Here is a 144,179-nt window from a genome sequence, read left to right as displayed (position 1 = left end):
GTCTGAACCCCTTCCACGTACCAACCATGTTCATCAGTGGCAGTCCCCAGTGGGTTGGGAGGCACGAGTGGACCAGTCTCCGCAATCAAAGTTCCAAACGAGGCATCAAATGCCTTCCCCAGTGTCGGAGCTCATGGCCCTTCAGGGTGGTCTCACAAAATGGGCACGGGGCAGCCCATGAATATCTTCACACAAACACAGGTGAGACCCAGTACGGATGCACAGGCTTTATTTCGGAATCACACAAACTCCTGTTCCTGATGTCCAACGTTTCGGCGTCTTGCCTTGCTCACGGACAGGAAATGGCGCCCAGGTGCGCTAGAGTCTCTTATTCAAACGGCGCATCACGTGACTGTGGTAGTAAACTACTAGACCCATAATGCAGGTGCAAGTGGAACACAATGTTATGCAAAATACGGTCATTGCGCACATGCATGATGTTAAAATAGGGAATTCTTGAACAGTCACGAAAATGCAAATCACCGCTGCTCTAATTCTTAATGTCTTAGACTCCCAAAGAGACCTTAGTAGCTGCAAGATCACGACAGGATGTGGCCCTGTCTGAACCCCTTCCACGTACCAACCATGTTCCTCAGTGACAGTCCCCAGTGGGTTGGGAGGCACGAGTGGACCAGTCTCCGCAATCAAAGTTCCAAACGAGGCATCAAATGCCTTCCCCAGTGTCGGAGCTCATGGCCCTTTAGGGTGGTCTCACAAAATGGGCACGGGGCATCCCATGAATATCTTCACACAAACACAGGTGAGACCCAGTACGGCTGCACAGGCTTTATTTCGGAATCACACAAACGCCTGTTCCTGATGTCCAACGTTTCGGCGTCTTGCCTTGCTCACGGACAGGAAATGGCGCCCAGGTGCACTAGAGTCTCTTATTCAAACGGCGCATCACGTGACTGTGGTAGTAAACTACTAGACCCATAATGCAGGTGCAAGTGGAACACAATGTTATGCAAAATACGGTCATTGCGCACATGCATGATGTTAAAATAGGGAATTCTTGAACAGTCACGAAAATGCAAATCACCGCTGCTCTAATTCTTAATGTCTTAGACTCCCAAAGAGACCTTAGTAGCTGCAAGATCACGACAGGATGTGGCCCTGTCTGAACCCCTTCCACGTACCAACCATGTTCCTCAGTGGCAGTCCCCAGTGGGTTGGGAGGCACGAGTTGACCAGTCTCCGCAATCAAAGTTCCAAACGAGGCATCAAATGCCTTCCCCAGTGTCGGAGCTCATGGCCCTTCAGGGTGGTCTCACAAAATGGGCACGGGGCAGCCCATGAATATCTTCACACAAACACAGGTGAGACCCAGTACGGCTGCACAGGCTTTATTTCGGAATCACACAAACGCCTGTTCCTGATGTCCAACGTTTCGGCGTCTTGCCTTGCTCACGGACAGGAAATGGCGCCCAGGTGCGCTAGAGTCTCTTATTCAAATGGCGCATCACGTGACTGTGGTAGTAAACTACTAGACCCATAATGCAGGTGCAAGTGGAACACAATGTTATGCAAAATACGGTCATTGCGCACATGCATGATGTTAAAATAGGGAATTCTTGAACAGTCACGAAAATGCAAATCACCGCTGCTCTAATTCTTAATGTCTTAGACTCCCAAAGAGACCTTAGTAGCTGCAAGATCACGACAGGATGTGGCCCTGTCTGAACCCCTTCCACGTACCAACCATGTTCCTCAGTGACAGTCCCCAGTGGGTTGGGAGGCACGAGTGGACCAGTCTCCGCAATCAAAGTTCCAAACGAGGCATCAAATGCCTTCCCCAGTGTCGGAGCTCATGGCCCTTCAGGGTAGTCTCACAAAATGGGCACGGGGCATCCCATGAATATCTTCACACAAACACAGGTGAGACCCAGTACGGCTGCACAGGCTTTATTTCGGAATCACACAAACGCCTGTTCCTGATGTCCAACGTTTCGGCGTCTTGCCTTGCTTACGGACAGGAAATGGCGCCCAGGTGCGCTAGAGTCTCTTATTCAAACGGCGCATCACGTGACTGTGGTAGTAAACTACTAGACCCATAATGCAGGTGCAAGTGGAACACAATGTTATGCAAAATACGGTCATTGCGCACATGCATGATGTTAAAATAGGGAATTCTTGAACAGTCACGAAAATGCAAATCACCGCTGCTCTAATTCTTAATGTCTTAGACTCCCAAAGAGACCTTAGTAGCTGCAAGATCACGACAGGATGTGGCCCTGTCTGAACCCCTTCCACGTACCAACCATGTTCCTCAGTGGCAGTCCCCAGTGGGTTGGGAGGCACGAGTGGACCAGTCTCCGCAATCAAAGTTCCAAACGAGGCATCAAATGCCTTCCCCAGTGTCGGAGCTCATGGCCCTTCAGGGTGGTCTCACAAAATGGGCACGGGGCAGCCCATGAATATCTTCACACAAACACAGGTGAGACCCAGTACGGCTGCACAGGCTTTATTTCGGAATCACACAAACGCCTGTTCCTGATGTCCAACGTTTCAGCGTCTTGCCTTGCTCACGGACAGGAAATGGCGCCCAGGTGCGCTAGAGTCTCTTATTCAAACGGCGCATCACGTGACTGTGGTAGTAAACTACTAGACCCATAATGCAGGTGCAAGTGGAACACAATGTTATGCAAAATACGGTCATTGCGCACATGCATGATGTTAAAATAGGGAATTCTTGAACAGTCACGAAAATGCAAATCACCGCTGCTCTAATTCTTAATGTCTTGAACTCCCAAAGAGACCTTAGTAGCTGCAAGATCACGACAGGATGTGGCCCTGTCTGAACCCCTTCCTTGTACCAACCATGTTCCTCAGTGGCAGTCCCCAGTGGGTTGGGAGGCACGAGTGGACCAGTCTCCGCAATCAAAGTTCCAAACGAGGCATCAAATGCCTTCCCCAGTGTCGGAGCTCATGGCCCTTCAGGGTGGTCTCACAAAATGGGCACAGGGCAGCCCATGAATATCTTCACACAAACACAGGTGAGACCCAGTACGGCTGCACAGGCTTTATTTCGGAATCACACAAACGCCTGTTCCTGATGTCCAACGTTTCAGCGTCTTGCCTTGCTCACGGACAGGAAATGGCGCCCAGGTGCGCTAGAGTCTCTTATTCAAACGGCGCATCACGTGACTGTGGTAGTAAACTACTAGACCCCTAATGCAGGTGCAAGTGGAACACAATGTTATGCAAAATACGGTCATTGCGCACATGCATGATGTTAAAATAGGGAATTCTTGAACAGTCACGAAAATGCAAATCACCGCTGCTCTAATTCTTAATGTCTTAGACTCCCAAAGAGACCTTAGTAGCTGCAAGATCACGACAGGATGTGGCCCTGTCTGAACCCCTTCCACGTACCAACCATGTTCCTCAGTGGCAGCCCCCAGTGGGTTGGGAGGCACGAGTGGACCAGTCTCCGCAATCAAAGTTCCAAACGAGGCATCAAATGCCTTCCCCAGTATCGGAGCTCATGGCCCTTCAGGGTGGTCTCACAAAATGGGCACGGGGCAGCCCATGAATATCTTCACACAAACACAGGTGAGACCCAGTACGGCTGCACAGGCTTTATTTCGGAATCACACAAACGCCTGTTCCTGATGTCCAACGTTTCGGCGTCTTGCCTTGCTCACGGACAGGAAATGGCGCCCAGGTGCGCTAGAGTCTCTTATTCAAACGGCGCATCACGTGACTGTGGTAGTAAACTACTAGACCCATAATGCAGGTGCAAGTGGAACACAATGTTATGCAAAATACGGTCATTGCGCACATGCATGATGTTAAAATAGGGAATTCTTGAACAGTCACGAAAATGCAAATCACCGCTGCTCTAATTCTTAATGTCTTAGACTCCCAAAGAGACCTTAGTAGCTGCAAGATCACGACAGGATGTGGCCCTGTCTGAACCCCTTCCACGTACCAACCATGTTCCTCAGTGGCAGTCCCCAGTGGGTTGGGAGGCACGAGTGGACCAGTCTCCGCAATCAAAGTTCCAAACGAGGCATCAAATGCCTTCCCCAGTGTCGGAGCTCATGGCCCTTCAGGGCGGTCTCACAAAATGGGCACGGGGCAGCCCATGAATATCTTCACACAAACACAGGTGAGACCCAGTACGGCTGCACAGGCTTTATTTCGGATTCACACAAACGCCTGTTCCTGATGTCCAATGTTTCGGCGTCTTGCCTTGCTCACGGACAGGAAATGGCGCCCAGGTGCGCTAGAGTCTCTTATTCAAACGGCGCATCACGTGACTGTGGTAGTAAACTACTAGACCCATAATGCAGGTGCAAGTGGAACACAATGTTATGCAAAATACGGTCATTGCGCACATGCATGATGTTAAAATAGGGAATTCTTGAACAGTCACGAAAATGCAAATCACCGCTGCTCTAATTCTTAATGTCTTAGACTCCCAAAGAGACCTTAGTAGCTGCAAGATAACGACAGGATGTGGCCCTGTCTGAACCCCTTCCATGTACCAACCATGTTACTCAGTGGCAGTCCCCAGTGGGTTGGGAGGCACGAGTGGACCAGTCTCCGCAATCAAAGTTCCAAACGAGGCATCAAATGCCTTCCCCAGTGTCGGAGCTCATGGCCCTTCAGGGTGGTCTCACAAAATGGGAACGGGGCAGCCCATGAATATCTTCACACAAACACCGGTGAGACCCAGTACGGCTGCACAGGCTTTATTTCAGAATCACACAAACGCCTGTTCCTGATGTCCAACGTTTCGGCGTCTTGCCTTGCTCACGGACAGGAAATGGCGCCCAGGTGCGCTAGAGTCTCTTATTCAAATGGCGCATCACGTGACTGTGGTAGTAAACTACTAGACCCATAATGCAGGTGCAAGTGGAACACAATGTTATGCAAAATACGGCCATTGCGCACATGCATGATGTTAAAATAGGGAATTCTTGAACAGTCACGAAAATGCAAATCACCGCTGCTCTAATTCTTAATGTCTTAGACTCCCAAAGAGACCTTAGTAGCTGCAAGATCACGACAGGATGTGGCCCTGTCTGAACCCCTTCCACGTACCAACCATGTTCATCAGTGGCAGTCCCCAGTGGGTTGGGAGGCACGAGTGGACCAGTCTCCGCAATCAAAGTTCCAAACGAGGCATCAAATGCCTTCCCCAGTGTCGGAGCTCATGGCCCTTCAGGGTGGTCTCACAAAATGGGCACGGGGCAGCCCATGAATATCTTCACACAAACACAGGTGAGACCCAGTACGGATGCACAGGCTTTATTTCGGAATCACACAAACTCCTGTTCCTGATGTCCAACGTTTCGGCGTCTTGCCTTGCTCACGGACAGGAAATGGCGCCCAGGTGCGCTAGAGTCTCTTATTCAAACGGCGCATCACGTGACTGTGGTAGTAAACTACTAGACCCATAATGCAGGTGCAAGTGGAACACAATGTTATGCAAAATACGGTCATTGCGCACATGCATGATGTTAAAATAGGGAATTCTTGAACAGTCACGAAAATGCAAATCACCGCTGCTCTAATTCTTAATGTCTTAGACTCCCAAAGAGACCTTAGTAGCTGCAAGATCACGACAGGATGTGGCCCTGTCTGAACCCCTTCCACGTACCAACCATGTTCCTCAGTGACAGTCCCCAGTGGGTTGGGAGGCACGAGTGGACCAGTCTCCGCAATCAAAGTTCCAAACGAGGCATCAAATGCCTTCCCCAGTGTCGGAGCTCATGGCCCTTTAGGGTGGTCTCACAAAATGGGCACGGGGCATCCCATGAATATCTTCACACAAACACAGGTGAGACCCAGTACGGCTGCACAGGCTTTATTTCGGAATCACACAAACGCCTGTTCCTGATGTCCAACGTTTCGGCGTCTTGCCTTGCTCACGGACAGGAAATGGCGCCCAGGTGCACTAGAGTCTCTTATTCAAACGGCGCATCACGTGACTGTGGTAGTAAACTACTAGACCCATAATGCAGGTGCAAGTGGAACACAATGTTATGCAAAATACGGTCATTGCGCACATGCATGATGTTAAAATAGGGAATTCTTGAACAGTCACGAAAATGCAAATCACCGCTGCTCTAATTCTTAATGTCTTAGACTCCCAAAGAGACCTTAGTAGCTGCAAGATCACGACAGGATGTGGCCCTGTCTGAACCCCTTCCACGTACCAACCATGTTCCTCAGTGGCAGTCCCCAGTGGGTTGGGAGGCACGAGTTGACCAGTCTCCGCAATCAAAGTTCCAAACGAGGCATCAAATGCCTTCCCCAGTGTCGGAGCTCATGGCCCTTCAGGGTGGTCTCACAAAATGGGCACGGGGCAGCCCATGAATATCTTCACACAAACACAGGTGAGACCCAGTACGGCTGCACAGGCTTTATTTCGGAATCACACAAACGCCTGTTCCTGATGTCCAACGTTTCGGCGTCTTGCCTTGCTCACGGACAGGAAATGGCGCCCAGGTGCGCTAGAGTCTCTTATTCAAATGGCGCATCACGTGACTGTGGTAGTAAACTACTAGACCCATAATGCAGGTGCAAGTGGAACACAATGTTATGCAAAATACGGTCATTGCGCACATGCATGATGTTAAAATAGGGAATTCTTGAACAGTCACGAAAATGCAAATCACCGCTGCTCTAATTCTTAATGTCTTAGACTCCCAAAGAGACCTTAGTAGCTGCAAGATCACGACAGGATGTGGCCCTGTCTGAACCCCTTCCACGTACCAACCATGTTCCTCAGTGACAGTCCCCAGTGGGTTGGGAGGCACGAGTGGACCAGTCTCCGCAATCAAAGTTCCAAACGAGGCATCAAATGCCTTCCCCAGTGTCGGAGCTCATGGCCCTTCAGGGTAGTCTCACAAAATGGGCACGGGGCATCCCATGAATATCTTCACACAAACACAGGTGAGACCCAGTACGGCTGCACAGGCTTTATTTCGGAATCACACAAACGCCTGTTCCTGATGTCCAACGTTTCGGCGTCTTGCCTTGCTTACGGACAGGAAATGGCGCCCAGGTGCGCTAGAGTCTCTTATTCAAACGGCGCATCACGTGACTGTGGTAGTAAACTACTAGACCCATAATGCAGGTGCAAGTGGAACACAATGTTATGCAAAATACGGTCATTGCGCACATGCATGATGTTAAAATAGGGAATTCTTGAACAGTCACGAAAATGCAAATCACCGCTGCTCTAATTCTTAATGTCTTAGACTCCCAAAGAGACCTTAGTAGCTGCAAGATCACGACAGGATGTGGCCCTGTCTGAACCCCTTCCACGTACCAACCATGTTCCTCAGTGGCAGTCCCCAGTGGGTTGGGAGGCACGAGTGGACCAGTCTCCGCAATCAAAGTTCCAAACGAGGCATCAAATGCCTTCCCCAGTGTCGGAGCTCATGGCCCTTCAGGGTGGTCTCACAAAATGGGCACGGGGCAGCCCATGAATATCTTCACACAAACACAGGTGAGACCCAGTACGGCTGCACAGGCTTTATTTCGGAATCACACAAACGCCTGTTCCTGATGTCCAACGTTTCAGCGTCTTGCCTTGCTCACGGACAGGAAATGGCGCCCAGGTGCGCTAGAGTCTCTTATTCAAACGGCGCATCACGTGACTGTGGTAGTAAACTACTAGACCCATAATGCAGGTGCAAGTGGAACACAATGTTATGCAAAATACGGTCATTGCGCACATGCATGATGTTAAAATAGGGAATTCTTGAACAGTCACGAAAATGCAAATCACCGCTGCTCTAATTCTTAATGTCTTGAACTCCCAAAGAGACCTTAGTAGCTGCAAGATCACGACAGGATGTGGCCCTGTCTGAACCCCTTCCTTGTACCAACCATGTTCCTCAGTGGCAGTCCCCAGTGGGTTGGGAGGCACGAGTGGACCAGTCTCCGCAATCAAAGTTCCAAACGAGGCATCAAATGCCTTCCCCAGTGTCGGAGCTCATGGCCCTTCAGGGTGGTCTCACAAAATGGGCACAGGGCAGCCCATGAATATCTTCACACAAACACAGGTGAGACCCAGTACGGCTGCACAGGCTTTATTTCGGAATCACACAAACGCCTGTTCCTGATGTCCAACGTTTCAGCGTCTTGCCTTGCTCACGGACAGGAAATGGCGCCCAGGTGCGCTAGAGTCTCTTATTCAAACGGCGCATCACGTGACTGTGGTAGTAAACTACTAGACCCCTAATGCAGGTGCAAGTGGAACACAATGTTATGCAAAATACGGTCATTGCGCACATGCATGATGTTAAAATAGGGAATTCTTGAACAGTCACGAAAATGCAAATCACCGCTGCTCTAATTCTTAATGTCTTAGACTCCCAAAGAGACCTTAGTAGCTGCAAGATCACGACAGGATGTGGCCCTGTCTGAACCCCTTCCACGTACCAACCATGTTCCTCAGTGGCAGTCCCCAGTGGGTTGGGAGGCACGAGTGGACCAGTCTCCGCAATCAAAGTTCCAAACGAGGCATCAAATGCCTTCCCCAGTATCGGAGCTCATGGCCCTTCAGGGTGGTCTCACAAAATGGGCACGGGGCAGCCCATGAATATCTTCACACAAACACAGGTGAGACCCAGTACGGCTGCACAGGCTTTATTTCGGAATCACACAAACGCCTGTTCCTGATGTCCAACGTTTCGGCGTCTTGCCTTGCTCACGGACAGGAAATGGCGCCCAGGTGCGCTAGAGTCTCTTATTCAAACGGCGCATCACGTGACTGTGGTAGTAAACTACTAGACCCATAATGCAGGTGCAAGTGGAACACAATGTTATGCAAAATACGGTCATTGCGCACATGCATGATGTTAAAATAGGGAATTCTTGAACAGTCACGAAAATGCAAATCACCGCTGCTCTAATTCTTAATGTCTTAGACTCCCAAAGAGACCGTAGTAGCTGCAAGATCACGACAGGATGTGGCCCTGTCTGAACCCCTTCCACGTACCAACCATGTTCCTCAGTGGCAGTCCCCAGTGGGTTGGGAGGCACGAGTGGACCAGTCTCCGCAATCAAAGTTCCAAACGAGGCATCAAATGCCTTCCCCAGTGTCGGAGCTCATGGCCCTTCAGGGCGGTCTCACAAAATGGGCACGGGGCAGCCCATGAATATCTTCACACAAACACAGGTGAGACCCAGTACGGCTGCACAGGCTTTATTTCGGATTCACACAAACGCCTGTTCCTGATGTCCAATGTTTCGGCGTCTTGCCTTGCTCACGGACAGGAAATGGCGCCCAGGTGCGCTAGAGTCTCTTATTCAAACGGCGCATCACGTGACTGTGGTAGTAAACTACTAGACCCATAATGCAGGTGCAAGTGGAACACAATGTTATGCAAAATACGGTCATTGCGCACATGCATGATGTTAAAATAGGGAATTCTTGAACAGTCACGAAAATGCAAATCACCGCTGCTCTAATTCTTAATGTCTTAGACTCCCAAAGAGACCTTAGTAGCTGCAAGATAACGACAGGATGTGGCCCTGTCTGAACCCCTTCCATGTACCAACCATGTTACTCAGTGGCAGTCCCCAGTGGGTTGGGAGGCACGAGTGGACCAGTCTCCGCAATCAAAGTTCCAAACGAGGCATCAAATGCCTTCCCCAGTGTCGGAGCTCATGGCCCTTCAGGGTGGTCTCACAAAATGGGAACGGGGCAGCCCATGAATATCTTCACACAAACACCGGTGAGACCCAGTACGGCTGCACAGGCTTTATTTCGGAATCACACAAACGCCTGTTCCTGATGTCCAACGTTTCGGCGTCTTGCCTTGCTCACGGACAGGAAATGGCGCCCAGGTGCGCTAGAGTCTCTTATTCAAATGGCGCATCACGTGACTGTGGTAGTAAACTACTAGACCCATAATGCAGGTGCAAGTGGAACACAATGTTATGCAAAATACGGCCATTGCGCACATGCATGATGTTAAAATAGGGAATTCTTGAACAGTCACGAAAATGCAAATCACCGCTGCTCTAATTCTTAATGTCTTAGACTCCCAAAGAGACCTTAGTAGCTGCAAGATCACGACAGGATGTGGCCCTGTCTGAACCCCTTCCACGTACCAACCATGTTCCTCAGTGGCAGTCCCCAGTGGGTTGGGAGGCACGAGTGGACCAGTCTCCGCAATCAAAGTTCCAAACGAGGCATCAAATGCCTTCCCCAGTGTCGGAGCTCATGGCCCTTCAGGGTGGTCTCACAAAATGGGCACGGGGCAGCCCATGAATATCTTCACACAAACACAGGTGAGACCCAGTACGGATGCACAGGCTTTATTTCGGAATCACACAAACTCCTGTTCCTGATGTCCAACGTTTCGGCGTCTTGCCTTGCTCACGGACAGGAAATGGCGCCCAGGTGCGCTAGAGTCTCTTATTCAAACGGCGCATCACGTGACTGTGGTAGTAAACTACTAGACCCATAATGCAGGTGCAAGTGGAACACAATGTTATGCAAAATACGGTCATTGCGCACATGCATGATGTTAAAATAGGGAATTCTTGAACAGTCACGAAAATGCAAATCACCGCTGCTCTAATTCTTAATGTCTTAGACTCCCAAAGAGACCTTAGTAGCTGCAAGATCACGACAGGATGTGGCCCTGTCTGAACCCCTTCCACGTACCAACCATGTTCCTCAGTGACAGTCCCCAGTGGGTTGGGAGGCACGAGTGGACCAGTCTCCGCAATCAAAGTTCCAAACGAGGCATCAAATGCCTTCCCCAGTGTCGGAGCTCATGGCCCTTTAGGGTGGTCTCACAAAATGGGCACGGGGCATCCCATGAATATCTTCACACAAACACAGGTGAGACCCAGTACGGCTGCACAGGCTTTATTTCGGAATCACACAAACGCCTGTTCCTGATGTCCAACGTTTCGGCGTCTTGCCTTGCTCACGGACAGGAAATGGCGCCCAGGTGCACTAGAGTCTCTTATTCAAACGGCGCATCACGTGACTGTGGTAGTAAACTACTAGACCCATAATGCAGGTGCAAGTGGAACACAATGTTATGCAAAATACGGTCATTGCGCACATGCATGATGTTAAAATAGGGAATTCTTGAACAGTCACGAAAATGCAAATCACCGCTGCTCTAATTCTTAATGTCTTAGACTCCCAAAGAGACCTTAGTAGCTGCAAGATCACGACAGGATGTGGCCCTGTCTGAACCCCTTCCACGTACCAACCATGTTCCTCAGTGGCAGTCCCCAGTGGGTTGGGAGGCACGAGTTGACCAGTCTCCGCAATCAAAGTTCCAAACGAGGCATCAAATGCCTTCCCCAGTGTCGGAGCTCATGGCCCTTCAGGGTGGTCTCACAAAATGGGCACGGGGCAGCCCATGAATATCTTCACACAAACACAGGTGAGACCCAGTACGGCTGCACAGGCTTTATTTCGGAATCACACAAACGCCTGTTCCTGATGTCCAACGTTTCAGCGTCTTGCCTTGCTCACGGACAGGAAATGGCGCCCAGGTGCGCTAGAGTCTCTTATTCAAACGGCGCATCACGTGACTGTGGTAGTAAACTACTAGACCCATAATGCAGGTGCAAGTGGAACACAATGTTATGGAAAATACGGTCATTGCGCACATGCATGATGTTAAAATAGGGAATTCTTGAACAGTCACGAAAATGCAAATCACCGCTGCTCTAATTCTTAATGTCTTAGACTCCCAAAGAGACCTTAGTAGCTGCAAGATCACGACAGGATGTGGCCCTGTCTGAACCCCTTCCACGTACCAACCATGTTCCTCAGTGGCAGTCCCCAGTGGGTTGGGAGGCACGAGTGGACCAGTCTCCGCAATCAAAGTTCCAAACGAGGCATCAAATGCCTTCCCCAGTGTCGGAGCTCATGGCCCTTCAGGGTGGTCTCACAAAATGGGCACGGGGCAGCCCATGAATATCTTCACACAAACACAGGTGAGACCCAGTACGGCTGCACAGGCTTTATTTCGGAATCACACAAACGCCTGTTCCTGATGTCCAACGTTTCGGCGTCTTGCCTTGCTCACGGACAGGAAATGGCGCCCAGGTGCGCTAGAGTCTCTTATTCAAACGGCGCATCACGTGACTGTGGTAGTAAACTACTAGACCCATAATGCAGGTGCAAGTGGAACACAATGTTATGCAAAATACGGTCATTGCGCACATGCATGATGTTAAAATAGGGAATTCTTGAACAGTCACGAAAATGCAAATCACCGCTGCTCTAATTCTTAATGTCTTAGACTCCCAAAGAGACCTTAGTAGCTGCAAGATCACGACAGGATGTGGCCCTGTCTGAACCCCTTCCACGTACCAACCATGTTCCTCAGTGACAGTCCCCAGTGGGTTGGGCGGCACGAGTGGACCAGTCTCCGCAATCCAAGTTCCAAACGAGGCATCAAATGCCTTCCCCAGTGTCGGAGCTCATGGCCCTTTAGGGTGGTCTCACAAAATGGGCACGGGGCATCCCATGAATATCTTCACACAAACACAGGTGAGACCCAGTACGGCTGCACAGGCTTTATTTCGGAATCACACAAACGCCTGTTCCTGATGTCCAACGTTTCGGCGTCTTGCCTTGCTCACGGACAGGAAATGGCGCCCAGGTGCACTAGAGTCTCTTATTCAAACGGCGCATCACGTGACTGTGGTAGTAAACTACTAGACCCATAATGCAGGTGCAAGTGGAACACAATGTTATGCAAAATACGGTCATTGCGCACATGCATGATGTTAAAATAGGGAATTCTTGAACAGTCACGAAAATGCAAATCACCGCTGCTCTAATTCTTAATGTCTTAGACTCCCAAAGAGACCTTAGTAGCTGCAAGATCACGACAGGATGTGGCCCTGTCTGAACCCCTTCCACGTACCAACCATGTTCCTCAGTGGCAGTCCCCAGTGGGTTGGGAGGCACGAGTGGACCAGTCTCCGCAATCAAAGTTCCAAACGAGGCATCAAATGCCTTCCCCAGTGTCGGAGCTCATGGCCCTTCAGGGTGGTCTCACAAAATGGGCACGGGGCAGCCCATGAATATCTTCACACAAACACAGGTGAGACCCAGTACGGCTGCACAGGCTTTATTTCGGAATCACACAAACGCCTGTTCCTGATGTCCAACGTTTCAGCGTCTTGCCTTGCTCACGGACAGGAAATGGCGCCCAGGTGCGCTAGAGTCTCTTATTCAAACGGCGCATCACGTGACTGTGGTAGTAAACTACTAGACCCATAATGCAGGTGCAAGTGGAACACAATGTTATGCAAAATACGGTCATTGCGCACATGCATGATGTTAAAATAGGGAATTCATGAACAGTCACGAAAATGCAAATCACCGCTGCTCTAATTCTTAATGTCTTAGACTCCCAAAGAGACCTTAGTAGCTGCAAGATCACGACAGGATGTGGCCCTGTCTGAACCCCTTCCACGTACCAACCATGTTCCTCAGTGGCAGTCCCCAGTGGGTTGGGAGGCACGAGTGGACCAGTCTCCGCAATCAAAGTTCCAAATGAGGCATCAAATGCCTTCCCCAGTGTCGGAGCTCATGGCCCTTCAGGGTGGTCTCACAAAATGGGCACAGGGCAGCCCATGAATATCTTCACACAAACACAGGTGAGACCCAGTACGGCTGCACAGGCTTTATTTCGGAATCACACAAACGCCTGTTCCTGATGTCCAACGTTTCAGCGTCTTGCCTTGCTCACGGACAGGAAATGGCGCCCAGGTGCGCTAGAGTCTCTTATTCAAACGGCGCATCACGTGACTGTGGTAGTAAACTACTAGACCCCTAATGCAGGTGCAAGTGGAACACAATGTTATGCAAAATACGGTCATTGCGCACATGCATGATGTTAAAATAGGGAATTCTTGAACAGTCACGAAAATGCAAATCACCGCTGCTCTAATTCTTAATGTCTTAGACTCCCAAAGAGACCTTAGTAGCTGCAAGATCACGACAGGATGTGGCCCTGTCTGAATCCCTTCCACGTACCAACCATGTTCCTCAGTGGCAGTCCCCAGTGGGTTGGGAGGCACGAGTGGACCAGTCTCCGCAATCAAAGTTCCAAACGAGGCATCAAATGCCTTCCCCAGTATCGGAGCTCATGGCCCTTCAGGGTGGTCTCACAAAATGGGCACGGGGCAGCCCATGAATATCTTCACACAAACACAGGTGAGACCCAGTACGGCTGCACAGGCTTTATTTCGGAATCACACAAACGCCTGTTCCTGATGTCCAACGTTTCGGCGTCTTGCCTTGCTCACGGACAGGAAATGGCGCCCAGGTGCGCTAGAGTCTCTTATTCAAACGGCGCATCACGTGACTGTGGTAGTAAACTACTAGACCCATAATGCAGGTGCAAGTGGAACACAATGCTATGCAAAATACGGTCATTGCGCACATGCATGATGTTAAAATAGGGAATTCTTGAACAGTCACGAAAATGCAAATCACCGCTGCTCTAATTCTTAATGTCTTAGACTCCCAAAGAGACCTTAGTAGCTGCAAGATCACGACAGGATGTGGCCCTGTCTGAACCCCTTCCACGTACCAACCATGTTCCTCAGTGGCAGTCCCCAGTGGGTTGGGAGGCACGAGTGGACCAGTCTCCGCAATCAAAGTTCCAAACGAGGCATCAAATGCCTTCCCCAGTGTCGGAGCTCATGGCCCTTCAGGGCGGTCTCACAAAATGGGCACGGGGCAGCCCATGAATATCTTCACACAAACACAGGTGAGACCCAGTACGGCTGCACAGGCTTTATTTCGGATTCACACAAACGCCTGTTCCTGATGTCCAACGTTTCGGCGTCTTGCCTTGCTCACGGACAGGAAATGGCGCCCAGGTGCGCTAGAGTCTCTTATTCAAACGGCGCATCACGTGACTGTGGTAGTAAACTACTAGACCCATAATGCAGGTGCAAGTGGAACACAATGTTATGCAAAATACGGTCATTGCGCACATGCATGATGTTAAAATAGGGAATTCTTGAACAGTCACGAAAATGCAAATCACCGCTGCTCTAATTCTTAATGTCTTAGACTCCCAAAGAGACCTTAGTAGCTGCAAGATCACGACAGGATGTGGCCCTGTCTGAACCCCTTCCACGTACCAACCATGTTCCTCAGTGGCAGTCCCCAGTGGGTTGGGAGGCACGAGTGGACCAGTCTCCGCAATCAAAGTTCCAAACGAGGCATCAAATGCCTTCCCCAGTGTCGGAGCTCATGGCCCTTCAGGGTGGTCTCACAAAATGGGCACGGGGCAGCCCATGAATATCTTCACACAAACACAGGTGAGACCCAGTACGGCTGCACAGGCTTTATTTCGGAATCACACAAACGCCTGTTCCTGATGTCCAACGTTTCAGCGTCTTGCCTTGCTCACGGACAGGAAATGGCGCCCAGGTGCGCTAGAGTCTCTTATTCAAACGGCGCATCACGTGACTGTGGTAGTAAACTACTAGACCCATAATGCAGGTGCAAGTGGAACACAATGTTATGCAAAATACGGTCATTGCGCACATGCATGATGTTAAAATAGGGAATTCATGAACAGTCACGAAAATGCAAATCACCGCTGCTCTAATTCTTAATGTCTTAGACTCCCAAAGAGACCTTAGTAGCTGCAAGATCACGACAGGATGTGGCCCTGTCTGAACCCCTTCCACGTACCAACCATGTTCCTCAGTGGCAGTCCCCAGTGGGTTGGGAGGCACGAGTGGACCAGTCTCCGCAATCAAAGTTCCAAACGAGGCATCAAATGCCTTCCCCAGTGTCGGAGCTCATGGCCCTTCAGGGTGGTCTCACAAAATGGGCACGGGGCAGCCCATGAATATCTTCACACAAACACAGGTGAGACCCAGTACGGCTGCACAGGCTTTATTTCGGAATCACACAGACGCCTGTTCCTGATGTCCAACGTTTCGGCGTCTTGCCTTGCTCACGGACAGGAAATGGCGCCCAGGTGCGCTAGAGTCTCTTATTCAAACGGCGCATCACGTGACTGTGGTAGTAAACTACTAGACCCATAATGCAGGTGCAAGTGGAACACAATGTTATGCAAAATACGGTAATTGCGCACATGCATGATGTTAAAATAGGGAATTATTGAACAGTCACGAAAATGCAAATCACCGCTGCTCTAATTCTTAATGTCTTAGACTCCCAAAGAGACCTTAGTAGCTGCAAGATCACGACAGGATGTGGCCCTGTCTGAACCCCTTCCACATACCAACCATGTTCCTCAGTGGCAGTCCCCAGTGGGTTGGGAGGCACGAGTGGACCAGTCTCCGCAATCAAAGTTCCAAACGAGGCATCAAATGCCTTCCCCAGTGTCGGAGCTCATGGCCCTTCAGGGTGGTCTCACAAAATGGGCACGGGGCAGCCCATGAATATCTTCACACAAACACAGGTGAGACCCAGTACGGCTGCACAGGCTTTTGCAGCTACTAAGGTCTCTTTGGGAGTTTAAGACATTAAGAATTAGAGCAGCGGTGATTTGCATTTTCGTGACTGTTCAAGAATTCCCTATTTTAACATCATGCATGTGCGCAATGACCGTATTTTGCATAACATTGTGTTCCACTTGCACCTGCATTATGGGTCTAGTAGTTTACTACCACAGTCATGTGATGCGCCGTTTGAATAAGAGACTCTAGCGCACCTGGGCGCCATTTCCTGTCCGTGAGCAAGGCAAGACGCCAAAACGTTGGACATCAGGAACAGGTGTTTGTGTGATTCCGAAATAAAGCCTGTGCAGCCGTACTGGGTCTCACCTGTGTTTGTGTGAATATATATATATATATATATATATATATATATATATATATATATATATATATATATATATATATATTTATATATATATATATATATATATATATATATATATATATATATATATATATATATATATATATATATATATATATATATATATATATATAGGAGGTTATAGTTAGGACCTTGTTACCATAGGAAAATCGCAACTTTCTATTCCCAATAACTTTGGTGCTGATTGACGAATCTTCGTGAAATTTTCAAAACTAGTTCTTTGTTGATATCAGTTCCTATGTCGAACGTTTGGGGGTGATTCGTCAAGGGGGGCTGAGAAAAAGGGGGTCCCAAAACATGTTTTCTCCATGTTAATTTCCAAAGGAAACTTTAGACAAGGCTACAGGTCGAAAGGGTGAACGGAATTACCCCAAATTTGGCAGGGAGAAGGGTCTTGGTCTAGAAAGCACTCTTTTGTTTATTTGGTGTAAATCCGTTCAGTAGTTTTTGAGAAACATCGAAATTTACAGATATCGATATTTGGGAATTCTGCCATCTGATTGGCTGGGGTGTTACGAGCAGGAGCTTCCTGCTTATTGCCTGCAACGTTGCAACTAGGAAGTGTTGACCACCATTTTGTGATTCCTTTGAAGCGAGTAAGGGGTAAAAATGGGGGAAAAAGTAGGAAAGAGGAGGATAGGAGTACTGTAACCTCTATGGGGTGTTTAGGGTGTGCTATAGAGGGGGTACAAAGCTAAGTATTCACCCCTACCGGTGTGAAAGTGGTGGGATACGGAAATTAAGTGAGGTATTGCTTAGAGTCTGTTGCTGCTAAGGTGAGTTGAGCAGAACTCGGGGATTAAACCGTGAGCTCAAAATGTGTGTGTTATGCTGTGAAGTCATGTGCTGTGGCCGTTGCACTACACCTGTGGAAGTAGTGTCAGCATGTGTTTATAGTTACTAGGACGAACTAGTGACCCGTACTAGTCTGAAAGTCCTGGTGTCTGGAAAATTTGTGAGGTATTGTCTAAAGTCTCATGGTGCTAAGCTGAGCTGCTGCCGGACTCGGGGATGAAAGCGTGAGCCCAAGCTGTGTGTCATATGCTGTGAAGACATGTGCTCTAGGCGCTGTGCCATACCTGTCCAAGTAGTGTGAGCTTGTAGTTATAGCTACTTGGATGAACTTTTGTTTCGAAGATTGTAGCTTCTGTATGGTGCTTAGGGGATGTTATAGAGGGAGTGCGAAGGTAAATTCGCGTGTATCAAATCAATTTGGTATTTGTGAAGTGCTAAGTACTCACTCCTATGGGTCTGATGGCGCTGAGGCCATAAACTGAGCTGCTTCCGGACTTGGGGTAAAGCCGCTGAACTACTAACACCTATCGATCTGACAGTGCGGGGTACGGAAATTAAGTGAGGTATCGCCTAGAGTGCCATGCTGTTAAATTGAGCTGCTGCTGGACTCGGGGATGAAAACGAGAGCCTAAACGGTGTGTGCTATGCTGTGAAGTCATGTGCTCTGGGCGCTGTGCCACACCTGTACAACTTGTATATGGTGTTTAGGTGGTGTTGTATAAGGAGTGCGAAAGTAAATAAATACGGTATTTGTAAAGCGCAAACGGGGAGCCGGGGATCAAAGCAAGAGGTCTGTGCTGCAAAGTGAGATGGTCTGGCTGCTGCACCACAGCTGTATGGAGAATACATTTTGGCGAGGGTCCGGGAGTTATATGGTGGCTTTAAAAAGAGACCTTGTGCTCATTAGTTTGAGCTACATGTAAGTTTGGATGCACAGCTTCAAGTTATTCAGGAAAACTCGGTTTCCCAGATCTGTGAAGTGTACTCCATCACTTCTGTAGATATCCGCCATATCAAAACGTATGTTGTTGTTGTAGATGGAGCGCATTTTGTGGTCTCTGAGATATGCAGGCACAGCTTTGTAGACTTTCTTCTGAGATTTTTCAATCTGAGGACAAAATTGTTTGGACCATTTCCACTTCTGTCTTTGGCATATATTGGAATATACAAAGACAGTTTGAGGCAAAAGTAACATCAATTGTTCAAAGGTGTCCTTCATAAGCATTTCCAAACCTACCCCAGTCAATGTGCCTAGGTCGTTTCCACCACAGTGCACAATCACGAGGTCAGGGTGTTGGAGATGCAAACAGGTTTTAACCAAAGGCAGCAATTGGTGCCACTTCAATCCTCTCTGTCCAAACCATTTAATGTCCACATTTTGTAAACCCGAGGTCTAAGTCAATATATCTCTGTTCTGCATACCTCTTGCACCAGAAAACATAGCTATGTCCTATGATCCACACTAGCATTTTAAAGGTATGGCTGGAAGGTATTGAAAGATGTCTGTAGCTCATGCAGTTCCTTCGTAGAATAAGAGATATGTTTAAAGATGGAGAACTATTTTCTTTTCACATAGAAAACGTTACCTGATTGGGAGATGAAAAGCATTGTTTTTTAAAAGTAGGGTGCACATTCGTTTTGTGGAAAAGCATCTTTGTGATTGGTTAAGAAAAAGCAGTTTGAACGTGGAGTACATATTATAGGATAACATTTGATCAACTCAACCACACCTGCTACTTGCATTTGGAATGCAGTGTTGGAACTTAAAACAATTGTGAACTTTTAACCTGCATGTGCCGTTAAATGTTCAAGAAAATGTTGCAAAAAAATATTGTTAGGTTAAAAAAAATTGATGAACTTTTAACCTCCACGTGTTGTAGAATGTTCTAGAAAGTGTGTTGATAGAATACGTTGCATTTCTGATTTCTACGTGTACTTGAATATTAAATAAACTGTTTATATGGAAAATTAGAAAGACAGTAAGAGAGAGAAGTTTTGAAAGCTAAAAGAATCAAGGAACTTTTCTAATTTGTTCTTTATTACCTACTGGCGGTTGCAGGTAAGCAGTTATAGAGTTAGGACCGGGTTTCCATAGGAAGAGCATTTTTTTTGTGCATAACTTTGGCGTCATTTGATGAATCTTCATGAAATTGTGAAAACTAATTTTTTGTTCACATCAGCTCCTATGTTGAAAGTTTGGGGGTGATTCTTCAAAGGGGGCCGAGATAAAAGGGGGGCCCGAAACATGTTTTCTCCATGTTTATTTTCATAGGAAACTTTAGACAAGGCTACAGTTCGAACGGGTGAACGGAATTACTCCAAATTTGGCAGGGAGAAGGGTTTTGGTGTCGAAAGCACACTTTTGCTTATTTGGTGTAAAGTCATTCAGTAGTTTTTGAGAAATATCAAAATTTACAGATATCGATAGTTTGGAATTCTGCCATCTGATTGGCTGAGGTGTTACGAGCGGGAGCTTGCTGCTTTTTGGCTGCGAGCGGTTGCAACTAGGAAGTGTTGGCTGCCATTTTGTGATTCTGTTGAAGCGATAAAGGGGAAAAAAGGCCGAAAAAAGTAGGAAAGGAAGGTAGGAGCACTGTAAGTTTTGTGGGGGAGTGCGAAGCGAAGTAGTCACTGTTACCGGTCTGAAAGTGCGGTGTTGCCGAGAGTGACATGGTGCTGATATGATATGGTGCTACACTCGGGTATGAAACCGAGAGCCTAAACTGTGGGGGCATTGCTGTTAAGTGATGTGGTCATGTGTTTGTAGCATACGTGTGCAAGTAGTGTTTGTAGGCGTTTATACCATACAGGGAGTGTGAAGCAAACTACTGACCGCTAGTGTGTGTTTATAGTATACTGGAAGCGTGAAGCGAAATACTCACGCCTACCGGTGTGAAGACTTGGGGATGAAACCAAGGTGATTGCTGTAAAGGGATGGGCCCTGGGCGCTGTAGTATACGTGTGCAAATAGTGTTAGTAGGCGTTTATACCATACAGGAAGGGGGAAGCGCACTACTGACCGTTACTGTGCATTTATACTATACCAGAAGTGGGAAGCAAAGTACTCAAGCCTACCGGTGTGAAGAGTCGGGATCAAACGCGGCTGATTGGTGTAAAGTGATGGGCTCTGGGCGCTGTAGCATACTGGACGCTGTAGTATAACTGTGTAAGTAGTGTTAGTATGCGTTTATAGTATATAGGGAGTGGGTAGCGAACTACTTACTCCTACTGGTCTGAAGACTCGGGTATTAAACTGTGAGCCTAAATCGTGAGACCTTTGCTGTAAAGTGATGTGCTCTGGGCACTGTTGCACACTCGTGGAAGTAGTGTTAGTTTGCGCTTATTCAATACAGGGAGTGCAAAGCGAACTACTCACTCCTACCGGTCTCAAGACTTGTGAATGAAACCATGAGCTCATTGCTGTAAAGTAATGTGCTCTGTGTAGTATTACAATGTAAGTCATAGTAGAATGTTAGTATGTAATTCTATAAGAATCTAAATATGGTGGCCTATATTATCAAGGAACGGAGATAACATTATCGCCACTTTAGCGGCAGGAAACTGCCGCTAAAGCTGCGATAAGGGGCTTAATAATATGCCCTTGTTAATTCCCATTGAAGCCCAGGTTCACACCAGAACCTGGGCTTCTATGGGAATTCACAAGGGCATATTATCATCCCCTTATCGCCGCTTTAGCAGCAGTTTCCTGCCGCTAAAGCGGTGATAATGTTATCGCCGTTCCTTGACAATATGGCCCCTAATGTTAGAATGTAGGGTTGTCATGAGGGGAACCTTGCAGAGTTTGTACACGGTGCTGGAGAAGACGGTTGCCTTGCTGTCTGCTCCTGTTGGTGGGTGTTTCAGGTGTCTTGTTTGCCTGTAATAAATCTAGCTATTGGATCCACTGCTGTCTGCCTCTTCACTACATAAATTAGGAGTCGAGCAGGAGAAGGAAAAAAGAAGGAACCACTCACCAAAATTTCAAAATTGCTTGTGTTGTGCTGAAGACCCGTTTTCTTCGTGTAGCTGTTTCTACTCATGCCCGGATCGTCGGCTCATTGAACTATGTCATCCGAATTCTGGTAGGATTTAAATTTTTAGATTTTGCGTTTCTTCTGCTTCTTCACTACACTCTGGTCGCTGTACTACACGTGTGTAAGCAGTGTTAGTATGTGTTTATACTAACAAATGTATCATGGTCCTAGGGAGCTCTCAGGTGCAGCTCATACAATGTCCCGGGGTGTGCATTCGCGGGGCATTTGTGTTTACTATTAGAGGGTTGGTGCATAGCTTCCACCCTGTGATAGCAAATCCTTGTTTGACTACTTGAAGCCAGAGGAGGAAAACCTTGTATCGCTTTATTAGAGAGGATGCAGATGTTAAAAATGGATAGAAAAATAGAAACAAAAAAAAGAACCGGGGTCTCACCCGTTCATTTAAATGAGGCCCCTGGTGGGTAATGTTCTGTGGCCAATTCAATTATTATATTGCGGGGTCTCTGTAGGACTGGGGATCTTAATGTCACATGTATATTAGACGCAGAAGGGCACAGAGATGTTTCGCAGCCTAGGGGACCGCCACCTTCCTGGGTATTGTTTACTAATTGTTGAGGGGGTTCGAGGCCAACTGAAGTCCGTGAATCGCCACACTCCGGGGCTTTATTTAAATATGCTGGGTAGGCCTCGGCAGTCCCTGAAGCCTCGGTGGTCCTAGGCAGTGCCTTATTGGTTCTGTAATCACACGGGCAGTACTCATGGTGTTATAAAGTGATACACTCGTAGAACTCTTGCAGTTACAGAATTACCCAGGCTTATTCTGTGTAATAGTCAGTTAGATTATGTTTGGTAGGTGCACTGTAATTTTAGAGAGGCTTGCCCTCATAATCTCCTATAAACAGATGATTTTCACAATAAACTATAGACAAGTGTTGTCAGAAAAAGAAGACCTATACACTCAGTTATTTATTTGAAAAAAAGTAACCTTTATTAAAACACAAATAAATAGAAACGTAAGTTTAATAGAAAGAAAAGTATAATTTAAAAAATGTGAGTTGGACTCCAGTGGAAGCAGCGTAGAAAACCTGCAACTCAAAAATGAACCATAAGTATGTGTGCTATGTGGAAGAGGTAAAGAAAGGTAGTCCGAATGAAAGGACGATAGTGGGAATAGGAGGGAGGGGGAGTGGGTGGAAGGGAGAATCATAAGAAGAGAGGGAGGAGGAGACAGAGCGTCGGCCTACTACACCCAGCCCTTAGTGTTTACCGTCCCATCACCTGTTTGTCTAGGACGCTGGGGTCCACGAGAAAGAGTGTGGTCCAGTAAGTCCTTAAAATGAAACACATGAGGCCAGAGATTAGGGGTCATATTATCAAGAAACGCGATGTTATCGCCGCTTTAGCTGCAGGAATTGCGATAAGGGGTTGATAATATGCCCTTGTGAATTGCCATAGAAGCCCAGGTTCTGGTGGGAACCTGGGCTTTCATGGGAATTCACAAGGGCATGTTATCAAGCCCTTATCGCCACCTTAGTGGCAGTTTCCTGCCACTAAAGCGGCGATCATGGTACCTTGATAATATAGTCCTATATTATTAGCTACAGGAAAATCAATTGCATGCACCTGTGCACCCAGGGTGCTGCACCCAGTACCTTCCCCCGCACTGTGCTCAATTGTAGGTCCTGCACACCGAGGTTTCACTGTTTAACTGCCACCACCGGTGTGTCCCACGACGTGTTGGTGCAAGCTCCGAGTCCGGGGCACGTTTGTACGGTAGGAGAGCAGGTCTCCGGTCAGGGACGGTGTCTTGATACCACGATGGAAGGCGTCAGAATGCCCAGGGCATCATTGCGGGGAGAGCTCCTGCTCCGCCCTTCTTGAGCCAATCAAATGAATGTCTGAAAAGGGAGAAATATTTTAATGATAGGAGAAGTCTGGAGGAAAATGAAGGTTTATTTCAAGCTTGATAGAAAACAGGAGTTGAGTGCATCCTTTGTTTTTGAAGTGCGATCTACCAACTGTTAGTGGTAATCGTGGTTCAAAGAGGAGTTGGAGTGCTCGATAATTCAGTAGGTTAAATAAAAATATGTTATACGAAGGTTGATATCGAAAGGAACAGAGCGCAAGGTAGAAGCATAATGTGCTCGTGTAATGCAGTGGCAGAAGGCTGTGTGCATGTACACCTAGTAACAAGCTCACTACAGTGCCCTAAAAGCCAATGCCACGTGTCTGTAGGGCATCGCTGCCTGGTGGCTCAGGCCTACAGGATAAGCCAGCAGGTGTTTAAAATGAGACAGATGTGACTGAATGAGGTCAGAGAACACATCATTACGCACGGCAACATCGCTTATTCGCACGTGCGCACTCAGACTGATGCACCCCATCCCTCCCGCAGCACCGCGCTCAACAGGTGTCTGTAGGGAAGCACTGCCCGCTTGGTCAGGCCTACAGTACGGTCCAGTAGGCCCTTAAAATGAGACAGACAAGCGACTGAATGAGGTCAGAGAGCACATCATTACGCCCAGCAACATCGCTTATTGGTCTACAACCTTTACACCGCGGTCAAAAAACCGCGGTGCCATTACGACGCGTCTTTTACAGTGCAAGTCATTACCACGACTTGCGTTGGAGGGCGCTCTAGACTAAGGAATAGTAGATTTACTATTCCAACACCTTCCCTACTGTACGTAGGCTGGAGTTGGAATAGTAAATCTTACTATTCCTAAGTCCGGCACCCTACAGCGCAAGTCGTGGTAACGACTTGCGTTGTAAAAGATGCATTGTGATGTACCGCGATCATTTTGATCGCGTTGTAACATCGTACATCCTCGCTTATTCGCACGTGCGCACTCAGGGTGATGCACCCCACCCCTCTTACAGCACCACACTCAACAGGTGTCTGCAGGGCAGCGATGCCCACTGGCTCAGGCCTACAGTACGGTCCAGCGGGTCTTTAAAATGAGACAGAGATGAGACTGAATCGGCCAGAGATCACATCATTACACACAGCAACATCATTTGTTCGCACCTGTGCAGCCAGGGTGATGCACCCCACCCCTCCCACTGCACCACGCTCATTTGGAGGCCCTGTGCACCGAGGCCGCTTTGCTTACCTGCTGTCATTGTTGTGAGAGCAAACACTACGGGCAGCAGTGCTCACAATTCAGCACGAGTGATAATTTCGGGATGGTGTACACCTCATGGATTCCTTTTTTTATTGCGCATTGTGATATGCGAGGTGGATGTGGCATATCACTTGGGGCAGTGAGGAAGAATAGGGGCGTGTGGCGTCGTGGTTATCCTATTTATACGTACTCAAAGTGGGCTGGGCTTCCGTACGCCAGGCCAGAGTAGGGGTGTGAATAATGATTCCGTGGACCTGGGCGTTGTTCAGTTCCTGCCTGGCCAGGAAGTGTACTTATGTGTGTTTCTTTTTTTTTGTAATTTTTTTAAAATATTTTTTTTATTGAGAGTTCATAGACATAAATATAAGATACATGCAAATCTCGTATGAAATTCCAGCTATATAAAGTGCAAGAAATTATCAAAACCCTTATTTACATACAGAATAAAAGGTACTCGATAGTACATTCACAGTTCCTATGGTCAAAAAACAAAGGGTCATTTCCATTAAAGTGCAATGTGCTCCATTGAATACATACTTTTTTTAAGATGTATTCAAAATCTTGTTTAAATAAAGTGCAAAGAAAACCCCAAGAACCTAAGGTTCAGACACAATATTGCAATCACAATTCCTATTAAAGGAGAGATCGGTCTCATTAAAGTGCAAAAAGTGCTAAATCAAGTACGTATATTCATAAAATGTATCCCTCGGCAATTATAATCAAGATCTTGTTTTTAATAAAGTGCAGAAAGACATCAGAGGACCTAGGGTTCGAACACGCTCCAGTACTTCTCATATCTTCTCACTGCTCCTGATCTTAGTGCATATTTCTTTTCCATCCCTCGTATTTTGGATAGTTTTACTCTCCATGCATTAAAAGTAGGTACTTTGTTTGTTTTCCAGAGTTGCAGGATTAAGGATCTTGCTGCTAGAACTGCAATAAATAAACTTCCATCATGCACAGAGACAGTAGGAGAGCAACCCAGAATTGCAATAGATTCATTAAGTGAGATTTGAGGGTCTATTGTACTTCTGAAGTATTTTTCAATCTCCTCCCACAGATTACGGATTTTTGGACATTCCCACATTATGTGTGTCCAATTGCCCTTCTCTACACAGCGAAAGCACTTATCTTCTATTTGGGGGTACATATTATGGAGAAAGGAGGGTGTTCTATAAATCAACCATTTTGAGTAAAATTGCATACGTTTAAGATTTGCTCCACGGAATATAACTGCATTAAATTTATTTAATTTATTCCAGGTTGATTTACTGATCTGTTTGCCTTCTCTTTTTCTCCATCTATCCCTGATCTTTTCATACAGCAGAGGGGATTTGTTCTCTTTAAAGATTTTTATCCAGATACTGACCTTCCGTTGTATGGGGCCATTGAGGGCTTCACTAATGCCAGTTTTATACCGCAGTTTTTCCATATCTAACTTTTCCAGCGTAGCATTTAGTCCAACAAAAGACCATTTTAAAATTATATTAGAGCGTTAAAGCCCCGTATCGATCTCTTCCCATGTTTTCCAACAAATCCCCTCAATGAAGTCCTGAATCTTATCATATCCATTTTCTTTCCACAATCTCAATGTATTTTTATCCAAAATACCCATTTCTCCTGTGTACATATTCGCAAGTCTAGTTGAGCTATTAATTCTTAGAATATCATATGCCAGAAGCTGGGCTTTTTGTTTGAATAGCCATTGTACGGTCTTAGAGCGTACTTTCTTAGGGTACTTGGTCACTCTTGAGGGATCTATAATATTAAGTTCCCTTAAAAATATTTTCATAAAAAAATTATCTGCTTCTTGAGTGTCTAAAAAAGAAACCTAAAACTGTGATGTGCAAATGTCGCATAATAATAATCTTTCATATTTGGAAGAGATAATCCTCCCTCTGCGACCGAGGAATTTAAAGTGCTAAGGGCCAACCTTGGTACCTTATTTGCCCATAGGAAAGAAGTAAACATACTTTCTATCTGTTTAAAAAAGGAAGCCTGAATTGCGCAAGGAGCTGCACTAAAAAGGAAGTTAAAAAGTGGAAGGATAGACATTCGAATTAACGCAACCCGTCCCATTATAGACAATGGGAGTTGATTCCCTCGTGTTAACTGAGAGCTCACCCTTTTCATCAATGGAATATGATTTTGTGAGTAGAGATCTTTCACTTTTTCTGATATGTAAATTCCTAAATATCTCTTGGGACAGGTATTATATGTCTGTCTAAATTCAGTTAGCAAAGTGTTTACAGTACAGTTGCATAGTATGATTTCTGTTTTGGTTTTATTTATTTTATACCCACCTATTCTTTGAAAGTCAGTAAACACTTTCATAACTTCTGACTGAGTGGCTATCTTTGGGTTCAGAAATAAAACGATATCATCGGCATAAAGTTTTATATTAGTCATTCCAATAACCGGCGCCGTATGAGCTCTTTTCTCCCTAATTGCAATTGCCAGTGGTTCAATAAATAAAGCAAATAAAATCAGAGAAAGGAGACAGCCTTGCCGATTGCCTCTGTTTATTTGACATGTCCCTACGTTTAATGAGTTGATTAAAATTTGCGCCTGGAAGTTCCTATAGGGTTGCTTTAATAAAAATACAAATTCGTTCAGTAAAAATCAAACCTCTCCAGGATCGTAAAGAGACAGTTCCATGAGACAAGATCAAAAGCCTTTTCGGCGTCTAAAAACCAGATCTGTGCCTCTACTTTGTTAACACTAAAAAAATCCAGAGCTTCCAATAGAACATTTGTATTAGTATGGAGCTGTCTCCCTGCTATAAAACTGCACGGGTCTGCCCCAATGAGTGAGCCTACCATCTTATTTAATCTATTTGCAAGCAGTTTGGTAAAAATGTTGTAGTCAGTATTTAACAAACTTATTGGCCTATATGAATTTACATTTTCTCTATCTTTATCTTTTTTCAAAATAATGACTACTACTGCAGTGCGAAAGGATTCCGGCGGGACCCCCCTTGTAGTAGATAATTGGCAAGTGTTAAAAATTCAGGGCTGAGTATTGCAGAAAACGCTTAAAAAAATTCCCCTGGGATACCATCCTCCCCAGTGGCTTTACAATTAGGCAGGGAGCTGATAACCACGTCTAGCTCTTCTTTTGTAAATTCCGCTAGGACTAGCTCTTTAAAATTGCTTCCTGACTTTGGAATTTGTAATTCATGTACAAAGTTGTGGATTGTTTCCAATGTAACCTGTTCAGTTGTCTGATAAATCTCTTTATAATGTTTAAGAAACATCTCACCTATAGATGATGTGGTCTTCATACGAACTTTGGTTACTGTATCGTATAAACAGTCAACTCTATCGCAAACTTGATTTTCTTTTGCTTGCCAGGCTAGCAGTCTCCCTGTATACTCCCTCTCTTCATAGTTTTTCTGCCGGTATAGCCTACGGGCCCTATCCCCTAACTCATAGTAGAATTCTCTCATTTTTGTTTTAGCATTAAATGCTTCTTGTCTAGTGGCTGGGGTCATTTTTTTTTATAGTGCTCTTGATTTGCATGGGCCAGTCTAGTTTGCAGTGCCATTCTCTCCTCCCTTTTAGCCTTCTGTTTTGGTATTTCTTTGGAGGTGATTAGGCCTCTCAATGTGGCCTTGAAAGCGTCCCATACTATATTAATTGGGGCCGAGCCTTTATTCAAGTTAAAAAAGACCCTTATCTCATTCTCAAATTATGTGCACCATTGCGGTTCTGCTAGGTTTAGTTTGTTGAAGTTCCATCTTCTTGATACTTCCTTTTCTGTATTACCTATGTTTATTTCCATTTTAAACTAGTCCATGATCTCAGAATGCATTTGCTAGATGCTCGTATTTACTAATTTCAAGACCATGTGAGATTAAAAAAAAATCCAACCTGGATGCCGAATCCTATTTTGCAGAGTAACAAGAATATTCGAGTTTAAGCAGATTTTGAGAACGCCAATTATCCAAAATGTCTAAGTCTGTCTTGCACCCCTGCAGGGCTATAGCAACTTGTGGTTTATTTTGCCGCCGATCTTTTTTTGGTAGAGTCAAGCATGGGATTTTGTAAAAAATGTAAATCCCCTCCCCATATTATTTGACCTGGTATACCTGTCATTGCGTGTTTTAATTGTAAGATAGGGAGCGGGTCATCTATGACTTGGGGCTCCCCTGCGCTAGACTGCCAGCGTTACCTTCTCCCGCCAGAAACGATTTCTCTTTTGCCAGTAAAGCCAGTGGGGTGGTCTCCATTCACCGGCTGCCCTCCCCCCCCCGCCGCCGCCGAGGAACACCAGGTGGCCGCTGTGCGGAGGGAGGAGAACTACCACTCCCGGCATCCCCTGCGGGCGCTGACGCCCGAGACGCGCCTGAAGGCGGATAAAAACACACGGGAGGTCCGGCAGAGCAGGCTCCCCTGCGCTAGACTGCCAGCGTTACCTTCTCCCACCAGAAACGCCTTCTCTTTTGCCAGTAAACCAAGTGGGGTGGTCTCCATTCACCGGCTGCCCCCCCCCCGCCGCCGCCGAGGAACACCAGGTGGCCGTTGTGCGGAGGGAGGAGAACTACCACTCCCGGCATCCCCTGCGGGCGCTGACGCCCGAGACGCGCCTGAAGGCGGATAAAAACACACGGGAGGTCCGGCAGAGCGGGCTCCCCTGCGCTAGACTGCCAGCGTTACCTTCTCCTGCCAGAAACGCCTTCTCTTTTGCCAGTAAACCCAGTGGGGTGGTCTCCATTCACCGACTGCCCTCCCCCCCCGCCGCCGAGGAACACCAGGTGGCCGCTGTGCGGAGGGAGGAGAACTACCACTCCCGGCATCCCCTGCGGGCGCTGACGCCCGAGACGCGCCTGAAGGCGGATAAAAACGCACGGGAGGTCCGGCAGAGCGGGCTCTCCTGCGCTAGACTGCCAGCGTTACCTTCTCCTGCCAGAAACGCCTTCTCTTTTGCCAGTAAACCCAGTGGGGTGGTCTCCATTCACCGGCTGCCCTCCCCCCGCCGCCGCCGAGGAACACCAGGTGGCCGCTGTGCGGAGGGAGGAGAACTACCACTCCCGGCATCCCCTGCGGGCGCTGACGCCCGAGACGCGCCTGAAGGCGGATAAAAACACACGGGAGGTCCCGCGATGCGGGACGCGCGCGGGACTGAGCTCGGGGCTAAGCCCGGGCAAAGGGCGGGCCCTCTGAGGCCCACTGAGAGACCGACAGAGACTGGACTGGGCCATCTCCCTAAGTATTTTTTTTTTATTTTTTTTTTATTTTTTAAAACCTTTATTGTACAAAGAAAGCTCACAAATACGGGCCTACAACCCCACGGGCTGGCCACCATACGGTAAACAACGTAGCAAAGGAGAATAAGTTCTTCACAGGATATGACACCAGGAGCACAGGAGAAACAACAAAAGCCATCGAGCAATCAGCAAAAACAGGATAACAAAAGGTTAATTTTCTAATACGGGGCGGGGAAACAGAAGAATAACGGGCCGTGGAAGGAACAACAGGGGAGGGGCCGCGGCAAGCCGCCATTTTATGAGCACAGGATGAAACGAAAAGCCATACAAACATAGCTACCAAAGAATATACACATAATCGGAGTACAAAGAAGCTACAATGGCAACAGTCAAACCGCGCTCACCCTTCACCGCCCCCACCCAAATTGTAGAGACAGAACCAAAAAGGCCCCCATTGCAAAATACAATACGATATGCACCCCAAAGGAATGAAGAGACCCCCAGAAAGGAGGAAGGGGAAGAGGGAAAAAAGGGGGACAAAAGAAGGGACTCCCACCAAATCACGCACCCCCAGGAGACAAGACAGAACAACATGACCCGGCAAGTGATATACCAAAAAGTCGACACCAAAAGAACCAGCGGGCCACAATCAGACACACACCGGAATACGAACGCCACAGAAACTCCCCAGGGGGACACATGAGGAGACAGAGTCCCGAAAAGGTAAATACACAAGAGCCATAGAACAAAAAAGGAAGAAATGAGGGGGGAAAAAGACCCCCCAATAGAGACAGACCCCACCCACCCACCCCTAAGCCCACCCTGCACCCCTGCAGAAGGCTACGGCCTACCCCCCCACAGCGTGCCTGTCGCCCTAATTAGAACCCGAAATATAGCGGAGTAAAGTTAAGTCGGAAACAGAAGACAAAAACGGGAAGGGCAGGGAAAGGGAACATGGGATGGGAGACACATACATACACATACACGGGGGAGGGCCGGAAAACAGGAGGAAACGCACCCGGCCACCCGCCTGAGTCGAAGGTCCCAGACCCCGGGAAGCCAAAGATTATCAGGTTAAAATCCAAGAGCACCAAACAATCACACATAACCATACCAGGATACATTGACCATCCAAATCAGTACAAGACTACCGCACGCAGATGCCAGTGCACATCAGCCCTGTCCCTGTTTGTCCAAAGTAAGAACAGTCCAGTCCAGCGAGGACCAGGCCACGAAGAACAGAAGGCAGGCAGCAGGAAAATACAACGGCAGTCCAGAAAATACACGGGAAGTACAACACGGAAGATCTAGGAAAGTCACGAAGTGTAGCAAACGATGCAGGCACAGGTCCAAGGATATGTCCAAAGAAACCGACCCATCTGGGCCAGCACAGGAGAGATCGCCGGGCAGCGGTGGCAAAAAGGAACCGGGAGAGTCATGAAAGTCAGGCCGTGCAATATCCAGCTCCCGGGCCAGAAGCAAAGGAGGCAGAGCCGGAGGAGGAGGCATCATCAAGTTCCGCACACCCACGGACGCGGTCGTAGCCGGGGCCAATTCCGTCAGGATAATTCCAGCCGTGCCCCGCAACGGCAAAGCCACATCCGGTCGTGGGGGCCCGGGAGGCCCGTAGCGAGGAACCATCTCCGAAGTAGTGACAGGCGCGGCCACCAAGAATCGCCAGGAGAGCAGGGCATCCAGGACCTCCTTAAGTGTAGGAAAACCTTTACAGTAGTCGGGACCCGGGCCATGCGGCGGGCCTCCAGCGCTCGTCCAGGCCCGGCCGAGACAATCGGGGTCGGTCGCCATTTGAGAGCCCAACAAGGCCGCGCGGCCGCCCACCTCCGCCGGGGCGACGGAAAGGCAAGTATAGTCGCGCCGACCAGCGGCAGAGCACCCCGGGCAGGAAGGAGGGCCACCAGAAGAAAGGGACCTCACCGGCCACCCAACGCCGCCGGTTCCGTTCTCTGAGTCCGGGCGGCAAAATCAAAATGGCCGGACCGGAGAACAAAGGGGGAGCAAGCCGGATACACGAGGAGCTCCGGCAATGGAAGGCAGCGCCTCCACCAAAGGCCTCCTCCCCACGGGAATCAGCCAGGAAGGATCTCCGGCCCACACGAACAACGGCCTTCCGACCACCTCCACCGCGCCCCGAAGGGCAGCACCGCAGGCTCCGTCCGGCCCGGGAGCCAGCAAGAAGATCCAGGCCAGTCCGCCTCCGACGCCACAAAATGATCGGGGGGCACCGCTCCGGATCCACAGCAGCCAGGACAACCGGAACAAGAGGTAAGTGCCTGCAGGGCGTCGTAGCACTACCACACAGCAAAGAGGGCTTCCCGGGCAGGATAACAGCAGGATAAATGTGAAAATACAGGCGGGCGAGCGGAGCCGAGCTAAAGCGCGGCCATCTCGGTCGCGAGCTAGGCTCCTCCCCCCATCTCCCTAAGTATTAATATACTATTACTCAGGGCATTTACATATATACAGCGTCAATGGAGGCGAAAGGAAAGAACTCAAGTAAAGCTACGAAAAAGACTCCTATACATACGCGATCTGTAAGTAAGAAACTCACATTGGCTCAACCCCCCCTTCCTACCTTAACCGCTATTGACAGAATGTTGCAGCAAACAATTGGGGTTGTTGTGAATGCAATTGAAAAATCTGAGAGACGGCTATCTCTACCACGAGTATGTGCCTCATATCACAACCAGCGCAAGTAGTCAGCTCCCCTGTAAATATTACCAATGTAACAACATCATCCCATGACTCGATACTACTACAGTCTTATGCATGTTTGCCTGGGAATGAGTTAAATCAGGTTAATGTGCCCCCTGCTAGGGAGAGCAGACTATCCATAACCCCCAACCTATCGATAAGTGGTATACCACCAATATTGTCTGATGTACCTGGTGCTATAGTAGAGATGGAAGGAGGTGACAAAAACGATATTATTCCTATTGCCGACTCAACTAACACCAGTATGCTGAGTGGTATGAGTGATCATGGGTATATACGGCCAAAAATGAAACATGTATATAACAGGAAATTGTTGGTTTCTAACAGACTTGGAAAGACATATAGGTGCAAAAAGAAGAAGGCAGTATACACAACTTTGGATAATGGAAGAGGGGGGGAGACATCGCAGCACAGTAGAAAAAAACACCCAAAGGAAAAAATCTACCAAACTAACGATGTAGGGCTGACACAACATTTAGAGGATATGATAAAATCATACATTGCTCCTATAACTGCAAAGTTAGAATCCCTAAATAAAAAAGTGGAAAACCTGGAGAAATTGGGGATAGCAAATTTAGATATTCTAGAACAGATTGGCGCCCAAGGGAAGCAGCGCGCAATTAGCGCACCAACGGAGAAGCCAAATAAAAAAAATATGCCAAGTAGTATAGCTAGACTGTCTGGTATCCCCCAAACAGTAACTACACCGGCCACAATAATAAGCAGACCAAAGATCCCCCCCCCCACTGCACCAAATCAAATGTATAACAACACGAACCCGCCAGCACCAAGGCATCAGAATAATTATGTTATTCCCGCCATGATTAATTTACCCCCAGAAAGCAGACCGTATGTAGCCATCCTCGCTAATGTCCCTAAATTGAAACCTACTCAACATGAAAATCAGGAGACTCTGAAAAATAAAACCTTATATTGGCTTGCAAAAAATTGCGGATTCCCCACACGTGGGGCAAGTCAGATTATCTCCACACAGAGAGTAGGATGGGTGGGACCAAGTAAAAAAGAGATAAATGGGGATTGTATAGTTATAAACTACAGGACGACTGAGTGGGCAAGAGACTCAATCTTGAACGCCCCTATGCCTTCGAATTATGAATATAACACCACTCTGTTCCCCCTTGATTATTTTTATAGGGATCAGACAGGAAGACAAGTCACAATGTAGAATTTCGTCCACCCTAGAGCTGAACACCTCAGCCACCCAACCACACAATATGCACCAGCCGCCCTGTATAATGCATATGACCATTTTGCGATCCCAACTTTTAATAGATTCCAGGTGTTTAATTCCTTTGATGAGAACGACTGACTGAGGGCATCATCCCCTGTCACATTCCATGCAGTTGTCGTATCAGATGGATCGGCCTTGCCCGAGGAAAGGCAAGGGGGTAAAAGTAGGGAACAGTTTGTAATGGAGCCAAATATGGTCTATACTGAACAAAATAAAAGCAATGATATAAGCGTGCTGAGTGTACCCACCCAGACAGACATAAATTTGAACCTAAATCCTGAGATATTAACATTAACGGCTAATCCCGAAGTTGCAGAATGCGATCCCGTTGATTTTCTAAAGATCATTACTTGGAATATTGCGGGAATTGCCGCCAAAATAACCACCCCATTCTGGGATACATTTGTTACGCAGGGTTATGACATAATATGTCTGCAAGAGACATGGCACAGAACACAAATACATGTTGAAGGATACACCACCTACAGTGTGAATGCAGTAGCATCCAATGCAGGAAGAGCGAAAGGGGGATTACTGACCCTGGTTTCCACTACTTTAACTGAGTTCAGTGCTGGTGGCTACATGGAAGTGGGACAACATGCATCAATTTTACGCCTGACACACAGTAACTGTAGGGATATAGTTATTGTGAACTTCTACAATAACATTGTGGGGCCCAAACGGGGAATAATTGTATCTGATATAGAACAGTCAATAGATGATACACTTGCATTATCAAGGAACAGCCCAGCAATACTTTGGGCAGGAGATTTCAATATTAAATCATGTAGTCACGCCCAAAAGGGTATCTGTGGGCATCGAGAGGAACATCCTGGTGGTGAAAGTACCATGCTTAACCACTTTCCACACAATAACTACGGCAGTGTTTTGAACAACTTGGTAGCCAAGTTAGATTTGGAGCTACTTGACTGCATGAAGAATAAAAATAATGAGAAGTGTCCAACATTTAGAGGGAGAGACTCATATTCAAATATTGATCATATTCTTGTGTCTAAAGATTTGGTTTATTCCAATGTCTGGGTAACAGAACAACAAGTGAGTGATCACAATAGTATATCGATGGAGCTAATGGGTTGGGGTCCGAAAACAATTGTGTATGAAAGACCCATCCATGGGATCGTGGCTGAGAGGCCTAATGGCATGAGAATTAAATGGATTAAAGTAGATCCCACAGTTTTTTTGGCAAATATACTCCACAAATGCAGTAACGAGGTAAGCTACTGCTTAGGACCTAACGTGACCCCGTCTATTCTCCTATTAAATATCTTACAAATAACTACCTCTATCGAGAAATCTCTGGAAGTAAGAAGTAGAAAGCCGAGGGGAGGTAAGGTCACGTGGTTTGATAAACAGTGTGCCCAGTCTCTAAGAAAGTTAAAGGTTGTACTGGATGCCTAGCCAAGAGATACAATTAAGATTAGAGAAGAGCGGCTTAACTACAAAACTGCTTTGGCATCTAGAAAGAAAGATTTGCAGAACGAGGCATGGTCAAAATTGGATAGGGCTGCTGAAACTAAAGACCATAAACTATTTTGGGAAACTGTAAACAGCCCTTTTCTTAAAAATGACAACATTCCTGTAATTAGCTCACATGTTAGCTGTCGCGCATGGATAGCCCACTTTACTGGGATTTTTAACTCAAATTCTAACTCAGATGGGTTAATTTTAAGGGACAATTTAGCACCATGTACCAAATGGCAGAAAATGGAGGTATCTGTGACCCTCTATGAGGTTACAGATGCAATAAGAAGCAGCAAGGGTGGCAAGGCCCCTGGGCCGGACGGTGTGCCTATGGACTTTTATAAATATGAATTAGACCTATGGGCACCAATCTTGACACGTTATTTTAATGCGGCCATTGAGGATAGGTTACCAACTACATGGGGGCAGTCAATTATTGTGCCACTCTACAAAAAAGGCCCCAGGACCGAAGCCCAAAACTACCGGCCCATCTCACTTCTGGACTCGTCAGTCAAGATTCTTAGTCGAGTTCTATTAGTGAGATTGGAAGTTTGGGCCGAGGAAAATAACATTCTATCCCCAGTGCAGTATGGGTTTCGTAAGGGGATGGGCACAATGGAGCAGTGTGTGAACCTGGAGCTCTAGGTCAGCAAGTACACCAAAGCTAAGGATGGTAATCTATTCTTGTGCTTTGCTGATCTGAGCTCAGCATTCGATCTGGTGGAACACACTCTGCTCTGGACGATTTTGTTGTCAATGGGGGCCCCAACTGAAATTATCCATCTGCTGGCCAGAATATACGCTAACCTGACCAGCAAAGTAAGATTTGGAAGAGATGGTGAATGCACACCTTTGTTTAATATCAAGAGAGGTATCCGACAAGGGTGTGTACTAGCCACACTACTGTTTTCTCTTTTTATAAACCAAGTAGATGAAATTTTAAGACAGACTAATGCAGACGCCCCCATTATTAACGGTAACAGAATCCCAATCCTTTTATACGCCGATGACGCAGTCCTTATCTCTAGGACACAAAATGGCCTGCAATTACTGATTGATAGGTTTTATACATTCATTGAGAACAGGAAATTAAAAATGAACAAAGGAAAGAGCTTTACAATGTCGTGCGGTAAGAAATTAAGAAAAAGCAGGTCCTTCTTTTTAAATGGAGAGAAATTAGAGCCAGTTAAGAATTTTTGTTACCTCGGCATCACCTTTTCAGGAGATGGCAAATGGGCAAGTGAACAAGATAGCGTCAATTTTAAACTGACCAGGAATACAAACAGTGTTTTTAGATTCGCCACCAAATTAGGGGATCGCAGAATCCGTGAGATGCTGTCCATATATAACTCACGATGTATATCCTCTGCCATATATGGGGCCGGGATATGGGGATATAATGCCAAGAGTGCCAACTTGATCAAGCGTGAGGAGAATGTATTTTTAAAACGATTAATGTGTGTCCCGATTACAGCCTCAACGGAACTGGTGCACAGAGAGCTTGGTATAAATCATGTTGACGACCTTATTGCTTTGCGCCCCCTAGCCCTTTGGCGGTCTATCTGGGCAAAGGAAGAGACAAAATTCACCCAGGACGTGATCACCGACTGTCTAAAGCTTGACCGCCACTCAAATATTCCCTGGCTAAGTCACATACAGTATTGGTACAAATTACTGTATGGTCACAATATATATACAGACCTATCAACAGGGCCAGTGTTGTCAAAGCGGGAGCTTAAAATGTCATTCCTTAAGTACTCAGATGGGGTAAGACTGGAAAGATGCGAAAAACAAAGTACGGTTAATTTTTACCTGGAATATAATATCAGCGAAGGATTGCAAACTTACCTTACTATTGTGAGCATTAACCGTCATCGCTATGTATTAACCCGACTGCGGTTGGGAACCGTGCACCACCTAGTGGCATTCCCTACAATTAAGAAACCCGGGACATGTCCATGCCCATGCGATGGTCAATCTATACAGAGTGTTTGCCAATGTTTACTATTTTGTAATTTTTATACTCATTTTAGAAAGTTTTATCTGAAACCCATCTTTTTAAAATATAATATGCGCAATACAAAATCAGCGATGCAATTGATATTTAACTTAAAGACCCCCGACGTATGTTTCTATGTGGCAAATTATATTTCAAAATGTACTTTTCATCGGAAATCAATTATTATATAAATTCCCCTATGATGCACTTTATTGAAGGTTTTTATTATTGTTCAAATTGATTTTATATTTTTGTGTAAAAAAAATGCGTATTTTGGCCCATATTACTTTGTGCACTTTATATTGCGATCTTTGCACATGACCAGTTAGCACCCCCGGGGTGACTGTATACCCCGACAGGGGAAGAAAGAAACAAATATTTTGCACTTTCATAATGCCAGTTTGCACATGAGCACTAAATATGCACTTTCTTAATCATAAGACTTGAGAAACTAATGTATAAGAATGTAAAGGAAGGATCATATACCACCTTGCACTTTACCCCGCCACTATTGTACATACACTAGTATAAGTTTGTATTAAGTGATTGTATTATGAAATTAGTTGCTTAATGTGCTGTAAACTACATGACTGTACGGATGGCGTAGTACAAAAAATGTCTCTGCATTTTAATCTTGTATTATGTAATGATGGTATTTGGGAAACAAATGAATGCTGTTCCTTTTTAATTATGATGTTGCTATATGGTTGTACTTATACACACCGAATAAAGCATTTTGAAATTGAATTGAATTGACTTGGGCATATATTGTGGCAAGTATTATGTTTACCTGATTAATTTTCCCATGTAGGAATACCCATCTACCGCTCATATCTGAGTGTGAGCCTTCAATGTGAAACTGAACGTGCTTGCCTATAAAGATACTCACACCCCTCTGTGCCGCCCCGATACAGATGAGAAACAATAACCCACCCAGTTTCTAAACATTCTGCTGGAATCTGATAGGGTCTCTTGTATAAAGATCACAAAAAGGTGGAAACCTTTTAGCCAACTCTCTATAGCATTTCTTTTACGGCTGTTGTTCAATCCATTTGCAATCAAAGACAAGAATGTCACCTTATTCCTCATCATAGTGCACCGGAGAAAGGGAAGTCATTGCTTATTCTTCTCCACAGGTTGTAGCTGGTAACCAGATAACACCCGATGGGGTGCAGTTTTATACTTTAAGGGGATATTTCTAAAATTCAATTAATGCAGTAAGTGCAAAATGTGCAAAATGTGTAAGGTATATTTCCCAACAACGCTACCACAACACTAAAACCACCATAAGTAACTATTACACGCTCTAAGAGAGAAACCACATTTGGTTGTGCAAAATATGCAAATGTTGAACCAAAACATCTGATCAGAACATTACAGCAGTTGTGCAAAGGTAGCATTGATGTGCAAATTTCGTAGTTATCAAAACAGCTATACAGAGTATATCTAAAGTGAAAATTATACAAATATTGCACAAACACGACGGCCTAAGCCTATGGCAATTGTGCAAAACTAGCATCTTGGGCCAAAACATCTAATCAGAACATTATGGCAATTGTGCAAAGGTAGCATTAAAGGGCAAATTGCGTAAACAAGCGTGCATTAAAGTACATTAAAGTGCAATGATCAATATGAAAAATACCATGCATGATTCAAAAAAACACAATACATCAAAGAAATAACTTCCCTTAGCAGCATGGTTTGCCTTACTGTAAATATCAAGACTCTTATGCAACATAAACAAAAAAAAATTCCATCTATAAACTCTTTTTTTTCACAGCTTCACCCCCCCCCACCTTCCCCCCACCCCACCCCTTCTTGAAGAAACGAAAATCCCAGCTGCCCCAATGTCGTTCCTTCCTTCTTCTTCTTGTTGGATGCAATCTTGTTGCATCCTTTTGCGTTTCCTGATTCACCTTGCGTCCACCCCTCAGAGGAAATTTTTTAATTTCTTGACTTTCTAGGCTTTTTTAATTTTAGATAATTCTCATTCCCTTATGTTGTATTAAGACCTTCCAAAAGAGTTTGGGCTTCTTGTGTGTCCGAAAAAAATAAAAAAAATTCCCTTAGCTATTACTTTTAATTTAGACTGCTGGACACCGTTTTCAAAATATACATGACACTGCTTGCCAACATCATCCATTCACAAGCTATGACCTTCATCTCCTACGCAGATGACACCCAACTCATCTGGCATACAAGACAACCACCACCAAGACCAACTTCACCACCTGAATGACCATGGTAGCAAACTGGCTTACAGCTCTACTCCAACAAGACAGAAGTTCTGGTCTTTGGCAACAAGACCTACTCATGTGATTCTACTTGGTGGCAGTCTGAGCTAGGACCAACACCCAAAGACCATGCAAGAAATCTAGGGATCATCCTAGACAACAAACTCAACATGATGGCTCAAGTCAACGTAGTGAGCATCTCCTGCTTCCACATCTTCAGCATTCTATGAAAGATCTTCAAATAGTCGCCTCAGAACACAAGGAGGACCGTCATGCAAGCACTAGTAGGCTGGACTATGGCAACCCTCTTTGTGCTGGACTCCCCAAACAACTCCTACACAGACTCCAGACCATTCAGAAAACTGCTGCAAGACTCATACTCGACTTTCCCGACAGCACCCACATGAACACCGCACTTCAAGATGCTTCACTGGCTTCCCATTCACAAGCGCAGCCAATTCAAACTTCTCACTCACACGTACAAAGCCTTACACAACATAGGATCAGTATACCTGAACAGCCGCATACACTTTACCAACCCACCAGACACCTACACTCTGCCTCATTCACATAGATTCCCTGTATCCCCAAAAGCAAAACTGGAGGGCGCTCATTCTCCTACATCACACTCAAGTCATGGAACAACCTCCCTCAACACATCAGAGCCTCAACTTCACTTCTTGAGTTCTACAAGAAGCTGAAGAGCTAGATCTTCTTATAAGCACATTAGTGACCTCACACCTACCCAAGTGTCCACATACCCTTTCGGGTGACGAGTGTGCTATACAAATCAATATAACATAACATAACTAAGGGGCCTATTAGGATGGCGGACGGACCTGCGTCCGTCCGCCACCCTAAGGTGGAGGGACCGTCCGCAGGGGCAGCGGCGGTCCCTCCAGTGCAATTAGGATGTGACCGCCACCCTGGCGGTCACATCCTGTATCTTTAACCTTGCGGCGAGTGCTGCTTGAAGCAGCACCCGCCGCAAGGCTAAAAATGCATGTTCAACATTTACATGCACAAAGCGGCAGGCACTGCGCGGTGCCTGCCGCTTTGTGCATGTAAATGCTGGGGGGTACCATAGGTACCCCCCATGTGCCCCCCCACCCCCGACACCCTGGGGGCCCGCAACGGGCCCCCAAACGCCAAAGACTACATGCTTTTCCACGGCGGAAAACCCGCCGTGGAAAAGCATGTTTCCCCATGCATCATAATATGGCTGGCGGCCTGATAGACACCGCCACCATATTAGAGCTTTTCCGCCGCGGGACCGTGGCGGACGGTCTCCCCGTCTGCAGATGACCCCCCTGCCATCCTAATCTGGCGGGGGGTCTTTTCTCTCACCGCAGCGGTGAATCCGCATCCTCCGGGCCGGCTGTAGCTTCTGCCGGCCCAGAGGATGCGGATTCACCGCAATCCTAATCGGGCCCACAATCTGGGGACATTGTAAACTGCTATTATAACACATTTCGCTTGGGATATGTATGTCTTTAATTTTATTTAATTTTATTGTGTCTTTTCACTTTTTATTTGTGCATGATATTCATTTTCTTGCATTGCCCAGGTGCACCAGAGACGATATGAAAAGTTAACTCTATCCTTGAACTCATAGGCACATATTTTGCACATTCATAGACTCTGCAACACTGTTGAAGTCATCAGGGTTTCAGAAATATCATCAAAGGACAGCATGGTTTACAGAGAAGCTACCCCATGCCGAGAATACTCTTATCTAGGAGGGATGCTAATTAATCCAAACTTATATCTACTTCTGCCTTCATTCCTCACTCGAAGGAATGTGCAGGCCATTAACCATCACGGGACAGCCACTTGCACTATACTTTTGAGGGCAGTTCCTCTCCTGGTAAACCTCATCCCACCCTCGTTTTGGAGATGTGATCAAATCCCACCTACTTCACCAAGCCATGGACTCCATCAGCAGGGACAATATATTAGTGTTTAATAGCATGAGAACAATTACAAGTGCCAGTAAAGCTGAGTTGTGAATGATCCAGTCTGCTAGAGTACCCTAACCACACAGTCACATATGTAAAACAATCATTAAATCACTCTTTGTCCCTGTCCTTAGTCACTCATCCTTGCATTCATCCATGCAATGACCCATTCTTGGATTCACCTCTTTGTAATCCACAATACTACATGCAAAAACTCACTAATTAACAAAGAAGCACTTTCAGTCACCAGCTGGGTTTTGTGAGTGGCTTATAAGGGGTCTGATATGTTTCAATTGTAGCTTCCTGTTAGACGGTGAAGGAAGTAAGATTGCTGTCAGTGGTGTGATTCTGCCACTCCACGAGGGGTGTGAGAGAGCTTCTTGTGTGTATTTTAGTCTGTTGGGTCTGAGACTGCTGTGGTAGAGAGGACTGCTAGTGTGTGAATGGTGTGCGAGAGCAGTCAGTAGTGCCAGACCACTACTCTGTAAATAGTGCAAGTGCTGTTGGCAGTGCAAGACTTCCAGGGCCTCATTTATGAGTTTTTGCAGTAGGGCAGTGCCGCAGGCATTCCTGCTGCTCTGCCCTACAGCAAAAGACAAGGGCATTAATGTGCTGTATGAATAATATTTTGCACATTCCTGTTTGTTCCTTCTGGGCTGGTGCGCATTGGGCTGCCGTGCGACAATGCACGCACCTTTGCCCCATGGTGCAAAGGTGTCTGTTGGGGGAATGATTATTTTTGTGCAGAAAGGAAAACCTCCCTGCACGAAAACAAGCACAAGTGGCTTTTTATCTTTCTATGTGTGCTGTAAAATGCAGCACACATAGAAAAAGGAAAAACAAGGAAAAATATAGATAGTTCTCCTCATTGTGATTTGAGGCGAACGTTTTGGGCGCAACCTCAGAGTTACAATTTCTCATAAATCTGGGGCAGTGTCAAAAAGTCATGGATGTTGCTGGAACACCCCCTGCAACACCATTGCATGCTCCTTTAACACAGTGACAGCATTAAAGGTAAACAATATTTACAAGCCAGCATTAAGCCAGAAAAAGTGGCTTAGTGCGGTAAATATGGATCAACCTCCTGCGCTACCAGAGTGTCACAAAAGTGACGCTTGGGCAGCGCAAGGAGCTTATAAATAAGCCTCTTAGTATGTGAGAATGCTTCCTGGAATGCGTGACCTTTAGTTGTGAGGGGTGTAGGGTGCATTTTTGTGGAGACTATGGCTGAAGACAAGCTCGGCCAATGCTGCACCAATCGTTCCTAAGCAGAGTCATCTTGTACTTGTGAGCCTTTGCAATTTGCTTTCTCTGACATGACTGCCCAAAGATGGAGGGCATTAATGACCTTGCTGATACTTACAGTAATACTTGTGTTAACAATGTCTCTATCAGCAATGACCTATGAAGTTCTTTCTTAGGTGAGCAAATGCCGGTAACAAAGTAGATCTTCAAAGGGCCGGGTCCAAAGCCCTCTCTCTATACTGCTGTCCAGTGACCGCTCTCAGGCTGCTCCCATTCAAACAACCCCTGCACAAATAACTGAGACCCATATCATGTGCACACTGAGAGGTGTTTGGTTGCCTCACTGTTAGACCTGGCATCATTGGCGTGAGTCTCCCTTCCATTTTGTCGGATTGTCTCCTCTGTTTTTGATATGGTTTTGCTGGTTATATGCTTTGGGCACTGTGCCACTGCTATTCAGTGCCACAGGGCAAGTGCTCCCTATGTTAAATTGATGTACTAATTGGTGACTCCATGATTGGGTTATTTGATTTACTTGTCAAACCCTAGTACAGTGCACCATGTGTGCCCAGGGCTTGTAAATCAAATGCTGCTGGTGAGCTTGCAGCACTGGATGTGCCACTCACAGAAGCAGCTTGTAAAGTGTGTCTCAGGCCTGCCATTGCAAGGCCTGTGTGCAGTCTGTGACTGCAATTGTCGACTTGGCAAGTGCACCCACTTGCCAGTCCCTAAATCTTCCCTTTTCGTCATATCAGACACCCCTATGGTAGGCCCAAGGGCAGGGTGCATTGTAAGTATAAGGTAGGACGTACCCTGGTGTGTGTAGCATGTCCTAATAGTGAATTACAGCCATTTTTGTTTTTCACTATTACAAGGATACCTGTTCTCCATAGGCCAGAATGGGCAGTTAGATTATTACATTTTATAATCCTAACTGACTCAGGGAACATGGTAGAAATTCTAATTGTGTATGCTTGAATTCAGAATGATAAAATACATCTTTTAGTAAAGTTGGTTTTAACATTCTGTGTTTGAAAATACCACTTTTAGAAAGTAGGTATTTTCTTGTCTAACTATCCAGGCCTGCCTTTGCTAGGTTGTGTATTCCTTGTCTGGAGTTTGAGTGACAGGACTGTGGGATTCCAGGAGACAGAATGAGTCAGCCCAGTGGTGAATAGGGAGATCTGCATCTAGATGGGAGGGAGGAGTTGCACCTGGGACCTGAATAGGGCTGGGCCTTCCCTGCACAATGCTGACTCCAGCCCCTGGGGTGCGGCTGATGTCTCTGCCCTGCACTGTGAAAGAGAAAGAATCATGTCAACAAAGTGCTCCCGGGTTGTGCTTTCCCTCCACAATGCTGGCTCTACCTCCTGTGGGGTGTCTGATGTTTCTACCCTGCACTGTGAAAGGAAAGAAGGAGTCAGATAAACGGAGTGCTCCAGAACTAGTTTGGACTGGGCAAAGGCCCCTCTGCCTTCAGGTAACAAAGAGAAAAGTAGTATAAATATTGGGACCCAGACCCAAGAACTTTAGATCACCTCTGGGAACAAGAACCCTTTTGCCAAGGAGAAGAACCAAGGAAGATGCAGGAGTTTGGACTGCCCCTCTGCCAGTGTGTTGTTTGTTGGGTTGGCCTGCAGTGGTTTCTTTAGGACCAAGGAAAAGGAGAAGGAACCTTTTAAGGACTTTCATCATCTTACAGAATATTCTCCAACGGCTTGAATTTGTGCTTGCCTCCTGCTGAAGTATCAGGGACAAAAGACTTCATCTCCAGCTCCCCCCTGAATTTCCTTGCTGGGAATTCTAACTGCAGAAGCCTGAGTGTCGCTGGGAGTTGGAAGGGCGTCACAACAAGAAGAAGCGTGACGCAGCTGAGATCGTCGCATCGCCGGAGAAGCGTGCTGCCGCAGCATCTCCCAGGAAGCATGTCTTTGTTAAAGCTGCCTGCTGTCGCATCACCGGAGAAGCGTGACGCCATTGAGAGAGTCGCCATTGCATCACCGGAGAAGCGTGTTGCAGGGCCTGTCGCAGCTCCAAAGTATAGAGTCATCATAAGGCTGCCAGGGCGTCTATGCATCATCGTCGCATCGTCGCATCAAGGGCACCATCTTCTCGCATCGCACGAGGATTGTCGCATCGCATCGAGGCGCCATCTTGTGCATCGCAACCGGACCGCAAGCCGAGAACCTATGCATCATCCCCGCACCGTTAAGGATCACGACGCATCCTCTACTCTGCGCAAGCATTGAGGCGCGACGCATCATCTCCCCCGGATTACGGAACTGACGCATCTCCCCTTTTGCGAGTCTTTTGTTCATTTTGCGTTACGCATCCGGGTACCGTGTTGAGAACTTTATCGCATTTATCACATACTTGAACTACGTAACTTTTACCATCTGTAAGTCAATCTTAAGTACAGTATTATGGATTTTTGTCGTTTGTGGTCTTGTGTTAGGTCTATATAAAGAATACTTATTTTTATAAAACCTGTGTTGTGTCCATCTGTAGTGTTTTTTCTGTATTACTGTGCATATTCACAAATGCTTGACACACTGCCCCTGAGATAAGCCTGTCTGCTCGTGCCAAGCTACCAAGGGGGTGAGCAGGGGTTATTTAGGAGTGTAATCCCCTTATCCTGACTTAGAAGCAAGGGTCCCTATTTGGACAAAGGTGAATACCATTGCCAACTAGAGACCCCCAGAGCTAACACTCACCAAATACCAGTAAACAGGGTCTTGGTCCCCTCCTACTAGATCTCCTTAGTGCTTGCAGACACTCTGCCCGAGACTCTCCCTCAGAACTCACATAAGCATCTCTATGGGGGTTTCTACAGCTGCTCTCCATGGCTGGCACCAGTTCCAGTGCACCATTTCCAATGCCACATACAGACCTAGTGCTCAAGTGCAGGAAAGTGCCCTTTGCATGTAGGTTGTTTGTGCATTAAAGGAGATGCTGGTTCCCCACCATGCATTATCACTATACAGCACATGTGCCGAAGATCACATGCTTGTGCGTGCACCAAACTGCACCACACTTATGCACTAGTAGCATAGTGCAGCTTAGGCCCCATCCTCTGTTGTCATTGCCCACTGGGGAGTAGGGGTGACTGCTCTGGTATAAGCCCGGCAATACTCAAAACAATATATAATATGGCCACACTTGAAAAAGAGGCAGGGATCAACCATAACATCTAAGGCATTTGTTTATTACAATATGCACAGCTAAAAAGTCCACTTCAAATGCAACCCTTTCATTATGTTTTGATGTAGTGACTGTTTTAGGATTATGGAATACAGTGCATTCTGCCACATTGTAGGGATCCTGCTACTGCAAGCACATTAGTCGGGAAGTGGTATTGCTGTTTTTTCAGTGGTGACTTACAGTGCAGCTGTTGGAGCTAGCAATCCTACATAAGTGGAATAGGAGAGGTGGAGTATTGGTTTCTTCTGGGACAGTGGGCAATTACAATACACCTACACAGCAGTTCATGTGGGAATGAGACAGGCAAGGGAGCCCCAGGACAACCAGAGGTTACTGGACTTCATGGAGTGTTTTACCTTTGGTGTCCCAGAGCTACCTTTTGGGCCCATTCTGAGCACCAACCTTGTTAGTACTGAGGCAGAGCAGTCCAACGCTTACTCAGGAAGGAGTTGTGGGTTATAAACTTAGGGGCTTATTTACAAGTCCCTTGCGCTGCGGGTGGATCACTTTTTGTGATGCACCGGCAGCGCATCTTGATGCCCCATATTTACAATGGCACAAAAAGCCACCCTGCATGTCTTTTCCTGTCCTTGTAAACATGGCCAGTTTAAACGCAGCACTTTGCGTGAAAGAGGCGTTCCATTGGTGATGCTGTGGGTGTTCCCATGCAAAATTCATGGAACCTGACACATTTCCAGATTTATGAGAAATCGTGAACCTGGAAATGCATCTGAATGCTACGCTTTCCTAGGGGAGGCGTAGGGAGGCGCAGCAAGGAGAAATGTATTAATTTTTCCTCGTATTTCTCTCTTTCTATGTGTGCTGCCTTCTGCAGCAAACATAATCAGAAGAAATCACCTCTTGTGATTGTTTATGTGCAGGAAGGTGTCCCTTCCTGCACAAAAACAATCAGTAAAAAAAATGACATTTTGCAATTTCTATGTCTACTAATGCAGCACACATAGAAGTTGAAAAACACCATTTCAGATTGGTTATTTGCAGGAAGGGACACTTTCCTGCACATAAACAATCATCCCATGTTGCAGGCATCCTTACACAATTGTGCAAGGGTTCCTGCGTCAACACATGGCAGCTAATTGTGCACCAGCGCAGCGGAGGACAAAGGGTTCTGTCATATCATTGTAGATATGATGCATCGCTGTGCTTCGGAATTAACGCTTGCGGGGCAGCCAAATGGCTGGTGGTACAGTGCTGCGTTAATTCATTGTAAATAAGGCCCTCAGAACTCTGCACCCACATACTAACACTTCATAAATCAATATCCAGCCAGTGTTGTCACTTTAAACAAGCACTTTAATTCACACACCAGTAAATATTAAACATACAATTTAAATGAATACGAGGCAACTTTAGTCCATTTTTACAAGAGGTCTGTGTGAGGTGTTAAACAATGAAAAGCTCCATGCTAACACGTTTGTTATTGAGTTCACAATGTAAAAGTTCTTTATATCACATTTGTTAGAGTTTTCACAAAGTATAACCCTTCCCAGTGCCACATTTGGAAAGAGTGGGAATCGGAAACAGTGTCTGAGACATTGTTAAATATGGCTGTTTGTGATTTCCTAATTGAGAATTGCAAAGCTTCACAATTTGGAAACTGCAAACTGACGTTTTGGTGCAAGTGGCCCAAAGTATTGAAATATTTCAGTGTTACAGCAAACAAATAATGGACGGAATGCTGACAATGCAAACATTCTCCCCAGTCAAAAGATCTGGGTTAAATCCATCGTTCTTTGCCACCCCAGTTTGGACCCAGCCATATGCAAATCAGTCTTGACCCTATGCCCCATGGGAACAGTTCCGACCGAAGTGCCAGGCCAGGTTCTCCCAGGACCGGAAACAAGCATCCTGGGACCTGTTTCAGGGTATGTCACCAGTGGCACAGTGAGCAAGGGTTCCACGTCTGGGTATACCCATCCCACTTAGGGCAAAAATTGTTACAGCAAACAAATGATGGAAGGAATGCTGACAATGCAAACATTCTCCCACAAGTCAAAAGATCTGGGTTAAATCCATTGTTCTTTTGCCCACTATGCCACCCTAGTTTGGACCCAGCCATATGCAAATCAGTCTTGACCCTGTGCCCCATGGGAACAGTCCAGACCGAAGTGCCAGGCCAGCTCCTCCGTGGACCGGAAAATATTTCAGCACCTTTAGACTTTTAGCCAGTTTATAGAAAATTGTGTTCTGACATGCACAAATGTGTCCAGTTTTTCTAAATGTTCTCGGAGGACGCCCCTCCCCTCGCGATCCTTATTACGGAAGTGTGGGACACCAGACACACCGAAATGGTGTGCATTATGCCTACTTAGTATTTATGTCAGAGATTCAGTCTTTCCCCCTTCCCTTGCGATTAGAAATTCGTTCAGGTTTACTGATCACAAAACCAGCCTTTCACACCATTTCACTCCACATGTCCTTACACGCAATGCTTTTGCAGTTAAAAATGCTACTTCATACTACATAATAACTTTGAACAAAAAATCGGACAAATGTTTTGCTTTAAAATACTTTTTTTATATGTAACTCTGATAAAAACCACTGTTTCTAAGTTACAAAGCTCAAATGAGATGTCTCTATACAACATACTAAATTCATATAATCATAAATATACAAAATATTTACTTACATATATATAAATACATCATCTCGAAAAACCTGTATACATTTTGACATTTTTTGGATTAGGAATCATATTGAACCCAAACAAGGACACACTTTACTATATTAGGCTTAGGGACGAAATAAAAAAAGCAGGAGCCCCATTTGTCACTAGTTTAAAAGATATTATGGGGTGGTACCAACATGAACAGACCGTAAACAAGCAATATTAAATACAACACATCTTGCTTGCAATATATGGCTCTAATGCACACAGTAGGCACGTAGTGGTGCCGAATAACAAGATTGTCAAATCATTAAATGGAAAATCACCATAGTCAAATCACCAGAGCCACAATAGTCAATATTAGTGCAACCATCCACACTATGCCGAGGCTCAGTCAGTATTATTAATCTCCGGAACACTGGTACAGTCAGCCAAAGCTGCATTTAGCCAGATGCTAAAAAGACAAGGCAAACTGCAGGCAAACTGTATCAAAAGTACATCCAAAGTACTGCTACGGTGCCCAGTACAGCGTGGTACTCTTCAAACTGTGGGGTAAGATATGCGGGGGGACAATGGGAAATTCAGGCAGTGCAAGCCTGCTCAAGACACAGAGGACTGGAACTTTATCAGCCATTTCATATCATCTTTGAAAAGCAGTAGCTTTTTGATAGTGTGCATGGAAAATGTGTGTTTTTAAGGGAAAATTACCATCAATGCAATGTCTGAAATCTAAAATATTTAATATGAGATGATAAAAAGTAGCAATGTACACGAGTTTTGCAAAAAAAACCTCTTCCCTTCTCCACCATAGTCTGATACACATTTAAGCTCCTCCGCTTACCATATATTTTTAGACACCTTTACTGTATTTATTGTGATTAAAACAATAACACAGAATGTAGTTTTGGCGCTTTTTTTCAAGATGCCCAACCTCATTTCTCAATTTAAATACTTGGCTCACCTGCCTAATACCTGACATTTAATTAATGTATTAAAAATGTGAAAATCACTGCAAAGTATAATTTTTTCTGCCTGCATTTATTTTAGAAAATGCTCTTAAGCCCTATCGCCCTCACAATATTTTAATATTTCTATTAGATTTGTGAGAATGTTTTGATGTTTTGGATGGAGAGTGAATTATTTTACTCAAGGGGGCTTGGCAAAAACACCTGATTAATATGAAATTCTAGCCTATGACCACGTCATACATCCACCTAATTATTCCTTCAGAATAATTGTTTAACTTTTCATACAAAAAAGTGTATATTTACAATGTATATTTAAATAGCAAATAATCAAAGAGACTATCTTAAATATCTAAAAAAAGATCAAAAACTATTTTCAGTTTTTTTACATATTCATTTATGCCTGCTGTGAGCGTGTTACAAATCAGGCTACTTGTATTTTTTTTATTTTTGCTTATTTTAAATACTGTAAAAGACCATATTTAGACTGATTATCCGCATAACGTGAAGATATTCAAGAACTAACGTTACAAATATATCATCACACTATCCTGTGCAGATTCATTTCTATTCCACTATTTTGCCTATAAAGGTATTGGGCTGAGACTTTGGCTTGAATTCACTCATTTAATAACCACGGGCAGGCCTCGTAAGGGGCTTGTTTACGGCAACATGGACATTTCAAAGGAAAAAAAAATGTGTTCCACTTATTTGGGGTAGCAGCGGTGCGATGCAGAGCAGGACCGGGAACAGAAATCACGTGATCACCAAATCACTTCTAACACTTCAGTGTGCCCAATCTTTCCCCAAACTCTAATGTAGCCCTTTGACCTTTCCTTGATATTGCAAACTTTCACGTGACCAGAAGAGCTACATTTAATGCACCGAGATAGCAGCAGTCTTCTTTTAGCCGCCATTACTGAACATCTCCACCAGAGAGCTGTGATCCGCTTGCTTTTAAGAACCCTTCCTGTGATAATCGACGTCCTTCTTCTGCAGAACTTGCCTGATGCTTATTTCTTTTCCTGTGATGGGGTCGTGCAGGGCCGGGCAGGTTGGGTTGCACTGGGGCCACGGGCAGTTGTCGATCAAGTGAAAGGAGCAGCCGCGAGCAGGTGCCTTGACCGTTTTGTTGTTTTCAGAAAGACTCCGCTCCCAGCATTGTAACGCTCTAGCCACAGAATGACCTTTCACCTGGGTCTGTAGCCAGTTGCTGTTCAACAAAACAAAGGGAATGTGTAGGGTAAGAGCTCTACAGTAAAGAATACATTGCATATTGCTCACATTAACATATGTAATAATTCATCTGGTGAAATATATAAAAAGCTAATCAGGCAACTCTAGTGTAATACAATATAATAGAATGCTACTTTCACTTACATAATAGTATATTGACGAACAATAATGCATTTAGTACATTTGCTTACTGGTAGACATAACCATCGTTTGTGTGATATTCCCCCACATTTTTGCATTAATTGTTTTTGTTGACCTTAGAACTCTTTGCACTTTACCCCAGCTAACCAATAGTAACGTGACTGTGCTCCCCCTTTAAACACAATGAGATTGGTATATATCTGATTGGCATATTTAACTGACACATATGTCCCTAGAATATGGTGCCACAGTGTACCCAGGGCCTGTAAGTACAATGTCAAAAGTGGGCACCTATTCTGCCGTGCTCTACAGATACAATGTGAACATGTCTACAGCCCAGCCAACACTAACCTTGCTGTGAAGGTTTTAACTGCAAATTCGAACTGTTAAAATAACTCATTTTGACAGGCCTAATACTTCCTTGTAAATAATTACATGTCACCAATAAATAGATCTTTGTAAGAAAATGGGTGGTTGGTTGACTGGGGTGTGAGCCCTGGTCAAGCAGCAGTCACAATCTGGTCAGAGTGATGCACAAGACAACCCTAAACTAACTTGTTCTCCACCCTCAGTTATCTTGGCAGAGAGCAGTCAGGCTTAACTTAGAGGCAACGTGTAAAGTATTTTTGCAACACTTCAAACAGTAATAAAATGAAAACACAGCATAAAGAGGATCCCAGATCAGAAAAATAGAGTGGTTTTCAATAAATGAAACAAGACTACAATAACAAAAATCCAATTACTAGAACTGAAGATATGCATGTTTAATTATTTCAGTAAAAATGGTGCCAAAATGCACCAAGTGCCAATTGTGGATGGTCAAGACAAAGTCACAAGTTGGGGCCGACTGCGATGGGACCCAGTTACGCCCGCTGAACAAAGTACACTGAATCCTGGTTTGCGGAGCGATCCGAGAGTCCACGTTGTGCAGACTTAGCGAAGCGTTGGTTCTGAGGTGCTAGGAGGCTGCAGTATGAGGGCCTGCACCGTCATCGAGGATCCTGTCAGCGAGGGCTTCCGATACAAAATCCAGCTTCGAGAATGCATCGAGTTGTCGGTCGATGCGTTAGTTCCAAGGAGCTGCAAGGCTGCGATGTAGCATTCGGCATCATTGTTGAGGCTGATGTTGAATTGGAATGCAAGGGCATGTGCCGAGAATGCATTGCACAGTGGGGGTTCTGAATAGGCTGCGCGTCTTAGGCCCACTTAAAAGGTTCCATGGCTGCGGTGGCACCACTTGGAAGGGCAAACTCACAGTCTAGGTGATGGGGTCATGCCCTTGAGGCTCAAGTCAGGAGGCTAGCCAACTAGCCCTTGGAGTCACCCGAGGTCCGTGGTTCAACAGATGCAAGACCAGTCATTCTCACCCAGGCAAGAGGGCAGCAGGTCAGCACACACAGCAGGGCAGCAGTCCTTCAGAGCAACAGTCCAGCAGAGTGGAAGTCCTTTCCCAAGTACATCAGTCCTTCTTCCTGGCAGAGTATTCACAAGTCCAAAATTGTACTGAAGAGTTAGTGTCTGGGGTCCAATATATATATATATATATATATATATATATATATATATATATATATATATATATATATATATATATATATATATATATATATATATATATCAAACAACACGAGTTTGCCTGCTGTAAGAGGACCAAACACCAGGTAAGTTTCAGTATGTCATCATTTATTCATGCGAGGACAAGCACAGCAGCAAACAACAAGGCACCTGTTGTCCTTTCCTGGCGCGTTTCGTGCGAGGGACGCACTTCTTCAGAGGATGGCGGACATCACGGAAATGAAACCGGCATTTTCGGCATCACTATTTCACCGCTTTCTTCCCCGCCCCAATGGGCGTGGCCATGACTCTGGCCTGCCGGGCGATGTAGTCCATATATTACTCTGGTGAGTTGTCTGGTTTCAAACCTTGTTCAAAGTCCTTGAAAACCCAAGTGGGGTGTGCACTCGTGTTGTTTGATATATATATACATATATATATATATATATATATATATATATATATATATATATATAGTGAGCAAGGGCACGGACGTGCCCGAAACGCGTCTGATGACAGTTTTTTACCCACATGTTGTGAAATAAAATTCAGCAGCTTCAAGAACAACTTGCCTCGAAGTGCTAATTTCGCTGTCTGCGTGCCTTTCTGTGCGGCAAGCACACTGGAGACGGGCTGGATTGGTATATATATATATTTTATTTTTTTTTCCGAGTTTTATATAGCGCGAACTAGACCCAAGACATCGGGTATCAGAGCGCTTTACATAGCACCAGTTTCATTACAGAAGGACACATTCATTTTTGTGCTACGCAAACAAATGCCCCAGTCGAAAGACCAGGGTTAAATCCATCGTTCTTTTGCTCACCATGCCACCCCAGTTTAGACCCAGCCATATGCAAATTAGTCTTGATCCTGTGCCTCATGGGAACAGTCCAGAACGAAGTGCCAAGCCAGGTCCTTCCTGGACCGGAAACAAGCATCCTGGGACCGGTTTCTGGGTATTACCCTTCATCAGCCAGGCTAGCTTGAATCCAGTGGCCAAGTAAGCAAGGTACCCACGTCTGGGCATACCCATCCAAATTAGGGTGAAAAGTGCTACGCAAACAAATGATGGACAGAATGCTGAATAAATCATACATTCAGCTTTGTTAGGCAATGGGAGATTAAGTGATTTGCCGAGAATCACAGGATGTTGAGCGTCATTGCTGAGACTCGAACCCAGTTCCCCAGCTTCGAGGCAGACCGCTCTAGCCGTAAGGCTACATTCTCTTCTTTATAACTGGGCCTTTCTTTGAAGCAAGAGAAGCTTCTAAAGGTTACCCTTTGAACTCCCCAGGTATTCCCTGACCGAACTCATGACTTAGGGGCCTATTATGATTGCGGTTTTCCCACATCCTACGGGCCGGCGGAAGCCACCGCCAGCCCGGAGGATTCAGGAAAACCGCCGCGGAGCCTAGAAAGACCCACCGCCATATTAGGATGGCTGGTGGGTCTGGCATTCCGTCTGCAGCTTTTCCGCCGCGGTCGCCTTCCGACCGCGGCGGAAAAGCTTTAACATGGCTGGCGGTGTCTATCAGACACCACCAGCCATATTAGAATGGTGTAAAATGTATGCTTTTCCGCGGCGGCTTTTCCGCCGTGGAAAAGCATATGGACCTTCACTTAGGGGGCCCGTTGCGGGCCCCCTGGGTGAAGGGGGGTGGGGGGTGCCCTCTGGGGGGTACCTATGGTACCCCCTGCATTTGCGTGAACAAAGCAGCAGGCACCGCGCGGTGCCTGCCGCTTTGTGCACGCAAATGCGATGCATGCATTTTTAACATTGCGGCGTGTGCAGCTGGAAGCTGCACCCGCTGCAATGTTAAAGATAGAGGATGTGACCGCTACCCTGGTGGTCACATCCTAATCTGCACGGAGGGAACGCCGCAGCCCATGCGGACGTTCCCTCCTACTCTGGGGTCGCGGACGGACTCAAGTCCATCCGCGATTCTAATCGCCCCCTAAGTATGCAGCCCTTTGTGTGGAGGAAGGACACAGCCTATTCAAGTGTAAGTAGGGCTGGTCCCAGGCCCAGCTCTGCTCTCCCATCCTAACAGAATTGTAACTAAAAATCCCACTTCACCTTAAGATAGGATTTATCATTACAGTTCTAAAGACACCAAACATGAACTTGTTGCATGCTCCCATAAGGAAATTACAGCTTATTAAGTGTAATAAGGTAACTCCGGTGTTATCATATGGGAGAGATAGGCCTTGTAGTAGTGAAAAATGAATTTGAGTATTTCACTACCAGAACATTTAAAACTAAGAAGTGGGTGCCCTACTTTTTAAATAAACTACACCCTGACCTATGGGCTGTCCGGGGCCTACCCGAAGGGTGACTTACATGTGTCCAAAAGGAAGGTTTGAGCTGGCGAAAGGTTTAATTTGTCAGGTTGACACGGTAATTTAAAGCTGCACATACATGCTGCAGTGGCAGGCCTGGGATATGTTTAAAGTGCTACATAAGTGGGTGTGACAACCAGTGCTGCAGGCCCACTAGGCTTGTATCATTCCCTGTCGTCGGAATGGGAGCCTCGGTAAATAAAAAATACCATAGCAGTAGGTACAAAAGAGAAAGAAAGGCCTAGGCCTCGTCTCATTTTGTACCATATCCACCTCTTTTTGTAAAACAGACCAAAAGCATGCAACAACCAATCAGATTAGATTCACCCCATGGAACCCTCCTGAGAGAGCCTCAGATTTTCATAGCCGTTGTGTGACCGTAACCACATTTGCTGAAGGCTGAGCTTTCCCAGGGGAGGGGGGTGGGCGCATGGGAATCTATGAAAGTTACCAATACTGGAGAATCAAAGTTACAGGTAAGTAACTTGTTTTCTTACTCTAGTATTGGAACTTTCATAGATTCCCATAGCTTGTATCAGAGTAGCTAGCAGTAAGCAATAAAGCACATTTTGTGACATAAATATAGAAATACCTCAGTATTCATACTTTCATAAGAAGTAAACCGACATTGTCCGACTGCCGCCTCACTCCTTGTGGAAGAGTCCAAGCAGTAGCGCTTTGTGAACGTGTGGGCACTGCTCCATGTAGCTGCCCTACAAATGTCCTGGATAGGAACCCCAGCGAAGAGAGCAGCAGAAGATGAAACTGATCTTGTGGAGTGATCTCGTTCATGACTTTCTAACGGCTTACCCGCCGCTTGGTGGCAATAGTGAATTGCACTTGAAATCCAACTTGAGATTCCTTGTTTTGAAAGGGGAAAACCTTTTCGAGGAGCACTATAAGCAACAAAGAGTTGTGAAGATTTCCTAAAATCCTTTGTGAGTTCAAGATAAAATTTCAGACATCTCTGGACATCCAAGGAATGAAGAGACCTTTCTGCTGGAGACGTAGGTCGAGGGAAAAAAGATTTTCGAACTACAGGTTCATTCAAATGGAAATCCAAAGGGACCTTTGGAATAAATTTCAGATTTGTTCGTAGAATTAGAGTGTCGTTTTTGAACTGCAAAAAAGGTTCCTCAATGGTGAGAGCTTGCAGTTCCCCAACCCTCCTAGCTGACGTCAAGGCTAAAAGGAGGGCCACCTTCCATGATAGAAACTTCAGATCCGCTCTATGAATAGGCTCAAGCAAAGGTCTCATGAGATGAGCCAGAACCAAGTTGAGTTGCCACATTGGAGGCGGAGGCCGAACTGGAGGGAAAACCCTAAAAAGACCTTTCAGGAATTGTTTGACAATCCTAGCGGACCAGAGAGAAGGACCAGAGGCTGTCCGCCTGAATCTAGAAATAGCCGCCAGGTGTACCTTGATGTAGGAATGTGCCAGGCCTGGCTTAGCCAGAGATAGAATGTAAGGCAATATCTGATGAGGAGCAGAAGAGAACGGATGGAGGTTCTCTCTGTGGCACCATAAGCAGAAACGTTTCCATTTTGCGCAATAGGTCTTATTTGTACTTGGTGCGCAAGCTTGAGTTCAAATTTCTTTACAGTCCTAAGGGATATTTAAACTCTGGAATTCTCGGTGCTCAGGAGCCACGCTGTCAACTGGAGAGAGCTTGGATCTGGATGCACCACCTGGCCCTGGGACATTGTCAATAGAGATGGAATGGGACGTAGGTGAACCGGCTGATCTTGAGAGAGCAGGAGAAGCTCTGTGAATCAGAATTGGCAGGGCCACGCCGGTGCAATTAAAATCATTGTGCAGGGTTCTGTCTTGAGTTTCCTGAGTAGCCCTGGAATCACAGGAATTGGAGGAAAGGCATAAACAAATGCGCCTGACCAGGCCATCGAAAGAGCATTCCCCAACGAGCCGTGATGGTGATCCCTGCTTGCATAAAACCGACATTTCCTGTTGTCTGGGGTTGCGAACAGGTCTATGGACGGAATGCCCCAACGTGTGAAGACCCTATTGAGAGTGTCCTGATCCAGTTCCCACTCGTGACAGACTGATTTCAGATGACTCAATGTATCTGCTGTCGTGTTGAGGGTACCTGGGAGATGTTCTGCTGAGAGAGAGATTTTTGGGAGAATTGCCCATTCCCATATCTCCTGCGCCTCTTTTGAAAGAACTTGAGATCTCGTTCCGCCTTGTTTGTTCACGTAATGCATGGCCGTCGTGTTGTCCGTATGGACCAGGAAAGTGGAATTCCAAATCCTCGGAAGGAAAGCCTGCAAAGCCAAACGAATTGCCCTGAGCTCCAGAAGATTGATGTGGAGAGTACGCTGTTCGGGCGTCCAGTGATCTCTCACTTGTAGGTCTTGCAAAACAGCTCCCCAGCCTTCCAGCGAGGCATCCGTGGTCAGAACCAAAGGAGATTGAGCAATCTTGAAAGTGAGACCTTTTGAGATATTGTCTTTGATCGTCCACCAATTGGCTGATTCTCTCGAGGAGTGGCCATTATCTTGTTGTCAAACGTGCCTTCCGCCTGGAGCCATTGCATGTCCAGCTGTTCCTGCAAAGGGGGCATACGCAGTCTGCAATGCGGAATTAAGGGTATGCAGGATGAAATCGATCCTAGGAGAGACTTGTATAGGCGGACCGACAGAGATTGTCTTCTTTGCAATTGGCGGGCAGAGAGAATCAGCCTTTTCTGTCTTTTCTCTGATGGGAAAGCATTGCTGCACCTCGTATCCAGAATGGACTCTAGAAATTTGACCGACCTGGATGGGAGAAGGACCGACTTGTCCTTGTTGAGTTGAAGACCCAGATGATTGAAAAGCTGAATGCAACTTTTGACAGCTTTTGTAGTTACTTGAGAAGAGGGAGCTTTTATCAACCAGTCGTCTAGGTAGGGAAAAACGTGTAGAGACTGCTTTCTGAGAAAAGCTGCCACCGGGGCCAATACCTTTGTGAATATCCACGAAGCGGATCTGAGCCTGAAAGGCAGGAACTTGAATTGCAAGTGGCTATTGGCTACTGTGAAGCGTAAAAATCTCCTGGTAGCTGGGTGGATCGGAACGTGGAAGTATGCATCCTCGAGATCCAGTCGCCATGTAATCTCCTGGATTCAGAAGACGCAAAAGGGATACCATCTGAAACAACAGTTTTATGAGATAGGTGTTGAGCTCCCTCAGGTCTAAGATTGGGCGCCATTTCTCCTCCGTCTTGCGAACCAGGAAAAATCTGGAATAGAACCCTTCTCCTCGTTGAGATAGGGGTACTGGGTCTATCGCTCCTTTGATGAGCAGTTGATGAGCGTCAAGACGTACGAGATGTAGATGTTTTGATTTGGTGGCGCGAGGGGCTCTGAAAGGTGGGAGGTTTTGAAACTCTAATGTGTGGCCAAACCGGATGCTATTGAGGACCCACCGATCTGATGTTATGATCTTCCAGCTGTGGAGACACTGTGATATCCTGCCCCCCACTGATGTTACCAGGGGTGAAGGAACAGTAGACAGAGCCGAGAAGCCGCTATTGGCGTTTAGAGGAATCTCCCCCCTGATGCCCCTGTCGACCTCTTGAAGGTTGGCGAGAGAAAGACGCCGACTGACCTTGGTGTTGAGAGTACTGAGGTTTGTATGATTGCGAAGATTGTGAATAGGAGGCATAGCGTTGTTGGTATCCTCCTCTGTAGGTAGAAAAACTTTTTCCTCTTTCCCCTCGGAAAGGCACTTTCCGATATTGTAATGTGCCCAAGGATCTTGCCTTTTCTGTGTCTTTCTTGATGTCTTGTAGAACGTCGTCTATATGCTTGCCAAAAAGCATGTCTCCATCAAACAGCAAATCCAAAATTCTATTTTGCACCTCAGGGCGAAACCAGCTAACCCCAAGCCAGCCTTGCCGCCTTAGGACAGCCAAACCTGCCAAGGCGCAAAAAGCAGTTGTGGCAATGTCCATCGCACAATAGATAATTTATGAGGAAGATCGGTCTCCCTCCTCAAGGATCTTCTTTGCGTCAGCCTTGGAACTGTCCGGCAGTTGACTCATAAATGGAGACAAATCGCATCACATTTGGCGATCATATCGTCCCAAATTTGCAAGTGCATTGGAGGCTCTAACCAGGAGGCTGGACATAGAGGAAAACCTCTTGCCCACATTGTCAAGGCGCCTGCCCTCCTTATCCGGAGTGTGGTAAGTGGTGCAGATAGATTCTTTGATTTTTTTTGAGCCGCCTGAGAGATAACAGAGTTCGGCTTCGTTTGACCAATCAGGCAAATGGGACTATCATCAGGAGCCTTATATTTTTTCCCCAGTCGCGGTAGAACAGGAATGACCGTAGCTGGAGACTGAATCAGCTTTATTCCTTCACTCCATACGTGCTCTACAATGGGGATAGAACAGATAGATTTTCTGTAAGGCTCCTTGAAATCATAGAGAAAACAGTCCGATTGTACTACCGGAATGGGAAGGCCAAATCTCTTAGAAGCTCTCTCCATAAGATTATGGAAACCTCCGATGTCTGCTGGAGGAGAATCTATAGGATTTGGTGATGATGAAGCAGGTTCTGGAATTATATATTCGTCCTATTCCCTATATGGATTTGGGACATGTTCAACATTCCCGTCATCATCTGAGGAATCATCATCATCCTGTCCGTGATGATATTCTGCCGTTCTTCCAAAGGTTCTGGTTCTGGCGGTTGAGCCATAGAAGTAGACGGAGGTGGCGGTGGTGGCAGTGGTGGCGGTTGCATGGATTCAGAGGCTTGAGAAGGAAATCTCCTCTTATAATCCAACAACATGATCTGCAAGTCACTTATAAGCGAAGACGGCATGGCCACCATACCTTGATGTGATTGTTCTTGAGGCCTATCCCTAGGAGGGAATTGTTGTTGTTCTAAGTAATAATCATCAGAATCTGAGTCCTGGTATTTCACCTGGAGCTGGGATAGACTGCATGCATCCCCATAAGGACCATCTTTCTACGCTGAGTAGTCTTCCTCCAAAAGCAATGTTGGAGGTAATGGTATCACCCTCCGCGGAGATGTCATTTCCGGTGTAATTTGGTGTCTTTTAATAGAGATTTTGACTTTTTGTATCGTCGACAATGTTGTCGTCGAAGGAATAGTCGTCAGAGAAAGGATCGTCGACGACGATGGACTGATCGTCGACGGTGCTGTTGACGAGCTCGACGTCAGTACCATCATAGCCGTTGTCATTGACATCGTCGTCGTCGACACCACCGTCGGCGTCATTGTTGTCGACGTCGAGGTTGTTAACATCGTCGACGATACTGTGACAGGAACCTGCAGCGTCGACGAAGTCGTCAACTAAGCTGTAGTCGGAGAAGCTCTTGTCAGCGAAGCACTCGACGACGGGACCGTCGACGCAGCTGAAATCGTACCTGATGATGTCGTCGTTGAAGAACGGGTTTTCTTCTCCGATTTTCCCTCCTGAGGTACAGATGTTGGTTTTTTGAAAAGTTTTGCCTTTTTAGTTGGTGGAGAGGCAGTAGAAGGTCCATGGCTCACCTTCTGTGCAGAAAGTACCTCAGGAACAAGTCCCTCCCTCTTCTTTACACCTCGGTGAGGAGATTTTTGGGGCTTGGGCCTGTTGGACCTATCAGCGGTCTTTTGAGAGGCCTTAGCAGGAGGTTCATTCGAAGGGGAAGACCTACCCCACTTTTAGACCTCCTTGAAGATGTTGCTGAGGAGGAATCTTCACTGTCACTAAAAATGACCTCTTTCCGTGACTTCATCTTCTGTAACAAGGTCAAAAGTCGCCCTTCACTGTCTCTCAGAGTCTTGGTAGAGCAGGTCCTGCAGATTTTACAATCAGTGGCCTTGTGATCAGGGTATAAGCAATAATTGCAGTCCTTATGCTTGTCTTCAATATAAAGCCTTATTTTAGAACAAGTAGCACAGGTCTTAAATAAAGCTTTCCTTTCCTTATCTGACATACTCAAGAGAATATAGTTGAAATCCAAAAGTTGTAGAGAAACCTGAGCAGAGCTCAGTGGAGACTCCCTTAGCACAAGGTGCGGTAGAACATCTGAGGCTCTCTCAGGAGTGCTCTATGGGGTGAGGTTAATCTGATTGGTTGTTGCATGTTTTTGGTCTCTTTTACAAAAAGAGGTGGACATGCTACAAAATGAGATGAGGCCTAGGCCTTTTTTTCTCTTTTGTACCTACTGCTATGGTATTTATTATTTAGCGAGGCTCCCATTCCGACGACGGAGAATGATACAAGCCATGGGAATCTATGAAAGTTCCAATACTGGAGTAACCCTTCACCCCATTGGTTAGGGCCTCCCCAAGGTCATTCCAACCAGCTAGCTTGTGCAAGGCATAAATGTAACACCTGCAGGCACCCACTTCAGAACACTCTTGAACCTAAGGAAGAAAAGAAGAGGACTGAAGCTGCTGTCTGCAACCTGAAAAGAGCCCTGGAGGACTTGCCCAGCTCAATCTCTTAGACATAGGACAAAGAAGTGGACTCCAAGGGTCTTAAGGCTAACCTCCTGTTAAACCTACAGAGACACAAAAACTGCAACATGCGTTTTCCCGCAACTACCCAGTTGACTAGTGGTAACTGGACTGGACTCTCCTGTTGCCAATTGACTGCCACCCTGTGAGTCTCTAAGTGACTCCCGGGAGATCCTGGGAGGCTTTAGAAGTACACTCCTATGGCGGAATGGGATTTAAAGGAGTAAAATCAAAAGGTAAAATCTTTGAACAGGATGAACGTGGTTAGTGTAGCCGAACGGTACTCCATCATGGACACGGTCAAAGTCCGCCTAGGTCCTGCTGTACTGCGACCATTGACTATCATTTGCACTTTGTGCTTCTTGGTGCTGTTTCTACTTAAAACTTAAAAAAATCATATCTCCATTTTCCTCATTGTATTTCTGTAGTTTTAGTGTCATTTTGTTTGTTAAATTTCACCCTATTTTTCTAATTCAGTTTCAGATTTTTAGTGTTTTGCTTTAGGACTTTGTTAATGTTTTAGTACTGCATAAATACATTACACATTGCCTCTAAGCTAAGTAGGCCTGATGAGTGCCCTAGATCTATTTTCTTACATTGGTGTTCATTGGGAGCGGAACAAAAAATACAGAATCTGAATTCACATCTGGAGGGCAGAGTACTAAAAAAAAGATTAAATAATATTTTATTTTAAGCATATAGGGCATCCCTACTATATAGTGAATATTTTGGTGAATGCTATGATTATGGCTTGTGAATGTTATGAGTAGGAACATTGGGAATCTGGAAATCCTTGATATGATGATTTTCGGTGTTCCAGGCAATATAATGTTTAGCCTCTTGGAGCACTGACCACATACTGAAAATAAGCTGGTTTTGTGGGTCTTTTGCAGTGATTTGGGACCATCACTGGGTGACACCATAAACCTGCTGCTTTACCTTCCCCGATGATATTGGCCCTGTGGGTGGTTAATCAGAGGGAAAGGGACCAGTTTGCACCCCTGTGGCTCTATTAGGTGCCATTCGATATCGGGGCTACACACAGTCAGGTAAGGGCTGTATAATTGTAGTTTACCCTAGCAACAGGTGGGTGGTTTAAATGAAATTGAATCAGACAAGTATGTGGACTAATCTTGCCCAAACAGAACCACATTCAGTATTAGAGTGAATATAGTCAGTATTGTTGATTAGAGTTGCACTGACAGCATTTGACTTAAAGGTATCATTGGGGCGTACAGTCCACAGTTAATTTTGAATCCTGGAAATTGTATCACTTAGAAATATGAAGAATATGAAATGTGAAACAGTTCCTGAGACTTTCCTGATGAGTACAGATGTTGAACATAGCCCCCTGTCTCAGTTTGAATGAAAACATGTTTTCAACATAGACAACATGTCTCGCTCGAGGCTGCTGTGCAAATCAGCTTTTTCAAGGCTGTCTATCAGAGATCGGTTGTGCTATAATGTTTGTGCAGCAGCTGATGGAGAGTGCCACATTGTGAAACAAGCATTGGCATAGCCAATAGGTCTCGCCTTTGGGACCTTATAAGTGTTTAGCCAGTGCTATTGGCTTTACTAATGTCTTTAAGCTATGTTGTAGAGCATTATGGCTGCTGTGCAGCATGTTGAAAATTATAATAAAAAAGTGTTCCAAGCATTGTTGTTACTTTATATATTATACGAAGACATTATGTACAACTGAACAACCCTATTAAAAAAAGAAATAACATTAAAAATGTCTTCTATTTGTTTGTCATTGCAATGCTGGCAACTTCTTCCTGCATGTTCTAATGCTTGTTTGTTATAGCTTTTTTTTGTTATGGGAGAGGATATAGACAACGGGAGGGTGGAGGTTGGAAAATAGTACCTGAATTACAACATGAGCAGCGAAATGACACTAGGGGAAAATCAACAGATGCTAGACTCCGGGGGCAGATTGAGGTGGTGCTGAGCAATGTTGAGGTGATGGCTTGCTGGTGCGGAGATGAAGGTCAGGTGATGCTGAGTGAAACTGAGGTGGTGCTGAGGTGATGCTTAGTGATGCTGTGGTGCTTGAAACGCTGAGGTGGTAGTGTTGCATTGGTGCATAGGTGGTTCTGAGTGATGCTGAAATGGTTCTGTGCTAAGGTGATGCTGCGCTTATTCCAAGGTGATGTTGTGCTGATGCGGAAGTTGTGCTGCATTGGCGCTAAATTGCTGCTGAGATGGGGCTGCACTGGTGTGATGGTGTGAGGTGGGGCTGTTCCGGTGGTGGTGCTCTGATGCTGGTGCTGAGGTGATGCTTCACTAATGCTGAAGTGGTGCTGATTTGGTGTTGAGTTACTGCTGAGGTGATTCTGAGTGATGCTGAGTTGGTGCTGTGCTGGGGTGATGTTATGCTGATGCTGAGGTGGTGCTGGGCACGTGCTGAAGTAGTGCAGCATTGGTGCTGGATTGCTTCTGAGGTGGGGTTGCGCTGGTGCTGAGGTCGGGCTGAGCTGGTGGCGATGCACTGATGCAGAGATGGTGTGCTGATGCTGAGATGGTGCTGTGCTGACGTTGAGGTGGTGCTGTGCTGGTGCTAAGGTGGTGCTGCATTGGTGCTGGGCTGATGCTGGGTTGATGCTGCATTGGTGGTGGTGCACTGATGAGGAGATGGTGCTGTGCTGGTGCTTAGGTGGTGCTGAGCTGGTACTGTGCTGATACTGAGGTGCTGCATTGAGGTGGTGCTGTCTTGGTGCTGATGTGGTGCGGAGTGATACTGAGGTGATGCTGAGTGATGCTGAGGTAATTCTGAATTCTGCTTTTGTGATGCTCAGGTGGTGCTGCACTGATGCTGTGCTGGTGTTGAGATGGTGCTGCACTAGTGCTGAGCTGCTGGTGTGGTTGAGCAGAGGTGGTGGTCCGGTGGTGCTGAGTGATACTGAGGTAGTGCTAAGTGACGCTGAGGTGGTGCTGAGTGATGCTGAGTTGGTGCTATGCTGGTGCTGAGGTGATGCTGCATTGGTGCTGAGGTGGTGCTGCCCTAATGCTGAAGTGGTGCTGAGATGATGCTGCATTGGTGCTGAGGTGGAGCTGCACTGGTGTTGAGGTGGTGGTGTACTGATGCTGAGTTGGTGATGCACTGGCAGTGGTGCACTGATACGGAGGAGGTGCTGTTCTGATGCTGAGGTGATGCTGTAGTGGTGTTGAGTTATGCTGAGGCGATGTTGTGTTGGGTCTGATGCTGTGGTGGCACTGAGTGATGCTGTGCTGGTGCTGAGTGATGCTGAGTAATGCTGATGAGGTGGGGTTGGGCTGGTAGTGGTGCACTGATGCGGAGGTGGTGCTGTGCTGATGTTGAGATGGCATTGTGCTGATTTTGAGGTGGTGCTGTGCTGGTGCTGAGGTGGTGTTGAGCTAATGCTGAGTTGGTGCTGCACTTATTAGGAGGTGGTGCTCTGGTGATGCTGAGGTGGTGCTGCACTGATGCTGAGGTGTTGCTGAGTGATGCTGAGGTGGTGCTAAGTGATGCTATTGTGGTGCTGAGTCATGCCGTGGTGGTGCTGAGCCATGACAAGGTGGTGGTGCTGTGCTGGTGCTCAGGTGGAGCTGCGCTGGTGCTCAGGTGGTGCTGAGTGAAGCTGAGTTGGTACTGTACTGAGATGATGCTGCACTAATGCTGAGGTGGTGCTGCACTGATGCTAAAGTGGTGCTGCAGTGATGCTGAGTAATGCTGATGAGGTGGGGCTGCACTGGTAGTGGTGCACTGATGCAGAGGTGGTGCTGAGCTGATGCTGAGATGGCATTGTGCTAATTTTGAGGTAGTGTTGTGCTAAGGTTGTGCTGCACTAATGCTGAGTTGGTGCTGCACTAATTAGAAGGTGGTGCTGTACTGATGCTAAAATAGTGCTGTGCTGATGCTGAGGTGGTGCTCTGGTGATGCTAAAGTGGTGCTGCGCTGATGCTGAAGTGGTGCTAAGTGATGCTGGGTGGTGGTGCTGTGCTGGGGTGCTCAGGTGGTGCTGCACTGGTGCTCAGATTGCACTGACTGAAGCTGAGCTGGTGCTGTGCTGAGGTGATGCTACACTGATACTGAAGTGGTGCTGCACTAATGCTAAAGTGGTGCTGCATTGTTGGGACTGAGTTGCTGCTTGTGTAGGGCTGTGCTGGTGCTGAGGTGGGGCTGCACTGGTAGTGGTGCACTGATGCAGAGGTGTTGCTGTGTAGATGCTGAAATGGCATGGTGCTGAAGTTGAGGCTGTGCTGCACTGGTGCTGTGGTAGCCCTGTGCTGGTGCTGAGGCTGTGCTGTGCTGATACTGAGGTGGTGTTGAGTGATGCTGAGGTGGTGCTGAGTGATGCTGCAGTGGTGCAGAGTCATGCCGTAGTGGTTCTGAGTTATGCTGAGGTGGTGGTGCTGTGTGGGTGCGCAGATGGTGCTGAGCTGGTGTTCAGGTGGTGCTGAGTTATGCTGAATTGGTGCTGTGCTGGGGTGATGTTATGCTAATGCTGAGGTGGCGCTGTGCTGGTGCTGAAGTGGTGCAGCATTGGTGCTTAATTGCTGCTGAGGTGGGGCTGTGTTGGTGCTGAGGTTGGGTTGAGCTGGTGGTGGTGCACTGATGCGGAGGTGGTGTTGTGCTGATGCTGAGATGGCGCTGTGCTGATGTTGAAGTGGTGCTTCGCTGGTGCTAAGGTTGTGCTGCGCTAGTGCTTAGGTGGTGTTTCGCTTGTGCTGAGGTGCTAGGCTGATGCTGAGTTGGTGCTGCATTGGTGGTGGTGCACTGATGAGGAGATGGTGCTGTGCTGATGCTGAGGTGGTGCTGTGCTGAGGTGATGCTGTGGTAGTGCTGAGGTGGGGCTGTGCTGATACTGAGGTGCTGCTGCATTAAGGTGGTGCTGTCCTAGTGCAGCTGTGGTGTTGCGCTGGTACTGAGGTGGTGCTGAGTGATGCTGAGGTAATGCTGAATGCTACTTTTGTGATGCTCAAGTGATCCTGTGCTGGTGCTCAGGTGGTGCTGAGTGATGCTGAGTTTGTGCTGCACTGGTACTGAGGTTGTGCTGCACTATTGCTGAAGTGTTGCTGCTTTGGTGTTGAGTTGTTGCTCACTTGGTGCTACGGTGATGCTGTGGTGAGGCTGCGCTGGTGCTGAGTTTGTGCTGCGCTGGTGGTGGTGTACTGATGCAGAGGTGGTGCTGTGCAGATGGTGAGGTGCTGCTGTGGTGGTGTTGAGTGATGCTGTGCTGGATGATGCTGTGGTGGTGCTGAGTAATGTTGAGTTGATGGTGCTGTGGTGATGCTGAGCTGGTGCGTAGGTGGTGCTGACTGATAGTGAGTTGATGCAGTGTTTTGGTGCTGCTGCACTGATGCTGAGGTGGTGCTGCGCTGATGCTGAAGTCATACTGTTGTGGTGCTAAGTTGCTGTTGAGGTGGGCCTTTTCTGGTGGTGGTGCACTAATGCAAGGTTGGTGCTGTGCTCATGCTGAGATGGCGCTGTGCTGACGTTGAGGTGGTGCTGCACTGATGGTGCTGTACTGATGAGGTGGTGGTGCTCAGGTGGTGCTGTGCTGATGCTGAAGTGGTACTGTGCTGATGCTGAGGTGGTGCTGAGTGATGCTGAGGTAGTGCTAAGTGATGATGTGGTGGTGCTGAAACATGCTTTGGTGGTGCTGAATCATGCTGTGGTGGTGCTGAGTCTTGCCCTAGGTGGTGGTGCTGCGCTGGTGCTAAGGTGGTGCTGAGGGATGCTGAGTTGGTGCTGTGCTGAGATGATTCTGTGCTGATGCTCATTTGGTGCTGTGCTAATGCTGAAGTGGTATTGCATTGGTGCTGAGTTGCTGCTAAGGTGTGGCTGCACTGGTGCTTAGGTGGGGCTGTGCTGGTGGTGCACTGATGAGGAGGTGGTAATGTGCCTATGCTGAGATGATGCTGTGCTGAAGTTGAGGTGGCGTTGCACTGGTGCTGAGATGGTGCTACGGTTGTGCTGGGCTGATGCTGAGTTGGTGCTGCACTGGTGGTAGTGCACTGATTAGGAGGTAGTGCTGATGCTGGGATGGTGCTGTGCTGATGCTCAGGTGGTGCTGTGGTGGTGCTCAGGCAGGGTTCTGCTGATGCTGAGGTGGTGCTGAGAAATACAGTGGTGCTGAGTGATGCTGTAGTGGTGCTGCCCTTGTGCTCAGGCGGTGCTGGGCTGATGCTCAGGTGGTGCTGAGTGATGCTCACTTGGTGCTGTGCCTAGGTGATGATATGCTGATGTTGAGGTGATGCTGCACTGATGATGAAGTGGTGCTGCATTGGTGCTGAGTTGCTAATGAGGTGGAGCTGTGTTGGTGCTAAGGTGGAGCAGTGCTGGTGTTAGTGCATGGATGCGGAGGTGGTGCTGTGCTGAGATGGTGGTGTGCTGATGTTTAGGTGGTGCTACGCCGGTACTGAGGCAGTGCTGTGGGCGTGCTCAGGTGGTGCTGATGCTGAGATGGTACTGCTCGGGTGCTCAGGTGGTGCTTCACTGGTGCTGAGGTGAGCTGAGTGATACTGAGATGTTGCTGAGTGATGTAGAGGTGATGCTTTGGTGGTGTTCAGCTGATGTTGTGCAGGTGCTCAAATGGTGCTGAGTTGGTGCTGTGCGGTTGCTGAGATTATGTTTCACTGGTGTTGAGGTTGTGCTGCACTAATGCTGAAGTAATGCTGCATATGTGTTGAGTTGCTGCTGAGGTAGTGCTCTGCTGGGGCTGAGGTGGTGCTGTGCTGATGCGGAGGTGGGTTGCGCTGGTGCTAAATAGGTGCTGTGCTGATGGTGGTGCATTGATGCAGCGGTGGTGCTGTCCTGAAGCTGAGGTGGGGCTCTGGTGGTTTTGAGTGATGCTGAGTGGATAATGCGCTGGTGCTGAGTTTGTGATGAGTGATGCTGTTGTGTTGCTGAGTAATGCTGTGCTAGTGCTGCGCTGATGCTGCGGTTGTGATGCTGCACTGATGCTGAGGTAGTGATTCACTTGTGTATATGTGGTGCTGTATTGATGCTGAGGTGGTGTTGTGTGGTGGTGGTTCGCTGGTGCTGAGATGGTCCTGCGCTGGGGCTCAGGTGGTGTTGCACTGATACTGTGGTGGGGCTGTGGTGAGGTTGAGTGATGCTAAGGAGATGCTGCACTGGTGCAGAGATGATGATGAGTGATGCTGTGGTGTCGCTGTGTAATGGTGTGGTGGTGCTGCGCTGATGCTGAGGTGGTAATACTGCTCTGATGCTGAGGTAGTGCTGCACTGGTGCAGAGGTGGTGCTGCGCTGGTGCTGAGGTCATCCTGCGGTGGGGCTGCACTGAGTCTGAGTGATGCTGTTCTGGTGTTGCTGAGGTGCTGCTGAGTGATGCTCAGGTGATGCTGCAGCAGTGTTGCTTAAGTGATGCTGAGTGATGCTGACTGGTGCTGAAGTGGTGCTGCACTGATGCTGAGGGGGTGATGCACTGTCTACTTGCAGGATATATTGTTAAGTAACCTCACATTACATGTTGCGTTTGGAGAGCATGGGGAGACATCCCTTGATATTGGTTTTATTTCACCAACAATTGCAACCTAAAAGAAACCTTCAAAAGTTAAAGGTGCACAATTTAAAGCTGCTTCCATTTTTAGGTCTTGGCCTGCCAATGCGCTTGCGCATTGCTGGCTGAGATTATAGTAATTGGGCAAAAGAACAGTCTACCAATGGCGGATTTGGCACAGTTCATTTGAGCAAAGCGCGTGCACAAAACAAGCAACATCACAAACAACCATTTGTCTGTGCCTCCCGTCACACTTCAAAGCTGCCGCTCTCCGCCCCCTGGATCAGACATTAAAGGAATGCGCTCCCGCCCCGCCCCATCACAGCAATGCCAGAGCTTGTTTTCGTTGGCACAGCACCTCTTTCCATGTTTTGTGTTACATTCTTTTGTTTGTATATGTTATATACTTCTTAAACACTTTTAATGCTTCCGTTGTTTTCTACTGCCATTCCCCATAGTGTACCTTTATTTGCGATCTCACTTTCATTGTACTCGCTGAGCTTCAAATGGAGAAGTACAGATGTTTAAGGTGAATTTGAAAGTGTCATTCTTGCAACACTTGTGCCTTCTGCAAAGTGCAGGCTGGTTTTCTGTGTGTGTTTGCATTTGCGGTATTTACATGTATGGATGTGCAGTACCTTCATCCTGTGTGACTACAATGTTAATCTTCTGTTCGGCTGGGATGTTGGCCAGGAACAAGGCAGTTACAAGAGAGACAGATGGAACTCCTTGTCCTAGGCCCTCGAGTTGCCTGTCTAGACATTGCAGGTCTCGAAAATGTCTGTCTCTTTCTTCTTTACCCATCCGGAACTGTCAAATGGTGCATTCATTGTCCTGAAGCTTGAGTGTGGCCTTCTATTGTTACACAGAATTCTTAATTCTTTATACTCTGAAAACCCTGCACATTTATTTGATTTATAAATCGCTTCCAAATTAGTTGTGAGCATGTGATAGTCTATGCAGTACTATCTCCTCAAGCATGCTATTTAAACATCCACCTTTCTGTCCTGCTCCACATTCCTCATTTTAGATTTTAAATGTTATTAATATTACTATTATAATTAAATTATAGTACCAGTGCAAAGTGCTGTATAACTGTCAACTGTGAAAATATTTTCAACAATATTATTATTATTATTAATAAACATAATAATATTTGTATTTACTGTTGCCCGTTAATGTCAAAGAGTTATCAGGCAGCTCACTCCTTTGTTGGGACTTTCATACACTTTGTTTTTCACTTTTCTAACTTCATTCACCATTCTAAAATGGCCGTCCACTCACTCTATTAGTGCAGTACATTTAAGATGGCAGCCATGCATTATGACATATGTGGGTGACATGTTGGTATGGGTCCATACTCCAACTCCACCCTCCAACTCCAACTCCACCCTCCAATTCCACCCTCCAACTCCAACCTCCAACTCCACCCTCCAACTCCAACGCCACCCTCCAACTTCCAACTCCACCCTCCACCTTCCAACTCCAACCTCCACCCTCCAACTCCATCCTCCAACTCCACCCCCCACCTCCACCCTCCACCCTCCAACTCCACCTTCCAACTCCACCCTCCAACCTCCAACCTCTACCCTCCAACTCCAACCTCCAACTCCACCCTCCAACTCCACCCTCCAACTCCAACTCCACCCTCCAACTCCACCCTCCAACTCCACCCTCCAACTCCACCCTCTACCCTCCAACTCCACCCTCCAACTCCACCCTCCAACTCCACCCTCCAACTCCACCCTCCAGCCTCCAACTCCACCCTCCACCCTCCAACTCCACCCTCCAACTCCAACTCCTCCCTCCAACCTCCAACTCCACCCTCCAACTCCACCCTCCAACTCCAACTCCTCCCTCCAACTCCACCCTCCAACTCCAACCTCCACCCTCCAACTCCGACCTCCACCCTCCAACTCCAACCTCCACCTTCCAACTCCAACCTCCACCCTCCAACTCCAACCTCCACCCTCCAACTCTAACCTCCAACCTCCACCCTCCAACTTCAACCTCCAACTCCACCCTCCAACTCCACCCTCCAACTCCACCCTCCACCCTCCAACTCCACCCTCCAACTCCACCCTCCAACTCCAACTATACCCTCCAACTCCACCCTCTACCCTCCAACTCCACCCTCCACCCTCCAACTCCACCCTCCAACTCCAACCTCCACACTCCAACCTCCACCCTCCAACTCAAAACTCCACCCTCCAACTCCACCCTCCACCCTCCAACTCCACCCTACAACTCCACCCTACAACTCTAACTCCAACCTCCAACTCCACCCTCCAACTCCACCCTCCAACTCCAACTATACCTTCCAATTCCACCCTCTACCCTCCAACTCCACCCTCCAACTCCAACCTCCACCCTCCAATTCCAAACTCCACCCTCCAACTCCACCCTCCACCCTCCAACTCCAACCTCCAACTATACCCTCCAACACCACCCTCCAACTTCACCCTCTAACTCCACCCTCCACCCTCCAAATCCACCCTCCACCCTCCAACTCAACCCTCCAACTCCACCCTCCAACTCCAACTCCACCCTCCAACTCCACCCTCCAACTCCGACCTCCACCCTCCAACTCCACCCTCCACCCTCCAACTCCACCCTCCAACTCCACCCTCCAACTCCAACTCCACCCTCCAACTCCAACTCCACCCTCCAACTCCAACCTCCAACTCCAGCATACCATAACAAAACATAGCATACCATAACAAAACACAGCATAACATAACATAACAAAGCACAGCATAACAAAACATAGCATAACAAAACATAGCAAAACACAACAAAACATAGCATAGCATAACAAAACACAACAAAACATAGCATACACAACAAAACATAGCATAGCATAACAAAGCATAGCATAGCAAAAAACAACAAAACATAGCATAGCACAACAAAAGACAACAAAGCATAGCATAGCATAACAAAACAAAGCATAGGATAGCAAAACTAAACAGCATAGCATAACAAAAACAAAGCATAGGATAGCAAAACACAGCATAACAAAACATAGCATAGCATAACAAAGCATAGCATAGCAAAAAACAACAAAACATAGCATAGCACAACAAAAGACAACAAAGCATAGCATAGTATAACAAAACAAAGCATAGGATAGCAAAACTAAACATAGCATAGCATAACAAAAACAAAGCATAGGATAGCAAAACACAGCATAACAAAACATAGCATAACATAACAAAACAGCATAACAAAACACAACACATAGCATAACAAAGCATAGCAAAACACAACAAAACATAGCATAGCTTAACAAAACACAACAAAACATAGCATAGCAAAACAAAACATATAACAGCACAGTAAAACATAGCATACCAAACACAACAAAACATAGCATAGCATAACAAAACATAGCATAGCAAAACAAAGCATAGCATAATAACACACAACAAAACATAGCATAGCATAACAAAACATAGCATAGCATAACAAAACATAGCATAGCATAACAAAGCATAGCATAGCAAAACATAGCATAGCATAACAAAACACAGAATAGCATAGCATAACAAATCAAAGCATAGGATAGCAAAACATAGCCTAGCATAACAAAACAAAACATAGGATAGCAAAACAAAACATAGCATAGCATACAGCATCATTCAGCACCACCACAGCATCACTCAGGGGCACCACAACATCACTATACGCTACCACAGCATCACTGAACGCCACAGCATCACTCGTTCACCATCACAACATCACTCAGCGCCACCACGGCATCAATCAGTGCAACCATTCAACAACACCTGGTTCAAATATATTCTCTCAATGTTTAAAGTTTTATTACAAATGTAACAAAAAGATGTTAATATTTCACTTCTGTTCTTGGATTTTCGTCACAATAAAATACACTGAACATAATCTTCACAAAAGTTATCTACAAAAGTTTAAGCTATTGCCATTATAAGTTACAATAACTTTTATTTAAGTATTAATTATTAAAAAAAGTTAAAAGCCATTGTTTTTTGTAATATCAATACATGTAACTCACGTAAATACAACACATATTGCATTACAAATGCTATAGGTGTCACATTTGCGAAAGTTATAACTATTGGCATTGTAAATGACAAAGCTATTAATTTCGCTATTTTCAAAAACAAAACATAAATAAAAAAATTGTCATTTACAATACCAATAGCTCAAACTTTCCTAATGCGAGATCTATTGCATTGCAAATGCTTGTTATAAAATGGGGCAATAACAGCATGTTTACCTCTTTAATCGTATCCAAATAATCATGATATAAACAGGTTGATCCTACTGTCGGCCGTCTTCATAAACTACACTTCCATTAAGTAAGTATATTATTTATGGTTTCGACATTTGAACTAATGAAATCAAAAATGTTATAGGATGAAAAACAACAAAGCCTTTGGTTGAAAAAGTGCTTGAGAAAGCCAAACAAGCTTAGGCAAAAGAAAAAGTAGTGCGCCAAAACTAACATATGGCCGATAATGAAATGACCAATTTAACAGGGCCAGTTTCCAGGGCGTGTGGAAAACAGCAAACAGAGGGTCAAATGTACACTATTCACCAACAAAAACAAACAATTTTTGAAAGGCACATGAATGAATTAATCAAAATGTTTGGGCATGCTGAAAGCTAATACGGTAGATGTAGCACATCTCGAAAGACAGCACATGCGCTGCCAATGCGAGACCTAAAGAAGATGGTATAGGTCTGCAGTTACAATTTGATTTTAAAATCTACCTGGCTTGCAGAGCATCAGGAAATGCCATATTTTTAAAGCAAGGGAGACCAGAATAATTTAAATTAAATAAGAAAACTGATCCAGTCTACCCGATATTTTATAACTTTTTTCATATTGTTGCACCAACATGTCATGAGAAGGAGGGTAGTTATCTGCTTGAGTGTTTTTTCTCGTTGTTAACAAAAAAAAAGACATGTGTGTAGCATACTATTATTGTGTGATAATTTCCCCCCACTTTCAGATTACTGTACAAGCTGGCAGGGCAGATCGCACCAGAGACATCGAGAGCTGAATGTTCAGGGGCTAACAAGTGCAGAGCAGCTGTGTTTTGAAAGGCAATCTTTAGGATGTTACGTTCCTCCACAGAAATGCATGACCTAACACTCTAGAGATGAGCAGGCATTCACTCATGTTAAGTGACAACCACCGTCAACAGAGAGGGAGAATGTGCAGAGCAGCTTTACCTCACCTTTTCGTAATCAACACGTGGGAGAAGCACGCTGGTACAAACACAGCTCTGTAAGAAAAAACGCATGGACAGAGGAGGTTAGAGTTACAGCTCAAGAGAGAGACATTTCCATCAATCAAAATATATATGCAATGCATGAGACTCGCAATGAAATTTCACTCCTGCACACAAGGGTTGACTGACTCACTTGAGACCATACGCGCTCCCAGTTGCAAGAAGAGCGCACACACCGGAAGTGCTTACTCCAAAATAAGGGTTGCACCTACCACAGCAAATCTGCTCCATAAATGATATAACTGTATGTTGTGAGTTTTGTTGTAACAAAAAAACTGAATTAATTCGTCAGTATAAACCCAATTCTGAAAAATTGTAGCTCATCATTGTGGAATGAGTTGTACTACCTGGTGGAGATCCCTGTCAAAGACAAGCCTATGGTAATGGTGAAAAGCTCAAGATGATGGAGAAAACATGCAGGCGAGAATCTCCACCTGACTCCACCAGTAAGGGGATGAACGGGAAGAGCCAGATCCAAATCGGTGCCTCCCATGTAAATAAGCCCCTTCCACTTCTTCGGTCCACTACAAATGCAGAGCCTACAGTGTAAAGCCAACAAAGTTAGGGTATACATGACCCAGGATTACACCGGCATTTTGCTGTAGCAATCTTTGGTGATGTTTGTCAGACCACTAGCTGATCTCACAAGAACCCTGGCAGGCAGCAGGTCCTTATAGACACCATCTCTCATAGGGGAAGGGACGTGAGCGTCCTCTATTAGGGCAGTTTAGATGTTTGTTCCTTGGAGGGTTGGAGAAATGGAAATGTAAGCAATTTTCCTCTCGTTTTCTTTACTATCGTTCTGCCCAGGTACTATAAAAATTCCAATGAGAAGGCAATCTTTTTATGTAATGAGGCCTATAATGCCTTAATATTTAGTTTGCTTCATGTCGCATCATTGGTCGAAACTTAGGGACTGATTTAGAGTTTGGTGGATGCAAGAAATCTTTCAAAAAGCTGTGGATATTTCACCATGGTATTTAGAGTCTTTGAATGTGGGGAGAGGCCACTGCTTACAACATAAGAAGACTTGAATGGTTTCCTCCCTCAACAATGGTATAAAATATCATATTACCTTCTGGATATCTGAATACAAGTTTTAGCTCATAGTGTTTTTCCACATATAATTGTTTGAAAACATTATTTAACCACAAAATACAGGATGAATGGGCCTAAAATTGAGCAGTAAGGTAAATTCACATTGATGTGGCCTCCTGATAATTAGCAGACTTGTTAACTGTGTAAAGTCACTGCAACATGCAATCCTGACTGAGTTTCTCATGGCAGAATGTCTCTACTATGGTACAAATATGGGGGCATATTATCAAGCGGCAGCGATAATTATCACTGCGCGTGCTTAGCACGCTTTTAATTATCGCCGGCTATTGCTGGAATATATTGCCAAGCTAGCGCTGTATTCTCAACGCTTAGCGCTGTGGCAATAAATATTCCAGCGATAGCAGGGTTTTCAATGGAACATCGCTGGTTTACCAGCGATGTTCCATGGAAAATGGCGATAAGCTTGATGATAGGCCCTGTGGCCCTAGCCCCACAATTCACCTCCCATGTTAGGTATGCCTTAGTCATGAATTTAACAGATGTTAAGGCAGAGTTAGCGCGATTTAAATTATCGCTATGCCTCGTTGGTAATATCGCGAAGCTGCCTTCGTGATATTTTCCCATATTGTTTTCACCGCCACGCCACTTTGCATCTCATTATCGATGCAAGGCGAGGCGTGTGAAAAACGGAGGCTAAATCAAGGAATCACTCGCTAGCGTGTCCTTGTAAATAATGCGATAAAATTATTGTTGCTTTTCGCCCGAAAACGGACGTTAAAGCAGCGATAATTTTATCGCGGCCCCTTGATAATATGCCCCATGGAGTTTAAACTAGTGGGGTTACTCTGAATGATGTGTAATTGACTTCATTTATTTTCATTGGTATTGCATAATTATACATACATTTATACAAAGACAGTCAAGTTATTCTGGTTTCACTGGAGTACTTCTGGAACAAATAAGGGAACTGCCTGCTGTGAATATTTTATTATAATTAGATACTCATTATCAATATCTGTGTGATTCAAACAGATGGGGTTCCCTAAACAAATAGGATTCCCTATGAGACTCGCCTCAACCATTGGAAAAAGATTGTTGGTGCAAGGATACATTGGGTTTATTTTTGTGGTGGCGATTCTTTCACTCCGGGGCTACCTTTCTCCAGGCACTAAAAAGGTGAAGTGTATAAGAAGTTTCTTGTATGATGTGGTCATGGAGGTGTCAAGGACATCCATTAAGTGCCCCGTACACCTAATGACATGGTTTCTTCAGAGCTGCTATAGAATTTTGCATGGGGTTTTTTGCTAAGTCATACATGCGCATGTGTACCTGAGATGCCCTCTTATGAGCCAAGGTGAACAACTCATAAATGCTGAGACCAAAGCAACCAATACTTTGTTATTCTCTATCTTTCCCACATAGATAGGGATTGCTAGGAGTGCAGCTAGGACCAGAAAGTCTATGTAAAAGTTGAGGGGAGACCCACCTCCACCCACGCTTAACTACAGTCTCCACTCAGTGTTTGATTGTTGTTCCAATCAGACAGATATTTGGACTAAGCTTCTCGAGTGATTAACAATTTTGGGAGGGGGGAATATTTTCCTTCAATGGGCAAGTGTTTCCGTTTCTAATTGGCAAATAAATGAATTTTCAACCCTCTGCCAAGCATGCCTTCACTAATTGTTTTTAATAATCAATTTGGCTAACCCTTTTCAATCAATCTCCTGTATCTGTTAGCCGATGGTCCACCCAACCGTCATATGTATTTGCTCCCTCACAATAATTTGCATGGTGGGTCATCACTATTCTTGATCCTGTACACAACAGAAGAAATTGTGAACACCAACATATTCTTGCTGCTCACAGAATTAAACAATTAAAGGGAACATTGCCCATGTCTCTCCTACAAGTCTTGTGTTCAGAAATATCTGGGTTTGGATTTCCTGGGTGCAGCATGCCCGGGCCGAAATAACACACATACCCACATCACCAATTACAAGGAAAAAACTTGATGTTTCCACATTTTTTGAGACGTCTCTTGTCACTGGCAAAAGAAAATCACATATTTTCTTGCACAGTACTTTTTATACTTTTTCAAAGAAATCCAAACATTTCAGTTATTTTTCTCACTCCTTTCTTTGGAATTTAAAAATCCAGTGCATCATTACAATTCCCAACATGTACGAAAAAGGAAGACTCATATTTGGTCTGGAAATCTTTGGTTGAAAAAGTTATAAAGGCAAAAGTGCTAACTGCTCCAAACATAAAAAAGGAAGACTTAGCATTGGTGGGTAGGGAAAGCCTCTGCGGTTAATGGGGTAAAGCCAGACCCATTGCCAATGCTTGAATATGTGGTCATTTTTAGGTTACAGCCTTGCAGACAGTGCAGCTGTCTGATTTGCTAAAGACATCTTGGGGACATTCAGAAACCTGACCTAGGAATGCATTCCACCAGTTGCTTACCATTGGCTTTGAGATTTGTAACTCACATTTTCCGGCTTTCTATTTGCTGCCTTGATTTGCTTTAGTCTGTCCAGCGGGCGTTTGTCCCCCCCCCCCCCCCCCGCCCAATCCTTGTTTACTGTATTCTTCCACAAATTCGCTTTCTGAAAGCATACAAACTCGCTTTCTGTAAAAAAGGCCTTTAAATCTTGTTCTTATCTTGTCACATCTGCTGTGCATTCAAAGAGGTCAAATGTCAAGCACTCTTCTGAGTGAGCTTGGTGTTTACTTTTTGCCTTTGACTTCAAAGTCAGAGAATTTATGTGACAATAGTATCCATGTAAGAGAAGAGGGTGTAGGATGTTTTATTTTTCTCGAACACAAAAAAAGTTAACTGTGCTAATGCTTCACAATATATCAGAATTAGTAGAAATGAAGTGCTTTTTTTGTAATTCTGAAGTGTGGTGGAAACATATTTGACTACAATCAAAACATCAATACACTCGGTGATGACATTTACACACATTATTGTTTCTGTGCAGTAAACTTTTATTTTGGTGCAAATGTAATGGTCATTTCAACTAGAAACGTATTGTCTGTAGAGACGGGTGCTACTACACCATGCATACTCAAAATTATATCACTCCACGCTTTGCCACTCCACTCCACGACACTCTACACCACTCTACGTCCCTTCTCTCTGACACTTTACGACACGCCACTACAATCTACGCCCTCCAGTGCACATTACATACCACACTCCAATCTACCTCACCCCACTCCACTTTGCTACAATCGCTACAATCTACCCCATCCCACTACAATCTACCCCACCACACAACAATCTACCTCTCCCCATTACAATCTACCCCACCTCACCCCACTCAAATCTACCCAACCTCATTCCAATCAACACTACCCCACCCCACTCCAATCTAACCCACTCCTCTGGCATACCTGACAGCATTCCAATTGACCCCACCCCATTTTATCCATTCCTTTCCACCCACCCTAATCTACCCCACCTCACACCAATCTACCCCAGTCCACTTCACCAAGATCCAATTTACCCACCCCACTAAAATCTACCCTAACCCACTACATTCTACCCCTCCATCCTCCAATCTACCCCACCTCACCCCACTCCAATCTACCTCACCCCACTCCCATCTGCATCACTCTCATCTACTCCACTGCACTTCAATCAACCCCACCCTATTATATCCACCCAATTCCACCCCAACCCACACCAATCTATTCCACCCCACACCAATCTACCCTAGTCCACCCCACTATGATCCAATCTACACCACCCCACCCACTCCAATCTACTCACCCACTCTAATCTACTCCACCCCACTCCCCTCTACCCCACCCCACTCCCATTTACTCAACTCTACTCCACACCAATCTACCTACCCCAATGTACCCATCCCAATCTACCCCACCCATTCCATTCTACTCCCATCTACCCACTTCACTCCCATCACCCCCACCACTCTTCCATCTACCCCACCACATTCCCAACTACCCCACTCCACTCCAATCTACACCACCCCAATCCCGTCTACCCTACTCCCATCTACCATACTCCACTCCAATCTACCCTACCTCAATTTACCCACCCAATTTACCCCAACCAACTCCAGTCTATCCCACTTCACTCAATCTACCCCATCCCACTCATTTCTACCCCACCCCATTTCCATCGACCTCACCACACACCCATCTACCCCACTCCACTCCAATTTACCCCACCCCAATTCACCCACCCCACTCCACTCCACTGCACCCCAATGTATCCCACCCCATTCCAATCTACCCTGACCCACTCCACTATGATCCATTCTACCCCACTCCACCCCCTCCACTCAAATCTACCCCACTCTGCTCCAATCTAAACCACTCCACCACACTTCACTCAAATCTACCCCACTCTGCTCCAATCTACCCCAGTCTACCCACTCCAATCCAGTCTACCCCACATCAGTTTACCCACCCCAATCTACTCCAATCCACTCCACCACGATCCAGTCTACTACACTGCACCGCAATGGCCTTCTCTGAAGGGTCACCCAAACCTTTTTGCCTTCCTCCTCCTCTTTTTCTGACCATCTTTTGCTGGCTTTAGGACTCTGCGCAATGTACCACTGCTAACCAGTGCTAAAGGGCTTGTGCTCACACCCCTAAACATGGTCACACTGGCTCATACCCCATTGGCATATTTAATTTACTTATAGGTCCCTAGTAAAGCACATTACATGGGCCCAGGGCCTGTAAATTAAATGTTAACAGTGGGCCTGCAGCACTCGTTGAGCCACCCACATAAATGGCCCCTTAACCTTGTCTCAGGCCAGAAATTGCTGGACCTGTGCGTGCAGTTTACTGCCACTTCAACATGACATTTAAAACTACTTACCAAGCATTAAACTCCCCTTTTATTACATATAAATCACTCCTAAGGAAGGCCCTTGGTAACCCAAAGGGCAGGTTGCTAGGTAAGTTAAAGGTAGGACATGTACTTTTATGCTTTATATGTCCTAGTAGTTGTTGGACCTGGCATTTCATGGAGTGTGTACGCCTGACTTTTTGCCTCTACCTCCTCTATTTTTGATGCTGTGATGGATTGCGTTTTGATGCCTTAGATGCTTTGGCCACTTTGTCTCTTCTGATCAGTGTCAAAGTGCAAGTGCACCCTGAATAAAGTGTTATGGTAATTGAGTTCTCCATAATTTTTATGTTTGTCTTACTAGTAAAGTCCCTAGTAAAGTGCACTATTTGTGCCAGGGCTGGTAATACACATGCTACTAGTGGGCCTGCAGCACTAATTGTGCCACCCACACAAGTAGCCCTAAAAAGAGATCTCAGGCCTGCCACTGTAGTGCCTGCGCACAGTTTGTTAACTGCCTTGTTGTCCTGACAAGTGCAACCACTTGCCAGGCAATACCCTTCCCTTTTTATGCACATCAGACAGCCCTATAGTTGGCCCAAGGTACCCTCCTGTTAAGGGTGCAGTGTATGTGAAAGGTAGGACATGTACTGAGGTGTGTGTACCATGTGCTGACAGTGAAATACTGCCAAATTCGTTTTTCACTGTTACAAGGCCATCGTGCCAATAGGACAGAATGGGGAATACTGTGTCACATGTTTCCAGCATATCTTCATATCTTCCCATAGGCATAAGATGGAGGGATGGAGTTTAGAGTGCCTGAACTCAGAATTTAATAACACATCTTTTTGTGAAGATGGTTTTTAAATTGTGTGTTTAGAAACCACGCTTTTAGAAGTGGTTGGTTTCTTGTCTTAAACCATTCTGTGTGCCTCTGAAATGAAATGAAATGAATTTGTACTTGTAAAGTGCACTTAAACCCCAACTGGGGTTTCCTGGCGCTGTACCCATACCGCTGTGGAACCCTTCCTGGCTTTTCCCTGTGAAATGTCCACTCCTGGGCACCCCCAAGGTGAAGCCAGGTATCCCAGCGCTGTTGTGGCCGTTGGGGAGATGAAGCAAGCTATTGCCCAGAGTTGCAGTGTGGGACCCATGATTAGAATAGGCACAGAGGCGAGAATTATCAGGTCCGAGGAAATTAAGCCCAAGACCCGCCGAGACAGGAATTGAACCCTGGTCCCGGGCCAGACCTCTGCATCAGGGTCTGCCGCACTAACCATTGAGCCACACTTCTCCAGGTTGTGTATTGACTGTCTGGGTTTGGAAGTGACAGGGTCTGGAGAGTGTTCTGACCCCAGGGAGGAGTAGGTGGGACAGCAACAGACTGGCCTGCATTTGATGTGAGGGGAGGAGTAGCCCCCTGGATGTGAAGAGGGCTGTGTTACTGCCACAAAAGGATGGCTCCACATCGTGCAGAGCGTCTGGGCCCCAGACCCTCACTGTCAAAGGAAGAGGGTGTGCAATGGCAGGAAGACACAGAGGTCAGGTTTGGACCGGGCTCAGAGCCCCCTGAACACAAAGACATCAAAGGCATTTAGGGGTATAAATGTGAGTGCTGAAACCCTTGAACTCAAGACTGAAATCCAGACTAAAAATTAATTGAAACTACTTTGTCATCAAGAGGAACCTCTGCCAAGGAAGAACAGCTGAAAAGACTGAAGAGATGTACTGCCCTTGCTGTGTGTTCTGGGGCTGGCCTGCAGTTTGCTGATTTGACTAAGGAGAGGACAAGGGACTTTGCTGTGTGCTGTGTCCCCCTGCTTGAAATGACTTTGCTGTGTGCTGTGTCCTGAAGTAACTTGTCTCCAAGGGCCCGAGGAGAGCTGGTCTCCTGTTGTGGAAACTCAAGAACATCAAAGTTTCCAACCGTGTCTCAGCGCGCTTGGTGCGTGGTGCTTTTGCACGCCTGAGACTGCCGTCATATTAACTGAGGCTGTGCGTAAGGAACGCCGCCACCGGCCCGAGCCGCAACGTGCTAAAGGATTTCTGGAAGACTGCCGTGTGGTCTGTGGTTCTGTTTACAAGGTGCCCCATGACCGCATGACCGCATTGCCCCCGCAGCGTCAAACATTGTCCACGCTGCTGCTTTGCTGTTTGTGGCCTGAGCCGTCATCGTAACATAGGCTGTGAGTAAGGATTGCCGCCCCCGGCCTGAGCTGCAACGTGCTAAAGGATTTCTTGAAGGTAAGGAAGCTTCAAGGTGAAAGGGATCATGATCGTTGTTCGCCAAGATCATCAACAAAGGAGAAGGCAGCGCCGTAACCTATCCGGCTACAGCGTTGCCTAATAACAGAGCTGCAACATCATCAGGGCAGCCCAGAAGGACATTCGACGAGCGGGAAGAGAGAGAGAGCGAGGCAGCGCACCCCCCCCCCCCCGGTAAGGCTTGGACTCTTGTTGGGAACTTCAAGCATGTGTGGCCTGGGAGGCGTGCAGGAGGAGTACAGGAGTGCTCCGATCTCTCTCCCGCTGCACCGCATTAGATGCGCGGAGTCCCCGAGCGGCCCTTCCCTGCCCAGCAGTACTGGGGCCGCCCCTTTAAGCTTACAACTGTTGTCTCTGCTGTTGGGGCCTAGTGGTGCCCGAGTTGACCACGCAGATTGGCTTATAGCATTGTTCCTTGAATCACAAACTGCCTGATTCTTGCATTACGAACCGCATTATTCTTGCATTACGAACTGCCTTATTCTTGCATTATGGACCGCATTATTCTTGCATTACGAACTGCATTATTCTTGCATTACGAACTGCAATAGTACGTGCATTAAGGACTATCTTATTACTACATTACGAACGGCATTACGAAATGCATTGCATTGCATTAGAACTGCATTAGATCATCGTGAATTGCTCATTAACACCCCAAGAACCTACAAGTGATTGCTGGCCTAATAACCGGCAAAGTGAAATATTATGAATGCGCATATGTTGGATTTCTATCATTTGGTATTATCATATTCCTTTTGATAAAGATACTGCTATTTTTATAAAACCGGTGTGGTGTTCATTTGTAGTGTTATCACTGAGTTACCGGGAGTCTGGTTGCAAATACTTTACACATTGCCTTGGAAAGAAGCCTGGCTGCTCGTGCCAAGCTACCAGGGGGTGAGCAGGGGTTATCTAAGAGTGTGTCCCTCCTTTCCCTGACTAGAAGAAAGGAGCCCAATTTGGACTAAGGTACCTACTTCAGCCAACTAGAGACCACCAGCTCTAACAGTAGTGACAAACAGCTACATTTGTTTTTAACTGCTAAGAGGCCTACTCCTCTCATAGGCCAGCATTGGGGGTTCCTTCACATACCTTTAAGCTGCAAGTATTCATGTTTCATATCTTTAGAATGGTAATGATCAATCCTCTTTACTAGTTAAGTCAGATTTAACTTTACTATTTTAGGAATACCGCTTTTAGAAAGTAGACATTTCTCTGCTCTCAATACTCTTTGTGCCTTTCAGATTGTCTCTAATACATGTCTGGGCTAGCTGACAGTTCCCCTTTGTGCATTCCTTCTAGACAGCAGGAAACACAGGAAGGGATGGGTGTGATTGAGCACCCATATGCATTCATCTGCATTTTGATGGGTCTTCTTAAGCAGATGGGAGGAAGGCAGTGGCATAGCAAAAGCCCCCGTGGTATGGGGGGCACCTGAGCTACAGGGAGCGCCCTCAGTCACTGTGCACGGGCAGCGGGCTGCTTGCCTGAAAGCTCCTGACTGGGTCCTGAGAGTGGGAGGGGGGCTCAATGTACTTTGCAGGAGGGCCCCATCAAGTTTCGTTATGCCTCAACTGGACTGGTTATCTGGAAGGACTGCTACCTCTTTGTTTCCTGCTGCCCGCTGATTTCTGACTCTGCTGAAGGAGAACTTAACTGTGACTTTCATCCAAAGTGATCGCTGAGGACTTGTTTAGCTTGCCTCCAATTTTTCTGAAGTTTCAGGGGCACAAAAGACTTCCTGGAATTCTGCTGTGGCTGTTGGACTCTGCTATCTGTGAGTCCTGCCCTTGCCTGAGTGCCCCCACAAGTTCTGGGCCCCGGAAGTGGGTTCTGCAGCTGATTTTTGCAAAAACTAACACAAAGCCCAACAAAGCCTCACCGCAGAGCTGACAGCCCCTGGGACCCAACATCAGACAACGCAAAGTCTTGCCACAGATCCATCGGAGCCGATGACGCAAAGCCTCGCCAGACCGCTGACAGCTCCTTGGAACCTACGCCGTACTACGCAAAGCATCACAAAGCCTTGCCGCATAACCTTTCGAAACCAATACTGGACAAGTCTCGCCGCACAGCTTCTTGGAACTGACACAGGACGACGCAAAGCCTCTCACAGCATTGCAAAGCCTCACCATGCAGACAGCACCCCAGGGTCCAAGATACTGTGTGCAACAGGTCCATATGGGCCAGCGCGGATTCGTGGTCAGTCTGAACTTTGGATTTGTACCGGTCCCTCACAACCTCAATTAACCTTTTAGCGCTTCTTGCTCCTAAGCGCTATCTTGCATTCATTCTCATAAAATACAGATCTCGACTTCTGATTATTGGATTTTCATCATTTTGTGTTTCATTTATAATATAGCAACCTATTTTTATACACCTGAATGGAATCACGTTTTGTGGTGTATTCATTGTGTTACTGTGTGTGTGTGTTGCACAAATACTTTACACATTGCCTCTTTAGATAAGCCTGACTGCTCTATGCCAAGCTCCCAGGCAGTCCTGCAGCAACAAATGATGGATGGAATGCTGAATAAATCAAACATTCTCCCCCAGTCAAGAGATATGGGTAAAATCCATTTTTCTTTTGCTCACTACGCTACCCCAGTTTGGACCCAGCCATAGGCAAATCAGTCTTGACCCTGCTCCTCATGGGTACAGTGCAGCCCAAACTGCAAAGCTGGGTCCTCCCTGGACTGGAAACAAGCATCCTGGGACTAGTTTTGGGGCATATCGCCCCTCATCAGCCAGGCTAGTTTCAATCTAAGTAGCACAGCAAGCAAGGGACCCATGTCTGGGCATACCCATCCCACTTAGGGCGAAAACTGCTGCAGCAACAAATGATGGGCGGATTGCTGAATAAATCGAACGCTCTCCCCCAGTCAAGAGATATGGGTTAAATCCATCATTCGGGCTGTTTCCATGGGGAGCAGGGTCATGACTGATTTGCATATGGCTTGCACTGGAATGCCATGGGGAGCAAAAAAACAATGGATTTAGGCTGAGATCTCTGTACTGGGGGGAATGTTTGACATTGTTCAGCTTTCTGTTCCTCAATTGTTCTTTTTGCATTTGTTACCTCAAGTGTGCCGGGTATCCCTAGACGTGGGTCCTGTGCTCTCCATGCCACTGGAGTCAAGGTAGCCTGGCTGATGAGAGGTGAAACCCCGAAACCAGTCCAAGGATGCTTGTTTCCAGTCCACAGTGGACTTGGCTTGGTAGTTCGGGCTGGACTGTTCCCATGGGGAGCAGGGCTAAGATAGATTTGCATATGGCCGGATTTAAACTGGAATGGCATTGAGAGCAAAACAATGATGGAATTAGGCCCAGATCTCTTTACTGGGGTGCATGCTTGACATTGTCCACCATTCTGTCCATCAATTGTTCTTTCGGCAAGCTACCAGGGGGTGAGCACGGATTATCTTGGTGTTTATCTGACTTACCCTGACTAGAGTGATGGCTTCTGCCTGGCTGGGGTGCATAATTTAGCCAACCACAAACCCCATTTCTAACATTGGTGAACACCGGTAGGCATAGGGCTTGTGTTTGTGCAATACCATCGTAACTTATTGTATAATACAGCTCTGCACTAATACCATTAAGTGTTTTTTTCCTGTTCTCTTAAATTGGTTATTTTTCCAAATGTACTCCTGCTTATCTTCAACAACCTGGGACCCTGTTTGGCTGTTGCACTTACCTTGGCAGAATGGAAGTGGATCTTAGCTGCCTGTCACCCTGCAGTATGAAGGAGCTGAGGGGGCTCTGCAAGGAGAGGGAGCTGCCGGTGAAGAGATGTTCAGATAGCTTGGACCTAAGGCTGACCCTACATGCATTTGAGTTCAAACAAAGGGAAGTAAGAACAACAGGGAAGTCTGGGGAGGACTTTGAGGAGGGGGACCCATTTGCATTTTTAGAGGAATCAAATCCCTGGTACCACATGGAGGATCCGAAACCAGAGGCCTAAAAGGATAGTGCCCTGTGAAAGAGGAGCAGAACAAATGACTGGGCACAGGCTCCAGTGGAGAGAGGCGACCCCATGGAAAGTCTCTTACTGGTTCTATTGCCTGGAGCAGTGTCACCTCCCACATACTGTCCACTGAAGAGCTCAAGGACAGACAGGCTGAGAGGGACCTGAGGCTGCAGCTGGCCCAGCTGGCTGTAGAGGACTGAAGAACTGAGGCTGAGAAAGCCCTGACCGAGGAGAGAATGGCTGAGGCTGAAAGGGCCTTTGCCAGAGAAAAACTTGCTCTCCAGGATAGTAAATTGGCCCAAGAGCGTCGTTTTAAAGTTCTGGACTTACAAGCACAGCAAGTGGAGGCCAGTGGTGGCAACAAAATTATCGAATCCTGAGTTCAAGATACAATTAGCATACCTAGAGATTTGGTGCCTAGCTGCAAGGAGGTGGATGACTTATGTCAGTGGTTGCAGGAGTATGAGAGAGCTCTGGCAGTGCGCAAGATCCCTGAGGAGGATTAGGGAACTAGCCTGTGGCTTTGTATTCCTGAGGATGGGAGGGATGCCCTACTGGCCCTGTAAGAGAGTGACAGATATAGGTACACCACCATGAAGGAAACACTGACAAGAAAGTATGGATTCACCTATGAGGAGTGTAGGTTGAGGTTCACGGGCAGCCTGAAACTGTCTCACCAGTATTGGGGGGAATTTGTGGAGTATTTTTGCAGAGCACTGGATGGTTGTTTGAAGGTTTGCATGGTAAACACTTTCGAATGACTTTACAATTTGATTGCCAGGGAGTGCATGTTCAGTTATTGTTCTCCAGGGCTACACCAACACCTGTTGGAATGTAAGTTCCCTGACCCTAGGAAACTTGCAAAGGAGGCAGACTTCTGGGTGAGTTCCAGAGGTTCTTGAAAGGCATTTGGGAGTGATCCTAAAGGGAGTGGCTCAGGTTCCCCCAACTGAGGGTGGGGGAGGTTCACAGTAAACCAGACAGGTCCCAGTGTATTGGGGCCCATGTCTCTTCTCAGAGTAGGAGGAGAGGTGGGGGTGGGCAGAGGCCCAGGGTGTCCTATACCCAGTCCCAGAGCCTGGATAGTTCCTAAAGGGAGCTCCAAGAGGGGAGTCTACTCTGTATGGAGAGACCATCCACTGCGGGGCTCCCCATAGTGTTAGGAGAACTTGGGGGGGGGGGGGGGGGGGGGTTCACAAGCGTCAAAACAGTTCTGTTTTCTGGCAGCACCATTTCACAGAAGATGGTGGTACAGAAGCCCCGATAGAGGGGTAGAGGGAGGAAGGACCCACCCCTGACTCCTGTCCAACCCAAGGGTACAGACCCTGGGCTGGAAGACTGGTTTCAGGACACCACCCCTGAACTGGTGGAAGGTGGAGTGCAGAAAGGATGCAAAGCACCTGGGCCTACCGCACAGAACTTTAAGATGCGTCAGTGGTTAGGAAAACTTCAGGAGCCCATATGGATCTCCTTGCCAGCCCCAAGGCTGGAAGAGTAACTTAACCAATGGCCCTGCTTAGGGCCTCCACTAAGTAGTGGATGGCTTGGGGCGTGGCTCTTGACACTGACAGCTGTCAGTGGGCTCTGTTGGTTACTGTCCTTGTGGACAGAGTTTTTCTTGGGTTGGGGACAGACGTCAGACCCAAGGGGTATAATTGACCACATCAGTTTGTTGACCATGGTGGTACTGTCTGCCTACTGGGATGTATCTGTGAGCAAATTAAAGTTAGGCAGATGGGATCCACAGGTGAGGAGAAGGATTCTCCATGGGTTAGCTTAGTGGGCCATACGAGAATAGACAGAGGGATCCAACTGGGATCAGAGAGGCGTAGAACTTGCAAAATACCCCTGCAGTAGTGTGCCTTTGTCCACGTTCTATCGCCTTAAGCAGGGAAGTCCATCAAGGTATTGATAAAACTATCATGGCTTTAGGCCGCAGAGGTTGTGTTGGAAAATGGCCCTCTCTGAAGGGTCACCCCAAACCTTTTGCCTTACTCCTCCTCTTTTTCTGACCTCATTTTTGCTGGCTTGAGGACTCTGCACATTTTACCACTGCTGACCAGTGCTAAAGTGATTGTGCTCTCTCCCCATAACATTGTAATATTGGCTCATACCCAAATGGCAGATTTAATTTACATATATAAGTCCCTAGCAAAGAGTACTAGATGTGCTCAGGGCCTGTAAATTAAATGCTGATAGTGGGCCTGCAGCACTAATTGTGCCACCCACACAAGTAGCTCCTTAACTGTGTCTCCGGCCTACTATTGCAGGGCCTGTGTGTGCAGTTTACTGCCACTTCGACTTGGTATCTAACACTACTTGCCAAGCCTTAAGCTCCCCTTTTATTACATATAAGTCACCCCTAATGAAGACCCTTGGTAACCCAAAGAGCAGGGTGTTACGTAAGTAAAAGTTAGAACATGTACTTTTATGTTTTACATGTCCTGGTAGTGACAAACAGCTAAATTCGTTTTTCACTGCTGTTAGGCCTACTCCTCCCACCGGTTGGCTTTGGGAATTTCTTAAAATATCTTCAAGCTGTAAATTCTGATCAGAAATGAGTAGCTTTTTCATGTTTCATATCTTTAGAATGGTAATGATAAATCCGCTTTACTGGTAAAGTCAGATTTAACATTACTATTTTAGAAATAGCACTTTTAGAAAATGATAATTTCTCTGCTCTTACTGCTCTGTGTGCCTTACAGCAGTCTCTAATACATTTCTGGGCTACGTGACAATTTCACTTTGTGCATTCCTTCTAGACATCCACAAACACAGGAAGGGCTGGGTGTGATTGTGCATCCATCTGCATTCATCTGCATTCTGATGGGTCTGCCTGGGAAGATGGGAGGAAGGCAGTGGCATACCAAAAGCTCCTGTGGTACGGGGGCCCCTAAGCTGCAGGGGTCCTCCTCTGGAACTGTGCACAGGCAGCGGGCCGCATGACTGAAAGCTTCTTACTGGGTCCTGGGAGTGGGGGTGGGCTCCATGGACTTTGCAGGGATGGCCCCCTCAAGTTTTGTTATGCCTCAACTGGACTGGTTATCTGGAAGGACTGCTTCCTTTTGTTGCCTTGCTGCCTGCTGATTTCTGACTCTGCTGTAGGAGAGGTGACCTGTGCCTTCCATCCAAACCGATCTCCAAGGGCATGTTTAGCTTGCCTCCTGTTCTTCTGAAGACTCAGGGACACAAAAGACACCCTGCAATACTGCTGCTGTGGCTGTTGGACTCTGCTGTATGTTAATTATGCCCTTGCCTGAGGTGCCTTTCCAGGTCTGGGCCTCAGAAGTGTCTTCTGCAGCTGATTTCTGCACAAAACCGATGTGAAGCAACGCAATGCCCCGGAAAGCCTCACCACACAGCTAACACCTCCTCTTCACTGACACCAGAAAACACAAAACCTCATAAAGCCTCACAGTAGAGCTTCTTGAAGCTGATGACGCGAAGTCTCATCAAACCTTGCCGCTCTGCTAACAGTTCCTCTGAACTGACCCGAACCGGATGACACAAAGCCTCGCAAAGCCTCACGGCACAGCCAATCGTAACAGAAAGTGGAATGTCTCGCACACCCCCTCCAAACAGCTTCTTGGAACCAACGCCTGGCGACGCAAAGCCTCGCAATGCAGACTGCACTCCAGAATCCAAAGTACTGTGTTCAGCGGGCCCAAGTGGGTTCCTGTAGCTGGCCCCCGCTCCATCGCAGTTGGCCTGAACTTTGGATTTGCACTGGTCCCTGGTGACCTCAAGTAACCTTTTAGCGCTTCTTGCTTCTAAGTGCTATATTGCATTTATTCCTTTAATATTTAATGTCTCGACTTATGATTATTGGATATTCGTCATTTTGGTCTAGTTTTGTTTATAATATGGAAACCTGGTCTTATAACCCTGTGCGGAGGCTCTTCTTGTGGTGTATTCATTGTGTTACTGTGTATGTGTGTTGCCCAAATGCTTTACACATGGCCTCCTTAGATAAGCCTGACTGTTCTGAGACACACTATCATGGAATAAGCACAGGTTATTTTCGTGTGTACTTGACTTCTGACTAGAGTGGTGGGTTCTACCTGGCTGGGACGCATAATTTAGCCAACCAGTTACCCCATTTCTAACAGCACCCCACTCAAATCTACCCCATTCTGCTTCAGTCCACCCCACTTCACCTCACTCCACTCAGATCTACCCCACTCTGTTCCAATCTACCCCAGTTTACCACACTTCAGTCCAGTCTACCCCACTCCACTCCAGTCGACTCTTCCACACTCTAATCTGCCCCACTTCAATCTACCCCACTCCAATCTACCCCAATCCACCCCTCTCCAATCTACCCCAATCCACTCCACTCTATTTTACCCCCACTCTACCCCAATCCACTCTATGCCAAGCTACCCCATTCTGTTCTACCTTAATCTACTGCACTCAAGTCTACCCCATCCCACTCAATGGCGCTAACATTCAGCAATGCTGAACAGAAGCCACACTGGTGTACATAATGGCTAAAACACATTGCCAAAGCCAATAGCTCTCACATAGGCGAGACCTATTGGGTTTGCCAGTGATGGTTGGATTACATGATGCGGACCTAAAAATGATCAAATAGGGCTCATGAACAACAGCTTTACTGCAAATTACCTATGCAGTGCGCTTTGATGCACCTTGAATGTATAGAGCTACTTGTCTCTCTATTAGTCTGGAAGAGGCAAAGCTCTGGTCAGCAGACCTACAAGCTGGCTTATTTAATGTGTTTTGGTACACTTAAAGTCACTCACAAGTCGTTTATCCATACATGCATATCACAGCAAATAAGAATAAGAGAAGTACAAGCCCATGAAAAATGAAACAACGTAAACATTTTCATTTTTGTACCGCAAGACAGTGTTCTTTAAAAATAGAAAATTTCACAATGAGGTGTAATGTTGGCTATGAATTGAAGATGATTCATCAGTACAGAACACAGGTACTTACGGGATGTCTCTTAGGGAGCTTTTAATTTCTCGTCCCATGGATTGTATGCCGTTCCATTGCCTCTCCGACCACAAGTGAACTCCAAGGTGAATGTTTTCGAGTTTCAACTGCTCCTCGTCAAAGAGCCACTGGATCAAAAATATGGGGGCTGAAAGAAAGCATGAGACGTCAAAGTGCGTCACTGCGGCTTCGGGTCCTACACAAACTTATTTACTACTGATGCTGACAGAGCAGAGGCCAATGTGTGTGGTACCAGACAGAAAGTGACGCTGCAGCAGTGCGTTATTTGTGCTGCAGGTGGTGGACATTGGTACTAGTTTTGGAGGGATGGAATCATTTGTCATCATTAGACTTTGAGTAAGAAAGAGAAAGGAAGAAATGGATAAGGAAGGAGGAAGTGAAATTTAGGGACACTGTGACAAAGAGATAAAGCAGTGCTGGAAAAAGAACATGTAAGAGTGAGATAAAGAGGCAGGGAGTGTCTGTGATGGATTAAGGAGGCATAATGTGGAATCAAGACTACACAGCCTTGGTATTGAGCACTCCCCACATCAACATTGAATTGTGCTGGCTGCGGGGTTCTAAGCAAAACTTCGGGCCCAGGCACTAATTCTTTTACAAATTAAGCACTGCTCTTATTGAACAATCTACTGAATTCCAGGACATCTCTTGAACCACATAAGAGACACCAGTTGACTGAGACATGATATTAAAATGGATGAAGGAAATCCAGTACACTGCACTGCGTCTTTTTGCACACTTGGGATATGTTCTTTTGCAGAGTTTTATATAGCGCAAACTAGACCCGAATCTGAATCGGGTATCAGAGCTCTTTACATAGCACCAGTTACATTACATGAGGACACACATTCATTTTTGTTAGGCACGGGGAGATTAAGTGATTTGCCTAGAATCACAGGATGTTTTAGCGTCATTACCGTGACTCGAACCTAGTTCCCCAGGTCCGAGGTTGAGCGCCCTAGCCGTTAGGCCAACTTATCCCTTTTCAATACAGACCTTTACCATGCATCTTCAATAATGGATTACCCAGACAACTGTAGTCAGGTGCATTTTCCTCCATAGACCCATTTTTTGGGGAAATTTCTGGAGCAGCGTAATTTTGACTCCACCCTGTTTAAGTCATGTACATACATCTATACGTGCTCTCCATGCCACTGGAATCAAGCTTTCCTGGCTGATGAGGGCTGAAAGCCCGAAACCGGTCCTAGGATGCTTGTTTCCAGTCCAGGGAGGACCTGGCTTGGCAGTTCGGGCAGGACTGTTCCCATGGGGCACAGGGTCAAGACTGATTTGCATATGGCTGGTTTCATACTTGAATGGCATGGTGAGCAAAAAAACAATTGATTTAGGCCCAGATCTTTGTACTGGGGTGAATGTATGACATTGTTCTGGTTTCTGTCCATCAACTGTTGTTTTTACATACATCTATACACCTATATACGACTTTGATATCCAAAGTGTGGACTAATTGTATTAACATATGTGGCACATTTACCCGAAATAATGATGAAATGTAATCCTCACGATCACTAGAATACTGCATTTGACAAAGTAATTAACTGATCTTATTTTGTACAACGTATACGTTTAACATTGACCTCTGCTTCCACTGATTTATTATACTGTAATGTGCATCCATTTTGATTCTCAAGTTAACATAGCTTGAAATGTTTTTTTAATAAATCTTATTAGCAAAAGAAATTAAATTTGGTGGTCATTACATACAAGGATTACAGTTTTCACATAGTTACCTTTTCAAAACGTAATACATGTATATCACAGCTAGTATCTTATCACACAAGATGTTATCAATGCAGAAGTCTTTTACAGTGTTGGTATTTCGTCAATGGGTGGGATAAGGTGGGGTTCACACAGATTACCACGATAGTCATTCCAGTTGGACCATACGGCTACTAGGCCTTAGCTGGGAAGTTTGTTTTAACCTTGCCAGTAAGATGCTCTCTTTGCTTTGCAGGTGCATTATCGCGGTTCGAGTTAGCTATTAGACAACTATAGCAAGGCCTGGCAGGAAAAAGTTGGTAACGATTGTAAGGAACTGATGGGGAGAGAAGGCCTTCTGTTTGCAGTGTTTCAGGAGAAAGCAACGCTCACAGGCAGAAGCTATATATCTAATTAATTGGAGATGGGAATTTATAGAGTATGTCGCCTCCCTTGAAACAAAGTTACCTGGTTAGTTCTCAGTTGTGGGAGACATATATTGATGTTCTTGAAGACACTGTTTTGTATTTTATAGGTGATGGAGACACCAATTAAATGCAATTAGGGAGGCTTTCCCTTGACTCTGAGAGGGAACAGAACTCTGCTGGGTTTTCCCTTAGTGTAAAGCTTCATGCTTAACACTTCTTTTAACTTCCTGAACTTTTCCAGAAGTTCGACTTTAGGCTAACACCTTCTATGCTCCCGACTTGGAATCCCCTTTAGAAATGTATGTTTAGATTAGGAAAGTGAAGTTTCTTTATGGAACAACTTATTGCAACAATTGGTTTCCTTTGCATTGCAGCAGTTACTAGCTTGTATCTTATTTTATTACAATTTAAGTTACCAGCACATTTTGGCTGACAAATGATATTGCTGAACCTTCCAAATGTAGTTCTACTTTGCTTATATACTGGTTGGATTAATGTTTAAAGTAAACCCATATAGTTGAATGAACTGACTTCTTTGTGGAGTCACATCGGCTTCACAAACCAGTAAATGTCTTTCTGACGTTAACTCCCTTACACCGCTTCAAGTTGACTAACAAAGGCCCATAAGGGTAACATATTCGATGGTTTTACGAAGAGAATGAGGTGCAGATATCCGTGCACCATCATTTCTTCCACAACTGTAATAAAATTATAGGAAAGTATCTTTTGCCCAAAAATCAAACTTACTTTTCAAGGAGGGTTGCAGCTTGTCGCCCATTAGACACTGCCACTCATCATTTTTCTTGAACTGCTGCCTGCATGTGTCTGGAAGTATTCCGCCCCAGAGTCTGATAAGAAAAGTTACATGTAGGTGAAACAAATGAGGTATCAAAGGGTGACCAAACCATATGGTATATGAGGAAGTTACCAGAAGATACCCTGTCACAGAGAACAATTGATTCAGTTCTCAAATTTGTTAACTATCTAATGTATTCAGATAGCTGTGCTCTTCATGCCATCAATAAAACAAATAGGTCTAAACAAGGGTATCAAATTTCAATGCTTTGTTCTTGGTGATAAGGGGTTATTTGGAAGGCTTAAGTCCAGATAGAGTTTCCTAAGATATTTTGAACATATCCACCAAGTTTAAAGGGAATATCCAGTTGAATAAAAGGCATCCAGTTTGCTTTACCCACTACTACACCCTCAACAATCACCAGCAGCAAGGAATCTATGAAGCCCCTTAACTTAATAAAGCCTGTTTGGGTATAAGACCTCATGTGACATCAGTCGCACCACCACCCCAAATGTCTCTATCTAATGATTTCAAACTAGCAGTGCTTAATCTGAGCAGGTGGGTGCAGGTGCAGTGCTCCTCTCCAGCACTCATTTTTGAGGACAGGCACTTACTTTTCCACAGCAGAATCCGATCCAAGCAAGAGTAGGAAAAAAGGGGGAAAAGAGGAGAAAAAACACATAGAAAAGCAGTGACTGCTTGACTGAAATTGCCCACTGGATGAAGACTGTCTAAAGCTGAACACAGGTAAGATGGAAATCGTGATCTTTGGGAAGAGCACATGATCTTGGGACTCCTCCTGGTGGCCAACAGAGCTAGGTCGAACCCACACCCTTCACCCACACCAAGATCCTTAAGATCATTAAAGGAAAACTCAGCATAACTTCCCAGTTCAATGCAGTCACTGCCTCATGCTTCTATACCCTGAAGATGCTGAGGAAGATTTACAAAGGTCTTCCTATCTGCACCTGGAAAACCGTGATTCAGGCCCCAGTCACTGGTACTGGAGGTATGAGGTGGAATCAAGACCCCATCCTTGGTCTTCATCACACTGACCTTTAATAGAGCCGCCATCAGGCCTCTGAGCAGAATTTCAGGCAATAGCACTTATTCCTTTTCAAAGCACTGCAACCTAGCATCAATGCAATGGCAAGAGTATATGGTATGCACATTTTCAAAAGGGGTGACCTGTGTATTACCCTGAATATGCCAATCAAACACTGAGAAATATGGCATCATCTAAAGAACTGTAATTTTAAAGTGTCAAAAAGTATATTTTGAATTGCCGATGGCGTTTAATATGACATAGGTATTTTCAGTTTTTACATGCACGGCTAAAAAAAATTGTCATTTCATAGTGAGAGTGTCCATACCCACTTTTGCTTAAAACCGTGATAAAATTCTGTAAGAAAGGTTTTTTCTGAGTTCTGGGCCAGATTACGGCATGAGATTTGGAGGAGGGCTACTAAAATGTTGGGTGGATATGTTGCTGTAGAAAAGTAATACTGCTGGATACGGAAGTGAAAATGTTGCCCATTTTTTTCAAAATGTGCTTGCAGGAGAACCCAATGGCTGAAACCCACTGTCAGATAGAAGATCAGATGAGACTGCTAGGCTTACTTAGAGCAGCGTATACCTGATATTACAACATTCACAGTCCACCTAATCTCTAGCAAAACTGGGCGAGGCAATTAGAACTCCTTGGTTAGGTTGGATCTTTATGACCACTAAAAGGTGCGAAACATGTCGATTTACTACTCAGAGTGAGACCTCAGGGAGGCTACTCACGTACAACTATGGGGTACTTTTTGACCCTACTGTAGTGTACTCACTCCCAGAGTTCCTTATGACCCTATTGGTAGCATTCACCTGCAAAAAGGCTTTTAGTCTGACAGGGCGGTCCAGTTATTAAAGAATAGTTTGTGACCTCCCCCATCAGTTTTAATCCACATTTTCACACTCACTACACCACCCCACTACAATCTTTCTTGCACTCATCATACATCTTTTTTCAACAAAAGACCTCAGCTAAAGTAACCCTTCGAGGGGCCCGTCGGGCATTGAGGTGCCTGCCTAAGGGGGAGCAATGCCCTATGAGGAAGCATGACATCCTCTGGGGATGTGTGAGGGCAACATGAGACAGTCTTACTGACTGCCATGTGCCCTTACTCTAGTCCCACACAATCTGATTCTTTTCCTCCTTCTCTAGGAACAGCAGCCCTAATTTTGTAAATGTGAAAAAAATAAGTGCCAGGGCTCTCTTCAGGAGGCCACTGCAGTGTGTACCACACACGGCCCCTGCGATACTGCCAATGATAGTAACATCACAGCTACTAACCATTACACTCCTACAAGTTTGGCAATTCAGACTATTACATGGCCCCAAAGCTATAAGAATGGCTTGGGCAGCAGGTAATAGTAATTTTTAATGTATATTGCATTAACAATTAACTGCTGTTGTGCTTATCTGTAGATTAGCCAGACAGCGTCGCCTTGTGGCAGACTGTCACAAGGTGCGGTGTTGACAATTACGTGCCGGTGTTGAGCACCGGAAAACACGGGCTCAAATTAAGTACTGATTACAGGCACTTCTCAGCAGACTCACAATGTTCCCAGAGGGAGGATACCAGTGTTTCTCAGAAGGACCATTCATTTCAGCAGGGAGCACAACTTACTCCGCCACTCGAGCATTTTCAGCTGCGTGCTACTGGCTAGGGCTTCGCTACTGTCTAGGGCTTTGCTTTCTGAGCTCCTTGGGATGCCGTGGTACAATCATGAAAACCCCTAGGACCCTTTGTGCAGTGAGCCTTGGAGAGATGGGTACTTTTCTTCTAAGGTACACACCGAACACCCTCCAGGGGCACTTGGCAAGGTATAACACAGTGTATAATTTTAAATTTGTGAAAGGTTTAAAAGAGAATATCCACACTGACACAGAGTACACCCTGGTACACAGGGTGGGACTGATACAGAATATAGGCCTCTGCATCAGATTAGAAATGGCCTCCATGGCGAATCGGATAGCTTAAAAAGTGGCCCACGTTTGCAAATCAGGTTAATTTTAAACTTGTGAAGACACTCTCTAGAAGTGTTTTGCAAGGCGTGGGAGACTGCATGCGATTGTGCTTGAGGCAGACAATGTTTGTGGTAATATCAGAGAAACCAGTCCTGCAGACTATAAAACAGGTTCACAAACAGCCAAAAAAACAGCCCACACTCTGCCCTGTCAGAGCAGCCTTTATGACACTGTTGGATTGCCTTTCAGGCAAGGCCTCACCATCGCTCTTATCTGCATGGGCCGCAGCTGCTGACCAGAGGCATTCAACCAGTGCTCCTCACCATTAATCAAGAAGCAGTCCACACTGCCCCCAGTGACCCAGCACATTTTGGATCTGGGTTTAGTGGTGAGAAGAATGGAAGAATGTTTCAACAAGGCCAAGGGGCCCCAAACGTCTCCTGGTAGCCCCAGTCCCCTCTACTATGGTCCTTGGTGGTGATGAGGCGTTGTTCATGGGCCATCAACAAATCCCAAAGTGGCCTCAGCACCTGTGGGCTGTAGTCCTTGCGGCCAGACCGGGCTCAGATCTCAAACAATTCCCCCAGTGACCTCTCACTCTTTCACCCTTGCTCTAGGAGAGCAGAAAAGGGTGAAGGATAAACGCATCGGTGATTGTTAAACATCTCTGGGAGATCATTTTCATTGGCTGTCAAGTAAGATCGCTTTACAAAGACAAAACATTCTCTGAGTTAACTGAGCACTGGCTGCAGGGAACTCCAGAAATAGTTCTTGTTGTCCCTTCCACCTACCACCCATTGTTGTTTGCCTTATCACACCCGCACTGCTCCCACCACAAAAAACATTGACAAAGCAGAATAGTTCTTGTATATGCAAAAGCTATTTGGCTTTTTCAATGGGTTATTTTTAGTCATAAAAAAGGGTGATGACGCGGCCAGTGTTGACCATATCATAGAGATTTTTTGCTTTTCAGTCATGCTACACAACAGTGCACAGCAGCTGCTCTTGCTCTACAACATGGCTAAGAAAAAAATACAATTGAAAAAAAATAGATCTCGCATAAGTCAGACCTGATGGAATTTGCCAATGCTTGTTCATGCTAGAAAACAATCCATCACCTTTCTTCTCCCCTCTCGTTACTTTTCGTTATTCTATCATTTCATTCCCTCTTTTCCCTCTCTCGCTTTAGGAATTTTTAGCACAATCTGGCACCACTGCCTCCATCCCAGACGTAGTTTGGCAGCAGAAACACTATTTTGCATTTTCCCTGCCAAATTACATCAGTTTTGGGTTTAAGCGAAATATAGACTGGAGTGGCAATCATACTTGCTTTTATTTCAAGCGTGTTTACCATTCAGTGATTTCTCTTCCAAGTGGATGCTTACTTCAAGGACTGTATGATCTTCCCAACGCACATTTCCTCCCAACAAACATTCCAAAACTTGAAAAATTACATTTGAAGGGGCCCTGTAGTGTACCTGAGGCCGTTCTTGATGGCATCTATCGTGGTGCAGTGCAAGGCATCAACACACTGAGATGGGTTGAGTGGTTTCAGGTCTAGGAACCATCCAGAGTCCACAACGCCGCGTACCTGCACAGACTCTGCCACCATCTCCTGCAAGGCCGCGGCCACTTGATCGATGTTCAGCAGCACCCCAAGAGCACCGGCACTGTAGGGAGGGCAAGAACTTGATTAGGGTGTGGGCCCCTCCTGTCACATTCTGTGTAGGCTACTTACTGGGGTACTTAGGAAATACCAATAACCATATGGAAAAAAAGCACAACTCTTGCTCTGCAGCTGGGTATTGGGCCTACAGAGCAAACAAAAAATGCAAGGCAGCTCAAAAACTGATCATTGTTCTTTTCCCTACATTAGAAATACTTCATAGTATTTCATACTTATATCAGGGCACATATTTGCATTAAGCCAATGTTTACATCAACTGTATAAAACGAATCAAAATTGGTTACAATATGATAACTGTGTTGATGTCTATGCAAGACAAGCGAAAATATAATTTTATCTTTTTCAATTATTCTATCAGTTTGCAACCTTCCCTACAAATCCACCCTTTCTGGGAAAACGCATAGAGCTGGCTCCTTTCTGTGCTAGCTGCAGCCTTCTGATAGACGATTATTACCATATCAAAAACAGGCATTGATCGACTTTCAAGAAAGTACTAAAAATATGGGGCTCTACTTACAGAAACTGGATACATGCACAGATCTTCCAAGTAACATTTGTAAAGCTTTTCCACCAAAATATTGTGATTTAAATATCGCCCTGCCAAAATATTGAGTACCAGAATAAATTGATGGTAAGTGCATAGGTAAAAGTATAGAGTTACTACGCGTGACTCCAAATATATGTACTTTGGTGCTATATATGCTCTCAAGGTGCATAGATGTTGAGTGAAACTAGTCATTCTATATTTACCAACGTAAACTTACCTTTACAAGATTCTGGTCATCAATATTTGTGGACTCTATATTGTCAGACGAACCTTTGCAAAGATTTATGTATTCCAGAACCCAAAGCAAACCGAGGATTATGTCATGGAGACCTACACAAACTATAGATTTCAGTGAGTGTCATGGTCCACTATGTATTCCCCAGTGGCTTGCTAGTAAGATGGGCAATCTGCTGCATTATGCAAGGTGAAAGGTGGACATGCGTGTTTTCTAACTAGCGGTTCTCATGGGGAAAACATTTTTGGCAGTGGAGAAATCTATACTCCTGGCGCCCTATAGAATATAGTCTTGTTCCCTATGTTTTGTATACTGATTTACTTCTGTTCTTGTCTATAGAGTGCGCAAAATTACTTCCAAAATATATGTGGATGCCCATAAATGTTTGGGATTTACTCCAATGAACGATATGTAAAACTCGTAGGTTGCTTGCAAGAATATATCCGATCTATGGGGGAGAAATCATGTCCCCTATTCCTAATTCTATGAATGATGGGGGTCTTATTTTACAAAGAGATTAGGTCATAGGACCAAGTATTTCTTAAGGAGCTCACTGCCGGCACAGGTGATGGCTGGAGTTGCCTAGTGTTGATTCTGCCTCATGCCTCTTTCTTCCACCACCCCACACTTCCCATATCTTTATCTCACTCTTTCAGGTCCTTTTTCATCTTTGTCTCTGTTTTCCTATGTCTTCCTCCTCCTTTGCCCCCTTTCTGCCTTTCTCATAGGCGTGTAACTACCTTTTACATGTTGGATTGTAGTACTGAATACAGAGTCTGCGAATATAGTGATTCTAGAATATCAGGGGCAAAATATCGAAGACTAAAAAATGTGTATATATATATATATATATATATATATATATATATATATATATATATATATATATATATATATATATATATATATATATATATACATACACACACACACACACACACACACACATATATATATCGTCACGGTACTTACATCACAGCACCTGCTCCTTCCTTTCACCCTCCCGCAAACCAAGCACTCCATAAAAAGTGCTAGTGCAATACACACATCTTCATTAACATGACTAAAGACAGAAGTATTACTAAATCAGAATTGTACATAATATAGAACTACTCTTCTAGGAGCATCCTTATAAACAATGGACCTGATTCACAAAGGGCCTCCACACTCGTAGCGCACCGCAGCTGTGGGAGAGTCTCCCCACTTGGAGGGGAATTGCCACAATGAGAATTCTCATTGTGGTGATTCTGCCCGAGTGCCGAGATTCCCCAGTGACTGTGCGGCTTCCAGCACGAGTGAGGAGACCCTTTGTGAATCAGGTCCAAAGAGACGTAAACATGGGTTACAACTTTTACTGCCCTTGGAGCCCAGGCCCCAGCAACATTTTATTTGTATGGGCTTGTGGATCCTAAGTCACCTTAAATGCAGAACACAAAAGTGTTCAGAAGACAAGTCTGTTTACATATGTAGAGCTAAGGATCTTGGGCCAGATGTACGACCATTTCATTTAGCACGTCGCAATTTGCGACTCATTGCAAGACGCAAATTGCGAGGCGCTAAATGAAATGTACAACAGTGTTATTACACTGTTTTGCGTTTCTCAATGGGGTCGGAAATTGCGAGGCTCATTATTATTAATGAACCTCTCGCAATTTGCGAGCCCATTGGGAATGCCAGCCCTCCAGCCCTCAGCAGATCACCATGTCTGGGACTGCTTTTTAATAAAGCAGCTTTATGTTTTTTAAATGCTGCCCGTTTTCCTTAAAGGAATACGGGATCCATTTAACAAAAAAAAAAACGTTTTTGTTTCATTTTTTAAGGGCAAAATATTTTTGGAGACAGTCACAAAGTGGAAGGGGTCCCCTGGGGGCCACTTTAAAATTGCAACTGCAAGATGGTGGTAATTTGCGACTGTTTTGAAACCGCAATTGCGGTCACAAAACATTCACACATAGCATTGCGGATGCAATTAGGAAGGGAACGCCACTTCCTAATTGCGACTCGCAATTCCTTAATAGAGAGTCGCAAATAAATTGCGACTCGCTATTTAAGAATTGTACATGGCCAAAAGTGATTTTGCATGCGCAACCGGGTTTGCAAACCTGTTTGCGCACGCAAAATCACGTTGCACATCTAGCCCTTTGTTTACAACAAAGGCCTGGTTACAAAATTGTTGGTAATTCAGTTTCAGATGCAAACTCTCAAATTGGGCAGAATTTTCCAATCTACTAATTCCATATACGCTTTCTTCCAATGTGAGAATTGCTTACTGTGTGCACTATTTGCCAGCAGGATTCCAGGATTTTAAATGCGGAGGGAGTTTGTGCTGACAAATATACCTACATTTTAATTTCTGTGCCGAGGCACACTCATGGATGTTCGGATACATGCGCCTTGGGGCACCCTTTAGGGTCCGAGGTGCACACATTGGAGCTTCACACTGTTTGCAACAAGATACCCACCAGGATTTACCTGTCAAAAGCCTGTGGGCACATAGCACGGGGGAGGTAACTTGCACATGGGCAGATAACACATGTGCAAGTTGCCTGCTGCTAATTTCACGTGGGCTAATGCACCTTAACTCTGAAGTGACAGTTTGGTATGTTGCCACAATTAGGGCAACCACCTCGCTCCAGCACTTCACAACACTGTTTCCAGTACTGGTCTTTCATCTGATAACCGCGTGTTTTGTGGGTGCTGTGGCACTGTTTATATATCCACTGAGCCAGTTAGATTACCACACCTGAAAATAATGATTTGTGGGTGAAAACGTCAGGACTGGGGACAATGTCCATAAGGACCTGGAATGGTGGTTACCCTAGCAACAAAAGATCACTCATCGTTGAATTTGAAATATACATAATCTTTAGTTAAGTAATTTGTCACATTTTCTTTCCAGAATTCCACGTTTCTAAATGATGGCAGTTTTTCAAGGGATCAACGTGGGAGATTGCTAGGGATAAGTTATCCATAGGAGATATCCACCTTACTGAGAAGCACTTTGGCTATTTATTACCCAGTAAACTAGGTTAAGACCCAGGTTTAAAAAGCAAATACAATAAATATGACCCTTAGAAAGGCGACCTTATTACATACAAAAATATGTATTGATGCTCAACGAGCATTTCCTGTTGAAACATATTGAAATTTCTCGAAAAAGAAAAGAAACACTTTCAAGAGCAACATAAAACAATGATAGCTATTTACGTTACTTTGGAGAAAAAAATATTTATATAAACAGGGAAGAACCTGTCACAATATGAAAAGATAGTGGTTCGAATCTTATAGTAAAACAACATCAGGGTCTGACAGATTCAGGTAGCATGAGGCTGTACAGAGGTGATTTGGGATAAGTCACAAAAAAGATTTTCAATGTGTTACCTAAAAAACGCCACGGAGTAGGTTTGCGCATTGTTAGTCCTATGGGGTCATATCCATGCCAGATTACCCCCAGCCATGCTAGTGATTTCAATGTAGATTTATTGTGTGTACGTTCATCTCAAATTGACAGAATACAATTCTGGAATGGCACCAGGCCTCCTGGACCTATTTTGGACTCCTCTGCCATGGAAGCAATGGTATCCACCACTTGAATAGAAACCTGAGAAGTGGTCAGCAATGGCCAACAGGTTGGATCATTTAGAATGTGACCTCAACAACACAATTCAGCGCAACTCTTACCTAACTCCGGCCAGCATCACAATCTTGGCTTGTTTGATTCCTTTCGGAGCCAGATCTTTGATGACCTCCTGGATTATAAGGGAGCCCATGAAGGCATATTCAGCTAGAAAAAAAACCAATGTATGTGTTTGTACAGACTTTTCACAGAAGAAGAATGCCATGGATTTGTGCAGTTGTGCGGGGTACATACCTGGGCCAGATTTGGCCAGCGTCCCGCTCCACATATCACTCGAGCAGTATGGAACATACCTACACATAAACAGGTGGTATGGGGAAAGAAGAAAATCAAATGTGTGACTTCAGCTGCAGAATGTCTCCAATGTCTATCATTATATGAAGTACTCTCTAAGATTGGAAAAACAAGCACATGATTTCATGTTTTGTTGTGGTGCAGGTGAAAAAGCCGCTCGCACAGCTGTTTCACATACGCATGCCATGGACTCCATGGCTGACAGTGTTTGCCTCCCGTCACGGATTAATACTGGAATACCGCTCCAAATAAGAGTCACGCATTTGACTTCAATACTTTTATCATAATAAAAAATATAGATTGTTTGGGGGTGAAGATGGTATTTTTTTAATTTGCAGTCAATTTTGAATGGGATTAGCCCCTTCATTCTCTCACTCTCTAATCCAGCCACCTTCCTTCTTTGGTTACATTTTTAGGTGTCACCTGACAGCACTAGTGCTTGGTGACCTATTGTTACGAATTCTTAAAAATAAACATAGAGAGGGCTTTGGCTCCAGCCAACGAAGTATTGTTGTCTGACTTCTTGCTATTGACTATTTGGTGTATGATTTTGTCTATGGAGTGCTTGCATTACAGTGTACAAAGGATTATTTTGCATTACATATCTATAGAAAAAGATTTTTTTTTTCCCAGTGGAGCAGACTCTTTTTTGATGGTTTAATCAGGATTCGAAATACAAGCCAACTAGCTTTGCCAATGTTGTTTATACGTTGAAAGGAGCTTTGCTACGTCCGTTCAGTGTTGGTAGTATTTACAGCACAGAAAGTAGTTCAAATGCACGTGCATTTCTAAAAAACCATGATAGAAAGGTCTCAATACTCACACTACGTTGGCGTTCCACCAATAAGGATTTTCATCTGCTTGTGCTGACAAAATGCCTGAACCTGCCGGTGAAAGACGGAAATTGCATTTAACCCACCTCTAACAAAAAAGGCACACAGCTTAATTCAAATCTATAAAATGGGCATAAAAAAAAATTGAAAAGCACCTTTTCTTGTTTGACTCCATTCAGAAGAGCTCATAAGCCTGCGACTGCTTTTGTATCTCATGTCACACATGTCTTTGCTAAAGCAAAACCATCCACCTGGGCAAAAACAAGAACCTCTGTTCAGAACAATGTGCAAGGAAGGGGTTCTTAAGTTCAGCTTCCAGGCAGATCTCGTTTTCAACACAATGAAACAACATATAAATAGCATCTAGGGCTGCTGTCCCACAAACAGTCGTTCATTGAATAGCTGCATCTGTTAATCAATACTGCCCGTGCTGTGATGTTGCCCTGGTGGTATATAACAACCCAAATCACCCAACATCATGTCAATGAGCATTCAAGGTAGTGCACAATCACTCCGTCAACAGCATACAATTTGGTGCATAATTCAGTGCACAACAAATCACTTAACTGCATGGATGTAAGTCAACATATCAGTACAAAATAAATCACTCACAAGAATAAAACACAGCGTGCACATCAGTACACAATAAATCACCCAACAGCATGCAATTTAGTATACAAATCAGTACGCAGCATATCACCCAAAAGCATGCAATTTGGTACTCAAATCAAAACACAGTCATAAAGATCTTACAATTTGGTGTATATAAATCAGTGCATAACAAATCACCCAACAGCATGCAATTAGGTATACAAAGTATCTAACAGCATACAATTTTTTGTTTGCCCATCAGTACACACTACCTTCTAAGAATATGAGCCAGCGTTTGCTCCCCTTGGCTTCGCGTAAATAGAACCTGCAAACGGTGATTAGGAGTGAGATGAGCATATGGTATGAAATAATTCACCTTAAAACTAACAGAACAACAAGAATGTTAGCTCTTACCCAGCTGCGGTCCCATCGTTGCAGGTCACCAAAGTGTTTTTTAGAAACAAAAGCTTCATGTCATCAGCTAGTCTTTGGATCGGCTGCTGAGGAAGGAAAGGATTCCCCGGCTGAGGAGCCATGGCACTGTCCACTTGAGGGGGGACTGCGGGGACAACCTCCTTGGCATTGGCCGCATGCTCTGTGTCTCCACCGGGTGGAGGGCCTTTGCGGTTGGGAGACTTTGCACTCAGCTTGAGGTTGCGCTTGCTCTGTGACATCACCCCTTCCAACGCCATCACAAACAACAAGGGCCCCAAGATCTTCATCGCTGTTACGCGCAAACGCTGCCTCCTTGTGAAAACAGACCAAATCATTTAGCAAACCCACTTTTACTAACTTTGAGTAAAATATGATTCTGCACTATTCCTTCATATTTATTTCACTAAATGTTCCACTGTACCTGCAGATCCTTTATTGCTGCATTCTATCATGGCTACATCAGCCAAATGCATAAAAGCCCTTACCCACTATATTTCCCAGTCTTTGTTTTTAGCCATTTCCCTTGCTTGCTTGTTTTTTAATGTGAGTGACCAAAGAAATTCGTAGTCAAATAGATACCAAAAATACATACCAGCAAAATTACACAATAATTGCTTGTTCTGAAGAACAGCAACATGCATAAAAACAATTACATCCTTACAAAAATACTTCAATTATTCTGATCCAGAGATTTACCTTGAAGAAGTGTTTGTTGGCTGTTGAAATGAGTTGGAGGGGGAGGCAGGAGTAATGGCAGGTGGAAGGCTAGCCTCCGGTGCCCCGCGACAGACAAGACTAATCACAGCAGCAAGACCCACTCCAAAGCCAGTGGTCACTCTTCTGCTCACACCGCTGAAGCCAAGTGGACCTTATATTGCCTTCATCTGGAACACATTGCTTCCACCTTGGATTCCTTTGAGCTTTGGCCAAGGTTGAGCAGATGACAGGGGCTGGAAGGAAAAGATACCACACACAGCTCTGAGAATGATTCAAACCTTGCGTGCAGCTCTTTCGTCTCAAGACCCGCCTGCCTTGGCTGTCTACCACTTGATCCCTATGGCTGATCGGCCTTTCGTTCTTACAATATGTTCTGCGCTTGCATTGTGCAAATGAATTCCCTGATTCCAGACATTAGATCATCCGAAATAACAACTGTCACAACATAGACATGTGTTAAGGTTTCCACATTCCGTAGTGCTAAACAATACAGCCAGCACATGTAACTGTGAACACATTGTGACTGTGGGTATCCACAGGGTAAATCTGTAAGAAGTCAGTTTGTTTTCATGGCTCTCTATTATGCCACAGAGCTGACTATATGATTCGTCAAGAAAGGTTAAATAATGCAGCACAATGTAGCACATTCTGTGGTATTATTATTTCATCCAGTGTTTTGTCATGTTAACACACATTAATACTGTCTGGCAAAAGATTTAATAGTAGCAGTTAAATACAGCCATCGGAAACTACATGAGACCGGTTAACCTTTGTAAACGGTCTGGCATAACTTGATACCACAGGAGGTGCTTTAGTAACTTTGGTCCTTTTGAGGCAAAAACATATTTTTTTAATCTGCAAATCACGCTGTGGATGGTGGATTATATGGCAAATGTGGTCAATCCATAACGCTGTGACCACACAATTAGTTAATTCCAGTGACCCTGACTGTGAATGCAGTCAACAATAGACAGATTCTGTGAACCAGAATCTAAAATATGATGCAGGGCAATGTTTTTATTACATAACAAATATGAGCAGGCCACACCATTTTATGCAACATTTGGATACGATTAAGAGTCAATAAAACGCGTGTATAAACGGACAAAAGGGCCAAATAATTGTGAAAATAACCCCTCACCAATGTCTTTACAATATTTAACGCCACGCGATATCCAGAAGGGAATAACATCCTTGCGCAAGTAAATTTGCTCACATCACCACCAGCTGAAATTTGTAAAATGAATATTTCTTTCCTACCAAAGAGGGAAAAGTAGAAGATGGTTCCGTCCAATTACCTTTGCCTGCGGAGATACAACCTGTCCCTACGGGAGCCTGCGAGGAATGACCATGACGGGGAGAGAAGTTGCACTCTGAGGAAGAAACCACTGCCCGTTTGAGACTGACGTGCATAGTTGTGGGATAGCTGTAGGGTGACTCATCGATCTGTAAAGGGGACGGCGTGGCCCTTCGCTCCCGTAACTCCTCAGTGAGAGGCAGGCAGGGCAACGGTTTTCACTGCGCAGTTAATTCCCTGTGGCTTCAGCGCGCGACGCGACGCTGGCGCGAGCACCCTGAGCATTCCCGCGCAGCGGCACCAGGGGGCGGGCTTCTGTACTCAGCAGCCAACGATGCCCCAAGGGTGAACGTGCGCTTTACAAAGAAATACCCGTTATGTAAACGTGTGCTTTACAAATACACCTTACCTATGAAAGAGATTTTTATTGTGTACTTGTCCTTTTACTTCGCCTATTACAGCTATAGAAGGACCATCACTAACATTTACGCAACTTGCTGCCACTTGGTACTTCTGCCCAGTGGTTAATTTCTAAAAAATGTAAAGGCGAGGTTCTTTCTCGTCAGGAGGCAGCTTGCACAAGCCCATGTCTCCTGTTAGTGCTGCCTAAACAGAACCAACTACTGAGGCCTTTAAGTGGGCCGGGTCTCACCGGTGCTGAACACCGGCAGTTTTTCAAAGAGAGCCTTGAAACGGGCCTCTATCGTGCTCTGTTTTGTGCCCTGGCACAGGCGGCCCTCTTTTTTCCTGGACTGCAGTGACAGCACGCACATGCATGTGTGCCTGCTCGGACATCCATGTGAGCCTGCTCACACTGCTCACTTCTCACTAGTGCAGAGGTTATGGCATGACGTCATTTCAAGTGAGCCTTGTAGGGGAAGGGAAATCCTTTAAAGAGAGGCATTTTCTCTCTTTTTTTTTTTTTTTTTTAGTTTTATATAGCTGGATTTCTCTTCTCTTTTTGAAACTCAGGAGCAGCAACATTGTCGTGGTGTCACCAGGGCTTTAAGTGGAAGCTTTTTCAATACTATATACGAGCCTTAGTTGCTGCTTATTTATCTTATGCAATTAACAACCATTGACAAAGCCAATAGTCCTGCCATGTTGTATGAATGATGTTACTTTTTGTATCATATATCTGGATGCAATTACAGAAACAGCAAAATACAAGTCGGGCGGCACACTATGCTAAGCACAGATTTTTAGCTTATGTGTTTTTTAAGCCACACCCTTAATGACATTGGCCACGCCCCTTTGAGAGACTCCCCAGTTTTTTCATCCCACTTAAAGCCCTGTAGCTACTAACAATGAAAGTGGGGAGAGGATGTGGTCCTAATGTCCAGAGCTGCTGACTTCATAGCTGGGGAGCCAGGTTCAAGTATGGGCGTCAGATCATGATCCTGTAATTATGGGCAAATCATTTAATCTCCCTGTAAATGAATGTGCTCCTGAAAAGCATCGGTGTTAATGATTGCACCAGAAACCACCAGCTCAAATTAAGCACTGCTTATGCGTAATTCTTAGCAGATGTCTACCAGTTACAAAATTCTGCATGGCATATGGGTAGCCAAGCAAAGGGTTTTGAATTAGAGGCCTCTCTTGGCTATCAACCCTACTAAGCAAAATTTGGCACCAGCTCCAAAACTTCATGACAAGGACTGGAGGTCTGGGTGGGTGGGAGGGGCAGAGTACATGCCAGGGCCTGTGGTGCAGTGGCGCATGCTCTTTCGGAGATCACTCCAGAAGTAATTTTTCTGTAGCTCATGATCCCTGCTAAATGCGAGACATAAAGAACGAATGCAGAAAAAACGAAATTGACCAACAACACTGCTCTCCATAATCTGGATGTTGTAAGCCCCTCCCACTCATGAGCCCCACTGCAACTGCACCTGTTGCACTAACTATGGCTGTGGCCATCAGTAGCAGATAATCTTCTCTTCATCTTCCTCTTTCACCACTTCCACCCCCATACCAGACCATAGCTCCAATCTTGACAGGGGCTCTATGTACTAAGAGAGTCATAATTGTGATTCACGGGCTTCAGTAATGATAGCTGCTGCTACTTTCTTCCAAGTAGCTATCTCTTCTGCTCTTTGTTAAAAACCTGTGTCTCCACCTTGCCCATCTCCCTCCCCGTCATCTCTCTCAGGCCCAAGCTAAGGTGTCTCTTTTGTTTTACTATTTCCCTAATTTGGGCCATTGATCCATTGACCAAAGCAACACTGGCACAGCAAAGATACACCAGACCCTAATACAAGCTAGGAAGTATAGTAAAACAACGATATCAGGGGTTTAGCTAGCCTCTCATACTTCTAGGTCACGGTGCCACTGCACCTGCAGCACCAATGATACATGCAGGCTATCTCCCCTTCCCACACTACTGGAGAGTCACTCCTAAGCTTAACGCCCAAAGCAGGCTATCTACCCTTTGTGTAAACAAAAAAAGAAAAAACACACAACTTGCATCTCTGTTGCTTGGGCCCTGTGTCCTGCTCAGAAAGATTGGCATGGGCCCTAATGCTAGCAAGGAAAGTTCGCATGTAAACAGAGGTCAAAAGTGGGTGGAACCAATGGTGACTAATGTGTCCATGCTTTTTTAATTTTACAAAAACAGTTCCCCAGCGTTTAAGAGTTCGCCAACAAGACAGTTACGAAATACATGTTATGAGCTTACCAAGAACACACAGGAGCTCGGAGCCTGCTTGTAGCTTACCATTGGCTGGCTCTCCTGGCACTCTTATTTGTGTGCTTAGTATTTGTATCCCAAATTGGCAATCTCTTGTTTGTCCTTCCAATTGAGCCTAGCCTTTTTACAATCTCTTTTGAGTGGCTTACTTTTATGGTTCCACTATTTGATTTTGAAGCACAATTTTTTTGTTTTGGGTTAAACACTCCATGGGAGGCACACAATATGGTGACGGTGCCTTGCAAGCACCGTCATCCATATTATGATGCATGCGGTGTGCATGCCTTTCCATTGTGGAGTCTCCGCCATGGAAAGGCATGCAGTGACTGACATTGGGGGCCCGTCGGGGGCACCCAGGGGAGGTGGCTGCACATCATTGACATACACAAGGTGGCATGCACCGCGTGGTGCCTGTCACGTTGGGCATTGCACTGCACATCTTGCTCCCTTAACATTGCGGCGGGTGCTGCTTACAGCACCGCCCTCCACAACTGTAATGGCAAGGATGCGCCCGCCAGTGTGGCGGGCGCATCCTAATTGGCCTTGCGGGACCACTGCACCTCTGGCGGTCGATCCCGCTGTCCGTTACGGTGGTGGGCAGACAAAGTCCGCCTGCCATCGTAATGGGGCCCTAAATATTTTTGCTGATGCCTGTTTCACACTGTCTGAAGTGCAATTTTAAAATATTGATGCATATTCACATTGCTTTCTGTGACAGGGTGGGACCTCATAACACGGAAAATATCTACACATTTACAGTTTATGAGACTAACAGACTATGTGCCACTAATTCCTCCAAGGATAATAAATAGTCTGCTGAAGTGTAGATTAACATAGTATATTTCAGTAACCTTACTCCATAGTTGCACCATAAATGTTTTAGCTGTATGATAATCATAACACATATATAATATATCAATAGTTTGGTTGCCTCAAGACAGGCATGTGCCAGCTATTAGAACTTTCATCCTGTAGACAGAGAGTTAGGTGTCAGAAATAACATATTGTACAAAAAGTACAGAGTGTGTGTCATGCTAGATGATCAGGATGTCAAATGACCCTAGGACCATATTTTTCCCAGGTTGAAACAAGAAGTTTATGTTCTAGATCTTCTTCACACAGAAATTCAACATTAATTCTAGGTTTGTTCTGGACATATATTATAAGCTTTTGCTACCTGTAGGAAGTTTTAATATCCCACAAAGTGTGAGTATGAGCTTGAGCTGCTTTGCTCTGTACATCTAGAACCGAAGGATAATGCAAAGTCTTCCTAATAGATGCTCTTAACCAATCATATATATGACTAAAAGAAATCTGGAGTATCACAGATACGTTTATTTATCCAATTGTGCAAATTAGCAGTTTATTGTGGGGGATAGTCTAAAATTATAAATTTCAGAATGTGAATTCATAATAAAGGGTTTAGCTTGGAAATATGAATAGTTAATCAATTCAATCAATTAATCAAGCACTCGTATTTTTGTATCTTGCATACTGTATCCTTAAAAACAAAGGGTTCAAACAGGGAATATTTTAGTCTTTGCCTTATAGTCTGACTTCTAGTGTTATCTTTTGATAGTAAGGGCCATACTCTTTTAAGAGTGAAGCAGGGCAATATTTAGTAAAGGCAGGGAACTTGACACCCCCGTTAATTGTGTGTCATTTAAGTTTATCTAGTGAATCACCGGCGTTCTTTAAATTCCATAACATTTTTACGAGTAAACTATCAATTTCTTTGCAAAATGTTTGAGGCAATTTGACAGAAAGCATAGGTTTATAAAACTTTATAATGGGATAATGTCATCATTTTAATCATGTACAATCTCTCCCACCACCGACTCTGACTTTGCATTAGATTTCTTCCACATTTCCTTTTAAGTGTTTCCATAATGGAATTTGATTACCAGATGCCTAAACATTTAATTATAGTGTTATTCCAAGCACATTCATTGTCTTTAATTCTTTTAAGCAATGTTTGCTCAATGGCATGGCTTTAAATATGTCAATATTTAATAAAACAATAAGAGGCAATAGAAAAAAGGTACAATTCCTAAACAAATGTTTGGAGGGAAGAGTATGGATCATAAATGTATAGTACCAAATCACCCGCATAGGCAGAACATTTTACTTCCTCATCAGTGAACTCATATTCAGTCATAGCATTGGATCTAGAGAATTTCTCTAAAGAAAGATTCTAGAAATGGTAAGAAAGGTAAATAGAAAATGGGACAACCTTGTCTTCTTCCTCTTTTGAGGGAATAATATGATGATGACTGTATATCATTTACAAATGCTGATGTTTTGAGAGAAGAGTAAAGTAGGATTAAATAGGGTAACATTTTTGTGTAACCCCTTCAGCATGAAATCCCGTCTGACATAATCAAACGCCTTTTCAGCATTGGATGTAATAATTGCTTCTGTAATAATCTTTCACAATTTAAGATTATATTTGAAGTTAAAGAGATACATAGGCTTCTAATCTAATTCTTACAAAAAGTTGAGTTTTAATCTTTTTATTGGCATCAAATATAGCATTGCTTCCAGGATGGGTCCTTTATTAGGTCGAGACTAGGCATCGCGCATGCTCTGTCTGCAAGACCTTTAGTTAAAGAATAAATGACTTTATGCCCACCTGCTGCTTACCATAGGCTCAGTCCAGTGTCCCTCTGCATTGCTGCCTCCTAACTGGTTTGCATGGCGAGGCGTCAGTTTCGTTTTTCCATAGACGAACACCGGCTAAGTACAATGTCCTTATAATTGCTGCACTTCTCTGTTGTTCGAGAGAACTCTGGGGCATATTATCAAGGGGGGGTGATAGGAAATTATCGCCGCTTTAGCGGCCGTTTTCGGCCGTTAAGCGGCGATACTTCTATCGCCCTATTAGCAAGCTGTCGCTAACAGCAGTTAGCGACAGCTTGTAGGCGATAGCGAGCGGTTTGGGGCCCGCTTTGCAGGTCAGCGATATTTATCGCTAATGACATGCAAAGAGGGCATACCCAACCTGTTAGCGACTGAAAGCAGTCCCTAACATCGCTATCGCCTATTACCAACACAGGCGTAGCGATGGAAATATTTGTGCTAAGCGCGAATATCTCCAAAAACTAACGCCTGCTCAGACCAGTTCTTAGCCATTATATCCAATGGGAGGTGGATATAATGGCTAAGACCCTGTTAGCGTTAATGCGTGAATATCGCTGTATTCTCAGTGATATTCACGGATTTTGCCGCTATCTCCGGGAATTTTATCGCTTTTGAGATAAACGTTGCTAATAGCACGTTATCTCAGCGATAAAATCTGGTGATGCGCGGCGATAAAAAAATTACCGCTAAGCCAACTTAGTGATAAATATCGCTATTTGTTGATAATATGCCCCTCTGTTTTTTATCCTGCAGAGTGCCTCTTTTTAGTCCGGTTCCAGTGGCACTCTCGCATAGGATCTGTCCTCGTTAGCCAGGTGCTGGAACTGGCACTTACGCCCCCCAACCCCTCACCCCCGTAGTCCAGTGCTGGATCGGCTGTGCCATGCATCGCTGGTAAACAATGAGCGCGTGGAATGGGTAGATAAAGCAGGAGTTGATTGCACATTTTTTCATGTGAGCCTTTCGCTCTTATTTCCTGTCATTCCTCCCCTCCTTTTCCTTGATCTGCAGCTGCTCCATTCTTTAGCTCACGCTTCTCCTCCTTGGGCCATCCACATCTTCTTCTGCTCACAATGTTCATCGTCGAAAATGTCATGCCTTTGAGGCAAACTATAAATATGGAACCCCTGCGTATACTTTACTTTTGCTTTTCATTAAAACCTCATCCTAGGCGCATCTTCTTTTTGGTCGCTTCCATCCTGTACTATCGTGGCTGGATGGGACATTCAGACTGCCCCTGATTAAAAGATCCTGCTGCCATATTCCTGCACTGTCTCCCAATAATCGGGAACGCTTCACCACCTCAAACATACCAGGGCGAGCCACTACACAAGGGCTCTCATTGTCATTGTATTTTTCTCTCCAGTCACTGGACCCCGCTCTCTCACGCCAGCACCAATTCTTTGCTCGCCTCTCACCCCTCCTCATTGTCCTGCCTGAGTTCTCTCTAGGTTCCGATCATAAAGAACGGCAAAATACTACAAGCTGCCTTCGGCACCAACACAAGAAAAGAGGAAGGACGCATGCATAGGCTGTTTTCCAGAACGCATACCACCGACAGTGGAATATCAGTCAGTTAACACACTGGCAGAACACTGGAACATCAGAAAAAAAAGTTTGCTCTCTACGTGTCCCATCAGCCCTTCATCTCCCCCCTGCCCCCCCCTCCCCCAAGGTGATAAAATAAGTATATTTGAGCTAGCCTCCTCGCCCCCCACCCCCCAAAAAAATAATAATCTGATACTCAGCCCAAGAAACCCATGGATGAATGCGCTCGTCATAAACACAGGTTATGTATAAAAAACTTACTCCTACATATTACAGCAATACATGTCGTGTTTAATGCAAAAGTCAATAAGGAACAATGGGCCATATGTATGAAAGTACCGATTTGCGATTCTGAAATAGCGATTTTTAAGAAATCGCTATTTAAGAATCGCAAATTGGTATGTATGTACAAATTCGCTTTTTTTTAGCGAATTTTTAGCATTCCTTAATTGCGATTCGCAAATTGCGAATCGCAATTAAGGAATACTTTCCCATTCATTTCTATGGGCCAGGAGGCCAATAGGAATAAATGGGAAGGTATTCTCAATTTTGCGATTCGCAATTTGAAAATCGAAAATTGAGAATAATTTCAAGGGTGCAGGGGTGTCCAAAGGACATCCTGTTGCACCCCTGAAATATGCATGGGTGCACATGTGGCCCTAAGGGCATGTATGTGCGTCACATGGCACTTTGAAAAATGCTGAAATGTGCATTTTTCAAAAGAAATTGCAACTTACCACCAACTAGAAGTTGGTTGTAATTTGCAATTCCTTAAGGGCATTTTGCTAATTTTCTTGGCTTCATACATTGCATTTAAGGAATCGCAAAATTTGCGATTCCTTAAATGCAATTGCAAAATAAGGAATCGCAAACTTTGCGATTCCTTATTTTGCATGCAGATTTGTGTGGTACATACCATTTACCGAAAATGCGTTCCCAAACGCTGAAATTCTGCGAATTTCGGCGTTTGCGAACGCATTTGGGCTTGATACATATGGCCCAATATCTGCTCTGATTTGCGTTTTTAACAAAATAGAATCTTAAGACTAAAATATATGCCAATATTTAATTTTGCAAACAGTACCCAGGAATACCAAAACAATAGAAAAACCAAAAACCAAGCAGCCTTATTACAGCGCAGCGCATCTCGGGAAACGAACCAATCAATTTTTCTCACTTTTCAAACAATATTCCAAAGCGACCACTCACTCCAGGAAATACTTTTGGGTTTTCTTAAATCACCCGCACGGCTTCGTGTCACAGCTTCATAGCACGGGGCAGACTAAACGGTACTCCTTTTACCTATATTGGAAGATAAAAGGTCGAGTAGGAGTTATTGCGTTTAGTTTTCAATCCACAACCAACCACTTCACTCATTGCACTGCTTTCCTAAAATAAACATATTCTTTTGGTATTGTTTAACGGTTACAAGAGGTTGCGTTGTTGCTAATTAGGCATTGTTTTGTTGTTTTTCCTGCCTTGATAAAGTTGCCAGCGTTTGTAATATATGTAACAATTTTAGCCATCCCTGTTTCATGTTCACACTATTTTTACAAGAATTATATAATAGGAGAGGTGGCTACATTCCGCAAATGATCACATAAATGAACAATAAGCAGACCTTTTTCATGGCAAAACAACCCAGTGAACTATTGTGTTGATGCCAGAGCTGCTGTCTTTTGGAATGGTGAACCAGGTTCAAGGCCCAGTGGTGCCTCAGCATCCTGTAATTCTAGGCAAATCAGTTAATCTCCCTCTGCCTAAAAAAACAGAATGCGACGTTGTAGAATGTAACCCGCTCTAATGCATCTGGTTCGAGTTTGTGTTATATAAACTTATACAATATAACACTACTTTAACCCTCTATTTACATGAGAAAGACGTGGCCTCACTTGTAGAGTGGAAATTTTGTCATTTCTATTAGTTGTAATAAGCCACCTTTTTGCCAGTTTGATTCTTACATCTACAGGTACACGGCCTATGCTGTGGGAGACTAGAGGCCCTAAACCCTCCTTTCGCGTTTTTGTGTGCTTTCTTTTCTTTTTAGGTCGACAGACTGGAGAATATATATATTAAAAAACACAAAAAAACAATAAATATATTAAAATGTTAGGCTACATAGCTGAAAGAGTTGTATCAGCCGAAAAGCAGCACTATAATGTGCCTATTAGTGTAAAAGTTTCTATGTTACCTGCATGGCTAAATACTTTTACTGTCCCAAGGGCGACACTGATTGCATTGCAAATGCTTGTTGTTATTGACTTAATTGAAATGTTTGAAAAGCATAATAAATTTGAAGCAGGCATTTTAGGAGTTTGTGTGCAAAGCTGTACAGAAAAAACTATCGGACCTAGTGTTTTGTCTTTAGGAAGTTGAGTAACAATAGCTACAAAGGTTTCACTTTTTAAGAAGTCTTCTTGTAGGGGAAAGAGGTCAATCTTATTCTCTGTATTCTTAGCTACTGAATTTTAAAAGTCTTACAAGGCTTCAACTGGTAAGTCATTTTCGGGGGTCACAATTCTGCATAAAAATCAACAAAAGTCTTCCGAATATCAGGGAAATAATGATATTTGCTACCTTTAACATCAATAATATTAAAAAATAATAACATAATATTCAGTTTCTGTTTTATTTTTTGGATAACTGACCAGCATTTTTGGAGCCCTTTCTTGCCCACCATAAAACCTGCCGTTACTTTTCAATGGTTCACTGACACATCGATGTAAAAAATATCGATGTTAAAAATATCGAATTAAAAAATATAGACAACAAAAATATTGACTTTTATATAAATATAAAATACAATATTATATATATATTAAACATATCTAATATTAAGTATGATGTTAACAAAATAAAATAAATGTAATATACATATTAATAAAATAAAACAAATAAATTTAATAAAAAAATAAACACACAAAAATAATAATTTATACATACATATTTAGTCTAAAACAATAAATACATTATTATTTTTACTTATGGAATTTAAAATAATATAAAAAAAATTAAATATATTAATGATTTGAAATGTAAAAAACTGAAATCTATGAGAAATTAAATCGTTAAACTTAAAAAAAATATTTAAACTTAAATTTCACAATACAATCAGTGCAACTGTAGGGAAAGTGTTGGATTGTAAAGGGGTAAAAATAACTATTCCCACTCCAGTGAGTGCAACAGTAGGGAAAGTGTTGGATAGGGGAAGGGCACAAATTACTATTCCCACTCCAGTGACGGCAACAGTAGGGAAAAAGTTGGATAGCGGAGGTGTAAAAATGTATATTCTAACTCCAGTTAGTGCAACAGTAGGGAAAGTGTTGGATAGCAGAGTGGTAAAATCTACTATTCCCACTTCAGTGAGAGCAATAGTCGGTAAAGTGTTGGATAGCGGAGGGACAAAAATTACAATTCCCACTCCAAAGAGTGCAAAAGTAGACAAAGTGTTGGATACAGGAGGGGTAACAATTACTATTCCCACTCCAGTGAATGCAACAGTAGGGAAAGTGCTGGATAGCGGAGAGGTAAACATGGCTATTCCCACCCCAGTGAGTGCCATATTGGGGAAAGTGTTGGATAGCAGAGAGACAAAAATTACTATACACACTCAGTTATAAAAAAAAGAATTAACATTTTAAAAAAAATCATAAAAATAAATAAACAATATTTAAAAAACTGAAAAATCAAATTTATTAAATATATAAAAAGAAAACACATATTAATTACATATAAGAGCAACCTACAAATATTATATAAAATAAAATAATAAATACATTTAAAAATTAAGAATATTTTTAAATTACAAAATATTTACAAACCAAAAATGTAATTAATATGTACATGTATTTATTTTATTTCCTATCCTATAACCCACACCACAAACGAAATACTTCAACATTTTAAATTAAATTTACTTCCATCATTAACATAATTAATAATCAATTAAAAATATTATTAATAAACAAACCTAATAAACATTAATTGACCACACACTTTAACACTATAATATCCACAACGCACACCCAAATTAAACAATAAAATAATAAAACACAATTAAAAGTTATTTTTAAATTAAAAACTATTACTATTACCAACTAATAATAAAGTAATTAAAATGTATTTAATACCCACCCTTTACTCCTTTAACCCCTTAAGTGCTGCCGTCGGCCAACGGTCGTCACGGGCACTACCTCCCCAGTGCTGCGCACGACCGTTGGACGTCCAGTTCAGCACCGGATAATGGACAGCGCAGCACTGGGGAGGTTTGTTTACTAGCTTTAAAGGGGTTAAAACTAACAACGCACACAAAAATAAACAATTACCCAAAATAAATATCAAATATGTAACATTAACTAACACAAATTTCTTCCCACCGTTTACTCCTATAAACACCACAACATACACTTAAAATTAATTACACAAGTCCCATGATGAAGGTTTAATTAATGTATTTAATATCAATTAACAAAAAATTAAGAATAAAAAATAAATAAACTACTTAACACTCTTTACCCCTATAAACACCAAAACACACACCTAAAATTAATTACATAAATAACATAAATAATTACGTATTAATTAATTAAAATTATTAACAACCAATTATTCAATCATCAATTAAAAATAAATAACTTCTCAACCTTTACACCTATAAACACCAAAACACGCACGTAATATTAATTACACAATTACCATAATTAATTACCAATTAATTAAAATTAATTAACAACCAATTAATAATTAATTAATAATAAATTACTTTACACATTTAAAACTATAAAATGTAAAGATAACAAATATTAATCAATAAAAAGTAATATATTAATTTAATATAATGAAATTATTTCTCACCCTAATCCCCTATAACTCAAAACCCGCTACAAAACTAAAAACGCAAAGTTCAATTAAAAAAATGTATTAACTAATAAAAATGTAACACATATATTAAAAAACAATTCATATCCAAAAAATCATACATCACATACATATAAAATATATACTAAAATACATAACATTAATTTTGAAAATGAAATTTTAAACAACTACATTTTTGCAAACGATATTAAATACTTCGATATTTCTAAAATCGATATTACTTACCTTAAGTTGATATTCTTGACCACGATATTCTTGCTGTCGATATTTCTGAACCACGATATTTATTACTCGATATTTGTGCAACTCAATATTTTTTACTCGCTATTCTGCCTGCACACCCTTTTTAAGAAAGTACTGCATGCAAATTATTAGATTTTTTTAAATTCCAATTTTGGCTATGTAAGGTGAATTGCAAAGTGAGTGGAAAGGCTAGCAATTACCAGGCAAGCAGTGAAGCCATGAATGATCACTGCCCCCCATTATAGATGGTCTCATGGCAGAGGCACTAGGTCTTAAACAAACATCTTTTGTGTACAGGGAAGCAACGTAATTTGTTAAGCTCATTCGAAATTGAGGCAGCCTTTTTAAGGCCCAGAATCAATCTGGCAGCCATATTTTTTAACACCTGCACTCCATGTGCCAGATATTTTGGTAATCTCCCAAAGAGGGAGATACAATAGTCCATGCTATAAAGCACCATGGCCAGGATCAGATCTTTTCCTGCATATATTGAGATGAAAAGGAAAAAAAACATTTTCTACAGTGTAGGCGGAAACCAGTCAAACATGCTTTGTTGATCTGTTTGGAGAAAGATAGGTTGGAGTGCACCAGGACCCCAAAATATCATGCTTGGGGAACTGGAGAGTGTACTTCACTCAGCTCTTCGGGCCACCAGTCCTGCGGCCAAAAGTGTTTGTTTATAAAGAATCCCAATTTCTGTCTTACAGCCAGTTAGCACAAGGGAGTTGGCATACATCCATTCAGAGACTCTCTGAATACAATTTTTCAAGTTAAGTACCGTCTCTTCTGGGTTATTGTTCATCTTGATAATCAGCTGGGTATCATCATCATAAGTGATGAATACAATTCCAAAGGACTCTATCAGGCAGGGCAAAGGGGCCATTTACAAATTCAAAAGCAATGGCTCAAAATTGAGCCATGAGTGATCCCAAATAGGATAGACTTATGAGTAAAGTTGAACTTGCCAAGAGATACAGTTTTTGTCCTGCCTTGTAAAACTGATGTAAACCAGGTCAGGACTGTTCACGAGATCCCAGCAGCCTCAAGGCTTTGTAGTAGAATGTAGTGGGATATGGTGTCAAACAGCAGTGGCTCCTACGCTATGGCAGAGGAGCATCACCAACCCAAAAACGTCAGGAAAGGAGAAAGAAAACAGCACTTGTTTTATTTCTCCTTTCCTGCCAAGTCTTGGGTGCAGGGCTTAGGGGTGACGGCACTGAGGGGATAGGTAGTGCGCTCCCATCAGTGCGCATGATGGTTTAGCTGGCCATCTCAGTCCCTGCTGTAGAATGTTTGTACCAAATAAAATCATGCACAATTGCATAATTTTTGATAATTTCACTACTAAAGAGTACCTGAAATTAACAAAATTACTCTGATTACTCCAGTATAATGATCATTTCGCCAAGGACTAGTTTCCCCGAATCCTGGATGAGACATGCTGCAGCATGTAGGATGTCCCTAACTTGTGCCACTCTGGTGCCTGGGGGGGCAATGCAGTAGGGCTTTAACACCATCCACCTGCAAAAGTACGAGGGCTTGAGCAGCAGTTCTGAAGTAGTTTTCTGGAAGAAATGGTTTGACTTTCTTGAGAACACAGAGCTGGTAAGGTTCACGTCATTGAGCCAGGTTTGTACTGTATTTTGTTTATTGTTCTTAGCAAATAACAGGAATTTTGCCTTGGCTGGGTTGAGCCTCAGGTAGGTGGTGGACATCCAGGTCTGTGTTTGTGGTGTTGTATATCTGAAGCAGTGAAGACTTTCAAGTAGAGTTGTGTATTATCGGAATATTGGTGAATCTTGATACTGTTACCTGTGAGTAGAGCACCAAGTGGCTCTATGTATAGGTTGAAGATGACAGAAAATAGTATGGATCTGTGGGGAACATACAAGTGACTTGGATCTTTTTTTACCTGGAGGTGCCCAAGTGAAAAAACTGGTGTCTGTTGGACAGGTGGGAGGCGAACCACTGAGGAGATTGCAATGAATCCCATTTGAGACTCTAGGGTCTATATGAGGGTGGGAAGGCCGACTGTGTCACAGGCATCTGAAAGGTCCATCAATATCAGAAGGCAGAGATAATCTTCATCTGTGGTCAGGAGGACATTGTTACGATGTGCAAGTGAGCAGTTTCTGTGCTGCAGTGTGATCTAAAGCCAGACTGGTAGTCATGAAGGAGATGGTTAGCACTGATGTGGTCTTGTAGTTGAACATAGGCTGCTTTTCAGTAATCAAGACCATGTATGGTAAGTGAATAAAGGGCCAGGAGTTGGCAAGGTATCAGGATCCAGTGTAGGTTTCTTTAGGAGTGGGAGGATCTGGCCTGTCTCGATCCCTTCTGGAAAGAGGCCTTGAGTGAGGGAGGCATTGACAATGATAAGTAGGGGTAAGAAAGCTTCTCTAGAAACAGCTTTCATGAAGGATGAAGGTTGGACATCATGTTCATAAGAATTACTTTGGAGGAGTTGAGCATGTCAGAGAGACTGGTAGAGATAGGGCTTTGAAGGTAACTATTGCAGGATTCTACTGGAAGGTGTGGATGTAAGAATTGAATCAAGCATGGTGTTGTTAATGAGCTATTGGTGCTTCTGTATTTTGTCATGGTAGAAGAGGTTGATAGCATTGCACTTTCTGTGGAGCAAGGAATAGGGGTTGATGCAGTGCTTGATTGTATTGAACAGTGTTTCGCTTCAGTTTGTTGCTTAATTGATGGTGTTGGTGTAGCACTCTGCTTTGACTGATATCATGAACTGTCTGCATGTTCACGGACTTCAGGTTTAAGAGGTCCTCAGAAGTACTGGTTTTTTTTTCAATTTCTTTCCTGCCTGCGTATGGATTTTTTATTGTCAGCAAGGTTTTTAGTGTACCAGAATGCTGAAGGCTTTGCTTGCACTTGCATGTTCTATTTGGGGCATGTATGTTCATGTAGCTTTCAGAAAATTGTTGAAGTTGGTTAGAAGAGTGTTGGCATTGGACATGGAGTTGAAAGGGTGAGAGTTGAGTTTAAGCAGGATAAATCTTTTACAGATCTAAATTTCTGGTCAATTTTTGTGTTGAACTTAGTTTGTTAGAAGCATGGAGATAGGGATGGGAAAATGGTCGGCCCAGTCCATGGGTATGGGTGGTGTGCATTGGTTTGTTGGTAATGTTGAGAAGCCAAGGTCAAGGATGTGGTCTTTGGAGTGTGTTGGGCTTGTGTCAAGCTGTACCAAGTTGAGTTTATCAATGAGGTTGAAGAGAGAATCTTGTGTTTTTTTGAGCTTGTGTTGTCCGGGCGGTTGAAGTTACCCAAAAAGGTGGTGTGTGCATGTTGGAAGGACAAGGTGGTGAGGAGGTCCAAAGAATTCATCAATTAAGTCCTTGTTCTACCTGGAAGGCAAGTATGTGAATAGGTAGATGTCTGAGTTGCAGAGAGCGGGAAATGGCATCTCAGAAGTGCCACAGAGTTAGTGTTTCTTACTTGCTTAGGGTGCAGGACCAGGAGGGATTTTAAATAACAATAAGGCCTTCTCCCTCTTGATGTGGGTGGTCCACAAGAAGGATGCTCTAGCTTGTGGGAAGAAGGACGTCTAGGATGTGCAAAGATGTGAGTGTTTACCATGTTTCTGAGATGGGGTGGGCATCAAACTAGTGATAGGTGATGAGGTCAGAGATGTCTGGTGCATGGTCTACTGCAGAGCGAAAGCATGAGAATGGGCATGAGTTGGAATGTATGTTCTGTAGTCTGAAGGTGTGTGGTAGTTAGTGGGATTTGTACAACATTGGTTCTAAGTGTCGTGCAAATACAGTGTGATTGTATGAATCGTCTATATCTGGGTGTGGGTCTGGGTGTGGGGATTGTTCTGGGTGTAGCATAAGATTTTATCTTGCCATATAAGTTCCAGTATAACAGGGGTCCTGATCAAAGGCCTTTCCTGGCCGTCACAGGCCCAAACAGGGGATGCCCTTGTCTGTGTCTGCCCTTAGTTGAGGATGCCCGGGCCATAGGACACCCTGAAGAGTTGATTGAAGCCAGGAAAAGGCAAGAAGTAATACCACTCCCTGTGTAGATGGATGATGGGAAATCAAGTCATGTCACTTCCTGTTCAAATGGATGATCAGAAATGTAGTTACGTCACTTCCTGCACAGAAGGATAATGGGAAATTAAGTCCTCCTGTATGACTACCTCTTTTAAAGATGAGTTTGCACTTTCTGTGTAGATGGTTGAGGGGAAATCCATTGATGTCTCTTCCTGTGCAAATAGATAATAGGGACAGTTCTACCCCTAGTGGCCTGCCCCTCCTCTGACTAATTGTCTTACGGTTGGCAGTACAGTCCAGGCCTCATCGTGCATATCCCTTGCTCTTGTAACTTCTGAGAGTATGATGCTGTCATGTATTTTTCTCTGTGTCCTTGCCTGCGACCCTGTGTCTTCAGTGCTGCCTTTAAAAACCCATTTAAATGCAGTCTAAATTCCATACTTTGTCATACAGTTTCCTCAGAATTCCTAAAGGGACATCTTTAAATTCTTGGTTAAGGCAAATATAAATTATAACCATTGTTTGTGATGTATGTTTCTGGCTAAATGTGCAACTCTTTTTCTTCAGAAATATTCCCACGAGTAAATGCCCAAGCCCTACTGTAACACTGCATTTACATATCATTCAGTTTTTACCACTCATGGACTTGCCATTCTCCATAAACCTTCCTGAGCAAGAAACCAGAAAAAGTGTTTAAAGTTGTCTTCAAATCTTGTTAATTGTAACCAAAGATTAATGTTCCTGTGTGCTTTTCATGGTACGCCCTTTCGCTAGTTTTCATTCGTAAAATAGTGATGCATCTAATGGTGAGCTAGCTGCTGCCATTAAGCTCACTGGACGAAGTTCTGGAGGAGAGGGTGTGTGTTTACAAGCACTAAGAAGTCCAGAAGAGGCGCATAAACATATTAATGTGTGTGACTGATTCTTAGTGATGCAAGTAACACAGTCTCTTCTGCAGATAAAGTAGTTAGTGATCTTTGGCAGGGATTAGAGGGCGGAGTGGAAGTCTGACATAACTTGCCAGGTTCTTGAAAATAAATAAATGGACAGCCTGGGTAATTAATGTCCCCTCCAATGTTTGAACATGGGAGACCCCTTTTTTTTATTGCAGGACATGTCTTATTATTAACGGCATAGTAGTTAAACCTACACCTACAACAGTGGATATGGCCACCCTTAACATTGCTAAGGCTGGGAAATACAATGTTGATGTCAAATTTATTTTTTATACTAATTGTGCACTAACAGAGTCAGGCTTTCTTTTTAACTTAGTAACATATTCATGAAATTGCTCAGCACCTTTAGCAATATATTAATCTATTGCTTCAAGGAAGGGCTATTTTCCTGTGCTTTATTATTTGTGCAGTGGACTAATATTAGGTGACATATTTAGTTGGTCTCACAACTTGTCAGACTTGAAGACCCCTCGACCTTACACCTAACACAACTTAGATATGCTCGGCAGGCATACAAAAAACAAATTTTCATTAAAAAGGCGTCCTTTTTACGCAGCCAACTAGATCTGGCGAAAAACAGACCGAGAGAACTCTTCAGCATTGTCAAAAGCCAAACTAACGGCACCCCCTCTCAAGATATCGAAGCCACAAATGAGCGATGTGAAGAAATTGCCTCCTTCTTAACTAATAAAGTCTCTAAAATTGATCAATCCTTCATTCAAACCACAAACACTCCTTCCCTCATAACCTGCCCCCCTTCTACTTCCCCTGACCACGCAGAAAGAGTGCTGTATATAGACAATCTGACCGGCCTCCAGCTAAAAAACAATGCGCAGTGGTCCGACTTTGAGCTAATGGTGGAAAACAAGGTCTTCAAGATAATTTCTCAGCTTAAACCTTCCTCCCCCACCATGGACCCCCTCCCTTCCACAATCATAAAATAACTCAACCACACCATTTCTCCTTTCTGGACAAAAATCATCAATGCCTCTCTCACCTCAGGCTGTGTCCCAGACTCCCTTCAACTAGGACAAATCACGCCCATTCTCAAGAAACCAGGAGCCGACCCTAAGGATCTTAACAATCTCAGACATATCTAAACCTCCCATTCCTGGCAAAAACATTGGAGTCATGTGTTCTCCACAAACTCAATAAACACATTGATGAGTTCAACCTCCTCGACACCTTTCAATCGGGATTCAGGAAAGGTTGTAGCACTGAAACAGCCATACTCAACGTCTTGGACGACATTCGCAAAGCCTTAGATGATGGTGATGCCTGCCTACTCATCCTTATTGACCTATCTGAAGCATTCGACACGGTTAATCATCCAGCTCTTCTGGAGACCTTGTCGAAGCGCTCCGGCATAAATGGCACTGTTCTAAAATGGTTCACCTCTTTCCTCCAGCATCGCTCGCAACAAATTAAAATCAATTCCTGTCTCTAGAAGCCAACAAAGGTCACACTTGGGGTACTACAAGGCTCGATCCTCTCCCCGTCCCTCTTCAATCTCTTCATGGAGCCCCTCACAATCATCTTGAAAAAAGCTGGAGTGAGTTACCACCTTTACGCGGATGACACCCAAATCTATTTCAAAATCAAGTCCCCCGATGACATACAAAACCTCAATACCACCCTAACAGAGACCCAAACTTGGTTCAACGTCAACCACTTAAAGCTCAACCCAGATAAAACGGAACTGATCTTATTCTCTCCAAAAAACAACCATCGTCCTATCCAAGAGTGGCTCAAGAATCAGGTTGCCCTAAACTGCCCCCTCGTTCTATCCGATTCAGTTAAGTCTCTAGGCATCACTCTTGACAAGAACCTATCAATGGAGGCCCACATCAAAAACTCTGCAAAAAGTGCTCTTTTCTCTCTAAAACACCTCAAGAAATTGAAACCTTTTCTGCCCCATGAAGACCTCAAGACAGTAGTTCAATCCCTGGTTCTCTCTAAAATCGACTACGGGAAAGCCATCCTTACAGGGACTCCAAAAGCTCACCTAGCCCCTCTAAGGGCAGTGCTGAACATGGCCGCTCGACTTGTATCTGGAGTAAAAAGACTTGATCACATCACTCCAGCTCTCAACTCCCTCAAATGGCTTCCCATGGAAGGGAGATGTATTTACAAACTGGCCTGCATCACACACAAAACCCTCCACTCTCCGGCCCCCAACTACCTGAACAACAAACTGATAAGAGCAGGTCAAACCAGAACCCTGAGAAGCTCCAACTCACTCCTTCTCATTCCACCAAAAATGAAAAAGAAAACCACCCAATTCTGATCGTTTTCTGGCAATGCTCCCAGGATATGGAACGCTCTCCCTGGAGTCCTCATATGCAACCCCTACTTCTCCTGTTTCAAAAGGGACCTCAAACTCCATCTCCTTAACAAATACTTTCCGGAACAACGTCAACTAACATATGCCTCAATATTCCGAATTGACTCCCATTCAAGGATTGTTGGTGAACGGACTATGCTATTCACCTTGTTTTTTGCACAGTTATTTATTGTTCATGCTGTATTCTTTATCCGTGGTTTGCTTACCGACTGTCAGCCTTCTGGGTAATGCAAGGCCCTTCTGTTTTTCACAAATGTGTATGTGAAGCGCTCTGATACCTACGGGTCTAGCTAGTGCTATACAAAACTTTTATAGTAAAGTAAAATAAAATTAAAATAAAAAGGTGGCTGCAAGAAACCTGAATGCAGTTGTCAAATTCTCAACTGTTGGAAAGTGCCTCTTTTGACATGGTTAGCCCCCACTTTTTGCATGGTGTATGATGTGATTTTGAATTGAAAGTGAACTGGGTACCTGCCAACCAGGTTTCCAGTGCCAGATCTCTTTCCTAAAACCTATACCACGATTGGCACAACTTCAGCAACCCCTGTAAGTCGATAGTAAATGGTACCCATGGTACCCAGGGCATTTGGACTGCAGAGGGTCCACTTGGGGTGCAGCACAAATTGTGCCACCCCAGAGACCCTCACCAAGACTATACAAACTGCCATTGCAGGCTGCGTGTCTTGGTGCAGGGAAAACTGAAGAGTCAAAATGGCACACAACACTGTGTGCCATAATCCGATACACTGCTTGAGGTATAGGTAAGTTACCCCTACCACAGGCCTTACAGCCCTAGGGAAGGGTGCACTGTATCCCATGTGTAGACATATCTGCATGAGGAACTATGGCCCTGCAGTATCTGAGCAATTATTGAATATTGTTAGTAAGCCATAGAGAATACATGGGCTGGATACTTGTCATTACAAGTTTCCTAGCTCCATGATGACTTCACTGTACCCTAAGATTCCTGTCTTAATAAATCTGATAAATCTGCACTGATGCCAGTGTTGGATTTATTAATAAATGCATACAGTGGACATCTTAGAGGGTCCCCTGAAAGCCTATCAAGCACTGGTGTGGCCTCTGCCTAGTATTAGTCAGCCTGCCACCACCAGACATGTTTCTGACCTCATGGGGTGAGAGCCAGTGTTCTCAGAGGCCAGGAACAAAGCCTGCTCTAGATGGAGGTGCTTCACACCTCCTCCAGGCCGGGAAGCTTCAGAGGTGATGACACATTTTAAATGCGACCCAGGCATCTCCAGATAGTGGAGGATGCCAACCCCTCTTTCCTGATCCACGTTTGGCAGTAGGAGAGGCAGGAACATTTGTTAAATTAGGGTGTGGGGCCCAATTCAGCCAGCACCACCCCTAAGGTGAGGCAGGTGATGTGGAGCCCACTTTTCACTTCCCTACATCTTGATTTGAGAGGGAATTAGCCAATTAGGGTCAGGGTAGTGCCCTCTACCACAGGAAGTGGTCACTTAGAGGGCGTAAGCAGAACGTTGCGGGCCCCGAGCCCGGTGCGGACAATAGACAGTGGCATACCTGGCAACAGTGAAACAAGGCGTCAGTCGTCCCTCGATGCAGGGGGACGGGACGCAGGCTCTTGGTGCGCTTCTTAGCGCAGACGTACCTCGGGGTCTAGCAAGCAGCGGGAGGATTCCGGCAGGCGGGGCGCGGAACGGGGGCCTCCAGTAAGGTCCGTACTGGGGGCGAATTCCTTCGTTGTGCGGTGCAGCCTCTCCACAGGTCAGAGGGCAGAGCGGGGCTGCCGGGTGCGTTCGCAGCGCACGGGCGAACGTCCAGGCTTCCAAGTGCGCTCAGGAGATCAGGATTCCGGCGGGAGGGGGCGGACAAGCACACCAAGCACTTCCAATAATGAGCAGGGGCAGAGGAGCAGGCGGCCTGACCCGAGGGGCAGAGAGCGGCTCTTGGCAGAGCGAGGCTCTCAACGGGGAAAAGGGCTGGCCGCTCCCGAGTGCCACAACTCTAGGAGGGGGCGAGGGGGGGCGCAGTCTTGCCTCCGGCGGGAGGAATCACACGGCTCAGTTGCAGACGAGCCAAGGCACAGATAACCCACTAGTCCTGGGGTTCAGTTCAGGGGGCAAGCTCAATCAAGCCCTTGGAGATACTTCACAGCACAAGTCAGCAAAGTCCACTTTGGTCTTCTCCTCTACTTCCTCAGCAAGGCAAACAGCAGATCAGTTCTTCAGCTTCTTCTGGGTCCTTCCAGTTGGACAGAGGTTCGTTGTGGGAAAACAGGATCTAGTTTCTTGGAGCAGGGCTCCTATACTTATACTCAGTTTCTTTTGTTCTTTCAGGCCAGGGGGGCCTTTGCATAGCCCATTTCAGTTTTGAAGCACTCTGTTGTGCTGTTCCTGGCTTTTCCTTTCAGTGTGAGGGGCAGGGACATCAGACGCTCCGCAGGCGGTGGAGCTAGCATTGTGATGACAAGGGCAGCTAGAAGCACTCTGTTGATAGTCCTCCCCCTTCCTGGGCCAGGTGTCGGGCTGAGTCATCAGTCGCTCCCTAGGAGGTGGAGCCAGCATTGTGGTGGCAGAGCACAGCCCTATTCAGAGTCCAGGGGCACTCCCACCACCCACCTAGGTGTAATCTTTGCATTCAGCACCTGTCATCCCCCAGCCCTGTCACTCACACAACCCAGACAGCAGATACACATCCTAGCAGAGGCGGGCTGAAATGGTTAGGCAAGCAAATGCTAGCTTTCTAAAAGTAGCATTTGCAAACACAGGATATTAAAATGAACTTTACTAAAAGAAGTATTTTATTATTCTGAGTTCAGGCATACTAAACTTGACCTTCTACCATGTTCCCTGAGCCTGCTGGGATTATAGAGTGTAATAATTCCAGCAGCCCATCTTGGCCCATGAGAACAGGTAGCCTTACAATAGTGAAAAACGAAAATGGCTGTTAATTCACTATTAGGACATGCCACACACACCAGGGCATGTCCTACCTTATGCTTACAAAGCACCCTGCTCTAGGGCCTACCATAGGGGTGACTAAGATGAAGTTAAGGGAAGGTTTAGGGACTGGCAAGTAGGTGCACTTGCGCAGTTAGCATGACAGTACCAGACTGCACGCAGGTTCTGCAATGGCAGACCTAGACACATTTTAAAAGGCTGCTTCTGTGGGTGGCGCAACCAGCGCTGCAGGCCCACTAGCAGTATTGGCTTTCACAAGCCCTGGCACTCCTGGTGCACTCTACAGGGGACTGACAGTAAATACAATGAACCAATCATGGACATCAATCACATATACATTTTACAGTAGGGAGAGCATATGCACTTTAGCACTGGTTGGCAGTGGTAAAGTGCCCAGAGTCATTAAACTAACAAAAACAGGTCAGAGAGAATATTGGAGGAAGGCCAAAAGTTCAGGGATGACCCTGCCAAGAGGGCCAAGTCCAACAGGTACTACCTATCACCTCTGTTAACGCCACAAATTAAGTTTTTAGGTGTCATCCCTGGTTGAGAGAATTATCTTGACCCAAAACTATTTGTTTGTGGCCATCTGGCAATATCGATCTTGCCGGGATACATTCCGGGTTATAGTGCACTAGTTAGGATGAATAGTCTCCATCAGTATGTGCTAGCTCCAATAGAACTTGCACGTTCAAAATGCTGTCTACGGCTATCATACCACGCTCTCTTTTCACCCGTTTATATTGGATTACGCCAACGTATTTGTACAGCTCGACTTGGAACATCAATTTGCAGAACAGAACAGATGCCTAGTTATAGTTTTGGTTCAAGATATTTCTCTCAACCAGGTTACCACACTTTGAATTGGTTGTTGCCTTCTGTTGACAATGCCCTGAAGTAGTCCTATGTTTAAAAGGACGAAACACGTTGGCTGATGGTTTGTTTTATGAACTGAAAAAAGAAGAAAACACTATATATTGTGTAGTTGCAGCCATTTCCTTCATTGATTCTTCAATATCCACGGACATTTGCTTATGGACTTTTTTTGACTAGCGGTGGTGCAGTTCCAATCTAGTTTCTCTGTTCTAAATTCCCTTGTGAGGAGTGGTGCTTCTGGACAGGGGGCACATTTGGATCACTGCACACAGGATTGTTTTATATTTAAATAATATTGGTAATTTACAGCATAGGTGCTGCATATGTTGCTTTGTGGTCCACTGTCCAAATCTCGAGTTTCAAATCACCAAAGAACTCCCTTGGAGTAGATATACTACTTCCCTGAGGTTTGCAGACACTGAACCCACAGGATCCGATTTCCCAACTTGCTGCTCCATGGCAACTCTGACGCAGCACCCAAACCAAAAGTGGTACACCAGCCCCGGAGGATCAAATATGTCTCCCCTCCAAGTGTGGAGGCACCAGAATCTACTGGAGCCATGCCATACCAAGACCCATGGGATTGGACCCTCTGCAGCATTCACCACAACGAAGAGTCCGATCCGGACTCTAAATGCCCAGGAAGCAAGCACCATCAAGGGACATTGATACCCCTGAGGTCCACTTCATGAGCGGCTCAGCTGTCCTGGAATCACCTCTCCAAACTGCCTGCTCTTGACAGCGAGGACATCTTGATGCAGGCTGCCCGGCTGGCCTATCTGCTCTGCACCCAGCCCGCCCAGCCTGGGTACCAATAAACCATCTGTGCTCCTATGGTCCAGAGGCCCTTGCGACCTGCTCTCTTGAGTGGGACCTTTGAACTTACCTTGAAGTCCCCCTGTGCAGTGTGTTTTTAGGTGGCTCCTTCTTTGTAGCAGACCAGCTACCAACGGCCTCAGCACCCTGCTTCCGGACGAATCCAGGACACTCCAGAGTATAATCCGCTAGTGGCACGTTGAGCTTGGACTTGCTACTTACCTAAGTCCTGAAGGTGTACCTTGAAATCCAACTGTGTGATTTTATAGGCAATTTTCTATTTTATCCCCTTGACTTCAATAGTGTGTAATTGCACACAAAAGTGATTTATTTTGCAAACTTGAAAAATTCATGTATTTAAAAGTACTAACTGTAGAACAAAGTTTTTGGTCTGTAAAATTATATAAGAATTGGTGTTATTTTTATAAATTGATCTCAGATTTATTCTTGAAACTGTGTTTAATTTATTGCCTCTGTGAATACAACAAATGCTTAGCACTACCCTCTGATAAGTCTAACTGCTCGCCCATACTACCACAAATAGAGTGTTAATAAAATCTACTTTTGCCCCTTTATACCAATCTGGGTCTACTGGACTCTCTGCACAGCGTACTTCATTTTAGTGCACTATATAAAGAGCCAGCTTCCTACATCAATGGATTACTCCATCAGCAGGCATAGGGCTATAAGTTTCTTAGCATCATCTACAAAGTGTTTCCAGTCTTCTTTCTGCCTAAATGAACACATCAAAGTTATCTGTACCATCCAGCCGAGATGCACTTGATAGATGGTCAAAAATGGATTGCCTTCTGACACTCAAGGAATAAAGGAATAAAAAAGAAAGCTTTATTTTTCACTAACTCACAGTTCCTGGAATGAATTGGTGCCAGGTAATTTGTAAATATCCAGTTCAAGATTTACATTATATATTACGGTGATCAGATGTGTGTAACAGCATGGGTGGAAGGTGCACTGCTTAACGGAATCTTGGAAGGAAAGAGTGGACCACTCCATGGTATTGATGAGCATTTAGGGCCTGATGTAGGTAATTACAAAATACCGATTCTTAAATACCGAATCATACCGATTCGGTATTTAAGAATTGGTAATTGTGATGTAGGTAAATAATCGGTATTTTTTACCGATTCGGTAAGATTCGGTATTTACCGATTCGGTAAATACCGGATCGGTATTTGCCATTGATTCCTATGGGCCTTGAAGCCCATGGGAATCAATAGCAAATACCGATTCGGTAATTACCGAATCGGTAAAATTACCGAATTGACAGGGGGAACAGGGTGTCACTTTGACACCCTGTTGCACCCCTGTTTCAGGCTTGTGTGCCATGTGACACACATACATGCCCTTAGGGCATGTCTGTGTGCCACATGGCACAGGTGTACATGCACAGATGTGCATGTACACAGGGATTCGTTATTTACCATGCAATAGTATTACATGGTAAATACCGAATCCTGAAAGCCCTGTAGCACTGTTAACAGTGCTACCTACATTAGAAAATACCGATTCTGTAAATTTACCGATCGGTAAAATTACCGATTCGGTAAAATTACAGAATCGCTATGTATTTGATACCCCTACATACCAATGTCCAAATACCGGTCGGAAACGGCCGAAAATCGGTATTTTGGGCCGTTTCCGACCGGTATTTGGACACCTACATCTGGCCCTTAGTGTTCAAGATGAGATGCAAGCACCTCGACATTCTTTCGGACATTTCAAAAGTAAATGATCAGGGACAGATTTAATAATTTTTTGCTAAATGCGACAAACATATTTGCTGCACTGCATTGCGCAGCTGTGCACATTGCAACTACGGGGCTTATTTATGAGCCCCAGCGTCACTTGTGCTCCACCGTTGCGTCACATTTTGTGGTGCGGCAGCGCACAAATGCGCAACGTTGCACCCTATAGACAAAGTGACACATTTTAGATGCGTCACTTTGTAAGGCCCTGTACTACATTATACCTGTGTCAGGTATAATGTATGCAGAGTGGGCATTCCACCACAAAAAGCCTCTTGTGGTGCGGTGAAATCTATGAGCTTTCACTAGGCCACTTCTAGGACACTACTGCATCAATATCTTACGCCTGTCTCACAGCAGGTGTAAGACTGACGCAGGTCCATGTGAAAGGACACATTGCTAGAGTTGCATCTGTTTTCAAACACACCCAAACAATGTGCCACTTTTGCGTTTACAGATACGTCAGTAATACTGGCGTATCTGTTATTCCTTGCGACATGATGCCTCATATAGTAAATATGACTGATCGATGGTGTCGCAAGGAGGGTGCACTGAGAAGTGGCGCATCGCTGCTTTCCCGCATCGTTGCGACACCTCTCGTAAATGAAGCCCTAAGTATCTACAAAGGCTGGTCGTTCACCTCCTCTGTTTGTAAACAATCAAAGACTACCTTGCGCGGCGCATAGCCTTGGACAGTAAACACACTTGTGAGAAAAGTTTAGTAAATGTATGTCACGCAATCAAGAACAGAAGGGGCTTATTTACAAGCCCCTTGTGCCACACGTACGTCACTTTTACCATGTTAAAAATGACTCAAAAATAGCGCCAGAGGCTTGTAAACAAGCCCCAGTAGTCTTTATAACCGGGTTAAGGGTTTCGTCAGGCAAACCAGGAGAGCATGAAATACCTCAGGAATGTCACAGCCACAAGAGAACCTTTACAACGTTGCAATCTGATGAGCATAACAGTAAATCAAATAGTAACAAAGTCATTTATAATAGTGCCATTATTCGGAATTGCTTCCTAGATTCAATTTCATTACCACTGATGTGTATTCCTTGGCATACCCACCCTATTAAAATGCCATTATCTTGCTCTGTTCTCCTTTGTTTCCTGAAATCCGAGGCCTTTCTGTGTTGATGGCCTTGCGTTCGTTTAATTCTGTTTAAGAACCGCTCATATCTGTCTGACCATCAATAGCAAACCTTCACAATAAGGATGTGCAAAAGTCTCTCGGGTGAATCAGTGACCTACCTGCGCGTGAAGGCTCAGGCGGGACGTTCTGTGCTGTCTTTAGAACATTGACGACATTATATGACAACACACTGCTTGGAACCTCAGGTTAAGCGTTTTCTGACGTCTTTGGATCACCAAGGACATTCTGTGACTTCACAGTGCCTGACGCCTCATGCTGAGCGTTTTGTGACGTCTTTAGATCATCTAGAACAGTGTTTTCTGAGGTCTGTGGATGAACAAGGAGATTCTATCACTTGACAGTGTCTGACGCCTCACGCTGAATGTTCTGTGATGTTGTGGCTACACTGAGGAGTTTCAGTGATATAACCTGTGGTGGATGAAGTCACAGGCTACGTCTTCTCTGAAGTCTCAGGGTCCCTGAAGTAATCTTCTGCAGAATTTATTATAAACCTGTCATTTCTTATAGGCTTTACCACAAATCCTAAGTAAAGTTCATTTGCACAGATATCCAACACCTTCTGCAACTGGCTTAGTCAGCATTTGTCGAGCTCAATTCCATTCAAAAGTCTTTATTTCGATAAAAATAATAAAAGACACATTAACAGGACAATTTACATTTATGGCTGATTAAAACAAATCCAGCAGCAAATAGCATCCAAAAAGTAGTAGGACGTTACAGGAAGTCAATCTCCAACATTAAGAATATAAATAATTAATTAATAAAATAATGGTGGATTTTATGACCAATTTAAATAGAATCCAACTTTTCAATTATTAAAAAATTCAAATTATTTAAAAAAAACTAAAATAATTCCAACTCTGTATTGCTCTAAGACAGTAAAGTGACAAGTGCAAATTTATGTGATTTAGATAAATACACACAACACGTCAATATGTGCAAAGACCTCGGACTCGTGTAATCCACATCCAGTGAAGAAATTTTGCAACAGCTACAACCACAGGCTGTGAGTTATTTGTTTTTAACCCCTCCCATGCGCCCGCAAATTTGCGGAAGTGCGGCACTTCCGCAAAACGGGCGGGGCTGCGTCGGCCATTGGCCGACTGCAGCACCAGCGAGGTAGTGTTGCCGTCGGCCAATGGCCGACGGCAGCATGGAAGGGGTTAAAATCCTCAGTGCCTCACAACCTGTTTGTATACCTAGCTGGAGGCAAATGGGTCTCAACCATGTCCTTCTTGGTACTTTATATTCGGGGCAGATGAATAGTATGTGGCCAATACTTTCCCTTTCAGAGGGACAAAAGGGACAAGTGGCACCGGAACCACTGCGCCATTTAGCAGTGTAGCTGTTAATGGGTAAAGTACCAATCCTAAACTGATGGTATCTTTTCCTATCTCCGGGGACAATTATATAGTCCCAATAGCCCTCTAACGCTGCTGTATGCTTGATGTCTAAAAAAGCAGCAGTTAGGGAAGGGCCACTACAGCGAACAAACCTTTTCTTGGCTACCAGACTCCAATAAAGTTCTCTAAGCCGGTTCCTCGGTGGGAAGACATTGGCCTCTGGATCTTGCCAGAGAGTTAATAACCCCATTGCTTTATATGTTACCCCAGCCTCCCTCATCCATGGAATCTTATGGGCCCTGTCTGCATTTCGTACATCCATAAATGCCCGAGCATACTGGGAGAGTTCTGGGGTAACCCACAGTCTTCTCCAGTAGGCTATCGTTCTATAGCGAGCCATGTCCTCCAAATGCAGGCAGCCTAGGTCGTAAAAAAGAGGTGTCAGGGGGGTTGATGCCGGGAGACCTGTAATTCCCCGTAGGAATTTGTTTTGTGCTATCGTTAAACAACTGAGGTTACTAAACCCCCACAATTCTGCCCCGTAAAGAACAGCTGAGCCAATCTTCGCATCATAAACCTTTAGAACTGGACTAACCGGCCTAGTGTGGGAGAGATAAAATTCCTTTGTTAAGGCCCCTGCCAATTGTGCGTGTTTTATGGCCAATTGGTTAGTATGGTAATTCCAATCCATTTTGGAAGCCAGGGTAATGCCCAAGTATGAGAAAACCTCTGTCTGCTCAAGCTGTATCCCACTCACGAGCGCCCTGCCTCTAACTTGCCTGGATTTATGAAGGACCATAAACTTGGTTTTATTAACGTTTATAACAAGTCCATAGTCTTTGCAAAAAAATTCAAAAGCATCTATGGCCTTCTGTAAGCCTTGCTGGGTTTTTGAAATTAGAAGGGTGTCGTCAGCGAACATCAACAGGGGGATCAGCTTCCCATCCAACTTGGGGGCATCAGTTGGTTGGTATTCAAAATAGCTGATCACCCTGTTGATGTACAATGAAAAGAGGGTCGGTGCCAAAACGCACCCTTGGCGCACACCCCTGGCGATTGGGAATTTTTCTGTAACGCTCCCTTGTTGATTCCAGCGGACTTGGGCATAATTACCCTCGTGTAACTTAATTAAAAAAGATAGAATGTTCAAGGGCATACCCTGTTCTAGAAAGACAGTCCACATTTTATGACGAGGCACCAAGTCGAACGCTGATTTCAAATCAATAAAAGCAGCGTACAGTGTACCCCCCCCAGTACCACCACCCGCCAATAAATTAAAACAAATCTAAATACTTGATCGATCGTACTAGTGTGAGTACGAAACCCAGCCTGGAGCGGAGAGAGTACCTCTTCCTCCTCAATCCATGCTTGTATCCTCTGAAAGACAAGCCTAGCTACTGCCTTTTGAATACAGTCAATTAAACTGATAGGCCTGTAACTTCCCGGGTCTGAGCGTTCCCCTTTCTTGTATATGGGAATTATCACAGCGCCCTTCCAGGTTTCGGGTATTGGTGAACCCTTTGCGATACTGTTAATTAGCGCTAATATATAAGATGCCCAGACCTCCTTATCATGCATGAAAAGGTCAGCAGGGATTGAGTCCAAGCTCAATATTTGTGAGGGTACAGACAGTTTCCAAAAGAAAACTTTTTATGTTTTTGGACCATGATAGTTGGCCTGTGTACCCTTGGCAGTATCAGCGTGACGCATATAAAATTAAAGATGGCTGGTCACCCAGGCACTGAACTAACTGCACCTCGTGCTAAGAAGTAGGGATTCAGTGAAAGCAGAAAAGGTTTTTGTCAAATGAGACCAGACCTGGTCTCAGAGGTGGGAGTGAAGGGTCAAACATTATTTGGGTGAGTGACAGACCAGCCACGCTCTTCTGTAGAGGAGAGAATGATTTTTTCCTCTCCCTGCCTAGATTGTAGGTAGGCATTGGGGCACAATTGTGACTGAAGCAAGGAATTCTTCCAAGCCCTGCCGACACACACATGTGCGTGGGTCAGGCTGTTTTCCATTAGGTAGAATTAAAATGTCACATCGCACAGGGCAACGCTGTGGCTGCAACAGCATGCCATGGTGCAGACCACACCCACTCTTGTCCAAAGTCTCCATTTCCCCTTGCTGCCATCCCTCAGAACACCCTGGTGGGACCTCAAGTCCCAGGGTGTAACTTGCTTCACTGCCGCTGACGAGGGGAAGGCACCTACATTGTGCTCAAAGCGCTGCCTCATCTCCGCGGGATGCTCTCTTCGTTGGGAGCACCTTCCACTCTTCTGCAGCACCCTGGTGGGACCTCAAGTCCCAAGGTGCAACTTGCTTCACTCTTGCTGCCACTGATGAAGGGGAGGTGCCTACACCGTGCTCAAAGGGCTGCCTCACCCACGTGGTGCAGGACGTTCTCTTAGTTGGGGGCACCTACCACCCTGTTGCAATACCCTGGTGGGACCTCAGTCCAAGGGTGCATCTTTTGTTTTTTCCCCTTGCTGCAAGCCCGCAGAACACCCTAGTGGGACCTCAAGTCCCAGGGTGCAAAATGCTTCACTTCTGCTGATGAGGGTGAGGTGCCTACATTGCGATCAAATCAGTGCCTCATCCCTGTGGTGCGGGACGCTCTCTTCGTTGGGGCTTTGCTGGGGGCACCTACCACTCTGCTGCAGCACCCTGGTGTGACCTCAGTCCCAGGGTGCGTGTTTTGCTGTTTACAGTCATTACCAGCCCACAGAACGCCCTGGTGAGATCTCAAGTCCCAGGATGCAACTTGCTTCACTCCCGCTGCAGCTGACGAGGGGAAGGCGCCTACATTGCACTCAAAGTGCTGCCTCTTCACCCGCAGCACAGGATTCTCTCTTCATTGGGGCTTTGCTGAGGGCACCTACCATTCCACTGCAACACCCTGGTGGGACCTCAGTCCCAGGGCGCATCTTTTTCTGTTTCCCCTCACTGCCAGCCCGCAGAACACCCTGGTGGGACCTCAAGTCCCAGGGTGCAACTTGCTTCATCCGACTGCCGCTGACAAGGGGAGGCACCTACTTCACACTCAAAGCGCTGCCTCACCCCCCGTGGTGCAGGACACTCTCTTCGTTGGGGCTTTGCTGAGGGCACCTACCACTCTGCTGCAACACCCTGGTGGGACCTCAGTCCCAGGGTGCATGTTTTGATGTTTACAGTCACTACCAGCCCGCAGAATACCCTGGTGAGACCTCAAGTCCCAGGGTGCAACTTGCTTCACTCGTGCTGCAGCTTACGAGGGGGAGGTGCCTACATTGCGCTCAGAGTGCTGCGTCTTCTACCGTGGCAAGGGATGCTCTCTTTGTTGGGGCTTTTTGGTGGAGGCACCTACTACTCTGCTGCAACACCCTGGTGGTACCTCAGTCCCAGGGTGCATCTTTTGCTGTTTCCTCTCGCTGTCAGCCCACAGGACACCCTGGTGGGACCTCAAGTCCCAGGGTTCAACTTGCTTCACTTCTGCTGCTGCTGATGAGGGGGAGGCACCTACATCGCACTCAAAGCACTGCCTCACTCCATGCGGCACAGAATGTTCTCTTCGTTGGGACTTTGCTGGAGGTATGTTGTAAATAGCATTTTATTACTTTCTATCTTTTAGTAGTCTTTCTACAGTCTCTCTCTTGTGACTCATTCATAGAATCTTAATGTGTTCTGGATGTTATGTTCTCATTTAGTTAATGTTCTAGCCTGGTCAGTTGGAGCCTGGTCAGCTGGTGGCATACATGTTCTTTTATCTGTACTGCAATAAATAGAAGAAGGTGACTTCTCTTCAAGCTACATTGGATCTTGTATTGTTTACAACATTTGGCGAGAGATATTGAAGCTGACCAGACATTTAGAAGAATTGAGATTGCAGTGAGCGACTTTTGAGAAAATCACTCACAGAGAATGAGCAGTATCCACCCATGAAAGAATTCACGCGTGAGAAGAGTTATATAAACAGACTCTAAAGCTACGGTGAGCAGAAAAACTAATTTTACACATTTTAAGGACTTACGATGTGACAGATGGAAACTATGTTGCTTTGAAAGAGGGGCGAGCCTGCCTGGAGATTTCCTGTGTTACTGAGGTGGCGCTGGTGCAGTGACGTCTGTGTGGAACTCGAACGCAGGTGAAGGAGAGTCGACGGGCAGCATATCTCGAGCAACGTAAGCACAGTGCAATCCAGCGCCTGTTGGGTATTGACGCAGAGCGTGGTGACGTACAGCGTCGGCGGCCATCTTAAGAAAGTAAGAATAGTCGGAAAAGGACGAGGCGAACGTTACCCAGTTGCACACCCATCTGTGAAGGAATTTGGGAGCAGTGAATTCACGGCATCCAGTTGCTTCTTTCGTTATCGGAGTTAACGGAAATGTGACTGCCTCCATAGTGTTTAGAAACCATATTGAGGTGACTGTGTATCTTATAACTGCTGGTGACTTAAGAGCACTATAACGTTTAAAGGTTAATTTGTACATATTGAAACATTCTTCACGTGCTATTACCATTTTATAGATTTTATAAATTGGAGCCTTTTTATTTATTTGTTTTAGATTTTAGGTTATTTTTCTTACAGTGACAAGCGTGCACAATCCAATATTTTTATTATTCACGGTACTGGCTGTAGTTTCTTTTAATGGTATTTGGGGTGTCTGATCTTAGCCATGTCTCAGCAAGTGAATGTTACATTACCACCCCAGTTTTTAAGTGAACCAGGTAATCCTCAATTAGCATGGGAGGATTGGGTTTTGATGTTCTACAATTATCTTTATGCATTAGATGGAGAGGATTTCTCACCTAGGAGGAAAAAGGCCATATTGATGACCACTTTAGGGAAGGAGGGTCAAAGGATTTTTAAATACCTTCCTCAAGTATTACCAGCAAGCAGTCAATCTCCTTTAGATGAGTTCAAAGAAGCGATATCAAGGTTAGAAATAAGATTTGCGAAGGAAGAAAACCTAGTAATGAATAGATACAAATTTTACATTAACAAACAGCGTGAAGGAGAAACTATAGATGATTTTGTTGCTAGATTAAGAGAACTGTCTGTAAAGTGCGACTTTGGACAAATGACTGATGAATTGATTAGAGATCAGTTGATTGTTCAATGCAATAATCGCAAGATCCAGGAGAGGTTATGGGCAGCCTAAAACCCTAATCTTAAGACTGCCATTGATCTGGCTAAAGTTGTTGAGGAGTCGGAAAAATGTATGAGGGAACTTCAGAAATGTGCGTCAGATCAAAATGTGGGGGAAATATCTGCAAAGAATGTAATCGACAGTGACAATAGTGATGATAATGCAGTGGCATCAGTGAAGAAGAAGGGTTACATGTTGCAAAGAAAGAATCTTGGGAACAGATCCACTAGCAAAAGTTGCACAAAATGTGGTCGTTATTCTCACAGCTCAGATGCAAAGTTTTGCTTTGCCAACAATAAAGAGTGTTTAAAGTGTTGCAAAGTAGGACATTTTGCGAAGATGTGTAAGAGTGCGCCAAAATCAAGGGTCGCAATTATTAATGGAAGTGAATGTGAGATAAAAAGAGTTCCTAAACAAGCTTTTCGTCATAGAAGACATGAGAGTTAATTCTTGTCAAGAGGTGAGAGAGAGAAGGCCTAGGGCTGACTTCATAATTGATTAAAAAAAAGTGTTAGTCTGATGGTGGATTGTGGCTCAAAGTGGACAATCATTCCATGCTCTTTACTTAAAGAAGTGTGGGGACAAAAAGATCTGTTAAAGAGCGATATCTCTCCCACTGGGTATCAGGGGGAGAAAATAAATCTGTTAGGGTATTTTGAGAGTGAGATATTTTGTAAAAATAGATCCACCATTGGCAAAGTGTACGTGTCTGAAGATGGTCCACCTATACTAGGTTGGATGCATCAGTACAATTTGCATATCATTGTGAATCCTAGAGCTAAAGAACAAGTGATGGTGATTGATGAGGGCAGTGTTGATGACATTTTGAAAGACTTTGCGATTGTCTTCAGGGATGAATTAGGTGAATTGGTAGGATATGAGCACAAGATCCTTCTGAAGAAAGGTGCCATCCCAGTCCAGCACAGAGCAAGGAGAGTACTTGTTGCTGTGAGGGAGGAGGTGAAAGGTGTGATTGAAGAGATGTTACAGGGTGGTATAATAGAACCAGTTGAAGCAGCTACGTGGATTTCTCCGGTTGTCATCACACAGAAGGCAGATAAAAAAATAAGATTCTGTGTGGACCTGAGGTCATTAAATAAGAGCGTAGTGGCTGATGTGTTTCCTTTACCTAATATAGGTGAACTGGTATCTACATTACATGGTGCAAAATACTTCAGTAAACTTGATTTAAAGAACGCATATCACCAAATATGCTTGCATGAGGATTCAAAACACCTAACAGCATTTATCACGAGTGAAGGAACGTATCAATTCACTAGATTGCCTTTTGGTCTCATATCGGCAGCTAGTGTATTTCAAAGGATGGTAACAGAAATATTCAAAGGTATTGGTAATGTACTGTTCTTTCAAGATGACATACTATTATTTGGGGACAGTATACAGCAACACAATCATGTGCTAAACGTTGTGTTGTCCAGGATTCAAGATGCAGGGTTGACCTTGCGGAAAGAGAAGTGCTCTTTCTTAGTTCAGGAGATAGAATATTTAGGTTATGTCATCACAGCCGAAGGTAAACCAAAAAGAAACTTATTGTCTGCCATTGATTCAGCCCCATATCCTAAGGATAAGGATCAGTTGAGGTCTTTTATGGGTATGATTGAATTTTGTGCAAAGTTTGTGAAAGACTTCTCAGACAAGACTGCAGTGATGAGAAGTCTTTTGAAAAAAGGAGTGAAGTTTGCGTGGAATGATGATCATAGCAAATGCTTTGACCTTATAAAGTTAGATTTATGCAATGCAGGAGTTTTAGCGCCATTTGACATCAAGCGTACGTCTGTCTTGATGGTAGACGCCAGCAGTATTGGATTAGGTGCAGTCTTGTTGCAGAAACATGGGAATGAAGAAAAGACTGTGGCTTTTCCGTCTCGCCCATTGACTATGTCAGAGCAGAATTATTCTGTCATTGAGCGAGAGGCGTTGGCAGCTGTGTGGGGCACTTACTATTTTCGTACGTATTTGTGGGGTACTAGGTTTATCTTGAGGTCTGATCATAAGCCGTTGGTGAATGTCATGGCTCCTGGAGGGGCAGGGAAAGGGTCTCCCAGGCTCGCTAGACTGGCTTCAAGATTACAAGATTTTCAGTTTGAGTTGTCCTTTGTTCAGGGTTGGCGTAATATTCAGGCAGACTGCTTATCCAGACTTCCTGTGGCAGAGGATCTTGCGTGTGACTCCATGGGTGATGTTCAAGAGGAAAGTGCCATAGCTTTTGTTCACGATGTAATTTCTCTGGGGGATGGTTCATTTACCAAAAGTGAGTGGAACTCCAGCATGGAGAAGGACTTAGTATTGTTGAAGGTGATTGACTTGGTTAGAAAGGTGACTAGACGTGAGAGTTCTGTTGAACCGAGTGTGAGACCTTTCATAAGAATCTTAGACGAGTTGTCTGTTTCTGGTGACATGGTTTTGACGAGAGGAGATAGATTGTTCCTCCGTGTTTATTGAGACCTAAGCTGCTTAAAATAGCTCATGAGGGACATCTTGGGCAGACACTTACTCAACGCAGGATTAAAATTAATTTTTGGTGGCCCTCTATTGACTCTGATGCTGCATCTTGTGTAGAATGTTGCGAGAGTTGCAGAGAAGGTGAGAAGAGACTCAAGTTGGTCCCTAGTCAACAAGTATGTAAAATATTTGCACCAGAGAAACCATGGCATAGTATATGCTTGGATTTTATTGGTCCCATGGATGAGCTGCCATACAATCAGAGATTTGCTATTATTGTTATTGATGTATTTTCTAAATGGCTAACTGTGAATTTTGTTAGGGAGATAACTACTGACAATACCATAAAGTTTCTTAAAGGTGTGTTTCATGAGGATGGATTTCCTTCTGTTCTCATAACGGACAATGGAACACAATTGACGTCTAATAAGATGAAGTCATTCTTAGATAGTTGTGGAATTAGACATCATCGCACAAGTTTGTACAATCCACAGGGAAATGGCTTATGCGAGAGAGTCGATCGGCTTGTCAAAGGTATCATACAAATGACTAGTGTTTTAGGGTTTTTTTCAGAGGAGAAAGTATTGGAAATGATTTGGGCGTATCGTTCTACTCCGCATAAGCAGGATATTAAGTCTCCATTTGAGATGATGCAGGGAAGGTCTCCAGGTACGAAGTTGATTTCCTCTTGGTTAAATGATTTTGATGATGACAGATCTTCTTCTAGCTCTTTGGGAATGTTCTCTAGTGGTGTTTGACAAAATGTGAGAGAAGTTCCTTCAATGGCCGTATACATCAATTGTGTGTATGCATCTAGTGGTGTTTGTGCAGGAGATCTAGAACAAGTTAAACCTGG

At 44.9% G+C, this 144,179-nt stretch overlaps 1 protein-coding gene across 2 annotated transcripts; it reads right to left on the bottom strand.

The window, feature by feature from the left end:
* Window positions 1–47,377: 47,377 nt before the first annotated feature.
* Window positions 47,378–107,761, bottom strand: LOC144786218 (palmitoleoyl-protein carboxylesterase notum2-like). 2 transcript variants are annotated; one of them, XM_078665245.1, is made up of 13 exons: window positions 107,517–107,761; window positions 106,198–106,451; window positions 105,481–105,813; window positions 105,339–105,391; window positions 104,631–104,726; window positions 104,466–104,526; window positions 103,583–103,641; window positions 103,393–103,495; window positions 98,721–98,912; window positions 94,178–94,278; window positions 91,263–91,410; window positions 74,122–74,169; window positions 47,378–50,869 (listed from the first exon to the last, which is right to left on the bottom strand). In XM_078665245.1, the coding sequence occupies exons 3-13, from the start codon at window positions 105,786–105,788 to the stop codon at window positions 50,614–50,616; spliced, it is 1,425 nt and encodes a 474-aa protein (XP_078521371.1). In that variant the 5' UTR covers window positions 105,789–105,813; window positions 106,198–106,451; window positions 107,517–107,761; the 3' UTR covers window positions 47,378–50,613. The 2 variants fall into 2 exon arrangements, with proteins under 2 accessions (XP_078521371.1, XP_078521372.1); XM_078665246.1 differs by lacking the exons at window positions 105,339–105,391; window positions 106,198–106,451; window positions 107,517–107,761 and having other exon boundaries at window positions 105,481–105,636.
* Window positions 107,762–144,179: the final 36,418 nt, after the last annotated feature.

Source organism: Lissotriton helveticus, chromosome 10, assembly GCF_964261635.1.
Source record: "Lissotriton helveticus chromosome 10, aLisHel1.1, whole genome shotgun sequence".
Classification (NCBI taxonomy): domain Eukaryota; kingdom Metazoa; phylum Chordata; class Amphibia; order Caudata; family Salamandridae; genus Lissotriton; species Lissotriton helveticus.
The sequence above is the reverse complement of the archived record's forward strand: the minus strand, read 5'-3'. Positions and strand labels throughout refer to the sequence as shown.

Bases quoted from the DNA above. Each gene is read 5' to 3' on its own strand.
- LOC144786218 (XM_078665245.1), bottom strand. From the start codon at position 105,788: ATGAAGATCTTGGGGCCCTTGTTGTTTGTGATGGCGTTGGAAGGGGTG. The intron at 104,527-104,630 runs GTGCTTTTCAAT...TTTCACCGGCAG, and splicing joins ATGGAGTCAAACAAGAAAAG to GTTCAGGCATTTTGTCAGCA. The intron at 50,870-74,121 runs GTGAGGTAAAGC...TTTGTTGAACAG, and splicing joins CACGTGTTGATTACGAAAAG to CAACTGGCTACAGACCCAGG.